The sequence below is a fragment of the Nothobranchius furzeri genome, chromosome 12 (genome assembly GCF_043380555.1).
Source record: "Nothobranchius furzeri strain GRZ-AD chromosome 12, NfurGRZ-RIMD1, whole genome shotgun sequence".
NCBI classification, from domain to species: domain Eukaryota; kingdom Metazoa; phylum Chordata; class Actinopteri; order Cyprinodontiformes; family Nothobranchiidae; genus Nothobranchius; species Nothobranchius furzeri.
In genome coordinates this window covers 54,196,684-54,318,579 of record NC_091752.1, presented here as the reverse complement: position 1 = coordinate 54,318,579, position 121,896 = coordinate 54,196,684, and the positions used below count along the sequence as shown (strand labels likewise).

The following is a 121,896-nucleotide window of genomic DNA, read 5'->3' as shown; positions in this document are numbered from 1 at the left end:
TTTAGAATGTAACTACTAAAGCCTTTAAAAATCAGCTTAAAAGTGAAAAAAGCAAAAAACTGATTTGAATTTTTTCATTTATTACTGAACAGGAACTTCAAAATGACTTGGGCAAACAATTTGGAATGAATAATTTAAACTTTGAACTGTAATGCATCTATTCTTAAAAAAGTGTAAACCTTGGTATATTTTTTAGCCGTTTTAAGAGCATGTATTTTTGTAAACTTTCAGACGTTTTTATTTGATGTGGTAGACCATGAAGCAGTTTCTCTCCAGCTGCAGGCAGAGTCCTGCTCACCTCACACTGCCATGGGGTGCTTCTCATGCACACCATGCACTGCTATACCAAAAACTTTTGTTTTAGCAAAAATAATTATTTATTGTAAAAAGATAAATAATGCTGGAATAAAGCTGAATCTTACAATTAGCAAATAGTTGAGGGTTGTTCAAATAAAAAAAAAGACTGAACAAACATTCATACCCTGGTTCACTGGAGATCTGCCCTTCTTTGTGGTCACTGTCTTCAGATATAAGCCTTCTGGGCAGGGGGGCTGCCATAGATTTTGAGCCCCATGAAAAAATATCAAGTTGGGCCCCCTGGGGGCTCGTCCATAGCTGGAGCTGGGGTTCCACCCTCCCAGATTCGAAGGGAGAAAAAAATATACAGTAATATATATACGTTATATTAGTGTTTCAGTTTTGCTTAATTATGTAGGTCTACATGCATTCTTACTTATTTACATATCATTTTCGCCAACTGTCTCTCATTAAACAGTGAATTTCCTTCAACAGAATTAGCAATATCACTGCTGGAAAAAGCAGGAAATGCACATGCTGAAAGGTGTTAATCTCCTTTTCCCTTTTACTCCCTTAAAATGTGTTTATTTATTCTAAAATTTTATTTGATGATAAAATTCAAATTTGGATATCTAATTAAATTTCCATGTTGTGTCAAAGCTTTACATAACTTCATTTTCAGCTGTCTTTCCTCTTGAAATCAAGTATTTCTGTACAACTGACAAAAATTAAGGATTCACTGCTCACAAGGTGACTTCTTTATTAAGTCTCCATGGCTTCATCATAGACACAAAATGAATAAGCACACAGTTCACACTGGAGTCAGTTAGGGTTACATAAAATTTTAAAGTTGGACAACTTTGCATGAATACGTATATAAGTCTCTAGAAACCCATTTTTCTCAACAACAACAAAACACCTAAAAATATATTCAGCCTTGATTGTACACAGCAACATTTATTATTTACAGTGAAATAATTAATAATGCTTGATAATGATCAATACTAGATTTCATATTTTATTGTGTTCAATGTTATATTAAGTTTATTTATTACAATTATTAATAGCTTTTGTTTCAGTTTTGCTCTCTGATGAATTATTTGGAAATTATTGATTTTTGGTTTGTGTTCTAAAAGCTACATAAACAAATTACATATTGTAAAACCTCCCATAATTCAGTCAGATTCAAAACATTTCATTTCAAGGTATTTAGTAGATGACAAGTTTTTTTTTCTTGAATGGTGCCTTCAAAAAGGTGCTTCACAGTAATAATCTCACAGTAATTTATGTTACATTAACGGACTAAATAATAATGCTTCAACCTGCCCAGCATCCATAATCTATACATTTTTACTGATTGATATTTATAATTATCATTATGTGGAAAAACAATGTGTTTATCACCAAAAATAGTCTTTTTATATTCCTTTGTAATAGTACTGATAGAGAAGAGAGCCTTAAGTGATTCCCACAGACCCCCTTAAAAGAGGCTGCTAGCTAGCATGCTACATTGCTCACCTTCTTGAGGTTCATTGGGTTGTGAGGGGACACCTGCTGACATATCACCAGCTGCTGATTCTGGTAGGGACAAGGACAACCCATTTACCATAATTGGATGAAACATAGTTCCTCTCACTGTGGATATCAGAGCTAGCAAACAGGTTGAATTTAACCACTCACTAAACCCACCTTTCTTTGAGAAAAACTGTGTGACATACTGACGCCCTCTCTTCTGCCTGTCCTCTTTCTCCTTTCTTTCTTTCCTTTTCTGTGACCCAGACTTTGTTTTTGCAGACATATTTTTACAGCAGCCTTGACGCCTTGTCGATATTTTCTTAGTTATATTTGTTTTAGCTACACAGACATGTTATTTACAAAATTACAGAATGCAGTTAAAACACAGGGAATCTGTCTCAAGGGCTCTCAGTCTGGGTTTTAAATTGTCCTTATATTAAACTACATCCTTATGAGCTGTCTTTAGTGAGCGCAAAGACAGCTTTGTCCTCTCGGTCTGCCAGGCAACAGCATTTGTTGCATTTTTTAAACAGGAAGTGTGGGAGTAGAATAAGACTGGTAGGGGGTGACTTGCTATTTAAATGTTTCAATTCGGTTTGATTCTACAATGAAATTTTTGTCTATTTTATCACAACGGTCACTCCAATGAGTTCCTTTGACTGAGCTGCTGTGATTGGTTAACTCCACAAACCTAATCAGGAAGTAACAACAACTACATGTGAGCTCTGTGTAACATAAATGAATATGAATGTAAACAGGAGGAGTCTGTGTTTTCCCTATGAATTTACTTTCTCCATCCTCGGGACACATACCGGCACAGAAGAAACAAGACAATAACAAATACAAACAAACACGATTTCAGGTTATTCAAATAATATAACAAATATATTTATTTAAATATTTAGGAAAAATGACAAACCGACATTAAATGTTCTGAGGTTATTTTCCCACATTGTCTGACGTTAACAGTAACCTTCCCCAGCTCAGTGCAGTGACACATAAGTGTTTCACATGTGCGTGATGGTCTCCTCTACGCAGTTCTGTTCTTCTCCTCTGGGTCTTTGGTGGAGACGTCTCTTCTCCGTCTCTCCCTGGTGGTTGACATGACATTGAGGAAAAATTCATACCAGAAAAAAGTGAATCCTGTTGACAGTGCAGCCTTCAGGAGACTGGGCGAGAGCCCTTTGAAGAATCCTCGGAGGCCCTCCTCTTTGGCTATTTTAACCATGCAGTCAATCAGGCCGCTGTAGCTCCGCACCTGCACAGGAGAAGCAGGCCGCAACACTGACAGGTGAAACTGAGAGTTGATGTTTAGCTTACAGAAAATTTGTAGAAGAGGAGCTCACCTTTCCAAAGTGAACCCGGGCTTTCTCAAAGCCTCCCACCTGCAGCCTCTTCTTGAACAGGTCAAACGGATATGTCAGTGTCTTACTGACCATTCCAGCTCCGCTGCCACAGATCAGGCTTCTCACATTTCCTTAAAGAGACACAAATATTGTTGGTGCACATTTCTGCTAGAAAAACGATTTCAAACAACTCAGAGCCTAATTATGAAATTAAAGCTGATGAACCTACAAAGAGGAAATAGTCTTTGGTCCAGAAAAGTAAGTGCATACAAAGTGATGGTACTCATGTAAAGTCTTGATTTTTTATTCAGGCTGGATGCGATTATCAATGCACAACAACACATAAACAAAAACTCAAAAACAAGGAACCTTCCATATACCTTCTTTGTTGTCAAACTTTAGCTTTTGAACAGATTTCCTGTCATTTACGATAAAATACTTTGGTATACGGACAAGTTTATGGACAGTTAAAGTGTCTAGATCCTGCAAAACAAGCCCATATCATCGCATTTACCCCACCGTGCTCCAATTCTCAAAGTCAAAGCAAAATGTTTATTCCTCTCCACTAACCTCCCGAGTCTCCAGCTTTAGATGAAGGAGCCAACATCTTTTTAAACACGTTATAGGAAAAGAACTGCAGTCCAGCGTAAGGAAACGCTGCCACCAGTGTTGGAGAGAGGCCTCGGTAAAGCGTAACAATTCCCTCGGAGCGCCAAATCGTGGAAACAGCATGACGGAGGTTCCTGTAAACCTAAATAAAACAAATTTTAAATTCCTCTACAAATAAATCATTTAATTTAAATTATGTGTGGATGTTTATTTTTCTTTTGGTTGTGTTATCACATAAAACTTTGGAATTAAGTTGGTGGATGGTTTAAATGAAGACAGTAAAATATGGCTGTCCCACCTTGGGTTCTCCCTGAGCAGCGAAGCGTGTCCTCAGCGTGTCCAGAGGCTGGCAGGCCACCGCGGCCGAGCAGGCTGCCAAACCGCCACAGACAAAGTGAACTCCTGGTGTCTGGCTGTCGTAGATTGTCGATTTGTGAACAACTTCAGTCAGAAACTCAAAACTAACAAACTGCAAATCACAAAAAAACAGTTATTTCAGGGATGAGCCATTAGGAGGGCTTATTTGACTGTCTCAACATGCAGATTTTCATTCCACAAGCTGTACCTGGACAGCACCGTAGCAGATGGAGAGGAGCTGGGCTGGAACGTGGCCTTTCCAGAAAGCAGAAAGCCCTTCTTCTGTGTAAACGCTGCGTGAGGCCTGAAGGATTCCACAGTACTTTCCCTCAGGTCTACGTGACGACACACGCTCGATCTGCAGCTGTGGGAGGAAACACACTCGACTTATGCAACTAACTTTGTAGATTTCCATCCACACTGTTATTAAATGATTCCTTATGCATCGTTTTGTTGGACTTACATACCTTAACCATTCTTATTATAAGTCTAATTTTCAAAGTGAGCATAATCTGTTAATAGTTGGATCCAGCTCATCCAACACAAAAAATTCACACAGATTAATACCTGGAATCTTATTTTGATGACATCAAAAGGACTGATAATGGCTCTGGTGGCCAGCCCAGCAGCTGAACCAGCGATAGCTGCCTCCCAATGGGTAGGAGCTGCATTCTGCGCCCTGGGATCATAACCCACCATCTCACCACAACACTCCTATCAACACTGAAGACACAAACAAAAGTTCCATTTTTGACTAATTTTATTTTTTAAATATCCTGTGGTTTTTAAAATGTCACAGTTATCTGCAAACAATATCTCTCAATGTATTCATTTAACACAACGCTTTAATCAAAGTTTGCACCATGTCTGCGGACAAGTAGGGAGAAGAATTGTGCTAAGCTAAGCTAACAACACAACATCTGTTCCTTCGTTGTTGTAGCGACAACAACACGCTGACAGATGTTTACCTTTTACTAAAGAGCTGTCTTCATGAATATAACTTCCATTTCTATTTCTGTCTTCAACAAATTTCTCTACGATAAATCCATCAGCTTCAGATCTCAGCGTAACCCTGAACGCAACGTACTAACCACTTCCGCCGGTTCACTCAGCGCATGCTCCGTCTGTCAAAGATTAAATATTGGGAAAGATGAGTCACTGCCTTACAACAAACCGGAATCGAATTGTCCAGTATGTACAGTCTATGCAACAAACCTACAACCGGTCTACCACCGCCCTGTCACCATTACCTATCTCTAACCCTCATTCGTACACACTATTCTTTTTACAGAATTTACAGGTGATATTTTAAACCACTCAAATATTGGTGATACCGTGAAAATCTGTTAGGATAGTTTCATTAGTCCCGGTTGTGTTTTATGTGGTAACAGGAAATGCAGGTTAACTTATCTTTGTGTTTACATTTATTCTTTGAATGGTTCAGACGGAAGTAGCTTGACTAGTGGTATGATTTTGAATAGGTAAAGTTTCTCACATATTCTTGCATTCCATGCTTATTAACTGATGTGTGTTTTCTACCTGTTTGATTTTATTTATTTATTTTTTTTACATTTAATCGCTTTTATTGTTTTGGCGGGAGGTATTCCCTAACGGAAGCAGCTCGCGAACCACACGAGCTAGCACAGTGTTAATAAGTTAAATGTTGTTTTGATTTGGCATCCGCCTGTTTTTCGTTATAAACCCAGTAATAAACAGCGCCCATGCATAGCATTGCATTGTTTCGGTCCGAATGCGTGACTTGTATGTGGCTAGCAAGTTTAATTTTATCATGGCATAATGAAAGCACACTTTTGAGTGATAGGTGGTGTTTGTTGACCTGAGCTAGCCCAAATCCCCTCAATCCCGCAGTCAAAGAGCTGTAGGGAGCAGCCAGTCTGATGACTCCGCGGTTTCAGTTCTGTTTAAAAGACTCGTCGTGTCTGATAAAAGACTTGCTACATGTTGTTCTTCTGAAAAGCACAGTGAACATGGATGATCTTTCCTTCACAGCGTGACATCTCCCAGGTGTAACTTGTTCTTCACCATCTGACATGGAAAACTCCACCGATGACTACAAAATCCAGTCTTTTGACTTGGAAACGCAGACATTACTGAAAACTGCCTTGAAAGGTCAGAATTTTCTTTAAACTTTTGTGTAAATTATTCAAACTGTATAATTCGTTTTCAGTTCCTTCATTTAAATGTTGTTAAAAATGAACGTATATATTACAAAAGCCATTTTCTTGCCCTCAGATCCAAGTTCGGTGAACCTGGAGAAGGTCTCAAATGTCATCGTAGAGCAGTCTCTAAAGGATTGTGTGTTCAGCAAAGAGGCCGGACGTATTTGTTACACTATTGTGCAGGTCAGTCAGTGGTTGTGGTGCTTTTGTTCTGAGTCCTCTGCCTGCTCACCACCCTCCTGTTTAGTCCTGATTCTCCCTGTTTGCCCAGGCTGAGGCCAAACAAAGCAGCGGAAATGTGTTTAGGAGGCTCCTGTTGAACCGACTACAGCAAGAGTTTAAAGTACGTGAAGAAACAAGAACACGCTCTCTGCAGGAGTGGGTGTGCTACGTCACCTTCATCTGTAACATCTTTGACTACCTCAAGGTAAGAGACAGAGACAAATTGAAGTTTTGTCCATGATATGAAGATATTTTAAATATATGAATTGTTAAATTACTCTGGATCATTTCTGCAAAAGTACTTTTCTTCGTAAGTAAAGCCTTTAATATATTGTTTATTGCTGTAGTAACCAAGAAGAAGGTTGTATTAATTTGAGACCTGGATTTCTTGCTGTAAGTTAGAACTTTGAACGAAACTCCCAGCCAGCAGAAGGCCTAATAAGACACTGTATTGTTTCAGTTTCACTTCCAGATTCATAACTGGCTATAACACATTACTGCGCACATAGGTCAATCAAACCAGAGCATTTAGTACAGATTTTGACCTGTGTCAGACTTAAACCACATGATGGCAATATTTGTCTGACATCAAGGTGGATCTCAATGACAGACATTAAAGTGACAATGTGTAATTTTTACCATTAATCTCTGGAAATACCCATTGAAATGTTGTAAATTAATTAAAAGATACCAAGTTGTTGAAAAATATTGACAGTTTCATAGCATTTAACCATAAAAATCAGGTCTAAAATACACGGGAGTGGGTCTAAATCTCTAGGCGACGCCATATTGGATGCCATGTTTCCTTCTACGGAAGCCCGTGAGGACAGAGTGTATTTACTGATTTGTAACAAATGGTTACTAAACTTTCAGCATTAATAAACTTTGTTGTTTTACACATTTACCTCTTCACTTGTTGCCAGGGATGAAAGGGAATCTGATGTTCTTGTTCAGGGTATCCGCGGGTCTTGGAAAGTCTTGAAAAGTCTTGAATTTAATTTAGGCAAATTAAGACCCTTAAAAAGTCTTAAATTCATTAAGTGAAGTCTTAAATTCGGTGAGTATTGATGTGTATTTAAAATAAGTCTGTATATTAAAAATAAACGTGACAAGGTAATAAAATAAACCAATTTTTAGGTCTCTGCCAGCCGTTTTCGTGCATTTCCGTTCCACGTGACTTTGGCCACCGTGTATGTGACGTATTTCGCCAATTCAAGGAGAAGATGGTGGAAGCAAAATGGGGAAGCAGCCCCGGCGTCAGGGGGTCAATTTGAGGGGCATTGCCCCCCCCCCCCCCCACCCGTACCTCCATGCCCCCCCATTGGCTATCAGAGCGGTAATGTTATTATAATTTAATTATTTTTTTCAGTTAATTTTTTTTGGGGAGGAGTCACAGATTGTATGAATTCATATTCAGCTAAGGGAAACCAATAAAATTCAAAATACAAAATAAATATTTTAAGAGACGTCTCGGCTTGTGTCATGTGATGCATGCGTGCGTGGTGCCGCAAGTAACGCACCGACGTCTGTTTACGCTAGGAAACGGATATCACGGTAAACGAATATCACGGTAAACGAATTTAACGACACAAACGATGGATATAAGGAAATTCTTCCAATCACCACCAACTACAAGGTAAAACTGAAACTGCACGAGCGACAGCTTAGCAGGAGTGTCATATTGCCGCAGCAGAGAAGAAGTTAGGTGAGCAGCCGAAGCTAACTAGCCGTAGCAAGACTGAGGCACAGCTTCCCCCAGTGGAGCCGGAGCATGAAGATTTTAGCGCTAATCCCAGCTGCAGTGGGCTCTCCCAAACCCGCTCTCCCAAACTTTTCTACTTTAAAAAGTGTTCTCACAGACAACAGACTTAGCATGCTACACCAACGAAATGCACATTTAGTGCAGCTGGCCTATGAAAGAAACTTAACTAAAAGATTTGTCACTGAATGGAAGGAAGCAGTAATGAGGAGTTTCAATTCCGGGAGGCGCCGACTGCAGCTCTTCTAAGTGGTGAGTAAAGAAGATATTTATTTAAAGGGGGTGTAATATTGTGATTGCTGTTGGTTGTACAAAAGTTTTTTTATGCGCATATGAGCTGAAATATGAGCTTCTCCTGATAATAATAGACCATATAGATTAAATGCAGTACGCATATGCATGTCCAGTAGGGATGTGTATTGGTAAAAATCTGGCGATACGATACGTATCACGATACAGGGGAGACGATACGATATATTGCAATATATTGCGATACTTAAAGCCAGGCGATATTGCCCATTTTTAAGACTGAATTTATTATAAGAACATTCCATTAACAGTCCAACTAATACTTAGCATGCTTAACATGAGGTATTTAAAGCAAAATTGAGGGATCTGCATTTCAATGGAGGAAACAACTAATGAATAGAGAAATAATCTCTGCCTTATCCAAAGAGGTCATATCAAAAATAAATTAAAAAGGTATTCCCTCAAACACAAACACATGTCAGTGAAATGTCAAGTATTTGTAACATGAAAAAAATATGTAAACAATTTCACATTTAGTATTTTTGATTCTAATACATATCCAACTTTGCAACATCCAAAACAGCACTTTTTATGTTACCTTAAAATACACTAAACAAAAAATAAAGTGCTTGAAAACTTCTTACAGTAAACTGACAAGATAAAGTGCCATTAAAATAAAGTACAGCACTGCAATTTTGACCAATGGAAGAATATGTGCAACCTGAACAAAATAAATTTACTCTTCTGGCCACATTAATACAAGTACTTCTTTGGTTGAACAAAAATATGTGCTTTTAACATATTCAGATCTGAACATATGTTTCCTTGGAGCTCTAAATCTCCAGATTTTTGTGCAGGAACACAAGCTGGTCTACATGCTCAGCTTTCAGGAGGCTTCTCTGTGCAGTCACTATGTCACCGGCAGAGGAGAAAACTCTCTCTGCAGAGACACTTGTGCCAGGAATGCATAGCAAACTCTTTGCTATTTTGGAGACCTGAGGATAGTCTTGTTCATGGTTTTTCCACCAACTGAGAGGATTTTCTGTGAGAGGAAAATGGGTCTCACCTCTATAATTCTTTATCTCACCTGCTGCAAGATCATTTTCTGATTTTGGTTCAGTATTGTCGCTACTAGTAGAGGGAAATGTAGCTCCAAGCAAGTCCACCAAAGCACATGAGGTCCTTGGTCTCTTCCGGGGTGGCTGACTGATGGAAGCACAACTGTCGTTGATGTGAGCATCCTCTGCAACATTCTCCTCCTCCACCTGAAAAACATAATATCTAGCAAATATTAGGGTTAAACCTCATACTAATCTGCATTATATATGTAAACATTTTTTCTAAGTAAATTCAATAAGTTATTTACTTACATTTTTTTTTATCATGCCAACCACTGCCTCCAACAGTCTGGAATAGATGTCCCTGGTCTCTGCTTCGGATAGGAAGGGCAGGCCCTTAAACCGAGGATCAACAGCTGAGGCCATGTGTAATGTCTCCTTTTCACTGGAATATCTTTTCCCCAGATCTTCTGCAACGGCAGCCTTTATGTCCCTAACTGTTGGTGTATTATCATGGCTTTCTTGTGCACCCATCATGAGCTTGGCATGAAGAGGAGCAATGACAGACAGTGTTGGCACGCTTTCTTCTGACATCACCAAGATGGTGTCCTTCATCGGTTTGAGTGCCCTGACAACTTCTTCTGCACACATGATGTCAGACTCATTTAATGTGAAGACTTCTTTTACACTCTTCCTGACGTCTGGAGAAAGCAAAGCTGCAAAGATGGCTGGTTGCTGTTCTAAAAAGCATTCTATCATGTTATAAGGGCTGTTCCATCTGGTTATTATGTCCGTGATCAGTCTGTGAGCTGGTAGCTGAAGGAGGCGCTGTTTCTGCTTCAACTGGTCGCTGGCTGTGGTGCTGCATCTGCAAAAGCCTTTACACGTCTGACTGTCCCCAGAAGTCGAATCACAGATTGTGTTTTTAGTGCTTTCTGGGAGGCAAGATTCAGACTGTGCGCAAAAACACGTATGTGCATCATGCCTGCGGGTCTGGCCGCGACAGCCATCTTTGGTGCATTATTACAATAACGACTTTAATTGTGTTCAACCCCCATTCTGTCACAGTCTCCTTCAGTAATGCTGCAATGTGTTCACCTGTGAGTTTCATGCATGGCTCGGGTTTGTAATACATGAGACTGAAGGATCCACTAGTCATTTATGTGATGTGCTGTAACAGTAACGTACGATTCAGTAGCTCCGGCAGGACCCCAAGGCATTCCCAGACCAGATTGGAGATGTAAACTTTCCAACGTGTCCTGGGTCAACCCAGGGGCCTCCTGCCGGCAGGACATGCCCGAAACACCTCCCCAGGGAGGCGTCAGGCATCCTGACCAGATGCCCAAACCACCTCAACTGACTCCTTTCGATCTGGAGGAGCAGCGGTTCTACTCCGAGTCCCTCCCGAATGTCTGAGCTCCTCACTCTATCTCTAAGGCTGAGCCCGGCCACCCTACGGAGGAAACTCATTTCAGCCGCTTGTATCCGCGATCTCGTTCTTTCAGTCATTACCCAAAGCTCATGACCATAGGTGAGGATTGGGATGTAGATCGACCAGTAAATCGAGAGCCTGGCTTTCTGGCTCAGCTCCCTCTTCACCACGATAGATCGGCTCAGCGTCTGCATCACTGCAGACGCAGAACCAATCCACCTGTCGATCTCCCAATCCCTCCTACCCTCACTCGTGAACAAGACCCCGAGATACTTAAACTCCTCCACTTGAGGTAGGACCTCTTTCCCGACCTGGAGTTGGCAAGCCACCCTTTTCCGGTCGAGAACCATGGTCTCAGATTTGGAGGTGCTGATCCTAATCCCAGCCGCTTCACACTCGGCCGTGAACCTACCCAGCAAGAGCTGAAGGTCAGAGCTGGATAAAGCTAGGAGGACCACATCATCTGCAAAAAGCAGAGACAAGATTCTTCTGCCACCAAACTCGACACACTCCACACCACGGCTGCGCCTAGAAATTCTGTCCATAAAGGTAATGAACAGAACCGGTGGCAAAGGGCAGCCCTGGCGGAGTCCAACCCTCACCAGGAACAGGTCCGACTTACTACCGGCTATGCGGACCAAACTCACGCTCCTCTGGTAAAGGGACTGAATGGCCCTTAACAGAAAGCCACCCACCCCATACTCCTGGAGCGTCCCCTTCAGGGTGCCCCTGGGGACAAGGTCATAAGCCTTCTTCAAATCCACAAAACACATGTGGATTGGTTGGGCAAACTCCCATGCCCCCTCCATCACCCTTGCAAGGGTATAGAGCTGGTCCACAGTTCCACGGCCAGGACAAAAACCACATTGCTCCTCCTCAATCTGAGGTTCAACTATCGATCGGACCCTCCTCTCCAGTACCTTGGAGTAGACCTTTCCAGGGAGGCTGAGTGTGATCCCCCTATAATTGGAATACACCCTCAGTTCACCCTTCTTAAAGATTGGGACCACCACCCCTGTCTGCCACTCCACAGGAACTGCCCCCAATGACCACGCAATGTTGCAGAGACGTGTCAACCACGGCAGCCCTACAACATCCATAGCCTTGAGATACCCAGGACGAATCTCATCAGCCCCCGGGGCTCCGCCGCTGTGTAGTTGTTTGACTACCTCAGCAACTTCTGCCCCTGACATTGGACAATCCATCCCCAGGTCTCCTGGCTCTGGTTCCTCCTCGGAATGCGCGCAGGTGGGACTCAGGAGCTCCTCAAAGTATTCCGTCCACCGTCCGACTATAGCCCCAGTTGACATCAGCAGCTCCCCATCCCCTCTGTAAACAGTGTGAGCGAGTTGCTGCCTTCCTCTCCCGAGGCACCGGACAGTTTGCAGAACCTCTTTGGAGCTGATCGATAGTCTTTCTCCATGGCCTCACCAAACTCCTCCCACACCCAAGATTTTGCCTCGGCAACTGCCACTGCTGCACCCCGCTTGGCTATCCGGTACCTGTCTGCTGCCTCCGGAGACCCACAGACCAGCCACACTCTGTAGGCCTCCTTCTTCAGCCTGACGGCTCCCCGGACCTCTGGTGTCCACCAGCGGGTACGGGGGTTACCACCATGACTGACACCGGCCACCTTGCGACCACAGGTAGCAACAGCCGCCTCAACAATCGCAGAGTGGAACAAGGCCCACTCGGAGTCAATGTCCCCCACTGCTCTTGGGACGCGGTCAAAGCTCTGCCGGAGGTGGGAGTTGAAGACCGTCTTGACAAGTTCTTCTTCCAAACGTTCCCAGCAGACCCTCACTATGCGTTTGGGTCTGCCAGGTCTATGCAGCATCTTCCACTGCCATCTGATCCAACTCACCACCAGGTGGTGATCAGTTGACAGCTCTGCTCCACTCTTCACTCGGGTGTCCAAAACATATGGCCGCAGGCCAGATGAAATGATTACAAAGTATATAATCGACCTGCAACCTAGGCTGCCCTGGTACCAAGTGTACCGATGGGCATCCTTATGTTCGAACATGGTGTTCGTTATGGCCAAACTGTGGCTTGCACAGAAGTCCAATAACGAAACACCACTCAAGTTCAGATCCAGCGGGCCGTTCCTCCCAGTCACACCCCTCCAGGTCATGCTGTCAATGCCCATGTGAGCATTGAAGTCCCCCAGCAGGACAAAGGAGTCCCCTGATGGAGCACTATCTATCACTCGTCCCAGGGACTCCAAAAAGGGTGGGTACTCTGACCTGATATTTGGCTCATAAGCACAAACAACAGTCAGGACCCGTTCCCTGACCCAAAGGCGCAGGGACGCTACCCTCTCATCCCCCGGGGTAAACCCCAACACACAGGCAGGGAGTCTTGGGGCTAACAAAAAGCCAACCCCAGCCCTCCACCTCTCACCCGGAGTAACTCCAGCAAAGGAGAGTGTCCACCCCCTCTCAAGGACTTGGGTTCCAGAGCCAATGCTATGTGTCGAGCTGAGTCCGCCTATATCTAGCCGGTACCGCTCAACCTCTGCCACAAGCTCCTGCTCCTTCCCCACCAGCAAGGTGACGTTCCATGTCCCAAAAACCAGTTTCCTTGTCCGTGGATCGGACCGCCAAGGCTCCCGCCTCGGTCTGCCACCCGATCCACACTGCATCGGACCCTTCATGTTCCTCCTGCGGGTGGTGGGTCCACAGTTGGATGAGCCCATGTATCCTGTTCTGGCTGGGCCCGGCTGGGCCCTATGGGCAAAAGCCCGGCAACCAGGTGCTCGCTCACGAGCCCCAACCCCAGGCCTGGCTCCAGGGTGGGACCCCGGTAACCCTCCGGGCCGGGTACTCCGACTCTTTGATTGTATATCCATGAAAGATCCTCTGAACCGTTCTTTGTCTCACCCTTCACCTAAGACCAATTTGTCATGGGAGACCCTACCAGGGGCACAAAGTGCCCCAGACAACATAGCTCCTAGGATCATTAGGGCACTCAAACTCCTCCACCACGATAAGGTGACGGTTTCCTTTTCTGCATTGTGCCAGCTAGGAGGGAAGATTTCACTGCATTCATAGGGTCTACCTCATCGACATATAAATATTGGATGGGTTTCCATAGGCTCCAATAACACATTTTTGAAGAGAAATGGGAGGTGGCCACTACCGCCATTTTGACCGTGTCACAGGTTCCGTCAAGCCCAGACAATTCCACAAAAGGGAAGAGAGGTGGAGCTGAGGGTGGGGCTGTAAGGCTGGGATCAACTGACGACACCCGGTCGAACTAGCTACAAGCTAACCTGAAGCTAACCCAAAGCTAACACGGAGGTGGGAGCTAAGCTAACGGTGGTAGCAACCTAGCTACAACTGGAGTTCACTGTGCACAACATCAGAGCTTCTGAGTCAGAGATACCCTGGGCTGACTGCCAGGGTAAAACCGGGTGGAACACAGAGGTCTCCAAGAGCTCCACAAGTCGGCAGCCGCACAGCAGACAAGCGACTCTGCGATCTGAGATGCGCAGAGCTGCCGCTGGGGAGAACCGGATGGAAAGGTTTCCATCCCAGAGCTCCACAAGCCGGCAGCCCGCGCAGCAGACTGAAGCCGCGATCAGACAAAGATGCGCCGAGCTGCGGGGAGGGGAGAACCAGCCGGCAGCCCGCGCAGCAGTCAGAAGCTGCGATCAGACAGAGATACGCCAAGCTGCGGGGAGGGGAGAACCAGCCGGCAGCTCGTGTAGCAGACAGTAGCTGCGATCAGACAGAGATGCGCCGAGCTGCGGGGAGGGGAGAACCAGCCGGCAGCCCGCGCAGCGGACAGAAGCCGCGATCAGACAGAGATGCGCCGAGCTGCGGGGAGGGGAGAACCAGCCGGCAGCCCAGACAGCGGACAGAAGCCGCGATCAGACAGAGATGTGCCGAGCTGCGGGAAGGGGAGAACGGGTGGAAAACATCAGTTTCCATCCAGAGCTTCACAAGCCGGAAGCCAGCGCAGCAGACAGAAGCCGCGATCAGACAGATGCACCGGGCTGCGGGAAGGGGAGAACGGGTGGAAAACATCGGTTTCCATCCAGAGCTTCACAAGCCGGCAGCCCGCTCACCAGACAGAAATGCGCCAAGCTGCGGGGAGGGGAGAACCAGCCGGCAGCCCGCGCAGCAGACAGAAGCCGCGATCAGACAGAGATGCGCCGAGCTGCGGGAAGGGGAGAACGGGTGGAAAACATCAGTTTCCATCCAGAGCTTCACAAGCCGGCAGCCCGCGCAGCAGACAGAAGCCGCGATCAGACAGATGTACCGGACTGCGGGGAGGGGAGAACGGGTGGAAAACGGAAGTCTCCCGAGAGCTCCACAAGCCGATAGTCGGAACGCAGCTCCACCAACATGTTGTATTTCAACCCATTTTCTAAAGTGCAGCATTATGTTAAATGCACTGGGTTTTACCCTATTACATTTAAATTTCATGGTTAAACAGTACATGTTAAAATCTAAGCTCAGCTCGGCAGTAACCTAAAATACATAAACATAATTCTACTTACCGAAAAAAATGAAGTGGAGACTCCTTGGACGCTCTAATAGTGCAATTAATGCCACTGCAAGTCATTTTGTCCAACAATTGCACAAATAATATCCAAAAAAGAATACACACACACAGAGACTCAAAATCCCGGAACAGTTTCCAGGCCAGACCGAGGCTCTACTGAGGCCTTTCCACGGAGCTAGCTCTGTGGTCACGTGGGTCTGAGGTGGCGGTCACGTGGGTCGGATGCTCATTAATTATACAGAATTTTAGGCTTTTAATACACTTAAACAGAAGAGTGAGGAAAAAATTCACCCCCTTCAGAGTTGTCATGAGTGTAAACTAGATAATTTAAACCAAAAACATGTTTTGGTACCTGGCTGTAAACATGTTTATTTCTGCTGTGGAATTGGTATTTTTAACATGGGAGTCAATGAGGATTTGCTCCCCACCCATGGGACAAAACCCCATTGCGTTCATTAAACCTGGAAATTTAAGGGGTTAATTCAAATACAATTCAATAACTATCGATTTTCAAACGTTATATCTTCACAGGTGACTCTTGTGAACTTTATTTTCTTTTACATTTGTCTTCTATCCTGTTAACCGTTTAAGTACCTGGTTAGTCATTTGTTAGAGCAGACCTCTCTCTCTAAATCTTAATGGAGTGTGCAATGTGAAAATGGGGAAAACTGGTATACTGAAGCTAAAGTTTGTGGGAAAGTTTTGGGGAAAAACAAGGATTATTCCATTCTGTTATTTTTATGTTAACATTGTACTTTTAATTTTTCAGTAACCTTTCTTGCTCCCAAATTATTAAAAATCTGCTAAAAATAGTATTCATAGCTCAAGTTGTTCAAAACAATGAAAGTGCCATAATATCAACTTTTTAAAATACTTTTTGATACTTTGGCATATTTGAATAAACTTTGCATTTGGTTAAAGTTTTGTTTGAAAAATTGATTTCTTTCTACCTAACAAAATATGAGTGTTTTATAGTTTATTAGTTCGTTGCAATAGTCTTAATTTAATTTCAGAATGTCTTAAAAAGTCTTGAAAAAGTCTTAAATTTAATTTTGAGATTCCTGCGTATACCCTGTTGTTATTTTGCTGGAGGTTGTGCTCCCAGGGATTTTTGACCATAATTGCCATTTGTTGGTAAAGTTTTTCTTGGACACAAAAGTAATGCTCGCTTGCAATGATTTAGGTATCTACTGCCCCCTATTGCCAGGGAAAATACACACTTTAAACATGGACTCATGTTTTATGGTAAAAAAAATTTGTTTATCTTGTTCCAAAGTAAAAGTGGTAAAGGTAGTGAAGGGATGTCCCTTTTTAGCACAAAAAATTCAGCTGGAGGAGAAAGTAGCTTAAGACAGCAGGATTTGGTGTCCTATTTCCTGATGTTTGGAAATCTCACCTCTGATTGGCTAACAACAATGTTCCTCTTCTACTGACTCTGCTCTGCAACATGGATGTTTTATCTCCACATATAACACAAGCCTGAAAGTGTTCTGTGTGGTGGAGTGGCTAATGCTAACAGTTAGCTTCTACTAGCTGAGACATTCTCAGCTGTTTCCTGGATGCTAAACCAACCACAGCCTTCCCCGTCATGACTCAAGATGGGTGAGTCCATGAATGTTAAGTGACGGTGTGACGTAGATCTGTCAGGTTTTTCAAACCCTACAGTTTCACCGTCTGTTTTCTATCAGAAGCTAATGCAGGAGACCGGTGTAGGAGATTATTTTCCTGTTCAGTCTGCAAAAAACTAAATGTAGGGGTGCAACAATACCACTTTTTCCAAACCGATACTTGGATCTGAGTACTCGCCGATACCGATTACAGATACCAATACCAAAATAATGCTGTGAATTGCAATACAGGTTTTATTTTCTTCTCTGTTTTCAACAGGAAAATACTTTGAGGTAGATCAAAATTAAAATATATTAATAGAAATGATCACTAAACTAAAATATTTGGTGAACAGAAATGACAAGTTACAGTGAAGCCACTTTCAAGCACTCCTCCTTGAACCGTCACCTTATCGTGGTGGAGGAGTTTGAGTGCCCTAATGATCCTAGGAGCTATGTTGTCTGGGGCACTTAGTGCCCCTGGTAGGGTCTCCCATGACAAATTGGTCTTAGGTGAAGGGTGAGACAAAGAACGGTTCGAAGGATCTTTCATGGCGGTTAAAACGAAGAGTCGGAGTACCCGGCCCGGAGGGTTACCGGGGTCCCACCCTGGAGCCAGGCCTGGGGTTGGGGCCCGTGAGCGAGCGCCTGGTGGCCGGGCTTTCGCCCATGGGGCCCGGCCGGGCCCAGCCCGAACTGGATACATGGGCTCGTCCAACTGTGGACCCACCACCCGCAGGAGGAACATGAAGGGTCCGGTGCAATGCGAATCGGGTGGCAGACCAAGGCGGGAGTCTTGGTGGTCCAATCCCCGGACAAGAAAACTAGTTTTTGGGACATGGAACGTCACCTCGCTGGCGGGGAAGGAGCAGGAGCTTGTGGCAGAGGTTGGGCGGTACCGGCTAGATATAGTCGGACTCAGCTCGACACATTGCATTGGCTCTGGAACCCGAGACCTGGAGAGGGGTTGGACACTCTACTTTGCTGGAGTTGCTCCGGGTGAGAGGCGGAGGGCTGGGGTTGGCTTTTTGTTAGCCCCGAGACTCTCTGCCTGTGTGTTGGGGTTTACCCCGGGGGACAAGAGGGTAGCTTCCTTGCGCCTTCGGGTCGGGGAACGGGTCCTGACTGTTGTTTGTGCTTATGGGCCAAATATCAGTTCAGAGTACCCACCCTTTTTGGAGTCCCTGGGACGAGTGCTAGATAGTGCTCCATCAGGGGACTCCATTGTCCTGCTGGGGGACTTCAATGCTCACGTGGGCAATGACAGCTTGACCTGGAGGGGTGTGATTGGGAGGAACGGCCCACCTAATCTGAACTCGAGCGGTGTTTTGTAATTGGACTTCTGTGCAAGCCGCAGTTTGGCCATAACGAACACCATGTTCGAACATAAGGATGCCCACCGGTACACTTGGTACCAGGGCAGCCTAGGTCACAGGTCGATGATAGATTTTATAGTCGTATCATCTGACCTGCGGCCGTATGTTTTGGACACCCGAGTGAAGAGAGGGGCGGAGCTGTCAACTGATCACCACCTGGTGGTGAGTTTGATCAGATCGCAAGGGAACATGCCGCGTAGACCGGGCAGACCCAAACGCATAGTGAGGGTCTGCTGGGAACGCCTGGCAGAAGAACCTGTCAAGACGGTCTTCAACTCCCACCTCCGGCAGAGCTTTGACCACGTCCCGAGAGCAGTGGGGGACATTGAGTCCGAGTGGGCCTTGTTCCACTCTGCGATTGTCGAGGCGGCTGTTGCTAGCTGTGGTCGTAAGGTGGCCGGTGCCAGTCGTGGTGGCAACCCCCGTACCCGCTGGTGGACACCAGAGGTTCGGGGAGCTGTCAGGCTGAAGAAGGAGGCCTACAGGGCGTGGCTGGTCTGTGGGTCTCCGGAGGCAGCAGACAGGTACCGGATAGCCAAGCGGAGTGCAGCAGTGGCAGTTGCCGAGGCAAAATCTCGGGCGTGGGAGGAGTTTGGTGAGGCCATGGAGAAAGACTATCGATCAGCTCCAAAGAGGTTCTGGCAAACTGTCCGGCGCCTCAGGAGAGGAAGGCAGCAACTCGCTCACACTGTTTACAGAGGGGATGGGGAGCTGCTGACGTCAACTGAGGCTATAGTCGGACGGTGGAAGGATTACTTTGAGGAGCTCCTCAATCCCACCAATGCGCATTCCGAGGAGGAACCAGAGCTGGGAGGCCTGGGGATGGACTGTCCGATCTCGGGGGCAGAAGTTGCTGAGGTAGTCAAACAACTACACAGCGGCAGAGCCCCGGGGGTGGATGAGGTTCGTCCTGGGTATCTCAAGGCTATGGATGTTGTAGGGCTGTCATGGTTGACACGTCTCTACAACATTGCGTGGTCATCGGGGGCAGTTCCTAGGGAGTGGCAGACCGGGGTGGTGGTCCCCATCTTTAAGAAGGGTGACCTGAGGGTGTGTTCCAACTATAGGGGGATCACACTCCTCAGCCTCCCTGGAAAGGTCTACTCCAAGGTACTGGAGAGGAGGGTCCGATCGATAGTTGAATCTCAGATAGAGGAGGAGCAATGTGGTTTTCGTCCTGGCCGTGGAACTGTGGACCAGCTCTATACCCTTGCAAGGGTGATGGAGGGGGCATGGGAGTTTGCCCAACCAATCCACATGTGCTTTGTGGATTTGGAGAAGGCTTATGACCGTGTCCCCAGGGGCACCCTGTGGGGGACGCTCCAGGAGTATGGGGTGGGTGGCTTTCTGTTAAGGGCCATTCAGTCCCTTTACCAGAGGAGCGTGAGTTTGGTCCGCATAGCCGGTAGTAAGTCGGACCTGTTCCCAGTGAGGGTTGGACTCCGCCAGGGCTGCCCTTTGTCACCGGTTCTGTTCATCACTTTTATGGACAGAATTTCTAGACGCAGCCGTGGTGTGGAGTGTGTCGAGTTTGGTGGCAGGAGAATCTCGTCTCTGCTTTTTGCGGATGATGTGGTCCTCCTAGCTTCATCCAGCTCTGACCTTCAGCTCTTGCTGGGTAGGTTCGCGGCCGAATGTGAAGCGGCTGGGATGAGGATCAGCACCTCCAAATCTGAGACCATGGTTCTCGACCGGAAAAGGGTGGCTTGCCACCTCCGGGTCGGGGGAGAGGTCCTACCTCAAGTGGAGGAGTTTAAGTATCTCGGGGTCTTGTTCACGAGTGAGGGTAGGAGGGATCGGGAGATCGACAGGCGGATTGGTTCGGCGTCTGCAGTGATGCAGACGCTGAGCCGATCTGTCGTGGGGAAGAGGGAGCTGAGCCAGAAAGCCAGGCTCTCGATTTACCGGTCGATCTACGTCCCAATCCTCACCTATGGTCATGAGCTTTGGGTAATGACCGAAAGAACGAGATCGCGGATACAAGCGGCCGAAATGAGTTTCCTCCGTAGGGTGGCCGGGCTCAGCCTTAGAGATAGGGTGAGGAGCTCGGACATTCGGGAGGGACTCGGAGTAGAACCGCTGCTCCTCCGGATCGAAAGGAGCCAGTTGAGGTGGTTTGGGCATCTGGTCAGGATGCCTCCTGGACGCCTCCCCGGGGAGGTGTTTCGGGCATGTCCTGCCGGCAGAAGGCCCCCGGGTCGACCCAGGACACGTTGGAGAGGTTACATCTCCAATCTGATCCGGGAACGCCTTGGGGTCCTGCCGGAGGAGCTGGTGGACAAGGCCGGGGAGAGGACGGCCTGGAGCTCCCTAGTTGGGATGCTGCCCCCGCGACCCGGACCCGGATAAGCGGAGGAAGACGACGACGACGACCACTTTCAAGCAACTGCATTGGTATCGGTTCCTGGTATTGGTTAACTTTTACCAATACCGGTATCGGTATTGGTTCATCCCTAACTAAGTGACTGATCGTTTTCAAAAATAATAAGTAAAACACATTTTTTCAGTGACGGACCACTTTAAGACTCTTCATAAATAAAACTGATTCATAATGTGAATCTGTTTCATCGAGTTAACTTGGTTAATGAGTTATGTGGTCAGAAGTGCGCCCTCATAGAGCCAGCAATGTCACTACCACATCTTGCATGCTGTTGGCTGGGATAGTCCAAGAACAAGCAGATAAAACTCAGAGATGTTTTTTAAGCATTCACACTAAATTTTAGTACAATTCTGAGTACAAAAGGTTTAGCAGGTCGTATGTGGGAAAGACGTTATGTATTGTTGAGTCCTTGTTAAGCAGTATTGAGTATGTTGTTTTGTCAAATATAAACATTTAGTGACTTGATGCTGATTTACTACAATTTTCTGCTTGTGTGTGTGTGTGTGTGTGTGTGTGTGTGTGTGTTAGGTGAATGACATGCCCATGGTGGCGCTGGTCCAGCCTGTGTACGACTGTCTGACGAGGTTGGCCCGACCAGACGCTTTAACCAATGAGGAAGAGGTGAGATTATTATGTGGAGAAGTTAAGTTAAGGAGAATTCAGTAAAATAATATCGACTATCTCCAATCTGAAATAAAAAATAACATATAAAAAAATAAAACAGTAAAAAGAACTAAATTTGGTCTCTCCTTCCATCCTGTGCAGGTGGACTGCCTGGTGCTGCAGCTCCATCGTATCGGAGAGCAGCTGGAGAAGATGAACATCCAGCGGATGGACGAGCTGTTCTTCCTGCTCCGGGACGGATTCCTGCTCCAGGAGGGCCTCGCTTCCATGACGCGGCTGCTGCTGCTGGAGATCCTGGAGTTCAGAGCCGGAGGCTGGATGCTCAATAGTACGGCCCACAAGTATTACTACAGCGAGTTAGCCGAGTGAGGCAAACCGCCACAGAGAGAGAGAGAGAGAGGGCGTGTCTGTCACCAGCAGCATCTTTCAGCTCATCTACAGGGAAACTCAGTCTGGGACAGTCGCTTCGATTTTTCTGGGTGCTTTTATTTCCAGTGGAGATGTGATGGAGGTGAAATGTGCAATAGTTCACAAAGCTAAGGAGGTTCGCTTCTTTCACAGATACTTGGGAAAAGGTTTCTTCTAAAGATGAATTGAGAGATAGGCTCATTATTTTTAAATCTTCTTGCATTCCTGTTGTTTTAGGAAACATTTCCTGTTTAAGTTTACCAAATTTGTACAGACATTCCAACGAGACGCAGATATGCTCTTGGCTTTTGCTTTTTTAAATCGTTTTTATAAATATTGTTGATCTGCTGCAGAAGAGTTTCAGTTCAGGAGAAATGTCCTCTTTGGATCCTTGTTCCTGTTTGGTGAAGCTGCTTTGTTTTCATGGAAGGATTTTTTTTAGTTTTGTATTCATTACGATTTTAAAGACCAAAACACCCCTCTACACCCGCTTTCCTACGGGTTCGGTTTCATTCATGGTTTACGTCAGAAGATCCTTGTGAACAACCAGCAGAACAATTTAGTTTTGGTTACAGTAAAATGTACATATTAGCCATAAAATTATGACCAATCCTTTACTGGTCCAGAACATTTTTTAAAGATGAGCACTGTTGAGACCTCATGACTGACCAGTGTGTGTGTGTGTGTGTGTGTGACCTCATTTGAGCCTCAGTGATATTTTTAAGGTTTTTAACCAAAGCTATGCCTTAGCATCACACTGAGATAAGTGTAAAGTACTTGTTCACCACCTGTTAAATGTAGGAGTTAAGCTTCAGGAAAAAATGGAATTTTGGAAAATTCTCATTCGTTTTATTAAAAACCTCAGAAGCTACAACAAAACTGAACATTTGGTTTTCCCGTTGCGATGAAAGGCTACATGTAACAGGTAGTTAAACCTGATCATTAGTTTAAAAAGTACGGTTGGTTTAAGAATTTCATGCATTTAAAACTTGGAAATTCTGAATCATAAAAACTGGAAATATTTAAATTCCAGTTTTTTTAACAATCATTTCACTCTGATGTTGCAGCTCTCCTGACTTTGTTCCAGTTTTCTACAGTTGGATTGTAATTTTAATCAGTTGTTTTAATAAATTCTTGATTTGATTAAGCTTTTATTGAGTATTAATGAAAAACACATGTTTATTCTACACAATACACTTTATTCATTATAAAATCTGACAGTAGACCTTTCCCAGGAATTCTGCCAGTGTTTTTTCCTGTTTTAGGCTATAGTCCTTCCACAGAAAGAGTTCCAAGTTTCCTGCCATGATGGGGTTTGAGCAGTAATGGCTCCCAGCGGCTCTGCAGACGCTCGTCCTGCTGCTGCGTTTCAGTCCCGGGGTTCCACCTACCACCAGCGGTAGTGGGCGTAGGCTCTGTTGGCTTCCGCCATCTTGTGCAGCTCGTGCTTCTTCTTGATGACGTTGCCTTCCTTTTGGAAGGCAGCCAGCAGCTCCTGGGAAAGTTTCTCATACATGAGAGTGCGTCTGTGTTTGTTTTCTTTGCATTCTGTGATCATCCACTTCATTGCAAGGAAGCGGCGTCGGTTGTCTGTGAGGGGTATGGGCACCTTGATGGGATGACGATTAATAATGTAATTAATCACCTTAATATGGAAAAGCTTTTCTGCAAATCAACTCATGATAAGCGTCCTACAACAGCTTTAAAGTGCGTCGTTACTGACCTGGTAGGACTTTCCTCCTTTCTGTATACTGGCCAATCCAACGACAGGCTTACAATTCTCCAAAGCCTGGTGAAAAATCTCATATGGATTACACTCGATCTCCTCTTTCTGTCCCCCAGTAGCTTTGTGGTATCTCTCCACTTGTTTCTTCTTGATGTTCTCTAGTGTCTAAGCAGAAAGAGATTCAGTAATCATTTGTAAGGTCATTGACAAATTAACATCATTTTAAAATTGAAAAAGCAGTGATCGGTACTTCACCTGCAACATGATCTCTCTGGCCAACACCTTTTTTCCTTGTCTCATCATCATGTTGATGAATTTACTGAAAAACAAAACGAGGAATCACAGGCTGTTCTGAACTTTAGACAAAACTAGGGATGGATGATATATCGGCATCAATACCGGCTGATGTTAGTCACTTTTTAACAAATCAATATCAGTTCGATAAATAAAACCAGGCCGATATCAACAACCGATATTTTATCCATCTTGTCTCCATTTGTTTGCCTGTTTCAGAGGGTGAGGGGGGTGATGTGTGATTGTTTAGTCATGTGAACACTGAACAGTGAATGTAATCATCTCAGAAGCATAAATGTGTGTTGTGTGTACATAATAACGTAAATTCAGCTTTAATCATTTTCATTCTATACAAAATCTGCTGATTTTAGAAGCAATGTCAGTATATTGGTATCGGCAAATATCGGTTATCGGCCATAACAGTGATCTTAATTTCGGTATTGGCTCAAAAATTTCAAATTGTTGCATCACTAGACAAAACTTTATGAAGTTTGAGAAAACTCTGCATATTAAGCCAGTTTTTGATACCTGATGACTGGGTCATCAAAAACAGAGCTAGTTACTCCACTGGTGGCGGCTTTAATCGGTCGGAGCGTTTTGAGCTGACGCTCCTCCTGGTCCTCGGGACTCAGCTCCGTCTCCGGACGGTTGTAAGCCTCTTTTCTGACCTCTGGCTCCAAATAGTACGGGTTGTATCTGCTCCATCTCACCAGGACCACTCTGCAGACAAAATATATAATAAATAATAAAGTGTTATGAACTGTTTGACTTATTTTTATTTTTTACAAAAAGAAAATGAGGGTTTTCCCAGAAATTTTATCATATATACATGTTTTACAAAAGGTCATACACAATTTTCATTTTATTTATTTTACATGTATCAGAAAAAACATGTATTAAAGACAAAATAGTTCTAATTTTTATATTATGCTTGGAAAACTAATCAAACCCATAAACCCCCCTGATTACATCCCTAAGGATGGAACATGTAAGGTTAGAAGTGTTAGTGTGTGTGTTGTGACATTCTGTCATCTTTATTTAAAAATCACTACTTATGGGATACTAAGATGTTAATAAACATTTTCACATATTTACTTTAAACTATAAATATTTGGGTTCAGATCAGGTTTTTTATGTCATGTTTAATTCTATGACCAGCATCCTTACATTAACATGTACAGAAATGTCCATAAATTACAAAAAACTACCATAAAACTTTTTAAAATCATACATAAAACAGAGTTCACATAATCATAACATTACCCAACTGCTCCATGTTACAAACATGTATTTGTTCTCGTTTACTTTTCCAATTTTAGTAAAGGCATTACAATTTAATATTTATAGGGCTTTGGAAGCTGTTCGAATCTGAAACGTTCAGATTATAATTCAAGTATTTCTATTAACTAAAAGTATTAATGGGATAAAATGACTGTTAGAAATGCTTTAAAGGACTTGTGAATTTTTGTTGTTGGGAAATGTTTTTAGGAAAGTCGGATTCGAGAGCAATGACAAAAATTTAATTGTCTTTGAATGTATTTTGCGTGTCCATACGGTATAGCACCTATAACGTGGTCATTAATAAATATAATTGGCGGATCCTAAAAACGAAAAGACTTCTGAATCATTAACAACAGAGCTAATTAGTTAGCTAGCGGTAAAGTCAAGTGGGATTCTGGAATATTCTGACCACTCATAGAAGGGCAACAAATAGACGTTTATCTTAAACCTGCTACAAACTCGAATAAAGCGGTTGCACTTACCTTGACGTCCATGGTTTTAGTAATCCTGAGACGGAAGCAGCCATTTTCAAAACGTGAGTGTCCATAAGGAGGACCCTGGGTTTAGTACGCCCTTGCAATGCCCTACGAAAAAAATGGAAGCACGTAACCGCCTACGGGAGCCGACGAGCGGTGGCGCCGCCATCTTTGATCGGTCGAGTCGAGACCCCCCCACCCCCCACCCCCCCTCCTAGTTTAGCGTTTTTAATCAAAGTGGATTTGCTGGGGGTACATACTCACTGTTGTCCAGAGGTTAACGTTAAAACTTGTAGAAAAATAGGACCAATCAATAAAAATCTGTCAAAGAATGAGAATCAAAATAATTTAAAAAGGGTCTTCCAACTGGTGTGAATTAGGTATTAAAAAATAATTAAAAAAAACACCTAATATATGATAGAGAAGCAGAGAGTACTACTCAGACATTTTAATAAACAATATATGCAATATAATACAATATTTATAGAAATGGAAATAAATGAGTGTTTATGTAATTTCTAAACATATAGTTTCAATGAAATTTGAAGTGAGGGTGAGAGGGAACAACTAGAACAAAGATTGGATGACAAGAGCATGACAAACCGTCCATCAGAACGTACTGCTTAGCAATTTTTTGGTTCTGTTGTATTTTTGTGTGTCCTACGTGTCTGCTCAGCCCGCTTGGATCCTGGCTATTCCGTGGCTTCCATTTCAATGGCCTAGATGCAGTCACAAAGCCTGGTTCTGGTTTGACTTACTGGCCGGGCCTGATTTCAGCCACCTGGGGTTTGGGCTGAGTGCCTAATCTTTTGTCAAGTTGGTGCTAAATGCAACACCTCCTGGGGACAGAGCCTTCAATGCCTTCCTGTGACTTGGATTGATTGATTGATGAACTGCTCACAAGCATTATTCTGCTTATTCTGTTGATGTTTTCTAAAATAGGATATCGAAAATTCTTTGGTTTGAGAGGACGTAAAGCCTGAATCAGATTTTGTCACAAAAATGACCCTGGATCATACTCCTAAACCTAGCGTGGCTCTGCTGCTCCCCCCAGAATATGTCAGAGTCTTCAACAACTTCCTGGAACCTAATTCCTGAGCATTTATTGCTCAAAACATTATTCTGCTAACCTTGTGCTTTGTAAGATGTTTAATGATGTTTAATGAGAAATTAAAATCAATAGTACAATAAAATGGTGAAACAAAAAAAGTTGATGAAGAAGATGAAGATGAAGATTATAATGTCTTTTCATAGCCTCATTGGTTTTTTTCTGTTGTTTTGGACTTGAGACCATGTTGTGTCCCCTTGGTGAATATTAACATGCTCAGAATGAGGGTTACTTATTATCGTGGCACTAATTCTAATTTACCTGGGGATACTGATACAACACCAACTCACTTTACTCAGATCTTTAACTTGTGGTCAAACCTGCTTGGAGAAATATCCAACCTCAAACCTTTTCTTGCTTTATACGATCTTACTCTCTCACTAAGCAAAACTCACCACATGGATTCAGCACATGTCATGACCACACCATAATATAAAGTGAAACACAGATTAATGATTGTCTTACTTTTACTGTTATCTGGAAATATGCAACCAAACCCTGGACCCGAGCTGCAATGTACACGGACTCCTGTCAATTTCCAACATTTGTCTGGTCTCAAAATTATTCATCTGAACGTGCACAGCTTATTACCAAAGATATGGTCAGAATCTGGATTAAATCAACAGCTGCAGACATTGTAATCATTTCTGAAACTTGGCTGACTAAATCCATAAGTAATGAGGATATCAACATAGCTGGATACAATGTTTATCGCACAGACTGGCTGAACAAAGGTGGGGGTGTAGTTATTTTTATCAGATCAAGATTGAAAACATGAATATATTTGTCTGAGTCTATCCGTAAACAAATGGTGTTTTTGGCTTGAAATGTGGAAATTGCCAAATCACTTCTATAACTTTTGCTGGGTGCTATAGACCTCCATCGGCTTCCAAGGAGGCATTATCATCCTTAAAGCATCTCTTGTCCAAATTAAATCATAGTGAACTTGTACTAGCTGTTTATTTTTTACACAAAAGGAGCTTCTGTGATTCCTTACATCTTAGCCAGTTTGCCAGCCAACCCACAAGACCCAATTTTAAGAATCCTGATAAGTCAACCTTAATTGACTTAATTTTAACAAATGTCCCTCATAAATTCTCACCATTAGAAAGTTTCTGCAATGACAATCACGCATCATTTACAAGAGAAATCTTAAACAATTCAGTGAACAAGCTTATCATAAAGATTTGTCTTTGGTTAATTGGAGGCAAATAGATTTTTTGCATTCTTCAAGGAGACTTTCATGGAAATTATAAAAGAGCATGCCCCCTTCATGAAACTCAGAATCAAGGGACCAGAAAATCCCTGGTTCTCCCCGAGCTGTCCAATATTATCCATCAGCGTAATGTGGAATGGGCCAAAGCCAGAAAAGGAACTCTGCCCTCTGATTGGGCTATCTTTAGGCAACTAAGAAATAAATGTACAACTCTCATCAAAAAGGCCAAATCAAGCTATTACATATCTGTCACAACCATCGACATATATATTGGACAATTCATTTCCATAGACTCCAATATCACATTTTTAAGGCTAAATGGGAGGTGGCCACCACCGCCATTTTGACCGTGTCACAGGTTCCGTCAAGCCCAGACAATTCCACAAAAGGGAAGAGAGGTGGAGCTGAGGGTGGGGCTGTAAGGCTGGGATCAACTGACGACACTTGGTCGAACTAGCTACAAGCTAACCCAAAGCTAATGCGGAGGTGGGAGCTAAGCTAACGGAGGTAGTAGCTACGTAGCTATAACCGGAGTTAACTGTGCACAACACCAGAGCTTCTGAGTCAGAGATACGCCGGGCTGACCGCTGGGTAAAACCGGGTGGAACACAGAGGTCTCCCGAGAGCTCCACAAGCCGGCAGCCGCACAGCAGACAAGCGCCGCTGCGATCAGAGATGCGCCGAGCTGCGGGGAGGGGAGAACCGGGTGGAAAACATTGGTTTCCATCCAAGAGCTCCACAAGCCGGCAGCTTGCGCAGCAGACAGGAGCCGCGATCAGACAGAGATGCGCCGAGCTGTGGGGAGGGGAGAAACGGGTGGAAAACATCGGTCTCCCGAGAGCTCCACAAGCCGATAGTCGGAATCCAGCTCCACCAACATGTTATATTTCAACCCATTTTCTAAAGTGCAGCGTTGTGTTGAATGCTGGTTTTACCCTATGAAATTTAAATTTCATGGTTAAACAGTACACGTTAAAATCTAAGCTCAGCTCGGCAGTGACCTAAAATACATAAATATAATTTTACTTACCGAAAAAAATGAAGTGGAGACTCCTTGGACGCACAAACGGCACAATGGTCTAAGGTGAGAAACTGAAAATGACTGAAAAGTTTTCAGGCGAGGCCGAGGCTCAGACTGAGGCCTTTCCCCGGATCTAGCTCTGCGGTCACGTGTGTCGGATGCTCATTAATTATACAGAATTTTAGGCTTTTAATACACTTAAACAGAAGAGTGAGAAAAAAATTTACCCCCCTCAGAGTTGTCATGAGTGTAAACTAGATCATTTAAGCACAAACATGTTTTGGTACCAGGCTGTAAACTATGTTTATTTCTGCTGTGAAATTGGTATTTTTAGCATGGGAGTCAATGAGGATTTGCTCGCTTCTGACACCAGCCCCCAGTGGATGAGGGTGGAACTGCAATTTATTTCACTTCCGCATTGGCCTCAATTTCTGTCCTGCATTGTGGGGGCTTGGTCACAACTGAGAACCTAAATAATCCACAGACATTTTGGAAAGTGATTAAGTCTTTATTTGTCAACTTAACTTCTTATGCTCTTCCAAAATTTGTCCTAAATGACTCTGTCCCAGTTTATGATAAAACGGAGGTTTTAAACTGTTAACAAGCATTTTATCTCATCTGGTTCAGTGTCAACTTCTACAGGGTGGGCCATTTATATTGATACACCTTAATAAAATGGGAATGGTTGGTGATATTAACGTCCTGTTTGTGGCACATTAGTATATGTGAGGTGGCAAACTTTTCAAGATGGGTGGTGACCATGGTGGCCATTTTGAAGTCGGCCATCTTGGATCCAATTTTTGTTTTTTCAAAAGGAAGAGGGTCATTTGACACATCAAACTTATTGGTAATTTCACAAAAAAAAAAAAAAAACAATGGTGTGCTTGGTTTTAACATAACTTTATTCTTACAAGTGCAATTGTGAGCTCTGTTGTTGCTAGACAGAGGATGTCCATAGATCAGCTCCTCCAAGGCCAGCTCTATGTCATAATGGTTGGGAACTCTACTGCCTCGAACAGGCACACCTGCTCAATGCGGCAAGTCAGGGTCCTTGCCACCTTCACTTCCAGATCACTGAAGTGATTCATGTATTTGTGAGCATTTGCATACATAGTAGTCATCCCATTGTGGTGAAGGAGGCCACAGACCGCAATGACCCCACTCACTGGGTGTTTGTTCAGCTGAATCATGTGGGTGTGGGGGGAGTCAGTGTAGACCTGAAGAAAATTCATGGTTCCAGGTGCCTCCAACCCATCAAAGACCACATCCAGGAGGGGACTTTTGATGTCCAGTGGTTTCCCATCGAGGTTTGACTGGTAGTTGGCGCACTGGGGCATACTCAAAGTTGGGTGATCCAACTAACTGTTCCAGACCGACCAGAGAAGGTGCATTTTCTGGTCATTGATCTTGGATGGTAATCAGGCTGCAAGCGGCATGTACAGACACGCATTTAACTCCAGCTGGATGAACCCACTCAGCAAGGTCAAGGAGTCGGTTGCTTTTTTGTCCAAAAAAGGTAAGTAGGACCGAGACGTCAGGATGGCAACCTGCATCTTGTATGGCTTTGTCCAGGAGCCCCAGGACAAACATTTGATCCTGTTCCAGTACAATGAACTTGGATGGGTTTGAGAGGCTGTTCTTTTGCACAGTCCCTTGCCATGTCCTCTGAACACAAGTCTTTTAAGAGCTCTGAGAACAAGTCCCTCACTTTGTTAAGAAGCACAGCTGCCCTGTGTCGTTTTACAGATTCACTCTGGCTACCCTGTGTCGTTTTATAGATTCACTCTGGCTACCCTGCTCACTGTGCGCAGGATATGATGGCAGCACAGTGAAATTGACAAAAGCTCCATAAGCCATTTGAGCCAAGCAGTGCCCAAAAGTGTGGCGCAAACTCAGGCATTGGCCAGGTGTGGAACCAACCATGGCAACATGTTTTTTGAGGTAATGGTAGTGTGCCTTAAGGCTGTTTACACTAATTGGGGGTAGAGCTAAGTAGGGAATGCATGCTCTAACAGAGCACAGGTTGTTGAGCTCCACAACCACCCCATCAATATCAAATTGGGTTTCCATCAAGCCATCCTCAGCATTGTAAGTAGTGTTAAACAGTGGCACCCTAAAATCAGCATTGGCAAGAAAATCCCCCACATCTGATTAGGCCTTAAAGGCTTCGGTCAGGTGTGTGTTGTTTTTCTCACCAAGTAGAATGAGGTCGTTAGTGAAATCCATCTCAGCTTCTGTTTGTCAAGGGTTGTGTGTATGTATAAGTTCTGTTTCGTTCCCTCCTGACTGCCAGTGGCAGTAAACAGAGTGGATGTATCTCCTCGCACTCTGCGCAGGTTGAGTACTAATGTAAACAAAGTCACGCATGTGACACGTAGCGCACCTGGTCGCAAGTCTATAAATTACGCGCCGATAGCTACGTTCGGGTCTCTTTGATCTTCTCGCTGTTGACCTGGCGTGCTTCGCTGGTCAATCGCTCCATAAGTCCGTGATTCGGATCTTATCAGTCTAGAGGTGAGTACTTTTTCTACATGGCGTCTTCCTGCCGGGGACCGTGTGGTCGGAGCGCTCAAGGGAGCCCTATGGGGTGGTGGATTGACACTGTTATCTGTCATTTGTTACCGAGAGCGGGCGGTGCGGCCGGCGCCGGTCGGACCGCCGCTGCCGGCTCGGATAGGGCTCGCTGGCGGTCGCAGGTTTTCCCCTGTGGAAAGGGGAGGGGGTGCGGCCGGCGAGCGCTACAGGTAAGTGGGGCTGGACGTTCTGACCGTGGAGGTGGCACGCTCAGATTACCCAGCCGACACACACACACGTGTGTTGTTTTACAACTCCAGGACTGAATCGTGTTCTTCAGTTTTCCTCGAAGTCCTCGCTCAGTTCCTGTGGAGTTGCTGGCGTCTCCCACACCGGTAGGGATGTTGGCGTGTACGTCATGCGGGGCTCCCCTCCAGGTGGAGGATGGCCACGACTTGTGTCCAAAGTGTCTGGGCGTCAGTCACCTCAGAGAGGCGCTGACTGACCCATGCATGAACTGCAGCATTTTGCCGCTGGCAGTGCGGGAGGACAGGCTACGTCAAGTAGAGTGCCTCCTGTTTGAGTTGGACCTGCCGCCCTCTGGTATCCCTCATCCGTGTTCCGGGAGATGGAGGGATAGACCGGCTGAGGAACGCGGCAGCCCGAGGCGCAAGAAGTGGCGTGTGGCGCACCCCTCTCGCCAGGAAGTGGACACTTTGCGGGCGGAGGTGGAACAGCTCAAAGCGCTGCTGACCAGAGCCCCGGACGAGGGGGGCTCGGATTACCTGATCTCTATGAGGGCCTCAAATTCCGAGTTTCAGTCCCTCGAGGAGGAGGGCCCCTCTCCGGGTTGTAGTCAGGGGCTGGTAGTAGAGCCCCCGGGCCTGGGAGGTCACGGAGACTCTGGGATGTCCCTCCATAGCTCAGCAAGCTCGGAGCTGGCGGAGGACTCTTGTCAGTTGCGGATGATTTTGCGAGCAGCACTGGCCAGGATTGGACTGGACGACGTGCCGGTGGCCCATCCGGCGGGGAATCCCTTCTTCTGCCGGGCTCCGGCGGCGCCCCCATTTCAGGTCCCACCATCGCCGGCCTTTGTGGAAGAGCTGCAGCGGTGCTGGGAGGACCCGAGACAGCTCTCCCACCATGGTAGGGATGCCAGGACCCTGGCATCGATGCGGGAGGCAGGAACCTACGGGTTGGACCGCATGCCAGCGGTGGACCACTGCGTTGCTTCTTTGGTGCTCTCCCCGGATGAGGCATTGAGGGACAGGGTCCGCTGTCCGAGCACCCAGTGTCGGGTGACCGACAGATTACTGTGCCGGGCTTACGACATCGGGGCAAGGATGGCACGCACCAGCAATTCGCTGTCGGTGCTGTTGCTAGCCCAGTCCCTGATGCTGCAGTCGGGCGCAGCGGGGATGGCACTGGGCAATACAAACGACGCAGCCCTGCAAGCATTTGGGCTGATGTCCAGGGAGCTTGGTCGGTTGTTGGGCACACTGGTAGTGGCTCGCCGTCAGGTCTGGTTGGCACAGGCCCTGGTGTCGGATGACTGCCGACAGAGCCTGCGCGGACTGCCCGTGGTGCCTGGCCAGTTGTTCGGGCCTGAGGCTGAGAGGGCGTTGGAATGTCGGCGGCAGTCCAGACAGGCCGCAGAGGCCTGGAGTGGGCGTAGCGGGGCAGGGATCCTCCCCGTGCCACAGTCCAGGCCACAAGGGGCACGGGACCCTCGGCGCCGGTTTTGTCTGGCCGCCCCCTTTCAGGCCACCCAGCAGACCGCGGCAGGGGCTTGGAGACGCTCTGGGGCAGGTCAGGCACCACCCCAGGGATCCTCGGGGCAGGACAGGGGCCGCCGCCCCACAGGGCCCCAAACAGACGTCGGGACCCGGCCTGAGGGCTGTGGGCCGGCGGCGGGCAGATTTACACCACAGCACCTAGCACTCTGGGAGGCCCAATGCGGAGATGCTTGGGTGGTTCGAACCATGTCCCAGGGCTACAGGTTGCAGTTCCACCGTCGGGCCCCACCCCCTTCGGGGGTCAGTGTGACTTTGGTCACAGATCCTGCACGGGTCAGCAACGGGCCATAGAGGTCGTTCCGCCGCATTTGCAGGCAGACGGCTTTTATTCGACGTATTTCTTGGTGTCGAAGAAGGACGGGCCCCTGCGCCCGGTACTGTACCTCAGGGGTCTCAATCGGTTCCTGAAGGTGCTGCCCTTCCGCATGCTTCGGACTCGCGATGTCCTTCAGGTGGTTTGTCCGGGAGAGTGGTTTACGAGCATAGATCTCAAGGACGCATACTTCCATGTCCCGATCCATCCGGGGCACAGGAAGTACCTGCGGTTTTCTTTCCTCAGGAGGGTGTACCAGTTTCTGGTTCTGCCGTTCGGCTTGTCCCTCGCCCCCCGAGTTTTCATGCGGTGCGTGAAGGCAGCCCTGAGCCCCCTGTGTCGGTCGGGGTTGAAGTTCCTGCCATATCTCGACGACTGGCTCGTCTGCGCGCCGTCGTGTCGCGAAATGGGTCCGGCCACAGCCAGGGTCCTTGCCCACGTCGAGGCGCTGGGGATGACGGTGAACCTGCAGAAGAGTTCTCTGGTTCCGACTCAGCGGGTGGATTTTATTGGCATTGCCATAGATTCTGTGGCCATGCGGGCGAGGCTGACCGAGCAGAGGAGGGTCCGGATTCAGTCTTTGCTCTGGGCTTTTCGCCTTGGGGCGGCACCCCCGGTCCAGGTGTGGCTACGACTGTTGGGGATGCTGGTCTCGGCTTCTGCACTGGTGCCTCTAGGGCTGCTCCACCTTAGGCCCTTGCAGAGGTGGTTCAACGGCTTCCGCCTGGATCCCCAGCGACACCGAAGGGTCGAGCTGGAGGTCACGAGCAGCTGTGTGGCTCTTTTGCGTCATTGGGACGATGTCACCTACCTGAATCTCGGCGTGCCGCTTGGCGTGGTTCCCGCTAGACGGGAGGTGGTCACGACGGATGCGTCACCCCGGGGGTGGGGGGCGCATTGGCAGTGCAGGTCGGTCCAGGGGTTGTGGAGCCCCCGTCAGGCACGGCTTCACATCAATGTCCTGGAATTGAAGACCGTCTACTTGGCGCTGAGGCGCTTCTTGCCCTTTCTGCGGGGCAAGCATGTGCTCATCTGAATGGACAGCACCTCGGCAGTGTTCCACATAAACCATCAGGGGGACACCAGGTCATTGCGATTGTTGAGGGAGGCTCAGACGCTGTTGACCTGGGCTTACCCTTGCTTGGCCTCCGTCAGGGCACTGCACCTTCCGGGGTGGAGGAACTCGGTGGCGGATTGCCTGTCCCGGCGGGGTCTTCCCCCGGAGGAATGGAGGTTGCACCCTCAGGTGTTGCAGAGGGTGTGGCATCAGCTCGGAGAGGCCCAGGTGGATCTGTTTGCCTCGAGGAGCAGCACGCATTGCCCCTTGTGGTCCTCCCTGGCAGAGGCCGACGCCCCTCTGGGGATGGATGCCCTCGCACATGCCTGGCCGTTGGTTCGGCTGTACGCTTTCCCACCTTTCCCATTGATCTTACCAACCCTCCATCGGATGAGGGACTCGTCACACGAGGTCCTTCTGGTGGCGCCAGACTGGCCCATGAGGGTCTGGTTTCCATTGCTTCTCAGTCTGCTGAACGGGGAGCCGTGGCGGTTGCCGGCGAGACGGGACCTCCTGTCTCAGATGGAGGGGAGGATTTGGCATCCGTCCCCAGATCATCTTCGGCTCACGGTGTGGCCATTGAAGGGGGCAGACAGCCCCTAGTCGGCTTAGAGCCCTCCATCCAGCAGGTGCTGGATAGTGCCAGGGCTCTGTCTACAAGGGCCACGTACGCTCGCTGTTGGCAGCGGTTCTCTACCTGGTGTTCCGGCAGGAACGTGGACCCTGGTTCTTGTTCCCTGCATGAGGTTCTGCGGTACCTCCGGCACCTGTTTGACAAGGGCCGGGCCACCTCGACCCTTAAGGTACACCTGGCAGCTATTTCGGCCAACCACCTCTTGGTGGATGGCAGGAGCATTGGGGCTCACTGTTTGGTGACCCAGTTTCTGTGGGGCGTGAGAAGGTTGCATCCTGCCTTGTGCAGGCCGGCACCTGCTTGGGACCTTCCCCTGGTCCTGCAGGCCCTGTGTGGGCCACCCTTTGTGCTGATGACTACCGCCCCGTTGACAGTGGTGTCTGTGAAAACCGCCTTTCTCTTGGCAGTGACGTCGGCTAAATGGGTCAGTGAGCTGCACGCACTGGACATCAGACCCGCCTGCCTGCGGTGGAAGGCAGATGGGTCGGGGGTGACACTGTGGCCCAACGTTGCCTTTCTTCCCAAGGTTCTGCCCTCTGGCTACGTAAATGCCGCAATCGAGCTGGGGGCGTTTTTCCCTCCCCCATTTCATTCGGAGGGACAAAGGCGGGCGAATTTGCTGTGCCCGGTCTGGGCACTGCAGCTCTATATTGTGGCCACAAACACTGTCCGGCATTCGAACCAGCTGTTTGTCTGTCACAGAGGAGTGAACAGGGGTCGGGCCCTTTCGAAGCAGAGGCTGTCGCATTGGATCGTGGATGCCATTGCGACGGCTTATGCGGCAGTGGGTGCAGTGGCTCCCCCTGGGATCGTGTGCCATTCCACCAGGAGTGTTGCTACATCCTGGGCGGCGATGAGAGGTGTGCCACTGGCGGACGTCCGTGCTGCGGCGTCCTGGGCAACTCCGTGCACGTTTGCACGCTTCTACCGCCTCAACGTTGGCCACGGGTCCACGCTCGCTTCGGTGGTGCTGCCTCTGGCGGCTACCTCCTGAGTGAAGGTGAGTTTTATGTTCCTTGTGACACTGCTGTCATAAGTCATCCACTCTGTTTACTGCCACTGGCAGTCAGGAGGGAACGAAACAGAACGGAAGTTACTGTGTAACTATGGTTCTGAGTTCCTGGATAACTGCCAGTTACAGGAGTCACTCGGAACTTCTCGGGCGAGAAGATCCTGGGAGACCCGAACGTAGCTATCGGCGCGTAATTTATAGACTTGTTTACATTAGTACTCAACCTGCGCAGAGCGCGAGGAGATACATCCACTCTGTTTACTGCACTGGCAGTCATCCAGGAACTCACAGAACCATATAGTTACACCGTAACTTCCGTTAACCGTGGTGTTTTTGTATTTATCAGTGTGATTAGGGTGTATTTGTATTGTTTTTGAGTAAGAATATGAGTGAATGTTGTTTTTGTGCAGTGAATGTTATGTATCAAAGCTAAAAGTGAAGGCAAGAAGAAGAGCTGTTGATTCGTTGAGTTCCCGCAGCTGAATGAGCTCTTATAGCTGTTTTACAGCCCTTTATATAGCCGGTATGTGATGATATACAGGTATAAGTTTTAATTTAATTTTATTTAAATTCTAATAATTCAAATTTAAATATCTTTTGATAGGAAGGTCATAGCGTAACAGGACCAAGTCCTGCCCCCCTAAATCACATACAGGCTTTACGTTGTGCACTCCAATTTGTTGTACGAGCTTTCGTTCCTGAGATACGCCCACTTTCACGTCACGTTTTGTGTATCACAGGAACTAAAGCTCGTAGAGACAAGTGGACACTTCTGGTGTGCTCAAAAGTGTTGCTATGTCAGAGCATGGTTGCAGTGCGCTGCAACCTTGCATTCCGGAGATACATGCGGTATTAACATTCACTCATGTTCTTACTTATCTTACAACATTACGTCGTGGAGCCATGGGACCAAGCTGTACTCCCACTAAGCATGGAATCACGCATCCAATGGTGCCCTCTATTTCCTCGTCCTTTCCTTCAGATTTTAACGTCACCAAATCTCAAACTTTGATTGAGAGTAACTCTGGAACGGTACCTCGTAGAGCTATGGAACCAAGGTCTACCTGGTCCAACCTGGTCATTGCACATGCAGTGGTACCACCCGTAAGACTTTCCCTTTCCAAATTACTGTCAGACTTCATCAAAATCATGCTCGAATATGTCTGGACAGGAAGATTGTGCAGCCACGGGAATCTTTTCCCTCAATACCAGCCACGGGCTTTCCAGTGGTGTCATCCGCATTGTTCTATGACCTCCCATTGCCGAGATATCGAATCTCAAAACCAGGTATTAACCAGGTCCGAGTATTAACGAGGACTCCCTGCTTACGTTCCAATATGACCCAACGTCTACTACTGCAATGGGGATTTTTCAGGTGGCCATAACTCTTGATAGGAACGTCACAGTGTCACGGGACCCACCTCTACCCCCCTAAATCGGCCCTGGGCTTTCTAACGACCTTCCCTTTCTGAGGTATGACCAGACCAATGTCTTTTTATTGATCTGTCAAAAGCCTTTGACACTGTAGACCATGTGTTATCATGTTGTGTCCCTTTGGTCCCCAGCCCCCTCCTGGTTTCCCTCATGTTCCCCCAGTCACTTCACTTGTTTTTAGTTTTCTATATGTTCAGATGATCTAGTCCCAGATAGCAAAAAACATTATTTCAATGTTTATTCAACCAATTCTTGCTATCTGGGGTCTTATCTCCTTTAGTGTGTTGGGTTTCCTTCCCTATTTAGGTCATTAGTTTACTTATCTTTAAATCTCCTGTGTCTTTGTTCTACAGTGTTTAGGTTTATTTTAGTTTAGTAGCTTTGTTTTACAGGATTTAGATAGTTTTCTCCCCTGCTTGTTTCTGCTCCTTCTCTCAGTTCATTAGTCTCACCTGTGCCCAATTTCCTTAATCATCCAGCCCCTGTGTATATAACCGTCTTGTCTCTGTGTTTTGTTGGTCCGTTGTCTTGTCAGCGTTGTTCTAGTTTCCCTTCTGTGCTCGCTAGGTTCCTGCTCATAAGTTTGACCTTTTGTTTTGGCTTTCAGTGGTTTGTATGCGAGGCTTAGATTCAAGCCCTTTGGATTTTTTGCAACTCCTCCTAAATAAAGGATTCTTATTTTTGCAATCACTCCTGCCTGTGTATCTCTGGGTTCTTGCATTTTGGGTTCAAGCCTCCTGCCCTCAACGTGTAAATGCTGTTTTAAAACAAAAGCTTCTTTGTTTGGGATTGTCTGAACATGCAATCCCATTGTTCACAGACTACTTCAAGGACATAACTCAATGCCTTAATTGTGATGGGTTGTCCTCTGAATTTTTTAGTGTTCACAAGGGAGTACCACAGGGCTCAGTCTTGGGACCCCTCTTGTTCATTATGTATATCAATGACTTATTACAAAATGTGTCAGATGCTTATATGCACTTTTACACTGATGACACAATCATTTACTGCTTTGGAACTTCCCCCACTAAAGCAGTTGAATTCTTACAGAAAGCTTTTGGTCCAACAAACACTTTGTAAAAATTTGAGCTAAACATATTTGGAATATAATTCATGAGAAGGGTCAATAACTGGAAAAATGAGATTGTTTTCATAAGAAAAGGGATCAGTTGAACTGTAATGACCCTGTTTAATAAAACACAGCTGCTGTTTTTGTGTCGTGTTGCGTGAACGTGATTTTTTTTGTTTACAGTTAAATAATTTAAAACAATTTGATATGTTTGATATTTTGATTTATTCTAATAATTTCCCAAAAATGATTTAGAAACAACGTAAGTGAACGGAATGAAGAGATATTTATTATCAAAAAACAAACATTTGATGACTTGATCTTATTAACAGTACAAAAATGCAAAAGAAGAGCTTGTTTTTAAATCTGAATCTACTTTATGTCTGCATTGTTCCTTCTTTCACAATAGCTGAAGCCAGATTTCTGGCCAGGGCGAGTCTCAGCATCTCCACCTTGGTCACCTCTACGTCTTCCTCCTGAAAACAGAAAGACAGATTTTAAACGTGGAAACGGCAGTAGATAATCACTTTAACATCAAACTGGGTTTGGTTTGTGTTAAAACTATGAAACAGGAATGTCCAGCTGCTGGGACGAGCTGAAAGAAGAATAAAGACCTGCATGGGTCTGCCTGATCCAGAAGCAGCAGTGATCAGAGAGGAGGTGAGCTCCTCTAAGCAGTACATCAACTCATAGGTTTGCTCTGCAGAGAAGATCACCTGAAAACAAGGAGAACAAGTTACTCCACTGAAACTCCAACTGTTCGGATTTTTTCATCCACATAATAAAAAATGACAAATAGCTCAATTTTTGATATGCTAACTCTTACAAGAAACATGTTTAGTAGTCAGTTGGTTTAAATGGTAACTAGGCAGTTTTAGCACCCCCAAGAAATCTCCTCGCTGTGCGTTCGTCTTTTTAACACCTTAATCTAACAGCTGAAATGACTCCTCAGCCTTCATTAGTGTCTACAGGAGTGAGTCGTCACCAAATCAAACATATCAGATGTGTTCCCGATCCAAAACATGCAGGAAGCAGACTGCAGCGCCAGGTGTGTCAGCTCAATTTTTTACCGGCACTCTGGGGTTGCAAGTGGGATATTCTGCCACATGGGGGGGTGGGGGGGGGGGGAGAGATGATAGGAGCTGTGTGGCCTTTAATTAACCTCAAAAAGGGTCATTTTAGCACAAACTGGCTCAAGAAAATGACTTCAAAATATGAAAAAGTTGCAAAGTGCCCCTTTAATAAAACAGGGGTAGTAATGTTCACATTAAAAATAACATACGGTAGTGTGTCACTCAAAAAAACTACATAAATTAATTAATTTTTAATGATGAATAAAAAGTTCCACAAATACCTACTTAAAGATAGATATTACTTATTCTATTTGTGCAGCATTTTTCATGCACACAAAACTCTGACCAGGAGGTCACAAATGATCTTAAACAGGATCAAAACATTCATTTAACAACATCTGAATGCTCCAGATTTGTGCATTTAACCCTCTGATGCATGAATTATGAGATCTTCAACCATGATTTTTTAAACAATTTGTTTCATTCATCTTTAGGTGTGAATTAAACAAATTTCAACAAATATTCTTTGTAACATTTTGTTAATTTACAAATACTTTATTACATGTCTATCTCAGTGGACAGCGTGCATTCTGAACATGAAATATGTTGGCTTGCCTTACTGAAGTCCAACTGGAGAGGCTCACATGCAATAAAGTCTTCAACAGCTGTGCTTAATAGCAAAAATAAATAAATAACTATTTTGAGTACCTGTCCACTGTAGTGACCATTATGCATCAAAGGGATAAACTAAAGTTCTTGATTTTGTAATAACAAATCTACTTTAAACCGATGTTCAGGTGTGGACTGACCTCTTTCTGCTCCAGCAGAGGCAGAGCATCCGTCAGCAGCGTCATCCAGAAGCTTTGGGGAGCGATTTTAGCCGTCATGAGGGAGAGTAGCAGCTTTGCAGCATCGCTGAAGCACTTCTCTCCGTACAGCTTGTGGAACTCACGGTATTTTCCTGGAGAGAATCATTTCTATCAAATCATCCTCCAGAAATTCTCACCATCACATGTTGTTGCATCAAGCGGATACTGGTTCTGTTTCTATTAGTCTTGTGTGTGTGTGTGTGTGTGTGTGTGTGTGTGTGTGTGTGTGTGTGTGTTCAGGCTCCTACCAAGGAAGGTTAGCCTGTCGCTGAGCAGCATGGTTGAGCCCAGGTTGTCGATCAGATCCAGATCAGAGAAGGTGCCTTTGGCGCAGTAATCCTGCAGGAACCTAAAACACAAACACAAAAACAACTTCAAATCATTTTCAGAGAGAAAGACATTTAGTGAACTAATAAGCCCAACAGTGATACTTATAAAAAGCTTAAGAAGCATGTAGGTAAAAGTTAAATGTGTTCCTGGAGAATGAAGATGAAGCTGTCAGTTGTGTATATTTCAGTAAGAGCACCACTAAAGGGATGTGACCTCTCTGAAATCAGGGTGGCAAACGCAGCATCTTTGGCTCGGATGCTCCAGGAGAGAGCAGAGCCCAGTCGGTTGTTCCTTACAGCCCGCATGGCCATGATCTTACAGATGCTCCGCACTGGGACCAAAACAACAAAAAACAAACCAGGTCAAGCTTTTCCAGCCTAGCTTACACCAGAGAGATTAGCTTTGTGACACAAACTGATAAAAAGGACGACCGAGCCCCTACCCTGCTCTGACATCTGCCTCTCCTCACAAATTCGGAGCACTTTGAGCGCTTTGCGCTCCGTGTCCAAAGGAACTCGCTCGATCTGCAGCTCCAGATAGACGCGGCCAAATTCTGGGCAGTGATCGAAATAATCCACGGCACACTGCCAGAGACTAAAAACACACAGAAACATCTGGTTAGTGAACGCTAAAATAACAGAGAACGACTCATATTTCAATGTTTGGATCCAGTTCGATGATTGCAGGACATTTTTTTGTCGTCGTTGATTTTCTGTGTGACTGAAACCCAAAACACAAGTGTGCCACTAGACAGTCCCTCAGGTGTAAACATGTTACTGTGTGGTTAAACGGTCACAAGGGAGCCATACCTGTGATGCGTGAACAGACCAGAGGCGTATTCTAACAGCAGGAACTCTCTCAAGTTGGATCCAAAACTACATACACACACACACACACACACAGATTAGATTAATTAACTGTGTAATTTTATCCTCTCTGGATTAAAACCAGATAAAAGAAATCATCCCTACTGGAGATTATGAGACTGGAGGAGTTTGCAGTGATCCAACAGGTCTGTTAAATGAGCCACAAACCACCAGTTGTTGAGAGCAATACTGCGGGGACAAGGGAGACGCCGACCGTTCAAGGACTCGTGAACTGACTTGTTAAGCACCTTGAATGTGATTAATATGGTAGACCCTGTCGGTTACCTGCAGTCCTTGATGACCTGATGAATGTCAAACTCAAAGGCAGCCAGCAGGATGCTGTCCAACGGCTCCGGCACGCCCGAATCCAGAAACATCATCATAGACGACTGCAGACGACACAAACACACGGGTCAGGTAAACTACATGTGCTCAGAGTCAGTGCTGCAGACTCGGGGGCTACCTGAGCGTAGTAATGCAACTCTGTGGGCTTCACTGTGGGATGGCAGTAGAGGAGTCTGGTGATGAGGAAGTAGTACCAGGTGCTGAGAAGTTCCTTGTGCTCCAACAACACGTCTTCATCCCCCAGTAGGATCTAAGGTTGCATCAACACCCTGTTTGATTCAGTTCACATCAGAAAACGTGACCAAACCACAACTCAAGCTGTCACTGACTTTGCAGATGACCTCCAGGTGTTGGTTGCTTGCAAATGAGTTATCCTTCAGGTAGCGGTCCACCTCCTCGTGCCAGTTCCTCCACTTCACATCAAACTCTGTTAGTGTCTGAGTGCCGCCAGGCTGAGAGGGGTTTTTGGAAAATGTAGGAAATAAAATCAGCAGAGTCATGTTTTAATATTTAACAATAAGCAGAAGTTTAAAATCCAAGTTCACTTGCTTTCAATACATTAGCAGTGATCACTAGTGTAGACAAATGCCTTTAGAGTCAATCACTGTGGAGAAATAGCTCCGGTGCTCCTGTTTCAGGAACAAGAAGTTAGCCAGAGGAGTAAAGAACAGAAGAATGAGGGTTTATTAAATAAGTTCATTTTGTCTTTGTTATAAAATAAAATTACTTCTTTTTTTAATAAGACAGTTTAAAGAAAACATTTTAGAAGCCTGAGGGCTTTGGAGTCTTATTTCCTGATGCTCTGACATTTCAGCAACACGACTCTATCACTGACTGTTACCGTTGCAACATTGATTTTATCCCAAATAACACAAGCCTGGAGGAGTTCTGCTGTGTTGTGGAGTTACTAATGCTAACGGTTAGCTTCTACTAGTCTCTGCCGCTTCCTGGACACTAAACCAACAACAGCCGTAATGAGCCACGATGAATGCTAAGTTACAGTGTGACAGAGATCTTTGTGGCTTTTCTGATCCAAGCGTTTCCACGTCAGTTTTCTATTGAGAGTCTTGATAAGTTTTCTCCTCAGTGAGGCCCACCACATGTGTCCTGGACCCTATTCCCACTAGTTTTTTTTAAACAATTCTGATTCTTTTAGAGATGCGGTTTTAACTATGATGAATTGCTCTCTTCAGACGGGGGTCTTTCCTGCCGCTTTTAAATGGGCGGTGGTGAGGCCCCTGCTGAAGAAGAGCAATTTAGGTTTTAATGACTTAAACAATTATCAACCGGTTTCCAACTTACCATTTTTAAGCAAAATTTTTAGAAAAGCTTGTTTTAATTCAACACCCATAATATCTTAGAAAAATTTCAGTCTGGTTTTAGGGTGAACCACAGCACCAAGATGGCCCTTCTGAAGATTTTAAATAATTTTAGAGTAAATTATGCTAAACGGAAGGTGACTGTGTTGGTTCTCCTGGATCTAAGTGCTGCCTTTGATACAGTAGTATTCCTTTAACTCTGAAACGGATCGGCCGATGGTTCACTTCCTACCTCACAGACAGGACTTTTATGGTGAGTTTGGATACCTGATCCTCTAGGGTTCACGGGATTACATGTGGTGTGCCCCAGGGTTCAATTTTAGGCCCAGTGCTTTTTAACCTTTATATGCTCCCTCTTGGCAGTGTCATCAGGACACATGGGGTGAATTTCCACAGTTACGCGGATGATACACAGCTGTACATCTTGGTGTCTCCTGATGACACACAGTCAATGGATGCACTTTTTAACTGCATTTTAGACATCAAATCCTGAATGGCAGGAAACTTTCTCCAGCTTAACCAGGACAAAACTGAAGTTTTAGTAATCGTCCTGAGGCCCAGAGAAAGAAACTTTTACCAAAACTGCAATCAATGCCTTTTAATCCATCTTCACAAGTGAAGAACCTGGGTGTCATCTTTGACTCTGAGCGGACTTTTATCCATCATACCATACCATACATTTATAAAGCACATTTAAAAACGGCATGGCAGCCGACCAAAGTGCTGTACAGAATAAAAAGTAAAAACACAATATAAAACAATACACAGTCAACAATAAAATGCACAACAAGGCAGATAATCACGGTCAATAAAAGACACATAATAAAATAATAAAAGTCAGGGATTTAAAAATGCCTGGTCATAAAAGTGAGCCTTAAGTAGCGACTTGAACCGGAGGAGGGATGGTGCCAGCCTCACTGAAAGAGGAAGAGCATTCCAGAGTGTCGGAGCAGCATAGACAAAAGCACGCTGCCCCCGCGTTTTGCATTCCATTGTTGGAACGCAAAGCAGCAGGCAATCAGCAGACCTCAACGCCCGGTTTGGCACATAACGAGTCCAGGGTATATACAGCAATCCTTAAGTAAAATTTACTACTTTTTAATACCTTTTTTACTACCTTCAGAATTTTTTTAAAACCATCACAACACTAAATTGCAAGTGTTAATCAGCGACCTATTTACACATATTTTAACATATATAACATACAAAAAGAATAGACTTAGAGACTCACTGATGTTGACAACGTATTGCGCATATTTATTTTACTTAGAAAATAAGCCAGGCACTTCTGTTCAGCGGTTCAGACAGTTGACCACGGGGCCTGAAATGATGCAGAACCACTGAATATGACGTCATCATAATGTGACCGGATATGCTAAAGTAGGGCTGCTCGATTATGGCAAAAACAATAATCACGATTATTGTGACTGAAATTGAGATCTCGATTATTTAAGACGATTTTTCAATTTATGTAGATTTTTTTTTTATTCAGTCATAAAACTGCTCAGGGCACAATCAGGGCAAAAATAAACAAAAAACAAGATGATCACTAAAAGAACTCCTGATTCCCAGTATAAAAAGACCAATATACTCATAGCTCATAGTTTATGACCCAAGGGCTATAGACCTTGGTTTAACTCATTTAAGTCTAACCAGTACAGACCCAAATACCAATATCTTGCAAATACTGACAGCAAGAATTATACAGTGGCATTTATAACAAATAAATGCAAATAAATTGATGTTCACAAAATGTTGCATAACATTTATTTAGCCATGTCAATGTGCTGTAGGAGCATGCACTAGCACCGTGTCCTCAGAGAGATTAGTTATTAGTTATCAGCGTGAGGAACTTATTTCTACCTTATTTATAAACTATTTATTTACAGGCCCATCAGTTAATGTAATAATTGTCCCAACCACAGCTGCACCCCCCACCCCCCAACCCGGTCTCACAGCAATCGGGGCAAGCTGCACGTGTGTTTAGCACGCTGCACGCGCACATTTAGCTGTTTTTAGTTGCTCAGGAGTCCGCAGGTACAGTGTGTGTCACTCACTCTGGTTACTCCAACAGGGAGACGGCTCCGAGAGCCGTTTTTTTAGCGACTGACACATCACTACATCATTCCCTTTCCTAATGTCCTGAAGAACGGTCCGGAGCGCAGGCGGAGTGTTTAGCTAACCTGCAGGAAATGTCGACGACAGTTATCCAGAAAGTAGCTAAGGGTTACCAGAGATGTTTCTGAGGTGTTCGCTAGGTACTTTTAAGATTTAAAAAGTCAAGAAGGGGGTCTGAAAAGCTGCTAGAAATAGCATCAAAGTCGCTAAGTTGGCAACGGAGCGCTTCATTTGTAACAGGGCAGCTCAAGTGGGAGGAGCAAATAATCGGCTTGTTTTATTTTTATAATCGTTCAAAACATTTCATTCGGAATATATTTCTATGTCGATGTTCAGAATACGACACCTGATAGTCTGAAAAAAATAATACCTAACTTGGAAAAAATAATACCTCTGAGTCCAAATTTAACACTTTTAATGGCCTTAAATTTGACTATTTTTATTTATCAATTTTTAATACTTTTTAAAACCCCGCGGACACCCTGGAGTCACAAGATCAGAGAGGTAATCCGGAGCCAGACCGTTCAAAGTCAGGATTTTAAACTTGACTCTGAAGTTTACAGGTAGCCAGTGGAGCCGCGCCAGTACAGGTGTGATATGGTCTCTTCTAGGGGTGTTTGTTAAAAACCTGGCTGCCGCATTCTGTACGACCTGAAGCCTGAGCGGAGGCAGGTAAACCAATTAAAATGGAATTTGCATAATCCAGTCGGGAGATGAAAAAAGCATGAATTACAGATTCCAGGTGTGCTCGTTTCAGGATCGGTTTTAAGCGGACTAGTCTGCGCAGCTGATAAAAACACGATCTGACCACTGCGTTAATCTGAGGGCCCATGGAAAAGTTTGTATCCATTTTCACCCCAAGGTTGGTAACACACTGCTTGAGGTCATATGGGAGAGTGGCCAAATCAGAAGATACGTGTGTGGTTTTGTTAGGGGTCATCAGGAGTGCCTCCGACTTAGAATCATTCAGCTTAAGGAAATTGTTGGCAAGCCAAACCCTCACTTCAGCCACACATTGGTCCAGAAGAGAGAGGGAGCCTGGTTTGTTCAAAGCCAGGTAGATCTGGCAATCATCTGCATAAATATGATAGCCCAAGCAATATTTCCTCCGGATGAAATCCAGGGGGAGGATGTAAATTGAAAACAGGAGAGCCCAAGCACAGATCCCTGCGGGACTCCCCATGGAAGTGGAAGGAATGTAGAGGAACAATTACCCAACTGAACCTTGAAAACTCTGTTTGACAGGTATGAGCAGAACCACTGAAGTGAGGTACCCCTAAGCCCTACCCATGACTCAAGTCTATCCAGCAATATATCGTGGTCAACGGTATCAAATGCTGCAGAAAGATCTAATAGTAGGAGTAAAACAGGCGACCCAGAGTCAGAAGCCACCAGGATGTCATTGGTCACGCGAAGAAGGGCTGATTCAGTACTGTGAAGTGGCCTAAACCCAGACTGGAACACATCAACCAGAGAAAAGCTATTCATGTGTGCTGTAATCTGTGAATAATCTTTTCGAGGACCTTAGACTAAAACGGTAATTTAGAGATTGGCCGAAAGTTTGCAAGGTTTGAGCTGTCCATACCAGTTTTTTTTAATTGGTTGCACAACCGCCTTTTTAAAAGAAGTAGGAAACACCCCAGTAGCCAAGCTAGAGTTAAAAATGTCTAAGATGGCGGGGCCCAAAATAGGGATGATCTCACCCACCATCCTCGGGGGGAGAGGGTCCTCAGGAGAACCTGCTGGTTTCATATTTCCAATCAGATCTGACAATTCACTAAGAGATATGGGAGTAAAGTTACAGAATGAGGGAGGTTCTGGTGGTACATCAGGACAGCCAGATCCTGGTTGCACAAGACTATCCCTAATGTCCCGGACTTTGTGAAGAAAGAAGGTCTGGAGCTCAGCACACAATGACACAGAGGGATCAACACTACCAGGTTCAGTTATTGACAAGATGGAGTTGACAGTGCTATAAAGTTTATGCTGAGAAATTAAGCATGCAAAGTATTTGTTCCTGGCAGATCTAACACTTCTCTGATACAGGTCAAGGGCATCCATCAGAAGCTGCTGTGAGATTAGTAGCTTGTCCTTTTTCCACCTTCTTTCCAGCGCCCTACAACGCCGCCTGAGGCTGCGTGTTTCACTGTTCAGCCAAGGATCAGAGGTGGTTTTCTTCCGTTTAAGTTTAAGGGGAGCGACTGAGTCCAGGGCAACAGAACAAGTCAAATTAAAAGAATTTAAAAGCCAATCCACATCCGTGGTGATCCCAGATGAGGAAGGATTGGATAATTCAACCTCCAGGATGGACAGTAGTGAGGCAGTTGTGGAGGGAGAGATGTGCCTTGAGTAGCGAGGAGCCTGCCTTCTCACCACAGGCAACATGGCAGAGATGTTAAAAACAACTGAAAAATGATCTGAAATACTGACAGGATGAACAACCAAGTCCTGCACCTTCAGTCCAAATGATAAAACTAAATCCAGTGTGTGAGAGTGCTCATGAGTAGGAACATTGACCAGTTTCTGGAGGCCAAATGAAACCAGAACATCTGAGAAATCTCTCACCAGAGGATTCGACAGACAACAAACGTGAATATTAAAATCACCAAGGATAATACCTTGGTCGTACCTGGGGAGATATTCAACTAAAAGGTCAGAAAAGTCCGTAATAAAAGCAGAGTTATATTTTGGTGGTCGGTAACACAGAATAAAAAGAATTGGAGGGGAGAGACTGAGTTCAAAAACAGAGACCTCGAAGCTGGTGGGGGTGATGAGCCCGGGAGGCACTTGAGGGGGAGGGAGGATGAGTACATAGTCAATAGGCCCCCACCTCGACCCGACAGTCTGGGCTCATTCACAACAGAATTTGACGGACAAAGTTCAGCAAGTGTCGCTGACTCACCCGGTGGGACCCACGTCTCCATCATGCAGAACAAAGTTAATCCATTATCAATAAAAAAATCCTTTAAAAGCACTGTTTTATTCCCCAGCGAGCGAACATTTAGTAGAGCAATCCTGAGAGAAGATGAGGAAGTTGAGGACAAACAAGGGCGAGGACGCTCTTTGCCGGACCTCACAGGATAGGTTAGATTCCTCCAGTTTACCCCGCCAATACGACGCCTCCGTTTGGATCCCCAGCTGACAGGATCGCAGGGGTGGACATTAACTTCAAAACCAACCGGCCAGCCGGGCCGGTAAGTCTGAATATTTACCGGCCCCACCAAGAATCTACCGGCCCCGCTGGTCAGCAGCCAAAACGAGTCAAAATAACAACTGAACCGTTTTAAATGTAATAAACCTTTATTTTGTACACATTCACAAACATAATAACGTATTCAAGTTTGAATTTGTTTGTTCCCTCAATAAAACACGATTTTGTCGTCGCATACTTCCGGCATACAACGCAGTACATCACCAACTCCGCTTTGCTGTACTCGAGCCATTGGCCGCGTTCGAGATGAGCCAGTTCTGCGCAGATTAGACCAGCGTTGATCGGCGAGCAGTGCATGCCGGTTAGATTTGTGTCCGACTTGATGCCGACTTGCTCTGACGTCATGCATACGTAGGCAACGATAACCTCGTGAGATCAAGGCGGCCGCAGATTTTGGAGCAAGGCGCTGCAGTTTCTCTCCCTCAGCTGCAAAACCTAGAGGATGATGGGAAACGCCTGGCTCTCACCTGATCTAAGATCTGATTGGTTCATATTTTTATCCAAACATCCAGTGGTAGAACATGAAATGTTAGTTGGTCACATGTATTCTGTAAATCATGTTATGTTGATGATGACAACTATATAGGCCATAAGGAGAAATGTGTTTTGTTTTCTTTTGTCACGTTTCCTAGGAGCAAACTGAAGCTACAGCTGATAACCTTTACTTATTATTACAGTCATGTTTTCATATACAATATATGATATCCACAAGCATGTGATGATGTGTTTCAGCTGCTAACAGGCACCAGAATTTAAATTGAAAATTGAACAAGTGTGAACGCTAACGCGATATCTTCATCCATCATGCAGGGAAATCCAAGAGATTTAACTGGCAGAAACAACTGGTTCACACCATTCTCTCTCTCTCTCTCTCTCTCTCTCTCTCTCTCTCTCTCTCTCTCTCTCTCTCTCTCTCTCTCTCTCTCTCTCTCTCTCTCTCTCTCTCTCTCTCTCTCTCTCTCTCTCTCTCTCTCTCTCTCTCTCTCTCTCTCACTCACTCACTCACTCACTCACTCACTCACTCACTCACTCACTCACTCACTCACACGTAGAGGAAAAGAGCTGAGGAAATGGAGGACACCAAGTAATTAAAAGAAAAAGCTGAGCCGAGGCGCGCCTCGACTGGGGCGCGTCTGATCTGAACTGAGGAGCGGCGAGCAGCGGCCAGACTTCGTGAGCGATTCGCTTTGGGCGCTTCCGCGGCCGGTGTGTCCCCGGCGAAACGCCGGCTTTCAGCCACTCCCCCTGCTGCTTCCGTCTGCTCTCATCTGTTTTCCAGGCGAGGCGCTGCTCAACTCGAACACGGCCATTCTCCGCGCCTCCCGTCTTCTTTAAACCGCCAAGAATCATTCCACCTACGCACACGCTTCTCTGCTTCATACCGTTTCGAACTGTCTCTCTTCTCCTCACCAGTTTTAAAGCGTTTTGCCGGAGATTTCATCAAGAAATCCCATCCCTGTGGTGGCGCGATCTTCCTGCGTGCTTGTGTGTTTCTAGCGTGGTTCCACTTCGTCTTTAATAGTGAACTTATAGTTCACGTGACAATAACTAGAATCGTGCAGTACGTGCACGAATCGTACAAGTGCAGTACGTGGCTAGAGGCGCGCAGGTTCACGCGCGCGAAACGAAAACGGCAGCTTCCTACAGGGCGGGCCCATGATGTAGGTGAAAGCCGGTGTGTAAATGATAAATAAAGCTTGGGCGCCACCCGGGCGGTAAGTCGTCAAGTATTTACCGCCCGACGAGAAAATTTAGCGCCATTGGCGCTCGGGCGCTTTAAAGGTCCACCCCTGGATCGCTGTCATGCCTGTGGAGAATCTGGATGTTGTGTTCCGAGAAATCATCAGGGAACCAGACCCAAACCCGGGAAGAAACGTTGCCACTGGACTGGCACACCCGGGAAGCTCAGAGCTGGACATGAGCGCCACTACGCCTGCCGCGCCGCTTCCACCGCGGCCCCACCAGGTCGCAGGCGGAGGACAGGAGGAAGGGCGGAACTCCATCAAACAGGTTCCCAAACGATTGCTTGAATGAGGCATAGTGAAGTCTGCCGGAGATCCAGAAGAGTAGCTCGGTCATAGGTGAGGGTGGGACAGGAATCAGCCACTGGGAGACTCAAAAACAGTGACAAAAGTACAAAAAGCACAAACGGCAAACCAGACGGCAAGCCACAACAGACGGCGCCATCATATTAAAAATATCACAAAAATAGGTTTTCACCATCTAAAGAACATCACCAGAGTCCGCCCCATTCTCTCTCGGGCCAATACGGAGACGCTAGTAATGCATGCTTTTATCACCAGTAGGATAGACTACTGCAATGCCCTGCTTTCTGGTCTTCCTAAAAAGAGGACTTCAGGTCTACAACTATTACAAAACTCAGCAGCACGTGTCCTGACGAAGACCAGGAAGCGGGAGCACATCACTCCAGTTTTAGAATCACTGCATTGGCTCCCCGTATGTTTCATGTGTGTATGTGTGCCGGACAATGAGTGTTGTGAAGGGGTTTTTATTCTCAGACTCTTTTTAAAATTCTGGGGATGGGAGGGAATGTGGGTATGCGGGGCCTTTTTAATTTGTTAAGCACTTGGGAGTTACATGCATTGTATGATTAAGTGCTATATAAATAAAGTTTGATTTGACGGCTAATGCAGGAAGAAGGGGTAGAAGATCTGCATGTTAAACTCACCCGAGTGACCAACTGTATTTCAACAATAACAAAACTGGTTTAGTCTTTAAATAAAATGGTAAACTGCTGAAAATTTTAGATACAAGACTCCTGAAATATGACACTTTAGGGGAAGGGTTGATTTTCTTGTGTTGGGTGCATCGTGTTTAGGTGTGTGAAGTCGCTACAAACTTTAAATACAAAAAACATTTGATCTATTTCAGAAAATGTCAAAAGCTATTAAGAAAAACTAAGCCAAAAGGCCAAGGTGAAAGACTAGGGTCTTTTAAATGTCAGGTCAACTTTAGCATTTTAGGCTTTTTGTTGAGACAACAGAAAATGTGGTAAAATACATGGTGCTCACATTATAGAAGGGCATCTTGCTTAGCAGGCTATCCATCAGCTTGTACATGCTCTTGGCAGCAGGTTGCAGCATCGCCTGTTTCATCAGCATCTTCCTAGTGTCTTCCAACCTTCCCTGTAGCACATAACTTAAAACCTGAAACACACAAAACGCAAAAAATGAGATCTCCCACTGTAGTCTGTCAGGAAAGAACATATTATTTAAAGAACAGGGATTAAATAAATGATCTAAGAGGGTTTTTACAGCACATACCACATCCCAGTAGTCACGATGCTCAGCAGGGCTGTCACTCTGCAGCACCCCCTTCGCCTTCTCATCCACATCGGATTTATGTAACCTCACCCAGTCCAGAAGGTGTAGTAGGAGGGAACCAGCTGAGAAGACACACACACATCACTGCATTGTTTTTTGAGCGTGTGTTCATAATCTCAAAGTCAAATACTCTAAGAAAAAATGTTTTCCGAAAAGAAAAAGAAGAATTAAGACTAATCAGCCTCTGACCTGGAGCAGCATCAATGAAAAGCACTTCACACAGATTCCAGATCAGTTCTATGGCCAACAGGATGGACACCTGTGACAGGAAAAATCAGATGGACATCAGAAAAATGGACCAGAGAATAAAAATGTTATGTCATGTGTACTTAGGACCTTACGTCATGAACTAACTGCATGGTGAATATATTTAGTTAAACTCCAAGACAAAACATTTTAAGTACATGCCTGATTTCCGTACTGTGTGGCCATATCTGTGTCATTTGCAGAAACTGTACAAAATGCATAATAATGGAGTTTATTATTCTTGCATAAGATTGCTCAGAACATGTTTTTAGTAAAATTCAAGACAGCTCACCTGCAGCTTGCTGAAGCTCTTCCATACAGGCTCGAATCACAGACCTGTAGTTTCTGCTGATGCTTACAAACCTGTAAAGAAAATCTCAGTTATCATAAGTAACATTTATCTGCTCATTTTAACTTAAAAGCAGGGTGTACAGTGGTGGAGGACCCCGTGGAGCCTTCTTACTGTGGTTTTTTGCTCTTGCTTGGGAGATCATCTTTGATTGTCTGCAGTCCAACAAAGATGTGATGCGACTCGTTAAAAAGTTTTCTTAAGATGGGGGAATAGATGTCCTCGTCTTTCCGCACCACGTGGATGAAGGCACAACCTGACCCTGTAGGTCCTGAAACAAAGAAAACACATTACACAAAATGCATCAAAAATACAGTTAAAAAAAAAGCACTTGAGGCAGGACTTTGATTTAAAAACTCCTTCTACCTGATGCTTTGTTTTGTGTCTCATACACAAGTATATCACCAGGACCCCATGCAAATCCCATACGCTTCCCAGGTCTGATTCCAGAAATATTCTGCATTTAAAAAAACACAACATTTTATGAAGTACAAAGAGATATTTTATTAAACACTTTAATCAAGCAAAACCTTGCATTTCTAAAAAATTAGTATTATTAAATAGTTGACCCACTTCAAACTATAAAGAATGTCAATGTTGCCCCATTTTTAACTAATGAATACCATATAACAAACACATCAACCAACTCGTACAGGCGTTTACAAGCTAATAATAACACTTCCCTCACCTACGTTTGAAGTCACTCGCACAGTGATTATCCTTTATTGCGCGTTTTACTAAACCCAAAATAAATTGTTGGTTTCGTGATTTCAGAAGGTTGTTGCGGTTCCGCTAGCTTGTTAGCAGTAGAGTGGCTATTAGCAGTAAAAACCATGGTAAAAACACACAAGAGACAACTTACAGTAACTACCGGCTCAACGTCTACTTCCTCCATCTGGTAATAATGTTTCTGATGCAAAGAAAATATAAAATACAAACTATTCAGCTACAAAATATACATTAAATACATGTGATGCTCTCATCTGCTATTACGCGCCGTGGTTCATGGGTGCTTGAAATCCACTATTGCGCATGCGTCACGAAGGGCTGCCCTTTCTAATGCCTGTTTTTTAATCGACTGCTGTTAATAAAGCAAATAAAATTGTCCCTCTCATATACATTGGAATTAGATAATTCGTAACGCATGATTACGCAATAAAATGTGGTTATGTGGAGTCAGATTTACCTTTAATATTAATTCACTCAAAAACACAAACATTCCCACTGGAAAATGTTTATAAAGAGCACTTCTGTGAAATATCCTATAACCTATAACTGAACTGAAGTTGCTTTTAGGCATATTTAGTGAAACAAGATGGCCGCTGGTAAACAGGGATAAGACCAGTAACATGGGTATCATGTCTTCCAAGTTTGGATACCACGCAGTAGAGGGATGTTGACTAAACTTCCCGACGCAGACGTGAAGTAATTCACGCAATAACTGTCTCATTTGATAATGTCTACGTTCATAAAGCTTAAAGCAAAAGGGAAAACATCGCTGTGCGCGTGCATGTGGATTATAGCGCCTCTGTGACGCGCTCGCGGGACTCTCCCGCCCATCACCAGACCGCGCTTTCACCTCGTGACCAATTTAAGCAAATGAGTGTCGGCCAAGGTGGACGCGCACGGATACAGGGTCGCGCACGTTTGCAAGATTATTTTAAACGGGCACGAGTACGTGCGCGTGCTCGTATTCTTTGTGTGGCAGCGTAGAGAAGCGCCAAAAGAGTGACCATGGCTGATGAAAAACCAAAGGTTAGTGTCTCCATTATGTCGACTGAGTTTTTTTTACCCGCTTTGGAATGTAGGAACTTAAAAGGAAGAAGCACAACTCCGCATGTTGCGTTACAGACCATTTTAAAGTTGCTTGATACAATTCACCTAGCTGCTACTTTGATAGACCGGAAGGTTTGTGAGCGCGCATCCGCAGGCGCGCATTCTCCTTCCTTCCTCTTGATAACATACAGACGACCAGCTGGTGTCGTCCTCAGTCCAAAAGTCATGTGAGTTTGTGTTGATCTGGGAAAAAGATTTCAACTAGCTTGTGTAAATTAGTGCAACATTTTTGTCTGCACTCAACAGTTTCATATTTCTTAAAAATAAAAAGGTCACATTTTTACAACTACAGAATCTTCATTCACTCTGTGCCATGATTTACTAATATTTAAAACTTCTGTTACATTAATATTAAAGTAAAAGATCCAACTTTGGGTTGCATTAAGTTGTGACAAATGATTTTGATTAATATAATAATGTTATTGTTAATAGTAATAATAGTTATTTTTATTGATAACAAATCTGTAGAAGTGGAGACGCACAGATTGTGATTTTGAGGACCAATGCCAATTTTGTCTGATTTATTTCAGTTAACTATGATCGTCGTTTTATTGTTGTTTACTTGAAATTCGTAATTTTGTAGATAAAAATTCCTAAATTATCAATTTGTTATTGATTCTTTGAATTAGTGATTATTGGTTTATGGGCAGGTGGGAAGAATTTTGAGCATCAGAATTACAAATCATGCTGAAAATCGCCCTATTCATTTCACACCACCAGCTGAATTTATTTGATATGTCCCAAAATCTAACTTAGCAGTAGTTTATTTTTAAATGAAATTCACAATTCCATCTTAATATTGCTAAATCTTTCTCATTTTAACTGTACAAAAGGCTGCTAACAGGTTTTGCCTCTGTTTAAACTGCTTTATACTAGAAAATTATCCAGCATTTTAAATAGTCTTACAAGGTATGCAAGGTATTGCACTTTTTGTTAACTGGTTATTTCAGTTTAACAAAGGCATTAGATAGTTATCAGTTTAACGCATTGAGCTATGAATGCATCATTTTAATGGATATGTCCAATTTCTTACACAGGAAGATCTAGCTATTATTATGGTTTTCTTACACAAACAGGCACTTTGTTTTATTCATTACATATAAACAATACTCTGATTCAGAGGAATGGAAGAGCCACAGGTTTCAGACCCATAAAAGTCATATATTCGCCACAGGGCTATTCAAATTATACAGTTGTGAAGTATTATTAAATATCTCAACAATTATATTATTAACATTAAGTAAGGCTGTACAATTAAATAAGTTTGTATTTATTTTTTAAATGAGCACCTAAGGATCACAAAAACAGCATAACTGACAAAAACATTTATTAGTAAATAAAATTGTCACATTTAGCCTTGACAGCACGCTTTTATTTTGTATTTCCTTTTGAAATTCTTCTTCTGCACTTCTTCACTCCAAAAGCTAAACTGTCACCCCCCCTTAAAGTTTAGAAAGTCAGAACAAGAATGAGGAAACACTAGGGGTCTCATTTATCAGATATTGCGTATAATCCTTACTAAAACCGGAAGCTCAGCAAAAAAAGTACTTAAGCCAAGTAGGTTTGTGATCTATCAAACATGGAGTACGCACAGCTGCACGCAATCTCCGCTTCATAAATCGGAGACTAACGAGAATGTTTCTCAGCTGAATTTTAGTCATATCCCGCCCTCACCACGCCCACTTACTGCCATAAATAGTCAATGCAAAGTGCCTTGTGGATCTCATGTATATACATAAGCAGGCTTGTTGCAGCGCTCCGCCATCAGCATGGTGACCGTAGATCAAGGAAGATCAAGGAAGCACTATTTCACAGAAGCAGGAATTGAGGTACTTGTGGGTGAGGTGGAGAAGTGAAAGGAAGTGCTTTTGCAAAACAAATAAGAGAAAATCCACGGAGTGGCACAGCGTTGTTGAAGCCGTCAATGTTGTGAATTCTTCAGAGAGATCTGTGGCGGATATTAAAAAAATGGCCCAATCGGGATCCGATCCCCAGACTCCCGGGTGAAAGTCACGCGCGCTAACCAGTCAGCCAAACGGAGGTCTCCCCTGTACGAGTAGCCAGGGCGCATGATCAATCGGGTCACAGTGACAGGACACACACTGTCACAGACGCATGACATTCTGTCTCAATCTGTCCTCCTGCTGATATTCTGCATTCCGTATTCTGCGCTTCAGGCTGTGTGTGTGCTCGCGCGTATATGTGTGCATGTGGGAGGTCTTGTTCTGTGTGGGAACGAAGCAGTACAAGTGATAATGCTGCAGGATTTCATAATTTTATCCTTTTCAGCAGCAGCAGCATTGCAGGTGCTCTCCATGTCCAAAATGTGTGAAAGCAAGGTCCTTAGTCAACTTAAAGTTGCGCACATTTTTCTGCTAAGTTTTCTTTCATAAATCCCAAAGTTTGCGTGGAAAGTTGCTTACGCAGTTTTTCCACCCTGTTTTGTGCGGAAGCAAGCTTGATAAATGAGGCCCCAGCTCCATGCGACATACGTAATAAAACCACCTTTGTTTTCAGTAGAATTCCTCATGTTTTGTGTAGTGATCTTTCTCTAATTCCAACACTCTTATAAAAAACACTTTTATTTACTGACATTTGGTTTGGATGTCAGTGCTTCAGTAGCAGCTTTTCTCTGTTTTATTAAGGGCCCTATCTGTCCCCTATTTTCAACTATACAGCTCAACTCTGCCACCTGCTGGTATAAGTTGGTAAATACACTCTCCTCATTGTTTATGACTGAAGATTTTCTTTTATAAAAACTTTGTGTTTTAAGACAAAGTTTAATATATATTTCTGCTAAAAATGTAAAAAAATGCAACAATTTATTCATTAAGGACTTAGTTAATGGAAGACATGATAAACAGTGTAGTGCTCTGGGTGTGGCTATTTCAGCTCCTGGTGTGTTTTTCTCTGTAGAAGAAAAATTAATTCGGTGGTTCACAACTCAACAAGTCAGCTTGTTGAATAATTAGGATTTAAATATTGACCAAAATAATCTCGGTTTTACCATTGTGTGTGCATCACCTTCATTCACTTTTAAGATAATTTTGTAGCTTCCAGTGAAGAAATCACAATTCCAGCTCTGAATCCTACTTTTTATTCATTTCTTCTGATTTTTGCTGGTATGTTTGTTTGTTTTTTTACTCAGGAGGGAGTCAAGACAGAAAACAATGAACACATAAATCTGAAGGTAGCAGGTCAGGATGGATCTGTTGTGCAGTTCAAGATCAAAAGACACACACCACTTATCAAACTCATGAAGGCCTACTGCGAGAGACAGGTGAGCACCACCTGATGGTTGTAAACAAACACCGGGAGGCTTCACTTCATTAAACAACAGTCATTTCATTTACTTTTATTACATGCATTTAATGATCTGTGTTTCTTATCAGTGTGTTAAGGTGGTATTGACACATTCCTGCTATTATTTGGTCACAGAACCATCAGTAAACGTATCAGTTACATCTGATTTGATTGTTTTTCCTGCTTGTCAAACATTTGTCATCAATGGAATTAAGAGAATGTTTTAGTAACATTTTGATATTTTAAAGGTGTGTTTACTCATTTGCAGTGTTCTCTAGTGTAAATCATTGCCTTATGAGTCATTATTAGGGTTTTAACGGTTCACGGGGATGTTGAATGTGTTAATGGCGTGATTTAAGTGCAGCGGATAAAAGTTCCTAGGTGAGTTTCTGCACGAATGCTGTAATGCGTGACGCATGATGGCTGCACGCACCCAATCTCTGTTTAAAAAATCCATTTTCATCCGCTTATCCGGAGTCGGGTCGCGGGGACAGTAGCCGGTCATACAGGGACCTAACAGCCCGTATCAGAGGGCCTGGTACCCCATACTCCCGGAGTACCCCCCACAGGGCCCCCCGAGGGATGCAGTCAAACGCCTTCTCCAAATCCACAAAACACATGTAGACTAGTTGGGCAAATTCCCACGCATCCTCCAGGATCCCCCTAAGGCAGGGGTGTCAAACTCAAACTCACAAGGGGCCGAAATGAAACTCTGGGACGGAGTCGAGGGCCAAACTTAATATTTTTTGAAAAAGTGACGGCAAATTTGCACATTTTCTTTATCAACATATATGCAATTTTGAACCTTTAAAATTGGAAACAAACTTATTTCTGCATTAACACTGAATGTGGAATAACCAAATGACACACGAGCAAGTCAGTTTTAAATAAAAGGCATCAGTGGTATTCATTACTTGTGGTATAATCAGCATTTTTAAAATCTTTTACATCTTTAAATCTTTTCTCACGGGCCAACAACAAAATAAAAATATCATTTTATCTTAAATGAAAATGCAACATCTCACCTGTTAACTTTCATGTTTTGGAGCAGAAAAAGAGCATAAAACCAACATATTTAAAGCTCAGTTTGCTCCACTGGTTTACTGTGATGCTCACCTGTTCCAGCCAGATACCTGCATCTTGGGGTTGATTTGAGCTGAGGAGGAGACTCCTGTTGTTTTGTTCATCTTCATCATAATAATGACAACATTAGATGACAACAGGTGCTCACATAGGTTTGTGCTGATGAACATGTCTGAGCAGCGTGACCACGTTGTTGTGTGTCGTGGAGGAAACACAACGACAGCAACCACAGAGTCATGCTGGTTTGAGCGTGTCGCTGCTCGCTGGAGTTATATCAGCTCTGTCTGGACGTTAGTTGGAAAACTTTCTCTTTCAGTCGTGAACACATTACTGAGCGGCTAGAATCTCCATTTCTGGGCTTCAACGTCAGAAAATAGCTGAGTGAGAGGAGTGTAGTTTGTCCGAGGCAGCGGAGCTGCTGACACCGGCAGCAGGCGCTGGAAAAACACAAAGGAGGGGGCGCGTCGGCTCCGCGCTGATGCCGCAAAGCATCATGGGAGTTGAAGTCTTTGCGGTAAAATCGGCCAGCGGGCCAGTTTTAATATATTTTTGATATTTATCTCGCGGTCCACATAAAAATGCTCCGCGGGCCGCATCTGGCCCGCGGGCCTTGACTCTGACATATGTGGCACATATGTCAAAGGGCAGCACAGACATGTATTAGTAACAACAGGACAAGGATTAAAACAAGAAGAAATAGAAATAAAAACAGCATACAAATTGCACTAATGAAAGAAAACACAAGCAGACTAACGGCCGCGGGTAAAGGCCAGATCAAATAAAAAGGTCTACAGCCTGACCTTGAAAACTGTCACAGATAGTGAAGCACGTATGTCATAGTGTAACTCTTTCCAGAGTTTTGGGCCTGCCACAGAAAAAGCCCTTCTCCTCTTGTCTTGGAACTGTGAGCAAGAGACTATTGTCTGAGATTCGCCACAATGATGTCAACAAACAAAACGGTCAACTATAAATTTAATAGTGAATGTCATTTATTCTACGAGAATTTTGTTAATCTCGCCTGCTGCGGCACCTTCGGTGGCTGCTTTCTGTCTTTCTGCTTGAGGAACATGCACATAGTTGCCATCCAGATCAGCATTGGAGTCAGAATCACCAGAGAAAGAAGACATTATGACGAGTCAGCAACGTAGCTCAAACGTTTAGGAGCATTTTACAAAGTCAAAAGAGAAGCACGTGCTGTGCAAAATCTGCTAAGTGAAACCCAACTTTCACGGGAGCACATCGGCGACACCCGAGCACCTTAAAAGGAAGCACATCATGGCGGAGAACGAAGAGTCTTCTCTGTCAACTAATTACTTTTTGTTAGCTTAGCTGCTAACAATGTACGGCTAACAGAAAGTTACTTATTATAGGTGTATAAGCAACAACAATAGTGATGGTGATTTTATTACCTTTAACATGTAAGTCATATATTTGCTCTTCTGTTACAACTGCTAATGATTTATTTTATCCCGCTACATTACAGTGTGAAAAAATGCACTCCTCTTCAATAGTTTGTTACAAAGCCAAAAATGCCTGTTTTAGCAAGATACATCTGTGAACACAAGTCCTTTTTGTGTACAACTTAGTCTTGGATTTAGGTGCCTACCTCCATCTGACTGTAGCATTTTTATTAAGAGGTTACAAAGTGAATTAAAGTTGTTCGATAAGCTATCATCTTGTCTTTATTATTTGTACTTCAAACTAGAAGCTAATGATGGGTATATTAGAGCACCCTGGTGGAATAAGCTATACTTTTATGTAGGTATGCCACAATACCACTTTTTTCCAAACTGAAACAATACCGATGGTGATATAAGAGTCACAGAACGTTGCACGCTAGGATGATGTTGACGCCAAAACAAAGCGGAGACTCACCTCTTACATCAGGAAGAATCCGCGCATTTCGAGCCTTATCCATTCTTTCATAATCCGTTGTTGAATTGTGATCGGCAGAAGCTTTTCCGGTGCGCGCCTCACTTTTTTTTTTACAGCAGCGGCCCAAAACGATCTCCTAACACATGGATTTTCTGCTTCCTGATCACGTGACGTACGCGGATGAAGATCGGCTTTAGAGCTGAGATGTTTGTTGTCATGGTACGGGGGCTCGTTCCGATGCCCACACAGTAAAAAATACTCAAATGACAACTTTAGTCGTCATTGGCAGTAAACGGTTGGATTTAAAATGACGACTTTAGTCGTCAATGGCAGTGAATGAGTTAAAATAGTCGTTTTTTTGGCAGCTAAACAGCAGGATTGCTCATTAATATTAATGATATGCACACATCTTCCTTCCGATTGGCTAGCAGAACACATTCAGCCATGTTACAAAGTCACTATCACCAAGACACTCTCCGCTCTCTCCTCGCTACAAAAAAAATAAAGTCTTACTGTGTGTGTGTGTTTTGGGGGGGGGGGGGGGGGAGATATGATCCAGGATGGGTGAGGCCATGAATGCAAATTCACAGTGTGACATAAATATGTGAGGATTTTAAAATCCTAGCATTTCACCATCTACTTTCTATCAGAAGCTAACGCAGGAGATAGGTGTAGGAGACTATTTTCATGTTCAGCCTGCATGATCAACTCTGTGAAAAATTATAATCATAAATTATCTTTAAAAAAAATGTCAGTCAACCACACCTTTAAAGTGGGAACAATAGCTCATTTAGAGCTCTGATTATAGAATAGCATCATCGTTCAGAGACTGAAGTCTGTATGAGGTAATCTTGTTTTGGAAGTTGAAGCAACAATGACAGTAATAATTTTCAGTCTTCTCACACCACATATGCAGTTTTTGAAGCTAAATGCAGGTTTTCATCTCCAACTGTAATGGTTAAATAAAACTGACACGGTGGTTATTATAGTTTCACTTTGTAGATTCTACTGGTTCATTATTTATACCTGAGAGGAGCTGCAGCCCTGTTTGCATAACAGCATAAAATTAATGCAAATCTCCTATAAATAAACGCTTTCTGATGTGCACCCTAACCCTCATCCCAGCCGCTTCACACTCGCCTGCGAACCTACCCAGCAAGAGCTGAAGGTCAGAGCTGGATGAAGCTAGGAGGACCACATCATCCACAAAAAGCAGAGACGAGATTCTCCTGCCACCAAACTCGACACACTCCACACCACGGCAGGGCCTAGAAATTCTGTCCATAAAGGTTATGAACAGAACCGATGACAAAGGGCAGCCCTGGCGGAGTCCAACCTTCACTGGGAACAGGTCAGACTTACTACCGGCTATGCAGACCAAACTCACACTCCTCTGGTAAAGGGACTGAATGGCCCTTAACAAAAGGCCACCCACCCCATACTCTGGGAGCGTCTCCCACAGGGTGCCCCTGGGGACAGGGTCATAAGCCTTCTCCAAATCCACAAAACACATGTGGATTGGTTGGGCAAACTCCCATGACCCCTCCATCACCCTTGCAAGGGTATAGAGCTGGTCCACAGTTCCACGGCCAGGACGAAAACTACATTGCTCCTCCTCAATCTGAGATTCAACTATCGATCGGACCCTCCTCTCCAGTACCTTGGAGTAGACCATTCCAGGGAGGCTGAGGAGTGTGATCCCCTATAGTTGGAACACACCCTCCGGTCACCGTTCTTAAAGATGGGGACCACCACCCCGGTCTGCCACTCCACAGGAACTGCCCCCGATGACCATGCAATGTTGCAGAGACGTGTCAACCACGACAGCCCTACAACATCCATAGCCTTGAGATACCCAGGACGAATCTCATCCACCCCCGGGGCTCCGCCACTGTGTAGTTGTTTGACTACCTCAGCAACTTCTGCCCCAGAGATTGGGCAGTCCATCCCCAGGTCTCCTGGCTCTGGCTCCTCCTCGGAACGCGCATTGGTGGGATTGAGGAGCTCTTCAAAGTATTCCTTCCACTGCCCGACTATAGCCCCAGTTGACATCAGCAGCTCCCCATCCCCACTGTAAACAGTGTGAGCGAGTTGTTGCCTCCTTCTCCTGAGGCGCCGGACAGTTTGCCAGAACCTCTTTGGCGCCGATCGATAGTCTTTCCCCATGGCCTCACCAAACTCCTCCCACGCCCGAGATTTTGCCTCGGCAACTGCCACTGCTGCACCCCGCTTGGCTATCCGGTACCCGCCTGCTGCCTCCGGAGACCCACAGACCAGCCACGCCCTGTAGGCCTCCTGCTTCAGCCTGATGGCTCGCCGAACCTCTGGTGTCCACCAGCGGCTACGGGGGCTGCCACCACAACTGGCACCGGCCACCTTGCGACTGCAGCTAGCAACAGCCACCTCAACAATCGTAGAGTGGAACAAGGCCCACTCGGAGTCGATGTCCCCCACTGCTCTCGGGACGCGGTGAAAGCTCTGCCGGAGGTGGGAGTTGAAGACTGTCTTGACGGGTTCTTCTGCCAAGCGTTCCCAGCAGACCCTCTATATGCGTTTGGGTCTGCCAGGTCTACACGGCATCTTCCCCTGCCATCTGATCCAACTCACCACCAGGTGGTGATCAGTTGACAGCTCCACTCCTCTCTTCACTCGGGTGTCCAAAACATACGTCCGCAGGTCAGATGATACGACTACAAAGTCTATCATCGACCTGTGACCTAGGTTGCCCTGGTACCAAGTGTACCGATGGGCATCCTTATATTCGATGATGGTGTTCGTTATGGCCAAACTGCGGCTTGCACAGAAATCCAATAACGAAACACCACTTCAGTTCAGATCAGGCAGGCCGTTCCTCCCATTCACACCCCTCCAGGTCATGCTGTCATTGCCCACGTGAGCATTGAAGTCCTCCAGCAGGACAATGGAGTCCCCTGATGGAGCACTATCTAGCACTCGTCCCAGGGACTCCAAAAAGGGTGGGTAATCTGAACTGATATTTGGCGCATAAGCACAAACAACAGTCAGGACCCATTCCCTGACCCGAAGGCTCAGTGAAGCTACCCTCTTGTCCCCCGGGGTAAATCCCAACACACAGGCAGAGAGTCTTGGGGCTAACAAAAAACCAAACCCAGCCCTCCGCCTCTCACCCGGAGCAACTCCAGCAAGGTGTCCAACCCCTCTCAAGGACTTGGGTTCCAGAGCCAATGCTATGTGTCGAGGTGAGTCCGACTATATCTAGCCGGTACCGCTCAACCTCTGCCACAAGCTCCTGCTCCTTCCCCGCCAGCGAGGTGACGTTTCATGTCCCATTAACCAGTTTCCTTGTCCGGGGATCGGACCGCCAAGGCTCCCGCCTCGGTCTGCCACCTGATCCACACTGCACCGGACCCTTCATGTTCCTCCTGCGGATGGTGGGTCCACAGTTGGATGAGCCCATGTATCCGGTTTGGGCTGGGCCCGGCCGGGCCCCATAGGAGAAAGTCCGGCCACCAGGCGCTCGCTCACGGGCCCCAACCTCAGGCCTGGCTCCAGGGTGGGACCCCGGTAACCCTTCTGGCCGGGTACTCCGACTCTTTGTTTTTACGTCCATGAAAGATCCTCTGAACCGTTCTTTGTCTCACCCTTCACCTAAGACCCATTTGTCATGGAAGACAAAGAATTGAATTTGCAGGACAGAAGTGTGTCCTGTTTATTGAAATATTTTGTCTTTAGAGTTTTTGACGTCTTGTCCATTCGTAGATCAGTTACGCTCATAGCTGCTAGCCAAAACTCTGGAGTTAAAGGTTTTCTGGCTTTACTAAAATACCTGTCTGTACTTATTTGATTGATGGTAGTTTTACTTTCAATTAGATTCCAAATGTAATCATTTGGCACATTTCTAATTCATAATTTGTAATAATGTAATCAGTGATATTAGCATTAGCATTTCTATGGGTTTTTCCATGTATATTAGCATTGCGCTAACCACTCGCTGCCAAATTGCAGCCTTTGCGATTAGAAAATCTCCTTTTGTCACATCGCAATTTAATTGCACATGCAGTTAATCGTTCAGCCCTAATATACATGCAGCTCTATGCTAAAAGTGTATTTTCAAAGAGGTAATGAAGGATTTCTTTGTAAAAGTTGTCCATCTTTCCAACAGAAAGATTTGCCTGGACCAACGTAACCTGATAACAACGTAACATGATTACGTAATTCCGTAAGGTTCATGTTCAGCCAATCAACTACTTAGACGTCATCGGCAGTCGACAGCCCCCGTGCCAATTTTGCACCCGAGCAGATCTTGTACCGACAAGGGCACTCAAACTCCTCCACTACGATAAGGTGACGGTTCAAGGAGGAGTCAGTGAGGTGCATCCATTATATTTCAAAATAAAAGTCATGTTGCACAATTTTTTTCTACCTTTAGTTTTATTATTATGATGGGCATGTCAGTTCACAGTGTATGATAGTACATGTTACTTTTACAGGTTTGTCTTCAAACACATTATGTCAAATAATTTGGTGCTCTTGTGTGAGCAGATGTCCGGAGATGTACAGAAACTGTTCTCAACTAGGGGTACTCCTACCAGCACTTCTAAAGAATTTCAACAGCTCTTTATCGGTATGAGAAAATGGCTCGGTCCTACCGTAAAACACCCAAGAGTGCAGAGATAATGATGTATTTATCTACTTATCATCCTACTGTGTATGACTCGTCTTTGCTTGTTATCTAGAATCTTCTGGGGCTGATCTGTAACTGGCAACAGCCACAAAACTCACAGAATGGCAGTGAGTTTGTCACTTTTCGGTTAGAAAATGGACCTGCAGTACCCAAATTTAACCACAGGATGTCACTGTTATATATTGTATTTTTAAGACTGAATTGTGCTCCATCATCACACTGATCATCAAATTTCTACCAATATAAAATCACCACGATGTTGGTACTTTTTTCTTCTCTAGCTACTTGTTTCTAGCTACATGCATACACTAAAATGTGTTTGTTGGATGATGAAGTATTGAGAAAAATAATTATTATCTTAAAGGTTTCTTGTAAATCTGTGTGACTTGAATCAGATAAACATAGTTTATGTAACATTTTAGCCTCATGTGTCAGTTTATCAGCCTTGTGCCTTTATAATTACCCATCTGGTACCATCAGCAGCTTTTAACACCACCTCCACTGCTGCAGCTTCCTTATACCCACCCTATGCTACACCTATACTAGGGTATTAGCTTGCTAGCTTATTTAAAGTATGTAAAACAAACAAGCTAGGAATAACTTTGCAAGTCAAAAGGAAACCAGGAGTTTTTTTTTCCATTAACTACATGTTAAGCAAATTTTCTCATATAATCAAATTTTCAGCAGCTCACTTCCTTGGTTTTGTTTATTAAAATCACATTTTGCTGACATTAATAGTTGGAGAAAAGCATTATAAGGCTTTATAAATTCTTCTGGATTTTCACTTCAAATCACTCTTGTCTAATATTAGTTTAGTGAATGTCACTGATGTTGTTATTGTCATTGAAGAAAAAAAAACAGTTTGCAGTACGCTAACACCCACTAGCTCCAAAAGGCCGGTACCTAATAATTAACATAATTTTCACACCACTATAGTGTTAAAGGTGCTAAAGTTCATTTATACACAAGTGAGTTTGGTTTTTGTCCAAGCAGTGAGAAAATTTCTTGTCTCACAATTTATTCTCTGTGTTGATGTTATTTGGACAAAATATGTCCAAGAAGCCGATTCACGTGTCTCGTGTCTTTACCATGTTTCTGTGTCTCCAGGGACTGTCAATGAGGCAAATCCGGTTCAGATTTGATGGGCAGCCGATAAATGAGACAGACACACCTGCACAGGTAAGTCTGAAGCCCTACAATAAAGATTTTAGCAGCCTCATACAAGGCTTATAAGGGTCGACGTAGGTGGAGGGATTAATAAACGGAGGACCGAAATTCAGACAAATGTGGTTATTTTCATGTAATTAATGTGAAAGATGTAGAATGTTCTCTTATGGGGTAAAGTCTTAAATTTGTGAGAAAAAAGTTCTAAATTCCATAATCAAATTCAGCAGTTTACCAGTAAAACACTCATAGATTTTTGTTGTTGTTGTTGTTGTTAGTTTGCTGGAAGGCTGTGTCTGGGTGTTCTCTATGGTCAGAGAGAAACACAAAAAATATATTTTTAAAGAAAACCAAAAGCTGCAATAATGTCATTGGTCAGGTGAGCCCTCAGAGACGCTGCATGAGTGCAGCAGACACCAGTCCAGACTGTTGCCTCTAGATTAGAAACATTTTGACTTATTTTATAAATGTACTCTTTCTGATCATTTTCTTTCTCAACTTAATTGAATTTCAACAAATCTTTATTGATATTTTCACTAGGGATGTGTATTGGTGAAATTCTGGCGATATAGGAGAGATGATACGATAACTCACGATATGTTGCGATACATTCAGCTAAACGATATAAGCAATTTTTTAAACTAAAATCATTGCAGGAAAATTCAATGAACTGTCCAAACTGATACGTAACATATTTAAAGTAAGTTATCTGAACCATAATAGAGGGACTTACATTTCAGTGCTGGAAACAAAACCTGTTGCACACTGCTGCCAACCAGAGGTCGGCATTTGAATTGCACCAAAAGAAAAGAAAATACACACAAATTTGCATGTAAATTCTTCCAAAAACTCGATACACAGAGTTTGAATATCGATATAATATCGCAAGAAAAATTATTGCGATATATTGCTGCATCAATATTTTCTTACATCCCTAATTTACACACAGGCATAGCGACAGACCATTAACTGGATAAAGAAAAGGAAGTAGAACTTTCAGGGCTCTATGTTGAGTTTGAAATGTAGGAATGCATCACACCAATTCTCTCTGCTGGGTTGTGTGTGTCTGCAGACCGGTGCCAGTGAGGGTCACAGCAGTTTGTGGTCATAATCTGTTATTGTTGTAGCACTGGACAAGCCGGTCATCAGTGCATCGTTGCCTTTTGATGTATGCTGATGAAAAAAGAACTTTGTTACCCTAAAAACCACATAAACACAGAAAGGCAGCATCTTGCCCTTTGTTCACAAGCCCTCTGCTTTATTTATCCATTTATTTATTTATTTATTTATTTTTACAGTTGGAAATGGAAGATGAAGACACAATTGATGTGTTTCAACAACAGACAGGCGGTCTGATTTAAGCAACCACAGCCCCAGCCTGTCACATCCAGCGGCTGGTCCTCACAAGTCCCAACAGAATGCCACACAGAATAAGGTTTATTTGTTGTATAATATTTTCATTCATGCCCCTGTTACTGTTTCATCTTTGTACATAAGTGACATCCATCTTGTTCTTGCTGTGTTGTGGTAAATGAGCGTCCACCCGTTTGAAGGGTTTGCTCTGAAGATAAAGTTGGATAGAGATGACTCCATCCACTGAGCAAATGTTGCTCTGCTCTGGTCATTGTCCAGCAGCTCTGTACTCCAGTTAGGTCGTTTAGGCACTGGCTCCCATCCAGACCAGTACTCCCATGTAGGGAATGTGTCTTGGTTACCATTAAGTCCGTTCATACCAGGAAAAAACATGTTGATTTTCTAAACTTTTTATATCGTACTTATTTGTTCTTCCTGTCCACCTCAAACGTTTGGGAACCATAAAGGGATGCTTCAGTTTAAAACATATGTATTGTCTGTCAAAATATGTGTTAAATAAAGTTATTGTCTTTTTTCTCAAACTTGTACTCGTTCTGGTTTTTATTAGGGTTTAGATTTAGTTTAGTTTCCATTTGATCGCATTTTACAGTTGATAATTGCCGGATCGTCTGGCCATGAATCTGAGACCTGCCACCAACAAGACGTCCGACCGTTGAGCTGCGGACCAATCAGAGCACAGCCCTGTGCCGCTGTGGGCCAATCAGAGCACAGCCCACTGCCGCTCTGTTCAATCAGAGCTGTTGATTTGCTGGTGGGCGGGGTCTGACGGGCTGGCACCACAGAACCAGCGGATCTGGTCTTCGTTATGTTTTTTCAGCATATCGGGTGGAGTCAATATCCCGTCTCTTCGCAGCGACCAAGAAGGAGGATTTATCCTGTTTTTTATTATTAGTTTGACTCTTTTTTGCCGACGAGACATTGAAATTCTCCCCAAAGATGACAACGACAACCACATTCCAAGGGATAGACCCTGGTTCTAAAAGCAGTTCCAGGTAAAAAAAAAAAAAAAACAACTGGAATCTTTCATGGAGGAACAAAAGAAGTGGGATGCGGGGACGCGTTTCTGCTTGCAAACGCCTCTTTTTCTGGTTGTGCTTGAGCAGACGGAGGTGGAGAGGGGATATATCTGATCTGAGCTGAACACTCACGTAGTCTGGCTAATTGTGTTAATCTGATTGGGTCGCTCGGGCTCCATGCTCTAAGTTAGTTAGCCTGGCTGAGAGAATCAGGCAGAAGCCCGCTTTTATTTTCCTCCGTTTTCCTGTAAGGAGTGGATAAACTTACTAGTGTTGCCCCATTAGCCATAAAATAACTTTTTTTATTGTTAAACCAAGTTTAAAATATTCGTCTGTTTGTATTTGAAGTTATTTGGCTGTTTAGGGTGTTTCTGACCCATCGTGACTTATTAGAGGCTCCGTCTATGGAGGGGTTAAGCATGTGATTGATGACAGGAGGGATCGGGTCTAGACTGGGTCTGCTGGGATCATCATCTCTGATCCAGGTAGCTTCCATTCATCCTCTCTTTCTTCTGTAATGATAAATACACAGAGGCTCATCCTCCAAGCATCCTTTCCTGTAAGCGATGCGCCTGAATTCATCCCTCCTGCTGCAGTACAGCACCACTGTTTTATAATAATGCTGTCCATGCATACTGGTTTGTTATTTTTGGTTAAGGGTTAAACTGGTGCTGCTGGATTTTGCTGGGAGCATGTCAAATGTCGGTCAGGCATTAACTGGCTGCAGTTTTGGGATGATGCAGGGGCTTGGGTGGGGGCTAAGCCTGTAAATCGGTCCTTAGCTCTTTACGTTTGGTTCTTAACCCCTCCACCCCCCTCTCTCTCTTTTAGCAGCTGTTGGCCATTTCTGTTTGCTGCCTGAACAAAAGGACACCCTTAGATGAAAGTTTAAACTGAGATAAGGCTGAAATCTTTGTAGGCCATCAGGGGCCTACTGTCTTATCACACACAGTGCTTGTATTTTTTGGAAGGCTTCCTCCTCCACAAAACGCTCCAAAACATTCCAATAATTTGACTAATATCATCAGCAGTTTCATTTTGGGGTGGGGTCTTCTGCCATGCTGCTAAAAATCCCCCCCCCCCCCCCATCCCTATCCACGTGGAAACCATGAGCTCATCCTTCCTGGCCAGGAGGTAGTCTGCATTAGGCATTACTGAACTTACACAGTGAAAACAGATAAAATCACCTCGATTTAGTTTAAACTTTGCTTTTATTTGTATTTTCTTCCAAGTTTTGAGGAGCTGGGGTGGTTCTGTGGGCTCCATCTGCCTTCCTGGCCCTCGGGCAGCTGCTCAGCGTGTCAGCTGGTGGCTGCAGTGACTCTTAGGAGGCCAGAGTTTGCTGGAAATAAAGAGGGAGGGGCTCTGTGAGGACACTAGTGTCTGCCGTCCACTCCAACTGTGTCCTTCAGCACAGAAAGCTAGAAGGATTTTCCTGCCTGCACACTAGTTTCTTTTATCTGTTTCAAGAGCATTTTGATATACAGGGACCTAAAATAATGAATCTAGAGTAAACTGGGCCCAAGTGAAGCTTCACATTTGACTGGTTTCTCTGTTCAAACACAACAATGATAACAGGAAAACACAGCAGCCTCTACATGTGTCACAGCAAAGGAATCCGAGCTGAATAGAGGCTGCGGCTAGCGCGCTAACTCGCTGATTCTAGGCAGCCGGAGTCAGCTGCAGGGCAGAGATTGTGACTGTCTGTCTGACAGGATGACAGCCGAGGCTTAGAGGGTGGAGGCTCTGCTGGTGTGTGGTATGAAAGGGTTTGGGTGGTGCACGGAGAAGCCTTCAGAAATCCAGGACGCATCCTCGGCTTTTATTCAACTATTGATTGATGCTTTTGGTTTGCTCTGATTAAAGAAACAATGGGAGCACAGCAGAAAGGACTTCATCATATCCTCCCTTTTTCTTTTTGTTCTTCAGGGTACTACGGCCGCCAGGTGGGGACTCCAACTTCTCTCTTGGCGCAGATGACAACACCAACCCCCAGCGCAAGAACAAAATGGCCTCTAGCATCTTTGCAGAACCCGACGACCCTCATGCCCACCGGAGGAACAACCCACCAAGTAATTTGCTCCAACATGACTCTCGTTAATCGTTCCTGTGTTAAATCTGAGCTAGATAAACGATTCCACTTATGGGATAACTGTGGTTTGCACTGCAGAAACAAACGTGTGCAGGACGAGCTGGGTCTTGCAGGGGCAGACAAAACCAGCAGAAGTCTGAAGTAAGCAGAAAACACTGCAATTAATCCGTCTGACTCGAGCCTGGAGAAGAGACAAACCGTGGGGTTGTTCAGAGATTCCTACTCATCTGACTGGCTTTCCCACGTGTTCAGCAGCGAATAAAAGCCCGCCAGCACTGGGATGGGGGTAATTTGAAACTAGTCTTTGTTAAATAAGGGTAGAAGATCAGTCCTCAATGGAAAGAAAAGGTCGGGAGGGGGGGGTGTATCACTTGGGGAAAGAAGCGGCCTTCCAGAGAGAGAGAGGGGCGAATGCAGCTGTGGAAAAAAAAAAAAAAAAAAAAACATTCAAGGGCTCTGAGATTTCAAGGTCAGTGGAAATTTGCAGCCACATGAGGCTAAATGTGATCTGACATTACTGCCTTCTAGTACGTTTCTATTGGAGCCAGGAAAGTTTCCGCCAATCTCTGTGCTGTTTACTACAGACGGGCCTCACAGTAATTTATCTAGGTCATCAATGTTGTAAAAAAAAGAAAGAAATGGGCCATAGAGAGGAAATTCCAGGCTTTAGAGGTGCATGACTTTTTAAAAAGTGCTGTTTTTACGTCGACCAGTTGGTAGAAATCAGTTGGGTGTGTGTGCAATCAAGAGTCTGACCTGAAATTGTGGGTTAGCCCTTGATAATCAGTGCCTGATTACATTAAAAAGCTTGTTCGCTTTGGGGCTGGAAGAGCTTCAGTTTCTACAACTGGACCAGTATGGGAATTTATTATGTAGTTATGATGGTTTATCTCTTTAGTTTGCGAGTGTTGTGAACTCTAAAAGGCCTTTGTGTGAACGCTCGCTTTTCTGCCAAAACGTAATAAATGGTTTAAGAAGCATTTTATATGAACAGGACGTGTCTGGTTTATCTGGAATAACGTCACACTCAGGCAGCCGTTTGCAGACCCGTAGGAGCATTTGTGTGCAAGCAAAGACAGGAAAATGGGTACATTCAGACTTTTTTAGTTCGGCCATTTTTACACGTGTAAAAGTTATAATTAGTATCTCATGCATTGTAGATTGCCTTATGAATAGTCTTAGTTTAGAGAAGGGAGATTTTTCCAACAGGATTGATGAGCTAACGGCTAGATGTTAGCTATCTGAACTAGCGTATTGCTGCTGTCTAAAATGGCTCCAGTCCCACCCAAACCAATGAAGTTCTGAAGATTGGAGCTGTTTCTAAAAAGGCACCAAATACACTTCTGTCTCAGTGGTCAGACTAGCCTTTAGCTCATCAGTCTTGTTGGACATAAACACTGTTTATCTGAACTGGGGTTGTTTACGGAGCTGTCTGTGAGTAAGATGGTAATTATTCAAAACTTTTACATGCGAACATATGAGAAAAATCAAATCAAGTTATTTTGAATAATCCTTCAAACCCACAGTTTTACTTTTATGATGTGTTTAAATGGTTGGAAGTGGGTTTCTGTGGACATATCACAAATGATGAATATCTTACCTGCTGTAGATAGCTCTCTGAACAGCCTCAGTTTGAGGAAACCAAGCAAAATTGTGACAAACTACTCCTAATGGAGTCTAAGGTCAACTTCACTGAAAAAACAATTTTTATTTATTATATCTGATTATAATTGGTCACTCTGAGTTTCACATTCAGGCTGAACATGAAAATAGTCTCCTACACCTATCTTCTTCATTAGCTTCTGGTAGAAAATAGACAATGAAATCTAGGATTTGATAATCCTGACAGATCTACGTCACACTGTCACTTAACACTCATGGACTCGCCCATCTTGACTCGCGACAGGGAAGGCTGCGTTGGTTTAGCATCCAGGAAACAGCAGCGAACACCTTAGCTAGTAGAAGCTAGCATTAGCATATACTCCACTTGGCAGAACTCCTCCAGGCTTGTGTTATTTGTAGAGATGAAACATCAACGTTACAGAGCAAATGGAGTCAGTGGTAGAGTCGTGTTGGTCAGTCATAGAAGAGTTGTCAGAATATTAGGAAATAAGACTCCAAGTCATAAAAATCAGGTCTAAAATGCATGCGAGTGGGTCAAATTCTCAAGGCAATGCCATATTAGAAGCCGTGTTTCCTTCTACGGGAGCCTGTGAGGATAAAATGCATTTACTGATTTGTAACAAATGGCTACAAAACTTTCATCATTCATTAACGTTGAATCAACGTCGTTGATGTTTTACACATTTACCTCTTCACTTGTTGCCAGTGATGAAAGGAGGTCTTGTGTGCTTGTCTTTTTGCTGGGGGTTGGGCTCCCAGGGATTTTTGACCCTAATGGCCATCCGTTAGTAAGGTCTTAAACACAAAAATACTGCTTGCAATGCAGGGTTCTTCCTGGCTCAAATTGAGGCAGAGGTGGTACCATCCTGACCATGTGCCAGCACGTGCATACTCTGTGCATTCAACTGCCTCACTTTATTAAAGGCAAAATATTATAAAAGGCTCAATAAGATGCATTAGATTGGTGTTTAGTTCCCTTTTTCCCATCTGATATTTATAGTAAAATATTTTTAAATATTTGACCAACATTTCAGTTACATTTTAGGTTTGTATTAATAACACTTCTCTTAGTCAAAATAACACATAAATATATCCAGTAAAATATAATGCATTTCATTAACATGCATTTGTATTGGAAATGGTAATAACATTTAATTTCTGCTGCTAACAACGTAATGGTGGCATGTCTGTTATGTACGGGTTAGGGAGGTGTTCCGTTTAGCCTTGGACCCCAAAATGCCTTGAAACGGCACTGGGTGTGTGAGTTTTGAAGGTGATCTGAATTGTATCAGATGTATAAATATTACATGTGTATAACTTATTGGTTTGTACGGGTAAAAACGTGTAGTGGGGATAAATCTACATACATTTGACTTTCCAGCTTTGTTTTCTTGTTTTTATTGAACTATTTTCCTGTCCCGTCTGTCTCTCATCTTCCTGCATCTCCTCTAAACTCTCCAGAAAACTGCTGCCTGGATTCTTACTTTTGCACCTCATCAGTAACTTTTGAGCAGATCAAAGGGATCTCCTGACCACAAAGCGGAGAGCGCATTTCGATGCTGCGTCAGTGAGGTGAAATCACCGCAGCACAAGATGAGCGGAGCGCGTCAGGAAAGATTAAAAGACAGAATACCAGAGGATTTGAATAAATATGAACGATCATGTGCTAATAATGATGTTTTGTTGCGCCACCTTGAGAATGTATCGTGTGCCGGACGCAGCGGGCGCACCAACGATCAGCGCTCTGCGTCCTCTCAACAGAATCCCGCTACGCTGAGAGTCCATAAATATTGTAATATAGGCAGAAACTGGACCTTCCCCCCCATAACTCGATCCCTGCCCCTGGATGAAAAGCCGGACATTTTGATCAGTGTAGGAAAAATGGCGCCTGGCAATGGCACAAACATCTTTCTTTAGCAGAAAGGCTTTTAGCGCTTCTACTTGTTGTGGTGTTAAAGACGTGTCCAAGTGATTTAGAACAGAGGAAAGAGCCACAGGGAACTCTGCTTCAGACGCCATGTTTAGGAGAAACTCCGAGTCATGGTGTGTGTGTGTGTGTGTGTGTGTGACGTGCGCTGATTGGCTCAGTTAGAATTCTCAGGGGGTGGGGTTATTTGAATAGAAGAGTTCCCCATGCTTCATTATGGGCTGGTCAGGCTAGCTTTCTTTGAGTCAAGAGCAGTTAGAGGTAAGTTTCTTTAGAAAAAGGATGTTTTAGCATCTTCTTCGATGGTTCATTGACTGACACCCGTAGCCATGAATATATCATGGTGCATGTTGTCCAATAGCATGTGGAGACGTTCTGAAAGACAACCGTAGATCCCACTCTACGACTGAGAGCCATCAGTGGGTCATGGCCATCCTATGCACATATACAGGATGGCTTGCCAGGCTAGGGGTGACTTTCTCATCAAGGTATTAGCTTGATTATTGCCGTAGCTCGACTTAAATGGTAAAATGGTAAATGGCCTGTATTTGATATAGCGCCTTCTAGAGTCCTGGGACCCCCCAAGGCGCTTTACAACACAATCAGTCATTCACCCATTCACACACTCATTCACACACTGGTGGGGATGAGCTACAATGTAGCCACAGCTGCCCTGGGGCGCACTGACAGAGGCGAGGCTGCCGAGCACTGGCGCCACCGGTCCCTCCAACCACCACCAGCAGGCAACGTGGGTTAAGTGTCTTGCCCAAGGACACAACGACAGCGACAGACTGAGCGGGACTCGAACCTGCAACCTTCCGATTACGGGGCGAGCACTTAACTCCTGTTAAGTTAGATTCGTGTGTAACTGCACTGTGTTGTAAACTGACACGTTACACTATTAATCTGGCAGAAATGTGAAATTCTGACAAAGTCAATACAGACCTGCTGTGAACCACTACAGAACGCCGCAGAAATAGCTATGGTCAACATGTGGGTCAGTGTAAGTGTTGTTGAGTTGGTATAAACTACTGTAAAAGGTTTGAAATTAGATTTGTAAACGTTGTAGCTGGCCCCAATTTGACTAGCTGTTAGCTCATCTGTCCTTTTAGAACTAATCTCAATTGAAAAAGAATTTTGTTATTCATAGTTGGTTTAAATGGAACTTCTTTGTCTCTAAACTGAATAAAGTAAAAAACCATGTTGACGCAGTTCTGCAGGTTTATTCCTGCTCAGCTGGAGTCTGTCAGGCTGATGTTTGGGCTTTTATTGGTCCGTCTGAGAGCTCTTAGCTTCCGACCACACAATGAGTAGATTTTAATGAGAGAGGAAGCTCCTCTCAGACATCCACGCCTCAGACCCGTGAGATCCATAACAGTAAGCAGAAGCGTACGTTTTACTCGATGACTACATGAAGCGTCTATATGTTCCATCAATCTAGTTGAATCCTCTTTGGTTTCATGTTTGCTCTTTGTTGGGCAGTAAACTGATTCTGGAGCCTGTAATGAATGAGCGTCTGTCCAGGAGCAGACTCGGTGCTGATTCACTTCCCTCCATTAACAGCGTTGCTTCTCCTCCTCTTCAGTCGTCGTCGTCTTCCCCTCACAACAGTCGGCTTGTGACCTCCCTGACCCTGTGAGTGATGGCGGTTACCTTATGTGGCTCTGAGCTGCACAGCCGGCTCCGCTCAGCGAGCCAGCGCTGGGCTTTAATGCTCTTTCTGCAGGAGCTACATGGGTTTTGTGAGTTTTGGCAGTCGACTCGTCTGACTGGAAGTGTTCCACCACGTTTTCTGGGTCAGTTGCAGACGCTCAAGCGGATTTTGTGATGTTTCCTGTTCATTCCCTGTGATTTTTTATTTATTTGGGGGGGGGCTGCTTTATTTCAGTTCTCGTAAAGCCAATGTTTTGTTAAATCTCACTAGATGAGTCTTGTTGTGAACATGCTTGCCTCATGAGCTGGAAACACCAAGGTCTGGTCTGGCTTTGTGGCTAAGTGGATTAGTTCTCATATGATATGACTGTGCTGCTTTGAAGTCTTACTCATGTTTGTCATCAGCTCTTCCTGTATAACTTCACCATGATCGGTTACCCTCCTCCTCCTCCTCTTTAATAAAGGAAAACAATAATAGGAGTGCAGAGTTTAAAAGCAGCTTTTCCTTTGATCCAGCAGTCGGCGGACCTGCAGGAACCCTGTGTGGGGAGCCGTCCGCCCCGCTGAGGAGGTGCCAGCAGCCTCTTCTCTTCCCCAAGAACCCTCAGCCTGAGCTGACCACCATCCACAACTCTGGGGCGGCCATGATCTGGAACCAGAGACGAGAGGTACCTGTCATGTAGGCTGATCCACTGTTTCCAAAACACAGCCTAGTTCAGCTAAAGCCGACGAGGCGCACGTCCAAACTGTTCAGTGGAAAATTTAGTAAGGAAGGTTGGCGTAATTCGTCAGTTTGAAACTAATCCTGCTTTTTTGTTTTTTTTTAATATTTGCAGACATTTATAATCCCAGAGTAGTCTTGGTTTTTACTCTGAGTCCTTGCTGTCAGATGTGGAGTTTCACAGTTTTAACTCTCTCAGGCTCAAATTAAGTTTTGATAAAAGGACAAACAACTAAGTCCTTCAGGGGTACTTCTGAGTTAAAAAATGCTCATGAAATACGTATGTGGAGTAACCAGGTAGGTTGGTTTTAACATTGCAAATCTGCAACGCCTGCCTCCAGAGGGTTAATAAAGATATAGCGAGCTCAAGTTCACTTCATTACAAAAAAGGAAAAAACAAATTTCTAACAAAAAGTTCAATAAATATGTTTTTTGCTTCTCCCTCCCTTGAAAAAAAATTACAACGGTCATTAACAACCCTGCTGCATTCTGCTGTAGCTAGTGCTAATAACAAGCTAATGCTAAAGTGAGTCAACTGAACTGATAATAAAATAAGCAACAAAGTAAAAAGATCCACACTGTTGGATAAAAAAATTTGTCCAGTAGCAACAAAGCCAGGTCATCATCAGTCTGTGATTTAATCGCCTCCTTTAGCGCTCTCAAACTAGTTTAGGCCTTGCTGATGTTCATGTATGTTATGTACGCCTAGGCTCCACCATGATGCCAACATTAAACCAGAATTCTTTAAATTAGCCGCCATTACAAACCGATGTTGCCGTAAAGCAGGTAGAGACCCACTAGGATTACAGAGTGCTGTCCAATGTTAAGTAGCTCAAGAACTGCTGAAACCAGTTTGAAAGCAATAACTTAACGTGTTAAAAACTCTTAGGGTTGCTTTAGTCTTTTTTTCTTCCTGTGCATTAATTTCTCTTGCAGTAAATACTTCTCTTCTCTGTCTTACAGGATGAGAACGGGCAGGAGGAAGTGATCGATGGTACGTATGCTGGTCTCCTCGGCTGTTTTATAGACAGGGTGTCCGCGGGGTTTTAAAAAGTATTAAAAAGTGACAAATACAAATAGTCAAATTTAAGGCCATTAAAAGTGTTAAATTTGGTCTCAGAGGTATTATTTTTTCCAAATTAGGTATTATTTTTTTCAGACTATCAGATGTCGTATTCTGAACATCGACATAGAAATATATTCCGAATGAAATGTTTTGAACGATTATAAAAACAAAACAAGCCGATTATTTGCTCCTCCCGCTTGCGCTGCCCTGAGTTGCAAATGAAGCGCTCCTCCCACAGCGTTGCCAACTTGGCGACTTTGACGCTATTTCCAACAGCTTCTCAGACCCCCTTCTTGACTTTTTAAATCTTAAATACCTGGCGAACACCTCAGAAACATCTCTGGTAACCCTTAGCTACTTTCTGGATAACTGTCGTTGACATTTCCTGCAGGTTAACTAAACACTCCGCCTGCGCTCCGGACCGTTCTTCAGGACATTAGGAAAGGGAATGATGTAGTGATGTGTCGGTCGCTAAAGAAACGGCTCTCGGAGCCGGCTCCCTGTTGGAGTAACCAGAGTGAGTGACACACACCGTACCTGAGCTGATAAAAACGGCTAAATGTGCGCGTGCGGCGCGCTAAACACACGTGCAGTTTGCCCCTGATTGCTATGAGACCGGTTTGGGGGGTGGGGGGTGCAGCTGTGGTTGAGACAATTATTACATTAACTGATCGACTTGTAAATAGTTTATAAATAAGGTAGAAATAAGTTCCTCACGTTGATAACTAATCTCTCTGAGGACATGGTGCTAGTGCACTCTCCTACAGCACCTTGTCACGACTAAATAAATGCTATGCAACATTTTGTGAACATCAATTTATTTGCATGTATTTGTTATAAATGCCACAGTATAATTCTTGCTGTCAGTATTTGCAAGATATTGGTATTTGGGTCTGTACTGGTTAGACTTAAATGAGTTAAACCAAGGTCTATAGCCCTTGGGTCATAAACTATGAGCTGTAAGTATATTAGTCTTTTTATACTTGGAACCAGGAGTTATTTTAGTGATCATCTTGTTTCCTATTTATTTTTGTCCTGATTGTGCCCTGAGCAATTTTGTGACTAAATAAACAAATCTACATAAATTGAAAAATCGTCTTAAATAATCGATCTCAATTTCAGTCATAATAATCGTGATTATTGTTTTTGCCATAATCGAGCAGCCCTACTTTAGCATATCCGGTCACATAATGATGACGTCATATTCAGTGGTCGTTCCACATCATTTCAGGCCTCGTGGTCAACTGTCTGAACCGCTGAACAGAAGTGCCTGGCTTATTTTCTAAGTAAAATAAATATGTGAAATACGTTGTCAACATCAGTGAGTCTCTAAGTCTATTCTTTTTGTATGTTATATATGTTAAAATATGTGTAAATAGGTCGCTGATTAACACTTGCAATTTAGTGTTGTGATGGTTTTAAAAAAATTCTGAAGGTAGTAAAAAAAAGTATTAAAAAGTAGTAAATTTTACTTAAGGATTGCTGTATATACCCTGATAGAGTCTGTCACATTCTGACCGTGTCTGAACAGCAGGGCATGACTTAGATTACTCTGTAGAAAGCTCCATGGAGCTCTGAAACACATCATGTAATTCTCCTCCTCCCGTCTGTCTAACTTCTCCCTTTCTAAGTCAACAACACGTGATCGCTTTGATGTGGCCGCTCCCTGTCGGGATGGCGTGCCAATCCGGACTCAAGCAGCTGTTCCTTAATGGCAGGCCTCACTTAGTATGAAAAGCTTTTTATTAACCTCCAGGTGTGTGTTAGTAACAGAGTGGCTCCACCCGCTCGGTGGGAACTCTCAAACTGCAGCTCACTGTTTGGACGTTGAGCTGGTCTGGATTTACGGCCGTGCTTACATGTTTGTAAGAGTCCAGTTCAATAACAAACCGTAACTTTTAGTGGGTTACTTCAAGTGTCCAGCGGAGACAAACCTTTAGTTCAGTTAGAAGTGGACGTTTGACTGGAGACAGCAGGGCGTAGTTGAGCTGGGTCTCCGTTAGATTACGTATCTGAACATCTGGGTCCACTTTCACGAAGCTGTGCACTCCTGATATGTGTGACACTGAGCTTACTAACCCATAATAACTACATTTGTCACCGGCGGGTTGTTTGTCCTGCTGCTGTCCACTTCTGTTTCTGCTCTGCCTTCAAAAGACATTTTATTCATTTATATCAGCTAAGTTTATTAAGTGTCCTTCTGCTCGATGGCTACATGTTATTTTGGTACAAAGCAGAAAAAGGCAGTTGCCTAGCTGAAATAATAAATAGTCTGAAAAGACTATGTAGAGATAAAGCCTTCTGTTTGTGTATGACAGTAGCGTTAGGTCCTCAGGTGTTCAATTTATGTTATATAGGAGAGATTCCTGCGGTATTAATTAAATAGCAGGAGCACATTTTAGGCTCTTTGGCTTTTTTCGGCTCAATTTGTGTTTAGATTCTGATAAAAATCAGGGGTCTCATTTATCAAACATTGTGTAGAATCCTTACTAAAACTGTACTTAAGCTCAGCAAAAAATAAAATAAAATTCTTACGCCAAGTAGGTTTGTGATCTATCAAACATGGAGGACGCACAACTGCACGCAATCCTCACTTCATAAATCAGAAACTATCTAGAAAGGTTCTCAGCTGCTTTTTAGTCACATCCCACCCTCACCACTTCCACTTACTGCCATAAATAGTCAACGCAAAGTGCCTTGTGGATCTCATGCATCTACATAAGCTGGCAGTTGCAGCGCTCCGCCAATGACGAAAGCGACCGTAGATCAAGGCCGATCAAGGAAGCGCAATTTCACAGAAGCAGGAATTGAGGTACTTGTGGGTGACGTGGAGAAATGAAAGGAAGTGCTTTTGCAAAACAAATAAGAGAAAATCCACAGAGTGGCACAACGTTGCTGAAGCTGTCAATGTTGTGAATTCTTCAGAGAGACCTGTGGGAGATATAAAAAAATGGCCCAATCGGGATTCGATCCCCAGACTCCCGGGTGAAAGTCACGCGTGCTAACCAGTCACCCAAACGGAGATCTCCCCTGTACGAGTAGCCAGGGCGCATGATCAATCGGGTCACAGTGACAGGACACACACTGTCACAGACGCATGACATTCTGTCTCAATCTGTCCCCCTGCTGATATTCTGCATTCTGTATTCTGCGCTTCAGGCTGTGTGTGTGTGTGTGTGTGTGCGTGTGTGTGCGCGTATGGGGGGTCTTGTTCTGTGTGGAAACGAAGCAGTACAAGTGATAATGCTGCAGGAATTCATAATTTTATCCTTCTCAGCAGCAGCACTGCAGGTGCTCTCCATGTCCAAAATGTGCGTAAGCCAGGTCCTTAGTCAACTTAAAGTTGTGCACATTTTCCCACTAAGTTTTCTTTCATAAATCCCAAAGTTTGCGTGAAAAGTTGCTTACGCAGTTTTCCGACCCCGTTTTGTGCGTAAGCAAGCTTGATAAATGAGGCCCCAGATTATGACAATCCCAATTTATGATGTTTCTGAAGCTCTAACCTACTGATTCAGATTTTAGACTTTTTGATTTATTTCCATGAACTACATTTTACATCAGTTTTCTAGATCTAATCCTATTTTAAAGCTGTTTTCTTACAAATGTTAAAAAGTAAGTTCACTGAAAAACAGTTTTTTTTTAACTTATTTTTGAAACGTGATCTACTCCTATTTCCTTCATTAGCTGCCAATAGGAAACAGACGGGGAAACGCTGAGATTAGAAAAGCCACTCAGATGTACAACTCACTTAAAATTAACACATGGACTCACCCATCTTGGTTCACGACAGGGAAGGCTGTTGTTGGTTTGGCCACCAAGAAACAGCAGAGCATGTTTCGATTAGTAGAAGCTAACCATTAGCATTAGCATTCCACCACACAGCAAAACTCCTCCATGCTTGTGTTATTTGTGGAGCTTAAACATCAACATTGCGAAGCAAACAGTCAGTGGTTGAGTCGTGTTGCTGTTAGTCAATCAGTGGTGAGATGTCCAGAATTATGTAAATAAGACTCTAAATCCTGCCGTCTTCTGCTCCCTACTCTAACTTCCACTTCCTGAAACAGAAGCGCCAGAGGTTTTGTTCCACAGAGAACGACTCACTAGGCATTCATTCATACTAGAGACTGCTGCAAGTGTGTTAAATGTGAGTAAATTAGATTAAAAAAATAAACATATTTTCTCCTAATTAAACACCAAATCACAATTTTAGAAAAGTGTCTTCGACGGAGGTGTTAGCATAAATAAAACCACCTGAACTAGGTATGCTCCAATCCAATCACGCGATCGGAAATCGGTCCAGATCTCGTGTTTTTGAAAGGATCAGAATTGGGAGAAATAAATCGGATTTAACCTTACAACAAATGTGACTTTTTAAATTCATCCTGAAATAGAGATTTTCAAATTGAATGAAAATGGCTTCGTTTCAATTTCAATAAGTCCCGCTACATCAGTAATATTTGTTTCTTGTATGAAAACAACACAGTAACGTCACACAATTTACGGCAGGCAAGGACTCCGACACCAAGTGCCGTTGTTAGCAAGCCTGCTAACACAGAGCTAACGTGTCTCATCAGGAGAGCTAAGATATCTGCAGCTTGGTGGTATTTTAAACCGGACAGCGAAGGCAGAGCTACAGACACTTGTAATGTGTGCATACTGAGCATTCAATATGCTGGGAAGGACACAGCTCCATGATTCGATGCCTTCAAACAAGATAATTTCAATATTGGGTTTTCCCTTCGAGCATCATCTAAGGAAGTCACCGGTCTCCATTAATCTCCAGTTCACCTCTAACAGTTCACAGTGAAGTCAGACAAAAATGCGGAACCAGTCGACAGAGAAAGTTACGCTAATGAACAAAGAGAAATTGCTAACAGACTGCAAAACATCGGAGTTTCTAGTTCTCCTGCAGGACCGGTGTCGGTACAGGATCTGCTCGGGTGCAGGATCGGCTCGGGGTCCTTCGACTGCCAATGACGTCACATTACTGCAAATCTACTCGGCTTTCACACATACGTTTTGGAAAGACATCAGCAGTTTTGTTAAAAAATTCTTGTTTGTTAACGCCTAAATGTTTTCTTTATACTGAAATTGTAATTTGTTAAAACACCATATTATCTTTGTTTTGTAAAGAATGTGAAACTGCATAAAACCAACATCAGACTGACAACAAAATAGAACAGTTCTTATATGTGAAGCCATATCTGTTTGTAGTAATGTGGAGTTCGTCTGTATATTTCCTTAGTTGTTATCTAAATACATTTGTTAGGTAATTTGATTCTATCCCATATTACCTTAAAGGACGACACACCCTTTGATAGAGAGAGAGAGAGTAAATTGATTATTTGTAATGTCCATGTGCATGACTCAACCAGCCCCCATGTCCATGTGTGTGGCTCAACCAGCCCCCACTCTGCTCCAGCCTCAGCCTTTACCTCACCAGCTCTGCATACCCGTGGTCTCCATCAGGAGACTAGAATGTTAGGTAATATTTAATCTCCATAACCCTGGAACCTGTAATAACACACATGACAACAAGGAAGACATTTTACCCTGAGTCTCCAGAACACGGAGAGTTAACGCAGAGAAACCTCCTCCGAGGCTTCCCCACGTCACTCCCCCTGTGCTCCCAGTTCTTCAGGGGCTTTATTCACCAAATGGATGGGGGAGAAGGTGGACCTTCTCAAGTTACAGAGGTACAGAGTTTTCTCAATTAACATCCTTGCTCAACCTTACACAGAGATTCATGATGTGTAATGGGCATCTTTTAGGTCTCAAAAAGGTACAATTATAAAAATACCCAACAACATTCTTTGACTCAAAATATTGCTTGGTGTCTTTCAATAAAGTTCTTATATTTTATTTTGCCCCATTTCAGCAACATCAAGACCTTTTGAGGGTCACCGTTTATCATTTGCTTATATTTTACATTTCCTTTAGAAATTCAAACATATTTTCTCCAAAAAGTGTTGATTTTTGGACTACAGGACTACAACCGCTAAGACTACGACCGCAAATTTGTTCTGACCAATCAAAATCATTCACAGGATCTTTCATGGAGGTAAAGTCAAAGAGTCGGAGTACCCGGCCCGGAGGGTTACCGGGGTCCCACCCTGGAGCCAGGCCTGGGGTTGGGGCCTGTGAGCGAGCACCTGGTGGCCGGGCTTTCGCCCATGGGGCCGGGCCCAGCCCAAACCGGATATATGGGCTCATCCAACTGTGGACCCACCCTCCGCAGGAGGAACATGAAGGGTCCGGTGCAGTGTGGATCGGGTGGCAGACCAAGGCGGGAGCCTTGGCGGTCCGATCCCCGGACAAGAATACTGGTTTTTGGGACATGGAACGTCACCTCGCTGGTGGGGAAGGAGCAGGAGCTTGTGGCAGAGGTTGAGCGGTACCGGCTAGATATAGTCGGACTCACCTCGACACATAGCATTGGCTCTGGAACCCAAGTCCTTGAGAGGGGTTGGACACTCCTTTGCTGGAGTTGCTCCGGGTGAGAGGCGGAGGGCTGGGGTTGGCTTTTTGTTAGCCCCAAGACTCCCTGCCCGTGTGTTGGGGTTTACCCCGGGGGGTGAGAGGGTAGCTTCCCTACGCCTTCGGGTCGGGGAACGGGTCCTGACTGTTGTTTGTGCTTATGGGCCAAATATCAGTTCAGAGTACCCACCCTTTTTGGAGTCCCTGGGACGAGTGATAGATAGTGCTCCATCAGGGGACTCCATTGTCCTGCTGGGGGACTTCAATGCTCACGTGGGCAATGACAGCTTGACCTGGAGGGGTGTGATTGGGAGAAACGGCCCGCCTGATCTGAACTCGAGTGGTGTTTCGTTATTAGACTTCTGTGCAAGCCACAGTTTGGCCATAACAAACACCATGTTCGAACATAAGGATGCCCATCGGTACACTTGGTACCAGGGCAGCCTAGGTCGCAGGTTGATGATAGACTTTGTAGTCGTATCATCTGACCTGCGGACGTATGTTTTGGACACCCGAGTGAAGAGAGGAGAGGAGCTGTCAACTGATCACCACCTGGTGGTGAGTTGGATCAGATGGCAGGGGAAGATGCTGCGTAGACCTGGCAGACCCAAACGCATATAGAGGGTCTGCTGGGAACGCCTGGCAGAAGAACCTGTCAAGATGGTCTTCAACTCCCACCTCCGGCAGAGCTTTCACCGTGTCCCGAGAGCAGTGGGGGACATTGACTCCGAGTGGGCCTTGTTCCACTCTGCGATTGTTGAGGCGGATGTTGCTAGCTGTGGTCGCAAGGTGGCCAATGCCAGTCGTGGTGGCGACCCCCGTACCCGCTGGTGGACACCAGAGGTTCGGGGAGCCGTCAGGCTGAAGAAGGAGGCCTACAGGGCGTGGCTGGTCTGTGGGTCTCCGGAGGCAGCAGACAGGTACCGGATACCCAAGCTGGGTGCAGCAGTAGCAGTTGCCGAGGCAAAATCTCGGGCATGGGAGGAGTTTGGTGAGGCCATGGAGAAAGACTATCGATCAGCTCCAAAGAGGTTCTGGCAAACTGTCTGGCGCCTCAGGAGAGGAAGGCATCAACTCACTCACACTGTTTACAGTGGGGATGGGGAGCTGCTGACGTCAAATGAGGCTATAGTCGGGCAGTGGAAGGAATACTTTGAGGAGCTCCTCAATCCCACCTATGTGCATTCCGAGGAGGAACCAGAGCCGGGAGACCTGGGGATGGACTCTCCAATCTCGGGGGCAGAAGTTGCTGAGGTAGTCAAACAACTACACAGCGGCGGAGCCCCGGGGGCGGATGAGGTTCGTCCTGGGTATCTCAAGGCTATGGATGTTGTAGGGCTGTCATGGTTGACACGTCTCTGCAACATTGCGTGGTCATCGGGGGCAGTTCCTGTGGAGTGGCAGACCGGGGTGGTGGTCCCCATCTTTAAGAAGGGTGACCTGAGGGTGTGTTCCAACTATAGGGGGATCACACTCCTCAGCCTCCCTGGAAAGGTCTACTCCAAGGTACTGTAGAGGAGGGTCATATCGATAGTTGAATCTCAGATTGAGGAGGAGCAATGTGGTTTTCGTCCTGGCCGTGGAACTGTGGGCCAGCTCTATACCCTTGCAAGGGTGATGGAGGGGCCATGGGAGTTTGCCCAACCAATCCACATGTGTTTTGTGGATTTGGAGAAGGCTTATGACCGTGTCCCCAGGGGCACCCTGTGGGGGACGCTCCAGGAGTATGGGGTGGGTGGCTTTCTGTTAAGGGCCATTCAGTCCCTTTACCAGAGAAGCGTGGGTTTGGTCCGCATAGCCAGAAGTAAGTCGGACCTGTTCCCGGTGAGGGTTGGACTCCGCCAGGGCTGCCCTTTGTCACCGGTTCTGTTCATTACCTTTATGGACAGAATTTCTAGGCGCAGCCGTGGTGTGGAGTGTGTCAAATTTGGTGGCAGGAGAATCTCGTCTCTGCTTTTTGCAGATGATGTGGTCCTCCTAGCTTCATCCAGCTCTGACCTTCAGCTCTTGCTGGGTAGGTTCGCAGGCCAGTGTGAAGCGGCTGGGATGAGGATCAGCACCTCCAAATCTGAGACCATGGTTCTCGACCGGTAAAGGGTGGCTTGCCAACTCCGGGAGAGGTCCTACATCAAGTGGAGGAGTTTAAGTATCTCGGGGTCTTGTTCACGAGTGAGGGTAGGAGGGATCGGGAGATTCACAGGCGGATTGGTTTGGCGTTTGCAGTGATGCAGACGCTGAGCAGATCTTTTGTGGTGAAGAGGGAGCTGAGCCAGAATGCCAGGCTCTCGATTTACCAGTCGATCCACGTCCCAATCCTCACCTATTATCATGAGCTTTGGGTAATGACCGAAAGAACGAGATTGCGAATACAAGCGGCCGAAATGAGTTTCCTCCGTAGGGTGGCCAGGCTCAGCCTTAGAGATAGGGTGAGGAGCCTGGACATTCGGGAGGGACTCGAAGTAGAACCGCTGCTCCTCCAGATCAAAAGGAGTCAGTTGAGGTGGTTTGGGCATCTAGTCAGGATGCCTCCTAAACGCCTCCCTGGGGAGGTGTTTCGGGCATGTCCTGGCGGCAGGAGGCCCCCGAGTCGACCCAGGACAGGTTGGAGAGGTTACATACCATACCATACCACCTTTATTTATATGGCACTTTAAAAACACAGCCATACGGCTGACCAAAGTGCTGAACAGTTGCACAATAATAGAGATAAAAACATAAAACAGTACTATAAAATACAGCCAATAAAAATTTACCAATAAAACCTTACAATGGATGATAAAAGGTGTTTCGGGCATGTCCTGCTGGCAGGAGGCCCCCGGGTCGACCCAGGACACGTTGGAGAGGTTACATCTCCAATCTGGCCCGGGAACGCCTTGGGGTCCTGCCGGAGGAGCCGGTGGAGAAGGCCGGGGAGAGGACGGTCTGGAGCTCCCTAGTTGGGATGCTGCCCCCGCGACCCGGACCCGGAGAAGTGGAGGAAGACGACGACGATGACAATCAAAATCATAACATGATAACGTAACTTCCGTAAGCTTCATGTTCAGCCAATCCACTACTTTGACGTCATCGGCAGTCGAAGGACCCCGAGCCGATACTGCACCCGAGCAGATCCTGTACTGACACCGGTGCTCAATACGCCCCACGGCTGGCTGGACCCTGCTCCCGGAACTGCGCGCTGGAGCTACCGGTGTTATGCAGAGAAAAGTTGCCCTGCCTGCTGAAGGCTCCGCCTGCCTGCTCAGTCACGTGAACACGGCTCACAGCTACATATTGAGGGAGTAAACAACTTGAAATAAGAGCAACATTGCTACTTTTAGGTATATTCACAAAATAAACAATTATTTAATTGGTGTACTTCCTAAAAAATGAAAGTGAAACTTAAAGGACAGTTTGGATGTGTTTTTTTCTTATTTTAATGCTTCTCTGAAAAGTATCGGATCGGTACTCTGTAACGGCAGATACTCAAAATCAAATGACTCTGAATCGGATAGGGAGCAGAAAAATCTGAACACAGAGGGGTGTGATGCTTTCACAGATCAGGATAAATAATCTGACTTTTGAGCTTCATCTCAGGAGTAGGTGAATCTCTCTCCAGTAGATGAATTGGTCCATCTGTTACGTCAGCCACTGTGGGGTGACTCCTTGTCTTCTGTTCTGTGTAGAATGTCCTGATGGTGTGGATGGGGAGCAGGAGGAGCAGAAGGAGTCGTCACAGTCCCCCGCCCCATCGGGAGGTGCCAATGCTGCTGCAGGCGGTCGGAGAAACCCTCCTGGTGGCAAGTCCAGCCTCATCCTGGGCTGAGAAGATCCCTTTATTTTTTACTTTTTGATCTTTTTTCCATTCAGATGCTTTTCTTTTTTCTTTCTCTTTTTTCTTTTTCTGAAGATAACGCCCCCACCAGCACCGCCGCCACTCTCTTCCCCCGCATCAACATCTCCTCCTCATGCTGTCACATCCACGGACCTTCATGTCTCACTCCACCCTCAAACCTTTTGTTTGATCTTTTTTTTTATTAAAAGAAGAAAAACTTTTGACAAAAGCACTTTATGTATCTCCCACCCCTGCTCCATCTCCGCCCCTCCTGTAGTGCATCGCGCCTGCTGGGAAAGGCATGACATTTAGCTTGGCCCTCGTTCTACCCCGTTGTAAATGGTAAAACAAAAAAATTAATATTAAAGGATTTGATGCGTGGATTTCTAAATACAATAAAGATTCATATGAATTTGCTGATGTGTTTTCTTCAGCTCCTCAGATGAAAGGTTGTTTCAGAGGTGAAGGCTGATGGTGGCAGCTGGGGAGAGAGAAAGCAGACTCTGGGCTGCTGCTGGTTACGTCACAAGATCTAAAATATGCAGTCAGTTCATGACATCATGGGTTTGACATTTGGCTGGGCAGTGTGTTCCTGATTAAAAGTCTGAAGTTTTAGATTTTTAGAACAGAAGGTGAAAAGTGATCCACGCACGATGTAATGCTGCCTCTGAAACGCCACGTTTAATCGCTTCAACCCAAGATTCCTTATTTGGTTTTAATCAGAGGGCTTTACCTTTTTTAAACAAGTGTGAAGACAGAGAGGTTAAACATTAAGCAACCTGGCTGAGCTTAGACTGCGACTCCTATCCAGTGTTAGCTCTGTGAACAAAAACTGTATTCAAGGCTTTAAATTAAGAGTTTCTCATCTTTACAAACACCTCTTAAAGTGCAACAGTGTGTTTGCTTGGAAGTGGAGCAAATACTCCATGTTCTTTGTCTTTTTTGTTTATATTTAGTCACATTCAGAGCGTTCTCACTCGTCTTTTATCACCATCGACATAGATACTGGGCAATTCGTGTCCATAGGCTCCAATAAGTTTTTGTGCCAAAATGGGAGGTGGTCACCACCGCCATTTTGACCGTGTCACAGGTTCCGTCAAGCCCAGACAATTCCACAAAAGGGAAGAGAGGTGGAGCTGAGGGTGGGGCTGTAAAGTTGGGATCAAATGACGACACCTGTCGAACTGAAGCGATGTAGCTACAGGCTAACCCAAAGCTAACGCAGAGGTGGGAGCCAAGCTAACGGAGGTAGCTACGTTGCTACAACCGGAGTTAACTGTGCACAGCACCAGAGCTTATGAGTCAGAGATACTCCGGGCTGACCGCTGGGTAAAACCGGGTGGAACACAGAGGTCTCCCGAGAGCTCCACAAGCCGGCAGGTGCGCAGCAGACAGGCGCCGCTGCCATCAGAGATGCGCCGATCTGCCGCTGAGGGGTGGGAGACCATACCGATAGTCAGAACCCAGCTCCACCAACATGTCACATTTCAACTCATTTTCAAAATTGCAGCATCATGTTATGCACTGGGTTTTACCCTGGGTTTTACCCTATTACATTTAAATTTCATGGTTAAACAGTACATGTTAAAATCTAAGCTCAGCTAGTGCAAGAGCAGCAGTGACCTAAAATACATAAATATAATTTTACTTACCAAAAAAAATGAAGTGGAGTCTCCTTGGGCACTCTTATTAGTGCACTTAATACCACAGCAAGTCCTTTATTGCACAAATAATATCCAAAAAGAACGCACAAACACTACAACTAATGTTCTAAGTTGAGAGACTGAAAATGGCAGAACAGTCTTCAGGCGACACCGAGGCTCAGACTGAGGCCTTTCCCCGGAGCTAGCTCTGCGGTCACGTGGATCTGATGCTCATTAATTATTCAGAATTTTAGGCTTTTAATACACAAACATAAGAGTGACCAAAAAATATTCACCCCCCTCAGAGTTGTCATGAGTGTAAACTAGATCATTTAAACAAAAAACATGTTTTGGTACCAGGCTGTAAACATGTTTATTTCTGCTGTGAAATTGGTATTTTTAACATGGGAGTCAATGAGGATTTGCTCGCTTCTGACACCAGCCCCTGGTGGATGATGGTGGAACTGCAATTTTTGTTACTTCCTGTTTTGCTTCACATCCAGACCCGAATTATGGGGGCTTGTTTATCACACACACCTTGCTAGTTCCAGTTAGGGCCGCCTTACGCCTAGAAGTCATGTCGTGGATGGAAACTTTCCTCAGAGGTTCTGGTCCATATTAAGATGACATCATCATACAGCCCCTTGATGAGGTGAATCCCTGTTCCACCACATCTCAAAGGTTCTGGACTGGACTAAGATCTGGTGACTGGAGGTTGTTGGAGATCAGTGAGCTCATGATCATGTTCTAGAAACAGAAATGATCTGAGCTGTGTGACATGGTCTTCATGATCCATGCTGGATCATCAGAGGATGGGTCCACTGTGGTCAGCAACAGTATTCAGGTAGGCCGTGGTGTTAAAACCAGAATCAGGTGGTACTAAAGGGTCCAAAGTTGCACAAGAACACCTCCCTTCCACACGACTCCCACCACCAAAGATAGGATGGATCCATGCTTTCATGTTGGCGACGCCAAATTCTGACCCGACTATCTGAATGCTGCAGCCGAAATCCAAAATCATCAGACCAGGAAATGTCCAGTTTTGGTGATCGTGTGTGAACTGTAGCCTCCGTTTCCTGTTCTTAGCTGTCAGGAGAGACACCTGGTGTGGTTTTCTGTTGCTGAAGTCCTCTACTTAAGGTTCATATATGGTATTCTGCAGACCTTAGATGGAACCATCATGACTTAATAGTGTATGATAGAAGACAAAACTCCCACTTGAAAGGTCTGTTCTTGCTAGTCTCTCAATTAGCACATCTATGTAGAACTGCTGTCGCCTTTGTCATCTAGAACCAGTACCAACATTCTCCTCTGACTTCAAAGACATTTTCATCCACACAACAGCTGCTCATTGGATATTTTCACAATTTTCAGACCATTATCTGTAAACTCTAGAAATGGTTGTGGGTGAAAATCCCGGTAGATCATCAGTTTCTGAAATAAATGTAGTTGGGCACAAACAATCATCACATAAATTTAAATAAAATTTCTTCCTTATGCTGATCCTCAGGTTGACTCTCAGCAAGTGGGTTTTACCACATCTAGATGACTAAAAACACTGTGCTGTTGCCGTGTTCACCTCGGCTGAATAGGTTGTTGAGGATATTTAATGACTTGTAACTTTGTATTTTTTATATTAAATCTAAAATTTAGATCTTTTGATAAAGGGTTCTTTTGAAATGTTATAAATGATAAATATCTTACCTGTCATAACTCAAACAATCGTTTGGAGAAAGGCTTCACGAGCTAACAGCTTAAACCAAAGTGGATCACAGCTGTCATAAAACAACTTGTTTTATTAGTCTTTAAAATGCACATAGCCCTTTGTTCATATCAAGGGGAAATCTGCCTGCCAAAAGTGAATCCAATGCGGAAGTAAAAGAAATTGCAGTTCCCATTGTCCTCGGATCGGCCCGGGCGGAGCGCCGAGAAGACGATCAAACTTGACTATCTAGAGGAAGTAAAAGTTGTAACAAGGTTTCCGTAGGTGAACCTGCAGAAGGATCATTACCGGTTTTGTCCCAAGTCTGGTGGCCGCAAAACCCTCCAAGCCCCGGGAGGACGGGCTGGTGGAGGGGCATCGGAGCGGTGGGCCAACCCCACCGGCGACGGTGTGCGTCAGGGGGAGGGGCGAGGAGGTGGTGTCACTTTTCCCGAGGCGACTCTGCGCGTCGGTGAGGACCTGGTACCCGTCGCTGCGCTCCGCCCCTCCACCTATCACCACCCGCCCTCCCGAGGCTCCAAGGCGGCAGGGTGCCTCCGGGCCTCCGCCGTGCCCCGTACGCCCTCGACCTGCTCGGCCTCCCCCCCGCCGCTCCGTCTGTCTGCTCCGTCTGGAGGAGGCAGCGTGGTGCGGCGAGGGCGGTCGGGGATGCGGGACACAACAGCGCGGTCGTCCCGACTCCCCTGCCGTCGTCTGAAACGCCGGAGGCACGCCGAGCCGACCCAACTCCATGCGCCCGTAGCTCGCTGCCCCCCGTTACCCTGTGCACCCCGTCGGTCCGAAACTGCCCGCACCTATATAGCGACCCCCACCCTAGACAGGGGGGGTCATGGTGACTGGGCTGTGGACGGCCGGCGGGACCGGGGTTGCGGGGGAAGGGAGGTTAGCATCAGAGATTACTAGCTTTAGCATGTTGAGTCAAGTCAATGTAAGATTTATAAATTAGCATTTGTATAAGTAGCAGAATTAGAATTTGTTTTTAGAACATCTGTAGTTTACTTGATCTCAGACTAGCAGTTAGCATATCTTACAGTCAGAACGAAAAATCTTTCTTCAAAAGCAAGGGTGGCTAAAGTCTGCTAAAGGAGAGAAACCCACAATTAATGACTTTTCAAAGCAATGTCTACTGTTTAGACAAATGTATAGTATTGGTGTGCTAGTTTCATTAAATATGACTTCTGAGATTAATGTCCTCTTGTCCTCAGACCAAGATGTTGATTTAAAAGATTAAGTGTTGTTGATCTCATTACTTTAAGCCTCTCATTGTGAAGAATACGAGTCCAGAGGGCAAGTCATCTGTTCAGATTAGCTATGATAAAGGTTATCTTCTCTAACTCGAAGTTTTGATTTTCTACACAAAAAAAAAATAAGAAAAACCCTCGAAAACAAAATTATAATATCACATTTTAGAAATCATGCATGGAATGGAGCATGTGAAATTTAGGCACCAATAATCACCGTTTTCTTTTTCCTCCAGAGCATTTCTCCTGCTCAGGTTGTTGCTGCTGTGGCACAGCGACGTGCCTCTGCTAATCATCTGCTTAGAAAGGAATGCACGGGTCACTCAAGACCAGGAAAATAACTTCCTGTTCTGGAGAAATGCCAGGATGTAAGAGTGGACTCAGTGGAGGCTTGTTTTCTGTTAGTGTTGTTTCAGCAGGGGAAGTCCTGATGCTCTGCTGCCTCCTTAAAGCATTCCATCTGACGCTCATATGATCGGTGGGCTGAAGCAGAATAAACATCTTCTGAGTTAGTTCACCTAAATCTTCTAAATTTCTTTATCCATTATTCATCAGATTTAACAAATATCAGATGATGATTACTTGTTTTGTTTATGATCAGAGATGTACCATTTCTAGTTTTGAAGGCTGACATGGATTTCTGATACTTTGACCTGCCAGATGAATTATAAAGAACCACAGAGACACGCTTTATTGTGATGGAAGTCAAAACTTCAACTTGAAAGGTTTGTTCTTGCTAGTCTCAGTTAGCGCATAATGATTGTGAATTCACAGGAAGGATGTGGGTCCTTTTTTTTTAAAATCCTGCCTGGCGATAAACCAAAAGAATAAAAAAATCAGATTTTTTAATTTCAGACTGAAAACCGTTTGTGCGTAATATTCACACCTCAGTTACTAACAATGAATAAGATCAGTCTAATATGAAATAGCATAATGTCACAGCTGTTAAACATGAATGCATAAATGTCATTTTATGATAGGTTTTTCACTATAATGTTCACATTTCAGGTTCACAAAACATTTTTTATGAAGAGAAAAGTAATTTTGAGTTTAGGTTAACAAAAGCATTAGTTCCACTGAGAGGTTTGGGAAGGGTCACAGCTGACTGGGACTCAGGACGCTGTTTTAACTTTTTCTGTTGTAAATTGGGCCATACTACCGACCCGGATTACACCATTTCATGGGCCCCTTTCAGTTGTCCATAGGACAATGGTGCAGTACGGCTAGGGCAGAGCGCCTAGCGTCACGCAGCATAGCTCAATGACTGGAGAACAGAAAATCATCATTACTTATGACAAGTAAAAAAAAAACATCAGAGTTCTTTTGTGTGTATGCTGGTGAAGGTTCTCAGTCATCCAGGTCATGGTAGTCCAAAGAGTTCAAATGAAGGCAACTGGACTTCTTTGGTTTCTTGAAGACGTTTTGCTTCTCATCCGAGGAACTTTGCCAATTCTAACTGGAATATGTGAGAGTCAAGCTTAAAAGCTATAGCCGTCTGTTGTTATTTAATGAGCAGACACTACTCTGGGTACCCCTCCTCTCCATCCCCTGATGAGTCGTTGGCGGGGGACTGAGGACAACTGAGGGAGCTGTTGTGTTGATTAGATGCAGGAAGGTGTGACTCAAACTGCTTAGGAATGAGATTCAAAGCTGCATGATAGGTACTGGAAAGGTGAAATCTAAGCCCCTCCCCCTAAGTGGGTTTTTCACATTTGACATAGATAGACCTGAAGAGGTGGCTCTCCTGTGTTGTGTCATGCTCTTGTGTAATTGTTGTTTAGTTTCCCCAATGTAAAGATCTGGACAGTCCTCAGTTCATTGGACTGCATAAACGATGCCACTGAGTACGGCTGGGCGATAAATAGAAAATTTATTGTTATCAAAATTTATGAGTTTTTTCTAGATGATTTTTCCCATGTCAATAAATTTGATAATAAGAAAGTGAAAAGGTGTGTAGGTTGGCAACGTTCATGTCCCTTTAAGAAGCTGTACCACCTTGAGTCACGTAAAAATGTGACTCAACGTAATACACGTGACAGCCTCATCTAGTGGACAACTTTTGTCTCTGCACATACCTGTAGTTATCGTCCATTTATCGTTATCGAAGTGAAATGCTCAATATATCGTGATATTGATTTTAGGCCATATTGCACCTGTTGTCCTTTTCTTTGCTGATTGCTGCTTTGGATGCTTTTCCAGACTTCGTTGTAGATTTCACAAAGAGCTAGTTAGGGTTTAGGAGAGCTTTCTTGATGTGTTTTTCTTCCTTTTGTTTTCCTTCAGTCTTTGTGGGAATGCTCTCGGCCAGATGGTGTAAAGTCCTGATGATTGACATTTTGTGCTCCATTTGGGTGGTGTGAGTCGAAAAGCAAATACTGGTCTGTGTGAGTTGGTTTTCTGTAGACTTCAATTCTGAGACTTCCATCTTGTTCAATTTGCACAGCACAGTCCAAGAAGGGCAGTTGTTGTTGTGTGCAGGGGCGCCATAAAGCGGTGAAATATTAGGAAGATTCTAAGGGCCCACAGCTGTCAGGGGCCCAAAAAAGTTTCAAAGTTGAATTTAAAAAAATTAGTTTTAAAAGTCACAAGTACTTTACTTTGCAGTATTTTTTTTCATTTAAGACATTAAACAAACAATATTTTAGTCTTTATGAAATGTATATTTATTCAGAGGTCCCTACTTTATTTTGACTAATTAATTTGAACACCCCCTCCAAAGGCATGAAATGGCACAGTCCACCTGGCCGAGGGGCACCTAGCAGGCGAAGCCAGCTCATGCAGCAGTCAGGCAGCAGTGTGCACCAAGGCTGCAGTAAAACTATGTTTGCAAAAACAAAGTCTGGGTCGAAGAAAGAAAGGAGAAAGAGGACAGGCAGAAGAGAGGGCGTCAGTATGTCACACAGTTTTTCCTCAAAGAAAAATGGGTTTGGTTGAGTGGTTAAATTCAACCCGTTTGCTAGCTCTGATATCCACAGTAAGAGGAACTATGTTTCATCTAATTATGGTAAATGGGTTGTCGTCCTTGTCCCTACCAGAATCAGCAGCTGGTGATATGTCAGCAGGTGTCCCCTCACAACCCAATGAACCTCAAGAAGGTGAGCAATGTTAGCCTGGCAAGCCAGACTAAATAAATGTATTATTTAGTCTGGCAACACTCCATTGACGGCTCTCGGTTGTGGGGCGGATTCTACCGTTGTCCTTCAAATGATCTCCGCGTTCCACTGGAAAATGAATGTGACATACTCTTGTTTCACTCTCACAAAGTGGAAAAAGCTCTGTGATTTGTTCACTAAGCAGATAGAGCACTATGATTGGCCCACCATTATGGACCAATCACAGCTCTTTATGTGTTTGAAACCCCTCTAGAGTGTTGTGATTGGCTAGCCAGAGTCCTGGTAGGAGCTGCGGAGGTTCCAATGGAGCGTGCCTAGACCAAACTTTGCAAAGCAAGAATTTGGTCTAGTTCACTAGGCTAGAGCAATGTAGCATGTTAGCTAGCAGCCTCATTTAAGGGGGTCTGTGGGAATCACTTAAGGCTCTCTTCTCTATTAGTATTATTACAAAGGAATATAAAAAGGCTATTTTTGGTGATAAACACATTGTTTTTCCAATGATGGAGAACTACAGCTAATATCCTGCAGGAGCCTGTGCTGCATTTTCACTGTTGTGCATTAACTTTAAAGACTGTTGTAACTTGGATAAAGATTTTGTCACAAATGATAGCCTATATTGTAACACATATATCAATTTCATTATGTACAGAGCCTGGACCTTCCCAATGTCAGGTTTGATCAGGACAATGTATATACGTATTCATGCAAAGTTGTCCAACTTTAAAATTTCATGTAACCCTAACTGACTCCGGTTTGAACTGTGTGCTTATTCATTTTGTGTCTATGATGAAGCCATGGAGACTTAATAAAGAAGTCACCTTATGAGCAGTGAATCCATAATTTTTGTCAGTCATACAGAAATACTTAATTTCAAGAGGAAAGACAGCTGAAAATGTAGTTATGTAAATGTAATGAAGTGAGAGGTTATTACATTTTTAATTAATGAGCCATAAGGCGTGGGATTCCATAGCAAATATAGAATCCACCTTACGGATCGAGGGTCATTTAAACCAGAAGATTGGATCTTTTTATTGCAGAGATTATGTAACTGTTATGTATTCACTCAGAGACACAGAATAGAGAGAGACTAGTTTAAAAGTTAAGAATTTTATTACTAACAAATTAAACTAGGCTGACTTTAAACTAAATGTATAGTGTAACTAAAAATGGATGAGGCGGTGAATGGATGACGTGTCATGCAAATCCGAAGAAGCGATTAGTTCTGACGGGAACTGAGGATGTTGTTTTGAATTAAGCTTTGGTTAGTTTCAGAAACAGCATGAGACCCCATCATGTTGTGTCTACCTTTGCCTTCGGTGGAAGTCCTCTGTAGATCAGGAATATCGAGGTCCAGTGAACCTTCTCTGGAAACCGAGCTGGTAGAAGAAGCCGCGGTTCCGATCACACCCGTCTCGAGTTACTTCCGGCACACGACACTTTATTGGCGTCTGGTCAGACCCAAGCCTGGGTCGGTGGAGCTTTTATTCTGAAAGGAGCTGTTGTTGCCGCTGGTTGTTATAGCGACTGGATTTTTCAGCTTGTCGTTGGTTCTTTCGGTTAAAGAGTACAAGGTCAGGATTGGCCACTCCGACGCTTGCTCTGGAACGCTTTGAACTGGCGTTAGAGCTGACGTGGCATAGTTTTATACCTCGGATGTTATGGTTTATTGTCGAATGAAAATTACCAAACACCATCAGAAGCACGCCTCCGTCAGATCTGTAAGATTCTGATTGGATCACTGAAAGGAATGTGTTATGTCCTTTTAACACTACGTGAAATGAGTCCTGTTGGAACACTTAAAGTCACAGTACTTATTATTTCTATAGGATCATAATAAAGTAATTAATATTTTGATTTCACAGGTCGGTCACATCTTATTATATTGACTAACAGATGTTTTGATTAGCTTTATTGAAAATAGAGTTCTTTGGCTTTTAATAAAAGAAAAGAAAGGAGTCTTCATCTTCTGTCTTCATTGCTGGAACATTAACAGTTTAGAAGTGAATGCATGACCTTGAGGCTGTTTCATGCACTCTGGCACTGTGTCAAAAGGGAACAGTTGTTAGAGGATAATAACCCTGAGAAATGGCTTCATCACGTTACATAAAAGCTTTGACACAACATGGAAATTTAATTAGATATCCAAATTTGAATTTTATCATCAAATAAAATTTTAGAATAAATAAACACATTTTAAGGGAGTAAAAGGGAAAAGGAGATTAACACCTTTCAGCATGTGCATTTCCTGCTTTTTCCAGCAGTGATATTGCTAATTCTGTTGAAGGAAATTCACTGTTTAATGAGAGACAGCTGGTGAAAATGATATGTAAATAAATAAGAATGCATGTAGACTTACATAATTAAGCAAAACTGAAACACTAATATAAAGTATATATATTATATTTTTTTCTCCCTTCGAATCTGGGAGGGTGGAACCCCAGCTCCAGCTATGGACGAGCCCCCAGGGGGCCCAACTTGATATTTTTTCATGGGGCTCAAAATCTCTGGCAGCCCCCCTGGTTGTGTGCATCTTCCCTGGTGTCCTTGATGTTCTTGTCCATGGCATTAATGTGCTTGGTGAAGTCTTCTACTTCCTTTGTGAGAAATTTGACCCATGCGACATCCACATACCTGAACCAATGGCCTGGTGTTGTTCCATTTTAGGAGTTCAATGCTCTGGTTTCCACTTCCTCCATGTAAATGTTGGTGATAGGTAACACTGGGGAGCCCATGGCACATCCATGTTTTTGCCTGTAAAACTTATCATTGTGTTTGAAGTAGGTGGTTGAAAGGCAGAGGTCCAGAACAATCTGGTCTGGAGTCAGTTTTGTCCTCTCATTTAGGAATCATCTTGTTCCAGCCATTTCCTAACTGCTTCCACTGCTTCATCTGTGGGTATGCAGTGCATGTGAAGAGTGAAGGGACATCAAATGTACAATGGTTTACCCTGGGGCCAGTTTGAGATCTTGAACTTTATTTGCAAAATCCGCAGAATTCTGTGTGTGATGTTGGGTCTTTCCAACCAGCGGAGCCAGGATGTTGGAGCGATGTTTTGCATTGTTGTACGTGACCGAGTTGATGCCGCTGCTGATGGGTCTGAGTGGTGTTCCTTCCTTGTGAGTCTTTGGAAGACCATATATATACATGGGGTGGCTTCTCCTGGGTAGAGTCAAAAGCTCGGTTGATTACTTTGTCCTTTAGCAGTTTCTGTAAATGGTCCATGATTTTCTTTTTGCTTGCGCATGTCGGGTCCCTCTTTAGGGCTTCATACGTGGTCCTGTCTCTCTAAAGTGTGATGACTTTGTTGTGGTAATCTGTTGTATTCAGAATAACTGTACAACATCCCTTGTCTGCAGGTAAAATAGTGATTTTCTGGTCTTTGGTGAGGGAGGAAATGGCTTTTCTTTCTTGTGGGGACAGGTTAGAAGGTGGAGTCTTCACATTTGAAAGAGCTGCTGTAACTTTGATCCTCAGTTCTTCAGCTTGTTTCCCTTAGGTTTTTTGTTTGTTTGTTTGTTTATATCCTCATTTGTTCCAGGATGTGAGAAGACATCAAAAAGTAGTAGCATGGTTTGGTTGGCTTCAGGAATGTTCCTCACCATTGTCGGCGATGGCCACACACAGAATGGTACGCATTTAGGTTTAACCCCCCCTGCCAAGTGAGAGTCCAACTGGCGATCGAAACGCTCTCTTAAAATCACCAACTCATACCGGCCCCTTAATGACCTTCTCCAACCCGTCCTGGACCCCTCACTGGAACTGATGCTAAACTGACTCTAAAGATTCCTTTGTATCCATGTACTCATAAAAATATACAAAAAAGTGAAAAATAGAAATATTTACTGGTATTATGTTGCTCAGACCTATTTTACCTATTTTATCTGCCTTGTTGGGAAGTGTCCTTGGGTGTCTTCAAAAGTGATTTTAAATAAAATGTATTATTATTATTATTATTATTATTATTATTATTGTTTATTTATTTATTTTAATTTTTTTTATTATTATACCTTTGTCCAACTCAGTGGAGCCACTTTGGAAATGTATCTTTGACTATCCGTCTAATCTTTCTGACAAAGATGTGGGATTATTGTTCCCCCCAGGATAATCCAGGTTGTTAAACAGACAGACATGTGTGATGCACGTTTAGGCTTTGCTGCTTCGGTTTATTGACAAAGCCATTATAACAGATGCAGGCCAGATGAGGCCATGTGTGTCTCTGGAGAGGAAGAGGATGTGAGCATGGAAGTAAAGATGACTCATCTCCGAGTCCTGTGCCAATAGTTAATCAATATCTTCGTTTGGCCATCCTCACTGACTCAGCTGCTACTCTGGCATGTCTCTAGTGCTTTAAGCATGCAGAAAAAGCTGCTGGATCAGATCTGCTCTATTGTTGGTGAGAAAATGAAACACAATGAATTGTTTTAGCTCAGTTTTATTGTCTTCCTGCCCTCTCTGTGACCGGGAGACAAACTCAAACACAAAATGACCCCCTCCCATCTGGAGCCCATAACAGGAAGCACCGGCTGGCAAATGGACATTACTGTTTCCGTAGCAACAAAGAGGTATTAAATCCCCACTCATAGATTCCCTGTGGTTTTTATTGTAGCTTCTTAATTGGAGAAGACAGGGAGAAGGAGACTGATGGAAAAATGAGCGATGTGATGAACTGGGACTCATCGTACCTCTACCCCAGGAAAAAAGAAAGCAGATGGTACTTCTACATTTGTATTTAGCTACCGCTAATTTGTGGTTATTGACTGATGGGTTTTACAAATCCCTAAGGTTCCTGGTGATTTACAACACTCTTTGTGCTTCATTTATTCATAGACTTTATTAGTTTAGATTTATTATAAACAAAAATGAATTTCATTGGTTCAAAAAGAAAGTTTAAAGCTTTTCCTTCTAATTTTATTTCTGTGTAGTTATTTGAATTTAAAACTTAAAGTAATTAATTAATTTTTCCAAAATTTAAGCACTAAACTATTTAAAATTCTCACCTGATATGTCTCAACAGTTGATTTAGAAACTAATCTTTTGCAATCATACATTTGTGTTTATTAACAAAAAGCAACAAAACTCTTAAACCTCTCATGTAAAACCATTTAATATTCATTAGTAAATAGCTTTTATGCTGCATAATCATGCTCCAGACTTTGATCTTTATTACACCATTGTGCAGCCTTTAGGTTAAAGTTCATCCATGGGTCATTTCTAGCATTTAGCCTAATCATCCAAATGCAAATCCAATTTATTCATGAAGCACTGATATAAATCAAGGTGTACCAAAGTGGTGTACATTAAAATACTCATACAAAATGCACAATACATAATACAAACACGTATTATTTACAGTAAAATCGCCTATTTTATTTCAACTGGAGGGGGTCTAGATGTGTCTTAAGACAAGATTTAAACACTGTAAGTGAATCAGCTTGTTTTACACTAAGGAACAGATCCTTCCACAGTCTGGGACCATTGACAGTCAGAGCTCTGTCTCCTCGAAGTTTGAGTTTGGTCTGTGGGACCTTCGGCAGACCAATAAACATCTCAGTCCAAATAAATGTTTATCATGCCAGAGAGGGAATATGTTGTGGGAATAAAGACAATGGAACGTAATACATGCCAGCCTTTATCGAGCATTATGTTTTCAGGTGCTCATATTCCATTATTTTCTGCACATAAATTGCAAACACATAAAACCTTCTTAGAATTCCACCATGACAAGTGAGAAGCTCAGTCGTGAGGCAACTGTCTCCACATGCTATTGGACAACGAACAACGTGACGTACTCACCGCTACGGATGTCAGCCAACAGAACGGTCTGCCATAAACCATTGAAGAAGACACAAATACATCTTTTTTCTAAAAATAGGGTATCTGCAGGTTTAAGGGAGCCAAATTTAAGACTTTTTAAAACCTTTTTTAAGGCCACTTTGACTAAATTTAAGCTATTTTTTTTTTCAATTAAATTTAAGCCATCATTTCCAGCCATTGCCTGGAAACAGTGCTAACCACGTTGCGAACGTGGGATTAACCATCCAGTTACCATTAAACTTGCACTTCCCCATGGCGCAAGCTCCCACTAGCTTAACCAGCTAATGTGCTCATCTAAAAATAGCCCCTTTTCACAACCAACTGAATGTGTACGATTCCGCTTACGCCAACATCGTACACAAAAAATGCTGAACACTAACTAGAAATCCACAAAAATTTTATAGAAATAAAAGAGTCTTGTTTATTGGGTCTTTGGTAATTTAAGACATTTGGAAACTGTATTTAAGGATTATTTGTAATTTTTAAGGATTCTTAAGGCCTTAAATCTGGAAAAGCAAATTTAAGACTTTTTAAGACTTTTAAAGGACCCGCAGATACCCTGTAAAAAAAAGGACTTAAGTACTTCTATCTGTCTTTACTCAAAGAAAAACCCAAGTCTAAATAGTGCAAAGTTGATGTCGAAGCCGTTTCAAACAAACGTCACCATCCTTTATGTTTCGCTCCGTTGTAGCGTTGGTGCTAGTCTCGCCCACCAAACCAATAGAGTGGTGGGATTTGTGGGACTCAAAACTGCTCAGACCTATGTTAGACCTGCTGAGGCTACAATGGAGCATGGCTAGACCAACCAGCAGAGCAGGCTACAAAATATCATGACAAAAGTGCAAACGGTTCAGTCATGTTAAAATTTTATAAAAAACATGGTCAAAGGCATTATTAATACTGATTGTATGCTTTTAAATTGCTTTACAATTACCACTATTCACAAAAATTTAAGCACAAAGCAACAATTTCACAAATCAAGGTTTAATAAAAGTCTTATTTGATTATTTATTTTATTATTATTTATTTTATTTTATTATTATTTCAGCTAAGCAGATGCACATTGGCTCTGCAACCACAAGAGGGCAGTATCCTGTAAAAGAGAGGGTTTCTAAAGGCTCAGTTCAGTTTTCATTCAATTCAATTCAGTTCAATTCAAAAAATACTTTATTAATCCCAGAGGGAAATTGATTGCTGTGGTAGCTCAGAATAATAATAATATTAATCAAGTCATCAAAGAGTTGTTGTATATTACAATGGCTGTTGGCAGGAAGGATCTCCAGTAGCGGTCAGTGCTGCAGCGAAACTGAAGAAGCCTCTGACTGAAGACACTCTTCCGTTGTCGGACAGTCTTGTGAAGAGAATGCTCAGGGTTGTCCATCATTTTCTTGATTCTCTGGAGAATTCTTCTTTGCATTATCTCCTCCAGCGGTTCCGAAACTGCCGAAACTCTGGCTGAGTCCTTGAAAGGGCTTGGAGTTCCTCCATCTTGTTGGCCAGTGATCTCACATTGCCCATTATGATCGATGGAAGAGATGGTTTGAATTTCCTCTTTCTCTGTCTCCGTTTTGCTCCCGCTCTGCATCCACGCTTCAGGAAGAATTGTGCTTCCATTTCCTGCAGAAAAGGCTGTCTTATGTCTTGCAAAACATCATGTTCACACCTTGTCACCACACAAAGGATGGAGCAACCCACACAAGAAGTCCAGGCTGCAGAACTGCTGAGCAAGCTTGATAGAATCTGTGCTGAAAAATCTACAAAAGTTAGGTTTTTCCCTCACAAAGGGAGTTTTTTTTTAATATTATGTTCAGACAAGTTTCAGAGGTGAAACGGAAGAAACTGCTCTGAAAATATAGTAATATGTCAATAGTTGGGAAAAATCACTTAAACGCTGAGATTCACTTTCAAGAATATAAGAAATTAAAGATTTAGTCAGGATTCTAAAAAAAAAATTAAATCATAGACCTTAAAAAAGGCAGTTTATTGCAAAAAGTCAAATAAGAGTCATTGTTAGGGTGATCAATATCTTCACGGATAGCTGCAGTCCAGAGGTGACAAACATCCTTTCTGTAGTTTTTCCCACCACTGCAATAAACCAAATACCACCCCAATATTTCACCTCCTATGCCAGCTGCTTTGATCTCAAAATAAAGTTTCCATTGTGAGTTGTGAGAGATAAGACGCTGGCAGCAAACTAACTTAGCCGAAGTCCTCGCCCCCACATCAAAACAGCTGCGGGTGACGTGCTGCATTTAGCAATCACGTTAGACGGTGTGGCTGAAAAGGAAGCATTCAGTCGTCAGAAGTGCTGTGAGCTCTGTCAACATGTCTGCTGTCTGGATGAAGATCGCCACCATCCTTTGCCTCTGCTGCTCAGAGCTGACTGATGCAAGTAAGGCCGAGACAGCTGGTTCTGGTAAATGAACCATAAAGTAGCTTGGCTTTAACCTGTTGTGATTTTGTGCGTCTTGTGTCAGGAGTGATGTGGAAAGAAGCCGGAGAGTCCATCACCATCTCGTGCACCTCTGATTCCCAACTGCAGATGATGTATTTGATGAAGGGTCTCAATCGGGACGAACAGATTTTTTTTACAGAGAGAACAAAACAAAAACACAATATCAAAGACACGATGAAGGTCAGAGTTCAGGCACATATTGTCTTCCCAAAAGTAGAGGTTCTCATCAAAAACCTGACTCGGAATGACACAGGACCGTACTGGTGTTTGTACAAAACCATGAGCTCAAGTGAATACACAGACTCTCTGCTGCTGGTGGTGACGGGTGAGTGTTCCATCTTCTGGCTGTTATCATTAATATGAAACATTTTCTCTGTGTTGCACTAAATGTAAAAGTACTCCTTAACTCAATCTAAATTATACTTTCAAACACAAACAGCCAAGCTCACACATGTTTGAAGATTGCTTTAAAAGGCAATGTTTTCTTCAGCTTCAAATGCTATTTGCTTTTGCAATTTTTCTGCATAAATTTTGATAATTGCATTAAAAACGGAATGATGAGCTTTTATTTGAACCTGATTGTAATGTTGCAACATATTTTGAATTCTAGAAAAACAACAAGAAAGGACAGCAGCAGTCTGTGAGTCCTCCAGCGTGAATGTGGTTGTCTTGGCTGTCGTGGCCTTTTCTGTCGTCCTGCTCGCCATCATGCTGTTCCTAGTTTTATGGATCACGAAAAAGGTATTGCTACTTTTTAAACTAATTCCGGTTTAAGTTTGTGTGAACCTTCGGTGGTGTAACTATCTTCTCTCACCTTTTATTGGCCCAATGAAATAATGTTTACTGCTCAAATTAGAAGATTAATCTGAAGTCTAGGATTTGTTCTTAAATTCATAAATTTCCATTAGAAATTATTTGCATCCCTGAGGTGAATGCAGATGGATAGGGAAATTTTTAAATATAATCAAAGGTATTTCAAATGTGAAGCCATTTTTATTTGGTGAAAAAATCCATGGTGGTTTGCTTTTGGGTACTGAAGTTGGTTCAGTAACAACGATAACAAAAAGAAGAATTTGGCGAGTCAAGGCTGCTTTATTTATTTATTTATTTATTTATTTATTTATTTATTCATTTAGCACATTTCATACACAGAAGCGATTCAATGTGCCTTTCAGATGCAACAGTCGTCCAATTTTAAAACCAACGTGACGGTATTAAGCATCAGATTTGAAAATCGAATTTAAAATATGCAAATTCAATTAGATGTGAGAAATAAAATGAAAAGGCAAAGTTAAAGGGTGAGCAGTTACAGTGCAGAAGGTGCAGCATAGGAAACATTATTTCAAAGGCTTATGAACACATGAATGTTTTTATTTAAAGTTACTAGAGTTGGGGGCACATTTAGGTCACGGGGAAGCTGGCTCCACCTGTGTGCAGCTTAGTAGCTAAAAGCAGCTTCACTCTGTTTGGTTCTGACTACTTCCTAAGGATCTCAGAGTTGAGCTGTTTTTGTTTAACTGGAGAAAGTTTGACTGTATCCAGTCATTAACGTGCTCCAAACACTGTGTGAGTCTAGGGGGCCACAGGTGTTAGAGCTGGGTAGATCTGGGTGTCGTCTGCATAACTGAGATAGGTAATGTTGTTATTGTGTATGACCTGACTCAAGGGGAGAATGTAGAGATTGAAGAGCAGTTGGTCCAAGAGTAGAATCTTGAGGGACCCCACAGGTCATGGTGATCTGATTTGATTTGTGATCATCAATAGAAATAACACAACCCCTGGCTCCACAATATGATCGGAACCAACGATGGACTATGCCCGATAGTCCCACTCACTTTGTGAGCCTATCAAGAGGGATGTTGTGGTCCACAGTACAAAAGCTTCAGTGAGATTGAACATAATCAGAACAGATGTTTTGCCTGAATCTGTGTAGACACAAATATAATTTAATCCAGGAGGTTGTTTGTTTGATACCCAATCCAAATTACACATTACACATTTTATCTAAAGCAACTTACAAATGAGAACAACAGTTACCCTTGAGGCGATTAATTAAAAGGGAAAAACACTAGTCAGAGGTAATGTGGCAACACCTTAGAAATAGACCATCAGTATGGGGAATTACATATAGAGAGTGCAGTATAGTAGGGGAAGGGAGGTGCAGGAAAGGAGCCAGTCTAGAACAGTGGTCTGGCGTCTGGAACTCCACCATGGAGGTTGCTAGGAATTGCAGTTAGTCTCCATAATTTTGTCTGTTCTTAGGTTACCAAAATTAAACTTGTAAACAATTGCATTTATAAAATCCCAACAACACACTCAATAGTATATTCAAAACTCAGTATAAGAGGTATAACTGTATAAAGTTTGTTATTAATCACTTTTAATGTGTGTCTAAAGGAGATAGGGTTGGGGTCTTGGCTTGTCTTGGACACAGGTGAGGGGATCCTCAAGGAATATGAAAGTTAAGAACCACTGATCTACTGCTCTCTAGAGAGCTGGGTCTTCAAGAGTTTCAAATACAGGTTGAGCTTGGTAAGTCATTCCTCCATCATGGAACAACACAGAAAAGACTCTAGATTGTCTTGAACGGGGTGAAGACACTGCTAACCCACAATCCTTTTATGACTGGAGGGACCAGGTTGTGACCCAAGCCATTGCAGTAGGATGTAGATAGGAGCCATTCCATTCAGAATTTTGTAGGCTAACATCAGTGACTTGAATGTCTGATGGGTGGCTAAGGTTAGGCAATAAAGATCAACAAAAGAGGGATGTTCTGGACAACTTTCAGAGCTTTCATAGATGAGTGACCAATTAAAAGGACATTGCAGTAGTCAAGGCAGGAGATGACAATAGACTGCACATGGAGCTGGGTGGCATATTGTGTTTGGAAGGACCCGATCCTTTGTACCTTAATGCAAAGCAGCACAAACAAATGATGGAAACAACATAATCATTGAAGGTCAACTGATCATCACACTTAGCAATCACATTTTGAGTTACCTTGATGGAGCTATAGATGTGGATGCAATTTGGATGCAGACATTATGCTGCATGGTCGGTTTGGCTGGAAAGACAAGCATTTCAGTTTTAGAGAGGTTGATTTGGAGGTGGTGGGCTTCATCCATATGCCAGAGAGACAGTCCTAGATTTGTGTTATGACTGTGTGGTCATCAGGTGGAAATGACAAGTAGAACTAGGTGTCGTCTGCATAGTCATGTGATGAGATGAGCTGACCCACTGAGATTATGGAAATGGAAAATAAAAGTGTTCCCAGTACTGCACCTTGGGGTACCCCTGCGGTGAAGGGCTGTGCTACAGAATTGTGTCCTAGCCAGTGAATATTAAATGGACGTGTGAGGTGGGATTCAGACATGGAGTGTCATCTACCTAGGATGCCCATGCTAAAGAGTGTGGACCAAAGAAGCCATTTTTGATGGGGTCAAATGCAGCAGCGGCCCATTCATGGGGGCGCTGGGGCGCCACCCCACATGTGTGATGGCTACAGTTACCATAGGAGTTGTGGATTGGAGTAGCTCAGTAGGAAAAGGCTCCAGCAGACATGTAGGACAGCCGCATGGGAGATGTTAAGCCGTGCTGTTTGTGGTCAAAGGGATGAGAGCTTTCACCACTGATCTTCTCCGACAAAGGGTCACAGCTTCATTTCCATTTCACAGTTCACAATAAAAATGGACAACAAGTTGGAAATGGTGCTCTTAGTTTTTCTTATCAAATCAACAATCTTAGCCAATTTTCTGCAGCACAAAAATGTTCTTTACGAGCAAACCAAGTCAATGTAAATTCATAAAAACTCACAAAAGCGGAAATGAAGACTTCTGCAAACCTTGAAATCTTAGCTGGTGACAGAAATCAGAACATGTTAGACGTTTCTAGAAAGCTAAACGAAGCAATAAAGCCAGCATCTACCTGGGCTGGAGAACAGCTGGAAATAAAACCGACAGAAAAGGTGTTTTCGGGTTGAATCGACACTTCAGCATATTTTAAAACTACAAACGAAATCATGCATTAAAGTTTACTTACTAATCAATTCTTAATTATGTCTTACATGTTTGCAATTTATCCCCATTTTATTTGCTGCTTTTCTTGAGACATTTTGGAAATGATCATTCACTAACTTTCAGATCATCATATTTGATCTAATTGCCTAATTTAGACATATTCTGTATTTTAATGCTAAGTGTAATAGACTAATGTAAATGCACTTGGTTTGTTTATATTCAAATCCATCTGACACATTTACAATCTTTTGTTGCAGAACACCAGGGCCTCATTTCGCCCAGAGAAAACAAGCAGCCGTCCGAAAAACAACGATGTTTACGAAGACATGAGAGGAACAATCAGACGCTGAGGGACAGCGGCTGCAGGCTGTAAAAAAATGAAAACAACACAACTCTGCACTGCGTGGTCGAGAACATCAGAGGCAGCGCTGCAACTCAGCAGTCCCATGACTTATTCACGGTTTCAGTTTTTTTTGTAAATGAGGTTCGTGCAACAACTAAGGAGAGTTTCTGTTTTTTGTTTCACATTATGAGGATTACATATGTACATGACCTCTTTTTTCTAACTATTCAGTGTTAAATTTTATTTTATATTTTCTTCACTTTCTTAGGCCTTTCTGACCAAGCATGTTCCTGTTTCACGGTGGTTGTCCCTTGTTTCGATGTTACACACCATCCCGACCACAAACTTCAGTGGAAATAACAAAACTCACATCTTGTGGTCCTTCTGTGACCAAAAGATCACTTGTTTGTCAGCCTTCTATTCCATTAAACTCATCCAGATACAGAATATTTACATATTTCATCAACCTAGAGTTTGATCTTCGGCACTGAGGTTAAATCCATTTGCACTTGTAAAGTTAATGTTAACAATAACTGTAAATATGATGAGTAGGGAGGGTAAAACCAACAGAAAGAGATAATGTGGTCAATAAGTTCTCTAGCATAACTAAAGGGATGAGCCAGGATAACCCAGACTAACCTTAAAGAGCAAGTCACCCCCTACCAGATTCTTACTCAACTCCCACTTCCTGTTTGAAAAATGCAACAAATGCTGTTGCCTAGCAGACCGAGAGGGTGGAGCCACTAACAAATACAGACACCCACAGGCTCACACCGACATTGTGACATCATATGGTACCAGCTAATGTTCTAGGGTACCTCTTAGCCAAAAGCGATGGCAGATTTAAATTCAACTGCAGTGCAGAGTTTTTACCTGACAACGGCACAACACTGACAGTTTTAGGCAGAAAATTAAAATTTTAACTAAAATCCACTAAAGTGCAAAACTATTGGCTACACTTGTCTGCAGCATGATTAGACACACATTTACATAGTTTATCAGGAAAAAAAAAGTTGATTTGGGGGTGACTTGCTCTTTAACTATAGGATTCATCCAGAAAGACAGGGTGTCTGCCTTATGAGGATGTTAAACAAAGCTCACTGTAAATATCCATAATGCACATTTAAATGTCATAGGTTTACTTTATATTGTTAAAGTTTTACTGTATTGTTACTTTTCTGTAAATAAAACAATTGTTTTTAATTTTGGAATTGTCTCAATTATACTTTTTTGACTACGTTTTTATTTCTTCCCAGAAAGCCACGCTGCTCGGATCAGAGCCAATGTTCTCCGTGGTTCCCGAGCCTCAGGACAAAATCAGAACAAAGTGATTTTTTTATGATTGGTTTCTGTCGTGAGCTGGGAAATACAGATCCAGGAGTAGAAAAATAAAAATAAATTTTTTTGTTGTCCCTCAATGGGGAAATGTTGGTGTCCCTGCAGCAAGGACACACACCACAGGAGCAAAAAGAGGAGTACAAAATTAAGAATAAAAAGTGAGTCAGAGTTAGGAGTAGACGACTAGAAAATATAACACAGAATTACTTGAAATATTTAAAAATCAAAATTTGGAGTATATACTCCATCCATCCATTTTCATCCGCTTATCCGGAGTCGGGTCACGGGGGCAGTAGCCTAAGTCGAGAGACCCTGACTTCCTTCTTCCCAGCCACTTGGGCCAGCTCCTCCAGGGGAATCCCAAGGCGTTCCCTGGCCAGGTGAGAGACATTGTCCCTCCACCATGTCCTGGGTCTACTTTTAGGTCTCCTCCCAATTGGACGTGCCCGTAAACCTCACCAGGGAGGCGTCCAGGAGACATCCTGATCAGATGCCCGAGCCACCTCAACTGGCTCCTCTCGAGTCATCTGGCCATGTGGAACATAGACTCATTTTAAGAATTTCTGACAGCTTTCAGCAGAAATGCGGGTATATTTCTGGTATCATTTTAGCCTGGACTTGTTTAAGGGGTTAGATTGGGGGTTAAACCACCAAATAGTTCCCGAGTGCAGCCACCGCCCCCCTCCATGGGGATGGGTCAAATGAATTTCACCAGTGTGTGATGATGACTATGGGACTTTAACTTTAACTTTGGTCCCAGACCAGCTCAGGTTAGCCATTAGCTTGTAAGTTTGATCAAAGCTGATGCGTTTTTTTTAAACTGAGATCATTCGTAGGGCAACCAACAACCAGTAGGATTTGCATACATGTTCCATAGAAACCTGCTTCACTGATCTGACTTACTCTTTTATCAGGAATCAAAGTTGATACTGTTTTTGCATAAAAACTGCTTCTTGTTGGCATTTGACATCTACATAGATGAGATAACTGATATACAACCCTTCAGTTTTAACACGGTGCATGTTTTATTTCCAATGTCAGGTATTACAACATTTCCACACAGTAAGTTCAAATCCGTGTGAAACTCCAGAAAAAGAAAGCACCACTCAACCCTTCGACCTAGTCAAGTCAAGCCAGCGCATGTGCCGCCTTACACAAACACGGTGATCCTTAAACGCTGTAAATCAGGCAACAACTCAAACACTGTGAGTCCAGACAAGTTCAGCTAAACTGAGAGTCGAAAGACACCAAGTGAGTCAACACCGAGAGTTCAGGGGGCGAAGAAAGCATGCAGCGTGTTGGTGAAGTGGATGTTTACTTGTGCAGCATGCTTGTGGTCACAAGCTGCGACTTTGTCCTTCCTTCAGAAAAAAACAGAGCGAGCGGTTTAGAGCGTGAAATGTGTCACTTAGGTGTTTGTGTGTGAAAAGTCTTGCTACCACAGTGCAAACATCCTGGTGTTGTTTTGTGTCTGCACGTCTTCAGTGAGATGACTTTTGAAAAGACCATGGAAATCGTGCTCTAAGGTAAGCGGTGGCGTGAATCGGAAACTGAGACCCCCCTCTTACAAGAAATCTGACATCAGCATGCTAACGTACAAGAAGAACCATGCTTTCCATTCCCCTTTGCTTCCTGTTTTCTTTATTAAAGACATTTTTCTTTTTCTATAAAGAAGCTGAAAACATCTCAGTCTGCACCCACAGCACTTCCTCTATGTGTGTGTGTTTGTGTGTGTGTGTGTGTGTGTGTGTGTGTGTGTGTGTGTGTGTGTGTGTGTTTTCCACAGGAAACCTTAATAAGTGTGTCAGGCGTTCGAGATAGAGAGGATAAAACAGAGACTAACACAGCTAACCAGCTGTGACAAACATTCAGCAGGTGTTTTTAGCAGAGTAGACAGTTGTTTGGATGGTTTCACGGTAACTCTGATCGGGGTTTTTCCAAACGAGTTATGATTCAAATTCAAGCACATTTACACCCTAAAACATTCAGTTTTTCTGACTAAAGCTCCTCCTGGTTGTATTAACGACAATAACAGGATGTGGCTTTGTGCTTTTATTTTATCAAAGGTCAGAGGCCTGATCGTTAAGTCATGTTTAAACTTTGTTGAGGAACAAAGTTTTGTTCTTGAAAAGCAAAGCTTCTCCAGAACATTCTTCAGACTGTTTGGATCTGCTGTGGAGACCTGACTCTGTGCAGCTCTGACTTGTATTGGATTTTTTATTTTTTTTTTGTATGACAGCAGGATTTAATGAGTGGTGATTTAAGGAAGCTAAAGAAAAGCAGCGAGTGGATTAAACCCATGGGAGCAGATCTGGAAACATCAAGCTGACAGACTGAGGACCTCTGGTGGGTAGCTGGGGGTGGATCCATGGAAAACCAGTCGTCTCACTCTGCAGTACTTCACTTCCTCTTGAAGCCACCGGGGTGCATCTGCTGCACACATCCTTCATCTTATTCAGCAGTTATGATAAATTAATCTAATCCAGACTTGAAGACAGGTGCAGGAAAGCAACTAAAGATGCAAAACATTCACTGATGCACTTTTTCATCTTTAAAAGAGGTTCTAAAGTATCTTTCATGAGTTTTTCCCTTGCCAGGTGCTAGCTAAAGTTTAAAACTGTTCCTCCATCTCTAAAGTTGCATCACTTCATCAGAATGTACACACACTCTGGATTTCGTGACATAAGTCAACCACAGAGTCTGTAGAAATAAAGTCAGGGTTAATGGAGTCCGTTGGTTAACACAGCAAACTGATTCAGCTGCAGTTTTTCTGGGTCATGCAGCCTGAGCATCGACAGATGAGACAGCTATTACTGGAGCAGCTATGAAACGTCACAAATTGTGTTTTCAATAAAGCTTAAATGCAAAAGCATGTTCAGCATATGCTAACTCTTGTTTTGTTGTAAAAAACGGAGGAAGTTCTTGAGAAAATTTGTGAAATTGACACTTTTTGTGGAGGAGCTGATACAGCATCTGCATTGATCGATATGTAAGGACTAATAGAGGTGTCTCCTATCTGGTAAAGGAATATGTATCGACCTCTGCATTAAGATAATATCTTGTTGATGGAGTTATAAATGTGGTCAGATCCTGATAATATAGTCCCAATTTTTAAAAAAAGCACATTTTACATGGCTACATTTAAACAAGGGTCCAAGTAGGGCTTCAGCATGCAGCAAAAAGAAATGGAGAGAGGTGAAATGTTTTCTGAGCTGTATTTTATTGAAAACTCTTAAACTGAAACAAGAGTTGTTTTTTTACAGATGACCAAAAGTTTAAAACCGCGCCTCCAACAAAAACCCAAAAAGTCCTCGAAACAAAACAGAAATGAAAACAGTAATTCAGTAAGTAGCTCCATCTCCTGTATAGAAGTGTTTGTAATTCTACAGCATTGTGCAAAAGAAAAATATGCTACAGTCACTTGTTTACTGCAGAATACATGTAAACATAAAATCAACCTTTTGGTAGAGCTGTGCACAAATGTGAACAATATACAGTACATGTAACAGTACATACAGTATTGCACAGTACTGTAACATACAGGTACAGTAAATCATTCTGGCATATCCAGACGTTCCTGTCTGTCTGGCCACATATTTTCATCTACATCACAGCGGATGTCATCCCTCGCAATACTAGCAGGGCCATTTGCTCATGTGGATGCTGGTCATAAACTTTCCACCTCCAGGCAGAGAAAAACTTCTCTATTGGATTAAGGAATGGGGAATATGGAGGGAGATGTTCAACCAGCATTCTTTCATGTGCTGCAAACCACTCTCTGACCAGATGGGAGTGGTGAAAACGGACATTATCCCAGACAACAACATACTTGCTGAGTTTGCCTCCACCCCTCTTATTCTCAGGGACTAGGTCCCTGTAAAGAGTGTCTAGAAATGTCAGGAGATGTTGAGTATTGTATGGACCAAGAAGGGGGATATGGGTGAGGATGCCGTTGTCTGAGATGGCTGCACACATGGTAATATTCCCTCCATGCTGACCAGGGACTTCAGTGGTTGCTCTCTGTCCAATATGATTTCTTCCACACCTTCTGCCTTTGGCCGATTGAAACCTGCCTCATCAACATATATGAATGTGTGCAGTGGTTCCCTAGCTTCCAGCTCCTGTACATGCTTGAGAGAGAGACAGAAATGCAATTTCACAATTGTCCTGTGTACAGTAACAAACAGTAATGCATGCATTTGGTAAAACACATTGTAGAGTATGTTTTGTAGAATTGCTAGTTGTTACGGCTGTTGCAGTTTGCCTCAGAAATCTGACACTGCAGAGGACAATCAGTGCTGCCTCCACCTCCTACCTGCACAGCTGCACTCACTTGGGCTGATCACCTCCTGAGCAGCATAAAAGGGAGAGCTGCCAGGAGGAAGGGAGAGACTGGATCTGTGCCAGTTCTCTCATGTGCTCCATTTGTTTGTGTTTTAATGGCTTTTAAATGGGTTTTAGTTCTTTAAGCTTAGTGAAGCTTAAGAGCTTTTAGAGGTTTTTAACAGACGAGGGACCAGAGTGCTGGTTACCTCTTGGCTCCCAAACTTGTGTTTAAGTCAGTGGACTTTGTTTTGTGAATGTTTGGGAGCATTTGATGTCTGTTTTAAACGTGAACCCTTAGCCATTTTAACAATGTGTTTAAGTACTTTTAGATTTGGAGCTTTTAGTCATTTTAAAATCCTTTTAATAAATCTGTGTTTACAATTTCCACAACTGAAGCACATGCCTCTGTGTTACTCCCCGTCCTTCTCCATATCCACCAATAGAGGACGTAACACTAGTGTACTGCATGAAACTACAAAGTACTGTAAAGCAGTTTACAGTGCTGAACATAGAAGACCTGCTTTACCTGCACATACTGGTGATGGATCTCCTTCACCCTTTCACAGTTTCGTTCGAATGGCACTTTATACAACTGCCTCATGCGGATTTCATTTTTTTGAGAACTCTGTCGATTGTTGAAATTGAAACTGATTCAATATTGCTAAATGCCGTGTTATTCTCTATGACAGCGCGTTGTATTTCTCTCAACTTTATTGCATTGTTTGCAATGACCATTGCACAAATGGCTTCCTCTTGCTGTGGGGTAAAAAGGGGCCCTCTTCCACCTCCGCGAGGTTGTCTTTCAATCCAATGTGGTGCAGAGTAAAATTACAGTAAAATTACAAATCCAGTACAGTAACATGAGATGTATATGAGATGGTACAGTACAGTACAGTACGGTAAATTACTGTATGCATACCTGTTTTCCCTACAGAATGTTTGATTGATTGAACTGACAGTAGTTTTTCCAATTTTGGGTTGCACCCTTCGACCAGCCTCCTCCATGGTGAGGCCGTGATTGACAACATGGTCCACAATTGTAGCCCTAATTTCATTAGGAATATGCCTGTATCTGCCTCTTCTCCCTCTTCCCCTTCCCCTTCCTCCCCGCATCCTCACCCCTCTTCCATGATGCTGACCTTCCATTTTGTGTCACAGAAGTGTAGAAATGGTACACACTAGCTCCTGCTCAGTTCATATATGCTTGCCAATTGAGGATTCACCTCCTCATGAGTGACAGATGAAATTCACCTGTGATCAATTGTTCAATTCAGGAGACATTTCCAGGAAAAAAGATAAAGGTCTAGAATTTGCTTGACAGATGACTAATATTTGACATTTGATAACTAGTTCAACAATTTTGTGTGTAATGACTCAAGCAATGAAAGTAAGACTGTTAGTTTTATTGAGAACGACTATTCAGCATCCTCAAGTATAATTCATTTTGACTGACATGACATAAGCAAATGGAAATGTCAAAAAAACAGCAGAGAAATGTATGAAAGCAACTGATACATGTCCAAAATCATTTGCAGTTTGTTCAGAGAAAGGAGAAATTGCTACTATGATGTGCACAAATGACTAAATGTTGTGGAGGTTGAACTAATAGTTATGAGAATTTTAATTCTGATCTGAGAAACGCACCAAAGCGACTGAGAAAAACTGTAAAAGTGCAGCTGTGTTTCTGTAATCGCTCAGAGGGCAAAACAGGCGCAAGCAGCACAACTAAAACCTAGCATGGTGGACGCGCGGCACAGCCGGCCCCCTAGGGAGATGGGAGCTTGTGGCCACTTGCGTGAAGCAGCTGTTGAAGCCGGGCGCCTGACTGCCACTGTTAAAGGAAAAGGCATGTTACCAAACCTCCCTGCAGTGGCAAACTCGTGAATCTTTGACCGCAGTGGAGCAGCGAAGCCCCGAAGCTAGCTAGCCTCGGTCAGCTTAGAGTTTCGGTACCCAGTCAGTCAACCAGCCCCACCAACACATCATATTTCAACCCATCTTTGTGCAAGAAGCTTTTCCACCGTTCAACCAGTGAAATAAAGTACAGAAATATTATTTCACTTACTGATAAAACGAAGCAGAAACTGCTTGGATGATCTGTTAGTGCAGTCAATAACCACAGCAACTAGATTGAAAATGAAAGTAAACACGGGCCGTAAGTTTTGCTTTTCGAACAAAAATCAACTGAGATGGCAATCTGGAGCAATGCAGCACTCCAGGAGCTTCTCTCCTTTAGAGCTGGAGCTCAGATCACCAGTGACTGCACGGGGACGTGGAGGACAGACACCTTTAGGAGCAGCTTGTCAAATATCTAAATGAGCACGGCTTTGATCGCAATAAAACACAAGTTATGTCCAAGATAAATAGAAGTCTGCGGCAGCGCAGAGACCCCCCCTTACAAATCCACAAAAACAAACAATCAATGATGAACAAGAGCCTGCTTCTAGACCTGCATGGGGAGCTGTTGACGCCAACTGTGGTTATAGTCAGGCGGTAGAAGAAATCCTTTGAGGAGCTCCTCAATCCCACCGACACGCATTCTGCGGAGGAACCAAAGCTGGGAAACCTGGGGATGGACTGTCCAATCTCGGGGGCAGAAGTCGCTGAGGTAGTGACACAACTACGCAGCAGCGGAGCCCCTGGGGTGGATGATCTCCTACCTGGGTATCTCAAGGCTTTAGATGTTGTAGGACTGTCTTGGTTGACACGTCTCTGCAACATTGCGTGGTCATCGGGGGCAGTTCATGTGGAGTGGTAGACCGGGGTGGTGGCCCCACTTTTTAAAAAGGGGGACCAGAAAGTGTGTTCCAACTATAGGGATCACACTCCTCAGCCACCTGCGAAAGGTCTACTCCAAGGTACTGGAGAGGAGGGTCTGGTCGATAGTTGAGCCTCAGATTGAGGAGGAGCAATGTGGTTTTCATCCTGGTCGTGGAACTGTGGACCAACTCTTTACGCTTGCAAGGGTGATGGAAGGGGCATGAGAGTTTGCCCAACCAATCCACATGTGTTTTGTGGATTCGGAGAAGGCTTGTAACTGTGTCCCAGTGGCGGTTTTACCATTAGGCACAGGTCGGCAGCTGACTGGGGCCCCCTAATGTTGGGGGGCCCCCTAGCCCTGACTGCCGGCACCCCTCTGTTAATGCCACAATGGACAATTCCTTTAAAACGTCGATGCACAAATAGGAAGAGATTGGTAGTAATTCCATTCCAATCCAGTTGGTGGCAGTAATGCACCAAATTGTTGTTTGCCAAATGTCATAAGACCACAAATAAGAAGAAGAAGAAAAAACAGAAAAAGAAGAAGAGAGGCGGGAGCGTTTCTACCAAACTCGAAGAGGTAGTCAAAACATTAAGCATTAAATAGAGTTATCCAAGTGGCTCCAATAAGAGAAAGAAGCAGCTTGCTTCAAAAAAGCTTTTATCTTCCCTTCCGAAAGTGACGTCGTTTTTCATCAAAAGGATGCAGAAAAGGAAAGACAATGGAAAATGTTTAAAGGGAGGAAAACATAGACCAAAATGCAAAATAGAAGGAAAAAAAAGAAAGGCAAAAGCACAGGAGCACTGAGAGGAAGAAGAAAGCAGAGCAAATGTTGAAGGCACTCAAAGGGAGAGAAAGACAGGAAAAAAGCGGAGGACTAATAAAAAGTGAAAATAGCTCATGTTAAAGATAAGATTGTTGAGAATTTTGTGTAAGGGGGTCCCATGCTGTGTTCGCCTTGGGTCCCCAAATTGCTAAATCTGCCACTGCCGTGGCCCCAGAGGCACCCTGTGGAGGGCACTCCAGCAGTATGGGGTGGATGGTCTTTTGCTACGGGCCATTCAGTCCCTGTACCAGAGGAGTGTGAGTTTGGTCCACTTAGCCAGCAGTAAGTCAGACCTGTTCCCAGTGAGGTATGGACTCTGCCAGGGCTGCCCTTTGTCACTGGTCCTGTTCATAATGTTTATGGACAGGATTTAGGCTCAGCTGTGGTGTTGAGGGTGTGGAGTTTGGTGGCAGGAGAATCTCATCTCTGCTTTTTACTGATGATGTGGTCCTCCTAGTTTCATCAGGCTCTGACCTACAGCTCTTGCTGGGGAGGTTCGCAGCCAAGTGTGAAGCGGCTGGGATGAGGATCAGCACCTCCAAATATGAGCCCATGGTTCTCGACTGGAAAAGGACGGCTTGCCAACTCCGTGTTGGGAGAGCGGTCCTGCCTCAAGTGGAGGAGTTCAAGTGTCTTGGGGTCTTGTTCATGAGTGAGGGAAGGACAGACCAGGACATTGACTGGCGGATTGGGGCAGCTTCTGCAGAGATGCGGATGCTGAACCGGTCTGTTGTGGTGAAGAATGAGCTGAGCCAGAAAGCAAGGCTCTCGATTTACCAGTCAATCTACCGCTCAGTCCTCACTTATGGTCATGAGCTTTGGGTAATGACCGAAAGAACAAGATCGCTGATACAAGCGGCCAAAATTAGTTTTCTCTGCTGGGTAGATGGGCTCAGCCTTAGGGACAGGGTGAGGAGCTTGGACATTCAGGAGAGACTCGGAGTAGAGCCGCTACTCCTCCATATCAAGAGGAGGTGTTTGGGCATCTTGTTAGGATGCCTCCTGCACGCCTCCCCAGGGAGGTGTTTCAGGCATGTCCCGCCGGCAGGAGGCCCCCTGGTCGACCCAGGACATGTAGGAGAAAGTACATCTCCGAACTGGCCCAGGAAGACCTTGGGGTTCTACTGGAGGAGCTGGTGGAGGTGGCTGGGGAGAGGACGGTCTGGAACTTCCTAGTTGGAATGCTGCCCCCACGACCCAGACCTGGATAGGCGGAAGAAGACGAGACGAGAGACGAGATATTATATAATATAATACGATATGATATGAGATTATAGCCCTGCGATGGACTGGCACTCTGTCCAGGGTGTACCCCGCCAGATTGCCTGTTGACCGCTGGAGATAGGCACCAGCCCCCCACCCCACCCCCGACCCCCCCGCGACCCTGCGTGGACAAGCGGGTTCAGAAGATGGATGGATGGATGGATGATTTTATTTTAATTATATATGATATTATATTATATTATAAATGTATTGTGTGTGTTTTCTAAAGCCAGTTAGTAGTCAAATGGGATTGACTCCAAAAGTCAGTTAAACGTGGGATTATATCAAAGACTTTCTGAGATTTTCATTTATATTTTGCTAACCAAAATGGTCAACTCCAACAGATCATATCAAATTTTAAACAAATGTTTTTATTGGATTGACTCGCTGCTACTAATGCACCAACATTTAACACAATATGTTTAAAATCTATTTTCTGTGTATTATATGGTGGTTTAATTGGCTTAAAAAGAAATGAGCTCAAGATATTTTCTATTGGTTTACCATCGACATATAAATATTGGACAATGGGTTTCCAAAGGCTCCAATAACACGTTTTTGAGGCCAAATGGGAGGTGGCCACCACCGCCATTTTGACCGTGTCACAGGTTCCGTCAAGCACAGCCAATTCCACAAAAGGGAAGAGAGGAGGAGCTGAGGGTGGGGCTGTAAGGCTGGGATCAACTGACGACACCCGGTCGAACTAGCTACAAGCTAACCCAAAGCTAATGCGGAGGTGGGAGCTAAGCTAACGGAAGTAGAAACCTAGCTACAACCGGAGTTAACTGTGCACAACACCAGAGCTTCTGAGTCAGAGATACGCCGGGCTGGCCGCTGGGTAAAACCGGGTGGAACACAGAGGTCTCCGAGACCTCCACAAGCCGGCAGCCGCACAGCAGACAAGTGCCGCTGCTATCTGAGATGTGCAGAGCTGCCGCTGGGGACAACCGGGTTGAAAGGTTTCCATCCCAGAGCTCCACAAGCCGTCAGCCCGCTCATGAAACAGGAGCCGCGATCAGACAGAGATGCGCCGAGCTGCGGGGAGGGGAGAAACGGGTGGAAAACATTGGTCTCCCGAGAGCTCCACAAGCCGATAGTCGGAACCCAGCTCCACCAACATGTTATATTTCAACCCATTTTCTAAAATGCAGCATTATGTTAAATGCACTGGGGTTTACCCTATTACATTTAAATTTCATGGTTAAACAGTACATGTTAAAATCTAAGCTCAGCTCGGCAGTGCCCTAAAATACATAAATATAATTTTACTTACCGAAAAAATGAAGTGGAGACTCCTTGGATGCTCTGTTAGTGCAATTAATGCCACAGCAAGTCATTTTGTCCAACAATTGCACAAAAAATATCCAAAATAGAATACACACACACAGAGACTCAAAATCCTGGAACAGTTTCCCAGCCAGACCGAGGCTCTACTGAGGCCTTTCCACGGAGCTAGCTCTGCGGTCACGTGGGTCTGATGCTCATTAATTATACAGAATTTGAGGTTTTTAATACAGTTAAACAGAAGAGTGAGAAAAAAATTCACCCCCCTCAGAGTTGTCATGAGTGTAAACTAGATCATTTAAACAAAAAACATGTTTTGGTACCAGGCTGTAAACATGTTTGTTTCTGCTGTGAAATTGGTATTTTTAACATGGGAGTCAATGAGGATTTGCTCGCTTCTGACACCAGCCCCCAGCGGACGAGGGTGGAACTGCAATTTTTGGCACTTTGGGTTGGCCTCACTATTTGAGCCGCATTGTGGGGGCTTGGGTTATACCCAACTTTGACTTTGTTTTGCTCTTTTTCCTGACTTGTCACCTTTGGCCTCAAGTCAGCTTCTGAACTTGGGCTCCATATCAGAGAGCCTGAGAAGGATCTGCCCACGCAGCAACCACAAGAGGTCCCTGCAGCTCAGGGTTGCTGCAAGATGTGACTGCCTGATGGAGCAGGCCACTGCAGTTTGACATTTTGAATTGTAAAGGTTAAAGGTCACTGACACAACTTTAAACTCTGCACGCGGCTCCATCCTGCATCAAGGGTTGTTGCAACAAAGTGCCTGTCCATGGTGAGCTCCACATCAAACACTCCGTCAGCTGTCTCTCTCTCTCTCTCTCTCTCTCTCTGTCTGATCCGAGCTGGATCTCAAACCCTCATCAGTTTACTTAAAGACCCCCGAAGATCACTGTTGATAATTACTGCTCTGATGGGTGAAAGCCCCCACCCACATTTACTGTAAACCCCTCCCGCTCCTGGAGAAGGGCGTGCGCTCCGAGAGCGCAGGTGTGATTGTATCCAGCACCGTGCGTCTCCTCAAGGAGGTGGAAATAGTTCAGACGGGAATACCTGTAGGAATTTATGAACTAATAAAAGGAGAGAGAGCGAGACAGGACAGCGT

At 44.1% G+C, this 121,896-nt stretch overlaps 8 protein-coding genes across 12 annotated transcripts in view; 5 read left to right on the top strand and 3 right to left on the bottom strand.

Annotated features, from left to right (window-relative positions):
- Window positions 1-2,668: 2,668 nt before the first annotated feature.
- Window positions 2,669-5,223, bottom strand: slc25a19 (solute carrier family 25 member 19). Its single transcript, XM_015945740.3, has 7 exons — window positions 5,093-5,223; window positions 4,692-4,847; window positions 4,333-4,488; window positions 4,066-4,236; window positions 3,729-3,909; window positions 3,159-3,289; window positions 2,669-3,070 (listed from the first exon to the last, which is right to left on the bottom strand). The coding sequence occupies exons 2-7, from the start codon at window positions 4,821-4,823 to the stop codon at window positions 2,843-2,845; spliced, it is 999 nt and encodes a 332-aa protein (XP_015801226.1). The 5' UTR covers window positions 4,824-4,847; window positions 5,093-5,223; the 3' UTR covers window positions 2,669-2,842.
- A 101-nt stretch (window positions 5,224-5,324) lies between these two features.
- On the top strand, window positions 5,325-22,053 carry mif4gdb (MIF4G domain containing b). Of its 3 annotated transcripts, none has more exons than XM_015945743.3 (6): window positions 5,325-5,424; window positions 6,135-6,254; window positions 6,378-6,487; window positions 6,576-6,731; window positions 21,428-21,520; window positions 21,665-22,029. In XM_015945743.3, exons 2-6 carry the CDS (start codon window positions 6,176-6,178, stop codon window positions 21,890-21,892), a joined length of 666 nt encoding a protein of 221 aa, XP_015801229.1. In that variant the 5' UTR covers window positions 5,325-5,424; window positions 6,135-6,175; the 3' UTR covers window positions 21,893-22,029. The 3 variants fall into 3 exon arrangements, with proteins under 3 accessions (XP_015801229.1, XP_015801228.1, XP_070398813.1); XM_015945742.3 differs by lacking the exon at window positions 5,325-5,424 and adding an exon at window positions 5,515-5,605; XM_070542712.1 differs by lacking the exon at window positions 5,325-5,424 and adding an exon at window positions 5,614-5,650 and having other exon boundaries at window positions 21,665-22,053.
- A 1,056-nt stretch (window positions 22,054-23,109) lies between these two features.
- On the bottom strand, window positions 23,110-25,866 carry mrps7 (mitochondrial ribosomal protein S7). Its single transcript, XM_015945741.3, has 5 exons — window positions 25,715-25,866; window positions 24,480-24,671; window positions 23,913-23,976; window positions 23,655-23,822; window positions 23,110-23,540 (listed from the first exon to the last, which is right to left on the bottom strand). Exons 1-5 carry the CDS (start codon window positions 25,777-25,779, stop codon window positions 23,319-23,321), a joined length of 711 nt encoding a protein of 236 aa, XP_015801227.3. The 5' UTR covers window positions 25,780-25,866; the 3' UTR covers window positions 23,110-23,318.
- Window positions 25,867-39,149: 13,283 nt separating this feature from the next.
- nup85 (nucleoporin 85) lies at window positions 39,150-53,981 on the bottom strand. Its single transcript, XM_015945745.3, has 19 exons — window positions 53,815-53,981; window positions 53,319-53,409; window positions 53,067-53,223; window positions 52,896-52,966; window positions 52,766-52,809; window positions 52,547-52,616; window positions 52,298-52,419; window positions 52,046-52,180; window positions 42,695-42,817; window positions 42,484-42,615; window positions 42,306-42,409; window positions 42,126-42,209; window positions 41,964-42,029; window positions 41,597-41,748; window positions 41,368-41,485; window positions 41,073-41,173; window positions 40,765-40,916; window positions 39,497-39,598; window positions 39,150-39,358 (listed from the first exon to the last, which is right to left on the bottom strand). The coding sequence occupies exons 1-19, from the start codon at window positions 53,845-53,847 to the stop codon at window positions 39,260-39,262; spliced, it is 1,956 nt and encodes a 651-aa protein (XP_015801231.3). The 5' UTR covers window positions 53,848-53,981; the 3' UTR covers window positions 39,150-39,259.
- Window positions 53,982-54,549: 568 nt separating this feature from the next.
- Window positions 54,550-68,771, top strand: LOC107376586 (small ubiquitin like modifier 2). Its single transcript, XM_015945749.3, has 4 exons — window positions 54,550-54,707; window positions 57,937-58,068; window positions 66,820-66,891; window positions 68,175-68,771. The coding sequence occupies exons 1-4, from the start codon at window positions 54,687-54,689 to the stop codon at window positions 68,235-68,237; spliced, it is 288 nt and encodes a 95-aa protein (XP_015801235.1). The 5' UTR covers window positions 54,550-54,686; the 3' UTR covers window positions 68,238-68,771.
- Window positions 68,772-69,018: 247 nt separating this feature from the next.
- jpt1 (Jupiter microtubule associated homolog 1) lies at window positions 69,019-89,048 on the top strand. 2 transcript variants are annotated; one of them, XM_015945747.3, is made up of 5 exons: window positions 69,019-69,242; window positions 71,196-71,338; window positions 77,078-77,229; window positions 78,246-78,276; window positions 88,488-89,048. In XM_015945747.3, the coding sequence occupies exons 1-5, from the start codon at window positions 69,187-69,189 to the stop codon at window positions 88,625-88,627; spliced, it is 522 nt and encodes a 173-aa protein (XP_015801233.1). In that variant the 5' UTR covers window positions 69,019-69,186; the 3' UTR covers window positions 88,628-89,048. The 2 variants fall into 2 exon arrangements, with proteins under 2 accessions (XP_015801233.1, XP_015801234.1); XM_015945748.3 differs by having other exon boundaries at window positions 69,044-69,242; window positions 77,081-77,229.
- A 15,363-nt stretch (window positions 89,049-104,411) lies between these two features.
- LOC107376588 (V-set and transmembrane domain-containing protein 1) lies at window positions 104,412-109,381 on the top strand. 2 transcript variants are annotated; one of them, XR_011515756.1, is made up of 5 exons: window positions 104,412-104,562; window positions 104,648-104,950; window positions 105,236-105,366; window positions 108,899-109,125; window positions 109,253-109,381. XR_011515756.1 is itself a non-coding variant. In XM_015945751.3 (4 exons), exons 1-4 carry the CDS (start codon window positions 104,496-104,498, stop codon window positions 108,989-108,991), a joined length of 594 nt encoding a protein of 197 aa, XP_015801237.3. In that variant the 5' UTR covers window positions 104,412-104,495; the 3' UTR covers window positions 108,992-109,221. The 2 variants fall into 2 exon arrangements, 1 of the variants encoding a protein (XP_015801237.3); XM_015945751.3 differs by lacking the exon at window positions 109,253-109,381 and having other exon boundaries at window positions 108,899-109,221.
- Window positions 109,382-121,860: 12,479 nt separating this feature from the next.
- Window positions 121,861-121,896, top strand: part of septin9a (septin 9a) — a 114,558-nt gene continuing 114,522 nt past the window's right edge. The window contains exon 1 of the mRNA XM_015945752.3: window positions 121,861-121,896. This exon is cut by the window's right edge and continues 200 nt beyond it. The gene's annotated coding sequence lies outside the window, so the exon portion shown is untranslated.

What these genes read in the sequence shown, in the direction of transcription:
- slc25a19 (XM_015945740.3), bottom strand. Translation starts at nt 4,823, where the DNA reads ATGGTGGGTTATGATCCCAGGGCGCAGAATGCAGCTCCTACCCATTGG. An exon ending in TCTGCTACGGTGCTGTCCAG is followed by an intron (nt 4,237 to 4,332) that starts GTACAGCTTGTG and finishes TGTGATTTGCAG; the next exon opens with TTTGTTAGTTTTGAGTTTCT. An exon ending in CTGCTCAGGGAGAACCCAAG is followed by an intron (nt 3,910 to 4,065) that starts GTGGGACAGCCA and finishes TGTTTTATTTAG; the next exon opens with GTTTACAGGAACCTCCGTCA.
- mif4gdb (XM_070542712.1), top strand. Translation starts at nt 6,176, where the DNA reads ATGGAAAACTCCACCGATGACTACAAAATCCAGTCTTTTGACTTGGAA. An exon ending in ACATCTTTGACTACCTCAAG is followed by an intron (nt 6,732 to 21,427) that starts GTAAGAGACAGA and finishes TGTGTGTGTTAG; the next exon opens with GTGAATGACATGCCCATGGT. An exon ending in CTTTAACCAATGAGGAAGAG is followed by an intron (nt 21,521 to 21,664) that starts GTGAGATTATTA and finishes CATCCTGTGCAG; the next exon opens with GTGGACTGCCTGGTGCTGCA.
- mrps7 (XM_015945741.3), bottom strand. Translation starts at nt 25,779, where the DNA reads ATGGACACTCACGTTTTGAAAATGGCTGCTTCCGTCTCAGGATTACTA. An exon ending in TTTGATGACCCAGTCATCAG is followed by an intron (nt 23,977 to 24,479) that starts GTATCAAAAACT and finishes TTTGTTTTTCAG; the next exon opens with TAAATTCATCAACATGATGA. An exon ending in AAGGAGGAAAGTCCTACCAG is followed by an intron (nt 23,541 to 23,654) that starts GTCAGTAACGAC and finishes CATCCCATCAAG; the next exon opens with GTGCCCATACCCCTCACAGA.
- nup85 (XM_015945745.3), bottom strand. Translation starts at nt 53,847, where the DNA reads ATGGAGGAAGTAGACGTTGAGCCGGTAGTTACT. An exon ending in AGAGCTTCAGCAAGCTGCAG is followed by an intron (nt 52,810 to 52,895) that starts GTGAGCTGTCTT and finishes CATTTTGTACAG; the next exon opens with TTTCTGCAAATGACACAGAT. An exon ending in GAGGCAGATGTCAGAGCAGG is followed by an intron (nt 41,486 to 41,596) that starts GTAGGGGCTCGG and finishes TTTTGGTCCCAG; the next exon opens with TGCGGAGCATCTGTAAGATC.
- LOC107376586 (XM_015945749.3), top strand. Translation starts at nt 54,687, where the DNA reads ATGGCTGATGAAAAACCAAAG. An exon ending in TGGCTGATGAAAAACCAAAG is followed by an intron (nt 54,708 to 57,936) that starts GTTAGTGTCTCC and finishes TTTTTTACTCAG; the next exon opens with GAGGGAGTCAAGACAGAAAA. An exon ending in AGACAGACACACCTGCACAG is followed by an intron (nt 66,892 to 68,174) that starts GTAAGTCTGAAG and finishes TTATTTTTACAG; the next exon opens with TTGGAAATGGAAGATGAAGA.
- jpt1 (XM_015945747.3), top strand. Translation starts at nt 69,187, where the DNA reads ATGACAACGACAACCACATTCCAAGGGATAGACCCTGGTTCTAAAAGC. An exon ending in CCGGAGGAACAACCCACCAA is followed by an intron (nt 71,339 to 77,077) that starts GTAATTTGCTCC and finishes CCTTTGATCCAG; the next exon opens with CAGTCGGCGGACCTGCAGGA. An exon ending in TCTGGAACCAGAGACGAGAG is followed by an intron (nt 77,230 to 78,245) that starts GTACCTGTCATG and finishes TCTGTCTTACAG; the next exon opens with GATGAGAACGGGCAGGAGGA.
- LOC107376588 (XM_015945751.3), top strand. Translation starts at nt 104,496, where the DNA reads ATGTCTGCTGTCTGGATGAAGATCGCCACCATCCTTTGCCTCTGCTGC. An exon ending in CTCAGAGCTGACTGATGCAA is followed by an intron (nt 104,563 to 104,647) that starts GTAAGGCCGAGA and finishes GTCTTGTGTCAG; the next exon opens with GAGTGATGTGGAAAGAAGCC. An exon ending in TTTTATGGATCACGAAAAAG is followed by an intron (nt 105,367 to 108,898) that starts GTATTGCTACTT and finishes CTTTTGTTGCAG; the next exon opens with AACACCAGGGCCTCATTTCG.